Source organism: Echeneis naucrates, chromosome 8, assembly GCF_900963305.1.
Source record: "Echeneis naucrates chromosome 8, fEcheNa1.1, whole genome shotgun sequence".
Classification (NCBI taxonomy): Eukaryota; Metazoa; Chordata; class Actinopteri; order Carangiformes; family Echeneidae; genus Echeneis; species Echeneis naucrates.
In genome coordinates, this window is record NC_042518.1 from 19,105,896 (window position 1) to 19,250,074 (window position 144,179).

The 144,179-nt window shown below is 41.5% G+C and overlaps 4 protein-coding genes across 8 annotated transcripts in view; 3 read left to right on the forward strand and 1 right to left on the reverse strand.

Annotated features, from left to right (window-relative positions):
- The first annotated feature begins 6,973 nt into the window (after window positions 1-6,973).
- Window positions 6,974-61,218, forward strand: abat (4-aminobutyrate aminotransferase). Of its 2 annotated transcripts, XM_029508068.1 has the most exons (17): window positions 6,998-7,031; window positions 18,112-18,206; window positions 21,913-22,060; window positions 36,504-36,601; window positions 36,695-36,724; window positions 45,700-45,817; window positions 49,537-49,586; window positions 50,188-50,268; window positions 50,351-50,443; window positions 52,611-52,673; window positions 52,774-52,837; window positions 53,238-53,386; window positions 54,005-54,142; window positions 55,479-55,646; window positions 57,562-57,708; window positions 57,895-58,006; window positions 58,812-61,218. In XM_029508068.1, exons 3-17 carry the CDS (start codon window positions 21,991-21,993, stop codon window positions 58,931-58,933), a joined length of 1,503 nt encoding a protein of 500 aa, XP_029363928.1. In that variant the 5' UTR covers window positions 6,998-7,031; window positions 18,112-18,206; window positions 21,913-21,990; the 3' UTR covers window positions 58,934-61,218. The 2 variants fall into 2 exon arrangements, with proteins under 2 accessions (XP_029363927.1, XP_029363928.1); XM_029508067.1 differs by lacking the exon at window positions 18,112-18,206 and having other exon boundaries at window positions 6,974-7,031.
- A 25,481-nt stretch (window positions 61,219-86,699) lies between these two features.
- On the forward strand, window positions 86,700-95,292 carry rcn3 (reticulocalbin 3, EF-hand calcium binding domain). Of its 2 annotated transcripts, none has more exons than XM_029509391.1 (8): window positions 86,700-86,795; window positions 87,346-87,569; window positions 87,819-88,012; window positions 88,749-88,921; window positions 89,372-89,432; window positions 89,513-89,604; window positions 90,720-90,827; window positions 94,991-95,292. In XM_029509391.1, exons 2-8 carry the CDS (start codon window positions 87,352-87,354, stop codon window positions 95,096-95,098), a joined length of 954 nt encoding a protein of 317 aa, XP_029365251.1. In that variant the 5' UTR covers window positions 86,700-86,795; window positions 87,346-87,351; the 3' UTR covers window positions 95,099-95,292. The 2 variants fall into 2 exon arrangements, with proteins under 2 accessions (XP_029365251.1, XP_029365250.1); XM_029509390.1 differs by lacking the exon at window positions 94,991-95,292 and adding an exon at window positions 91,277-93,477.
- Window positions 95,293-96,036: 744 nt separating this feature from the next.
- nosip (nitric oxide synthase interacting protein) lies at window positions 96,037-100,675 on the reverse strand. Of its 2 annotated transcripts, none has more exons than XM_029508402.1 (9): window positions 100,472-100,675; window positions 99,808-99,913; window positions 99,646-99,727; window positions 98,517-98,700; window positions 98,294-98,376; window positions 96,742-96,858; window positions 96,588-96,658; window positions 96,396-96,504; window positions 96,037-96,224 (listed from the first exon to the last, which is right to left on the reverse strand). In XM_029508402.1, exons 1-9 carry the CDS (start codon window positions 100,539-100,541, stop codon window positions 96,153-96,155), a joined length of 894 nt encoding a protein of 297 aa, XP_029364262.1. In that variant the 5' UTR covers window positions 100,542-100,675; the 3' UTR covers window positions 96,037-96,152. The 2 variants fall into 2 exon arrangements, with proteins under 2 accessions (XP_029364262.1, XP_029364261.1); XM_029508401.1 differs by having other exon boundaries at window positions 98,294-98,445; window positions 98,559-98,700; window positions 100,472-100,670.
- A 30,964-nt stretch (window positions 100,676-131,639) lies between these two features.
- Window positions 131,640-144,179, forward strand: part of bcl2l12 (BCL2 like 12) — a 22,458-nt gene continuing 9,918 nt past the window's right edge. For both annotated transcript variants that reach the window (XM_029508622.1, XM_029508620.1), the window contains exons 1-3: window positions 131,640-131,771; window positions 133,669-133,849; window positions 139,716-139,920. In XM_029508622.1, coding sequence (XP_029364482.1) covers window positions 131,732-131,771; window positions 133,669-133,849; window positions 139,716-139,920 — 426 coding nt within the window. In that variant the 5' untranslated portion in view covers window positions 131,640-131,731. The remainder of the gene's footprint in view (window positions 131,772-133,668; window positions 133,850-139,715; window positions 139,921-144,179) is intronic.

Consider the following 144,179-nt stretch of genomic DNA (forward strand, 5'->3'; position numbering starts at 1 on the left):
GATATGGCTTTTGAATGTGAGAGTGGAATCTAATATCACACCCAGGTATTTGAACTCATTAACATTTTTTAATATTTGTTCATTAAGATATTTGGAAAAACCATTTTACGCTGCTTGTTAGAAAAGTACATGGTCACTGTTTTGTCAGTTAGGGTGAGACGGGAATACTGAAGCCACTGTATAACTTTTTCCATTGCCAATGACAACTTAGCAGATCACTGTTGGGAAGATCACTGTTTATGCAGACAATGGGGCCCTGTGGAAAAGAGGCAGAAATTTGAATCATGTAGTTAATAAATTGCAATAAATCAAGTGGAGGTGTGGGGGAGAAATGGGTTTTCAAGTTTTCAGTTGAAAAGACTGAAGTTATGTTCTTTACAAGAAAGACAATTGGTGGAAGCAATTGTTTAAAACTAAATGGAGTTGACTTAGAGACAGTGGATTCATTTAAGTTTTTAGGAATCTATCTTGATTCTAGATTGACATGGAGGTGACACATTCAAAGTATTGTTGATAGTGTAAGAGTGTAAGAAGGTTATATATGTAATTAGATGTCTGATTGGGATGGACTGGGGAGCTGATGCAGTGTCTTTGAAATATATTTATGCAGAATTAATTAGGTCAAGACTGGATTATGTCACACCGCTGGTGAGTTTGGTGTATGGATCAACAGCAAAGAGGGTACTTAGTGAATTAGATGGGATACAGGCCTGGGCCCTCAGAGTGTGTATAGGAGCAGTGAAAACAACACTTGTGTATCTCTGCAAGTGGAAGTGGGAGAAATGCCTTTACGGAAGCAACTTAGAGGGAATTACTGGGTAAGTTTGAGGGGGCAATCAAGTGACAATCAATCAACTGAAAGGGTTCTACAAACTTCCTGGGAAAGAGAGGGAACTGCAAAATCAAGTTTTGGGTGGATAGGGGACACAACAGCAAGAGAATTGGGGATATATAGAATGGAGTTCTGTCTGACAGTGGAGTGGTCTAGGACCCCTCTGTGGGTGCTAGAACCTTTGGTAATAGATTTGAATCTACTTCCAGTGAAGGCAAAAAAGAACAGTATGAGCCTAGTAAATGATTTTTATATTTTAATGATTTTTGGCTAGTATAAAATTAGGCCCAACCTGTAATTGTCAAGATCGCAATGGAGACGCACTCAAAGGTTGTAAGAGAAGGCACTGAGGTCATATTCATTTGGGTCCCTGCACACATGGGCATTTTCAGAAATGAAGGAGTAGATAAGCTGGCTAAACAATCTGTTAAAAAAGAAAGAATAGACATTTCAATAAAACTTTCTAAATCAGAGGGAAATACTGGGATCAGGAAACAAAGGGAAGACATCTTCATACAACGGAAAATAGAATGGGTATTGTGAGATACAGCGGAGGAAATGTAAGTCTAATGATAGCAATGAGTCTAATCGGAATAGGACACAGTAATTTAAATGGGACACTTTATGTAATTGGAAAACATCCAACTGGTGAGTGTGACACCTGTAAACACGCCGAAACGCCGAACATACCATTATTATTTGTAGACATTATGACCAAGAAAGACTGAGTATGATTGCGGGGATGATAAGAGTTGGACTGATAGAGAAGTATTCTTGAGTGTGGTGAAAGTGAACAAGGCTCAAGATATTTATTTGAATTTCTTCTAAGAACTGGAATGATAAGGAGAATTTAAAAAGTAAGTATAACTAGTCCCAGAAGGAGGTGGTAATACAAGTAATAGGGTGCCAATAGCTTAAAACGTCAAAGAAGAAGAAGAAAAACAGTTTAGACCATGTTTGAGCAGATTAGGAGCAACAGGCAAATTAGTATTTCAAACAAAGAATTTTCGATCAGTGTGGTCTGATATCTTTCATTAGAATGTAGTTATTTACCTAATTTTAGAGGTCAGGTAGAACAAACCCAGAAGTTTCTCTAGAGGGGCGTTAGTAATTTGATTATTGGTTGATATTTATTTATTTAGAGATGTTAGATTTCTGCTCTTTCTGTCTCTGGTATGATTTGCCATAGTTTAAAGTTTAAATCTTGTGACTGTGATCTATTTTCTCCGGCTCTGGACCACCAGGCTGCTCAGATCTCTGGGACACTGTGTGGCGTCTGAGTACAAATAATGGTTAGTTTGAAAAAGAGAAGAAAAACCCAGGAGGTCGAGCTGCTTTACAGGTGGTTGGCATAAACTGGTTTGACTGGATTGGGATGATATCACAGGCAGTAGACAACGAGGACAAAACGGAAATTTCATAATAGGGCTCCCAATTTGAGTGAAAAAGTACAAGGTAAAGCAGACAGGAGGCAGGATAAGGAGGTAAGAGTGAACTGGTATGCTAACCAGGGAAGCAAAAGAGAGTTAGAAGGAAACAGTTTGGATGAGGAAAACCAGGTTATTCGCAGGAAGGTAGAAATGAGGGAATTTAAGATAATGAGTTTAGGAAGGAAGACGAGAAGGTTAATCTAACTCCCATTGCGCTGTCAAGGGAACTACGAAAAAAGGTAGGGGGCATAGAAATGGCTAAGACTCTTCAAGACGGACCCTTATTGATAAAGTGTAAAAATCAAGAACAGAAAAATAAAGCTTTACTCGTTGAAAATATAGCTAAAAATTAGTACGTGAAAGATGCTGGATGAGAGCAAAGTTACTCAGGGAGTGATAACAGGTATCCCCCTTGGTGAGGATCTGGAAAAACTCCAACGAATTATTCAGGGCAGTGATGTGAAGAGATTGAGGAGACTGATGAAAACAATAAATGTTGAGAGAGTTGACAGTATGTCAGTGCTGATTCAGGGCTTGGCACTTCCAGAGAAAATAAAATGAGGCTATATAAGTTTCCCAGTCAGACCTTATGTTCCCCCTCCACCTTGATGTTACAAGTGCCAGAGGTACAGGCATATAGCAAAAGCTTGCAATAGGAAGCAAAGGTCTGCTAAGTGCGGAGGTGAGCATAGATTTGAGGACTACAGAAAAAATGTACAGGCTAAATGTTGTAATTCTGGTGGACAGTACGGTGTGACATATGGTGGTTGTGAAGTCAGGAAACGAGCAGTGGAAATTTAACATGTGAAAACAGTTAACAACATAAGCTACTCTGAATCAGTGAAGAGAGTACAAGTACAAAAGGGGATGTGGGGAACAGGCAACAGTAGCCAAAATTCAAGATCAGGAGGTGCTCAAAGAATGCAAACTTACACAGAACTAAATGTGGATAAGATGATTTTGTTCATTGCATATGTAATTAACTGTACAGATCAAGTCAAACACGAAACTGAGAAAATAATAACTGTGAGGGGAGCTGAAAAATGTTGGCTTTGAAAGATGTATCTATGGAGCAGATAAAATAAAGGCTTGAGGCAGATGGGAAACCTGGAGTCACTGGAGATCGGAACCAATGATTATTCTTCAATGGAATGCAAGGTTTAATAGCAAATGGACAGGAATTTATAGGATTAACTGACGTGTCCGCAAAAAACAGAGATTATGTGCATTCAAGAGATATGGCTGAAGCCAACATTGGATTTTGTGATAAAAGGTTATAATAGAATATGCAGAGATAGAACAGAGGGAAGTGGGGGAGGGTGCAGTATAGAGTATTGGAGAAAGGGAAAGACCATGAAATGATTGTTATCAAAGTGTGGACAAAAATGGCATTGTTAAAATAGTAAATTACTACAACCCCTGTAACCCCTGGAAAAATCATTAGTTAATGGAGGAAGTAGCAATACACTTAGATTTTGGAGATTTGAATGCTGACAGAACACTATGGGGCAGTTATAATGATGGAAATGGGGAGGTGATTGAGGAGCTAATGAAAATCAAAAACCTAGTATGCCTGAATGATGGATATGGTACAAGAATCAATGTTAGAAATAATACAGAATCAGCTATTGATCTTACTTTAGTATCAGAGACAATGGCAGGTAACTGCAATTGGGAAATAAGAGCTACGAGAATAGGAAGTGACTACTATCCAATAATAAGTGAAGTAAGAATGGAGATAGACGAGAGTGGAAATGACAGATTAGAAAGATGAGCTTTCAAGAGTGCTGATTGGGAAAAATTTAGACAGATATGTGAAAAAGAAATGCAATATATTGATATTAATCAAGATGTTGAAGAATTAAACCTGTCTGTTTGTGAAACTATCCTAGGGGCAGCAAAGCAAGCAATTCAAAGGAAAGGAGGTAAGAGTAAAAAGAAAGCAGACATGTTGGCACATACCATAGTCAAGGTGCATAGCTCAAATAAAAGTAGTAAAGAGGGGAGAAGAGGGAGGGAAGCTACAACAAATGTGCCATTACTGCGTGAATGAAGACAATAATGATTTATTAAATATATCATTTACAAGGGCAGAATTGAATCTTGCTCTCAGAAAAACTAAGTTGTCAGCACCTGGAAAAGGTCAGATATGTGACATTATGATAAAACGGCTCAGTGATTCATCCAAAAACACCTTATTGGAATTATACAACAAAGTGTGGGAGGAGGGAAAATTGCCACAGATATGGAAGGAAGCAGTGGTTGAGCCGATACCTAAACCAGGAAAAGAGGAAAACTTATATATATGTATATATATTTTGTATATATGTATATATATATATATTATAAGCCTATTGCCCTAACATCTAATATTTGCAAGATAATGGAGAGGATGATAAATTAAAGATTAACATATTTTATAGAAAGCAAAGGGTACTTAGCAAGATAGAGCGATTTTAGGAAAGGTAGAAATACTATCAATGTGGCTTTATGCCTGGAACATGAAGTAAGGAAAGCACAAATTAGTAGGGAAATTGTAGTAGCTGTCTTTTTTTTTTTTGGGATATAAAAAAAAAGCATACGATATGATGTGGAAAGAAGGATTGTTAATTAAATTAAACAAATTGGGGGTTACTGGCCCGATGTATAGGTGGTTCAAGGACTTTTTATTTTCCAGGACAATCAAAGTAAGAATAGGAAAGTTTTTCAAATAATTTTATTATAGAAAATGGAATGCCTCAAGGCAGTATAGTAAGTCTGTTGTTATTTTCTATCATGATATATGATGTTTTCTTGAGTTTGGAGAAGGGGATGGGATTTTCACTATTTGCACATTTTGGGGCGATTTGGAAGAGAGGAGTGAATATAAAATTTATTGTGAAGAAAATACAAGAAGCTATAGATAAAATAGAAGAATAGTCATTTAGGTGGGGGATTTAAATTCTCAGTAGAGAAAAAGACTGTTCTTTAAAATGAAGAGTCAACAGTAACAAAACTAAAATTGTACCAATAAGAACTGGAAAGAGTGAAGCAATTTAAATTTCTAGGGTTGTGGCTAGATGAAAAAATAACATGGACAATAGATATTCAGAAAATAGTTGACAAGTATAAGAAAGCTTTGAATGTTATGAGATGTCTTGTTGGAAGCGAATGGGGGTCAGACAGAATAGCATTAAAGGCCATTTACACAGGAGTAGTAAGACCTTGCATCGCATGTGGATCTGAAGCACATACAACTTTAAAAAAAAACTAGACAACATACAATATCAGGCATTAAGATTACGTATAGGTGCAATTAGAACAACTGCAACTTCAGCATTACAAGTGGAAATGGAAGAAATATCTTTAGAGTTAAGGAGAATACCGCTTGATCTAAGCTACGTGGTGAATTTAAAAGGGCATAATAAAGATCACCCAACACAAGAATTACTTAATCTGTGTTGGGAAAAAGAGAGGATGGAAACAAAAAGCTTTGGGTGGGCAATAGAAGGAAAAGCTAGAGAACTGAATATAACAGCAATAAACATCAGTCCAACAGTTCCACTCTCAGTGACACAATCTTGGATACTTCCTGAACCTAGTGTGGACCTCACTCTGTTAAACAAAAAACATAAAGATAAGGGATTTAATCTACAACTACAGTTAATAAAGGATTATATAGGAAATAAATGAGCACATTCAAATATATACAGATGCATCAAAGAATTCGGACAGCAGAGTGGATATTTCATTTGTAGTACCAGGATTTAACATTAGAGGATGCAGGAGAATCAGTGATGAGGTATCAGTATATACAGGAGAGATGATGGCATTGTTAGTGGCAGTCCAATGGGTTGAAGAGATGAGACCTGGTAGAGGACAGTAGTGTTCTCTGACTCCAGCTCATCTCTGATCAGCATAAAATACACACAATCAGACAGCCGAAAAGATATATTATTGGAAATTCAGCAAACATTATTCAGAATCCAAATGATGGGGCTGAATATAGCACTAGTGTGAATACTAGCTCATATAGGAATAACAGGAAATGAAACAGCAGACAGGTGGGCAAAAGAAGGAACAAGAAACAATCACGTCGACATTCAAGTTCCATTAAGTAAAACCGAAATGAAAAGCAAAATTAAACGCAAGTTAAAAGAAAGGTGGCAAAAGCAAATGGAAGAAGAAAGAACAGGCAGATGGTTTTATAGAAGAACCATGCATCAGGAAAATTTGACTATTGTGATCAGCCGGAAACAGGAGAGCATACCAAAATGTACTGTACAAAGTATAAGGAAGAAAGAAAAGATCTGAATTTGAACCTTACAAAACAGAAGCTGAGGTTTGATTTAAATGACATGCTACAGAGAGTGAAAAATGACACTTTGCTACAATATCTTAGAAGAACTGGACTGATTAAACTAATATAATTTTGCTTTATTTAATTTTATAAGTTTCCTCAGAACTACTAAATAATAATCTCGGTTCACACTCCATACCAGTCGGTGGCGGTAATGCACCATAACGTTTTTGCCAACCGCCAATAAACCCAACAAGAAGAAGATGAATAATAATAATAATAATAATAATAATAATAATAATAAGAAGAAGAAGAAGGAGGAGGAGGAGGAGGAGGAGGAGGAGGAGGAGGAGGAGGAGGAGGAGGAGGAGAAGAAGAAAGAGAAAAGGCCCCGCCTCTTGTAGAGACCGGTCCCCGCTGGTGGAGACTGACTGGAGATTCACACTGGGAGCTGGAGGAGCACTTGGAAGCTGTTGTCTCTGGAGCATCGGTAAGTTCTGCTCAGCCTTAGACACCACCGGCTCTCGCCCTGATCACACAGCTGTCTGTCGATGAGCGTCAGGATACGCGTCAGCTTCGCGACCTTCTGGAATAACAATATGTCTTTGTGAAGACCACATAGGCTGGTTATTCATAACGTTACTGATTCAGAGCCAGTGGTGGGAACCGATCGGATCTAGCACGAACTAGATTTATCTAGAGGAGCTTATACCCATAAAAACACTCCCACAAGCCACGAATGAGTCACCCATGAATCATTGTGGTCCATATGGATCCATATTGAGCCCAGAGCCCTGAACCTTGACGGTGGTTTGCATCAGTGTTTCACTGATTGACATGCTCTATAAAGTAGCTCCTTGTGGCCTTTGTTGTAGGATTTCCTGCAGCTCAACAGAAACTAGCAGGTAAGGGATTTAATCATGTGCCAGTGATATATGAAGTGCACTTGAAGATTCCCCCAGGTCTGTGAAGGACCTGGAAATAATTTTAGATTGGGCCTGTAATCTAAAAATTAAGCACTTGAGGATCAGGATCAGGTGACTCCATGAAGTGAGCACAGCCAGGCAGATGTTTTGGCTGTTGATTGTATCAGCTATTTGTAGATTTTTTTTGTTTTGTTTTTTTTTTTTTTAGTAAAGATCACATGAGATGATGAAGGAAATGTGAAGAACAAGAAATACAGGTTCACCTCTCCACTGTAAATCTCATCATACCCCGTTAAAAACTGAGCATTGCAGCATCTAGGTGCAGCAGTGGAGGAGAAGTAGATATATGCAGTGTGGCTGTAGCGTCAAATCTGTTGAAGAGTTGAGTTTGTCGCCTCTGTTCACATAAACCCTCAATGGCTTCTTTTTTTCTTGTAGCATGTGATGGTGTTTATTGCTCTCCACATCTCGCCGATCTTGCTGTGGTGTTGAGTGTTTCTTTGATGGATAAACTTGTTGGGTAATAGCAGCAGCAGTGTGGTGTCCTTGAGTTAGACCAGCCCCCTGGTCTTTCATGTTCCAACCTCCTCAAAGAGGTATGAAGGATTCTGTGGTCCTGGTGAAGTCACAGCAATCAAATTTCAGAGGGGTGTACTACGAAGCGAGATTAGTGCATTAGCGAGGTATGTTGAGCCTAAAGCCAGACTTTTACATGTCACGAAAGTGGCTCTCTTTTAAGCTGTCTGTATTACCGGGGTAACTTATGCCGCGAACATAACCTGGTCCGGACCACCTTTAAGACTTTCGGCTTAAAGGTGGCTATAAAAAGCGCCGCCCCTACAGGAAAATAAAAAGTCCTTGATCCACCTATACATTCCTTCATAGTATACCCCTCAGGCCAGCAACACAGCAGATCTGACTGTCCTGGACAAGTTTTAAGCAGGAACCAAGCAGACTTCTATCAACATCTCACAAGAACTTAGTGACTGTCAAAAATCTTTAATCCTGACTGATACGCTTTCAGGCACTTGTAATACACCTAAAGGCTGTCTGGGTTAGGGGTCTAGGTTTAAGCCAGTTGTTTGTTCAGCGTTGACTGTAACTCAGGTTAATGTCTGAGGTCTATTATCCTGTGAAGAGGTCTAAAGAGAGGGGATGTTATCCTTTCAGTAAACAGACAGCAGAGCAACAGTCCAGTCTCAGAAACTCATCATAGACTGTCAGGACCCATGAAATGGGACTGATCAGCTGCAAATACATTGAACATTTCCCTTTGTCCTGATTCAGTGGCCTTTCTCTTATCTAATACAGAAATTCCTCACAGTCAGCAACGAGATTAATATAGTAATAATACCAAGAAGACACATTCGATAGTCAATGATTTCCAAAGATGGTGGTTTAATCAAAGTCAGGTTTTATTAATTTTATCAGGAGAATATAAACTCTTTATCTCCCTCCATCAACAGGAGTTGTGAGGGTGTGTGTGACATTGTTGTCTCTCTTGTGTAACCCTCTGTGACTGACACTGCCTTGGAGGGTCAGGGGAGGGATCTGTGTTGCTCCTAGGTAAGGGTCACTGGATCTTGATTTCTGCTGAATTCAGGAGAAACCCTAAAGGTTTCTGATCTACATGTGATTTCGGATGCTTAGCACACCTGTCTGTCCTCACTGCAGTCTCACACACACGCACAGGCTGTGCAGTGAAACCCAGATAACAGACTTGTGGTACGCCTGTAGCCTGTGTAGTTTGGTGTTTGTTTATTGTTGTTTAGGGTCACCATTATCAACAGCATAGCTGCAGCTATTCTTGGGGTCCACCCACATTTAAAATTGTACAGTGTGCCGCTGTGGGGGTGGAGGCTGCCATTCCTCCTTTCTGGTGCTGCCGTGACCATGCCCTTTGTCTCTGGCTTGCGGCGGGTGGGGGTCCTGTGCATCTAGGCCCGTCCTGGGAGTGGGGTAGTCTAGAATGCCTTTCTGTGTTGGTTCACAGTGGCTGCTGTGGCACCTATTGCACCCCTGTCCCTGCACTGTACTGGAGGGCCTGCCAGATTCCCTGGGATCCCTGCCCCGAAACTGCTGCACCCAAGGCCCTCTGTTTTAGCTAATTACAGACCCTACGTCAACTGCCTTTCATCTCTGAAATTCTTGAAAAAGCAGTTTCAAGCCATTTATGTGACCATCTGCATAGGAATGGCATTTTCAAAGAGTTTCAGTCAGGTTTGATAGTACATCATAGCACAGAAAAAACACTGGTAAAGTTACCGACAACATTCTAATTGCTTTAGACAATGGATTGGCCTCAATAATTGTACTGTTAGATCTTAGTGCTGCTTTTGACACCTTTGACCATACTATGCTATTACAAAGGCTGATTACATTGGGATCAAAGGAGCTGCACTAAGAAGGTTTAAATCATATTTATAAGATCAATGTCGTTTTTCTCCATGTTAACAATTGCTCTTCCTTACACACTAATCATGGAGTTCCACAGGGTTCTGTATTTGGAACAATCCCTTTCATTATATATTTGCTTCCCTTAGGCAAGATAATTGCAGCACAGTATCTGTGCCTGCATCTCTGCATTGGATCCCAGTAAAATTCAGAATAGAATTTAAACGCTGTTCCTAACATCCAAAACATTTAATGTACAAGCTCCATCATATCTCAGAGCTCACAGTTTATTATTCCTGTAGGTCAGGGGTGTCAAACTCAAATTCACTGTGGGCCAAAATTAAAACCTGAGACAAAGTCGCAGGCCAAACTCAATATTTATTGAAAAATGGACTGCAACTGTGCATCTTTTCCCTTCCCTCCAGATATGTAATGTTGAACCGTTTCATGTGGAAACAACTTTACAACTTTGTGTAAGCAGACCAACAGAACCTGTATTTCATGTGTAAACAACCAAAGATTAATATTATTAACACATGAGAAATTAAATTTGAAATAAAACACATCAGTCGTAATAATTTCTGATTATGTCTTTCTCCATCTGTAGCCTTTCAAATTCCTATTTAATGTAAATCTTTAACAGGCCAACAACAAAACAACCAGTAATAATGATAATTTCTTTCAATGAAAATTAGTATTAAAAAGTAAAAAGTATTAACAGTTCATACCGTGGAGTAGAAAAAGTGCATAAAGACAACATTCATTCAAGCTCAGTTTGCTCTGATTGACTCTGATGCACATTGGTTCGAGCCAGATACTGGGCAACTATTCTTAGATGCAAGTGCATCAATGTCTAGGGTTAGGCTCTGAGCTGAGGAAATCCTCAGGACTGAGTGAAGATGTTCATCACTGAGACAACTCCTTAGTGGTGTTTTGTTCATTTTCATCAAAGAGAACAGTTGCTCACATAGACGTGTTGCCTAACATAAAGAGCATTTGAGCAGCTTGGGCACAGAGTAGGGGCAGTGTGTCGGGAGGAAACATGGAAGCCATGCAGCACCCACAGACTCATACTTGAGCTCATGACTTGAGCATGTCACTACACTGGAGTTCAATCAGCTCCATTTGGAGGTTGGCTTATGCTCTTTCTACGTCAACTGCAAATGGATTACTGAACAGTCCAAATCTGCGTTTCTGGGCTTCAAAGTTGGCAAATCGTCGTGTAAACTTGCGCTGAGTATGCTGAGCTTTTCAGCAAACTGTGCACTAGGCAATATGGCAGGTGAGATAAGTTTGTCCAATGTGCCTGGTAGAATGGATGCTAACGATTGTCAACATAAAGGGAGAGGGCGCTTAGCGGTCTTGGCTGAAGCGTCAATGCAAAGCATTCTGGGATTTGTAGTATTAGTTGTGTATGCGCTTTATGCTGGCGGGCCAGCTCTAATGCATATTTGGTATGATCTCATGGGCCAAATATAATTACGCCAAAGGCCAGATTTGGCCTGAGTTAGACGCCCATGCTGTAGATCACTTCGCTCTCTGGATGTAAGTTTACTTGTGGTTTCTTGAGTCTCCAAGTGTAACGGCCAGTGCCCATACACCCCCTACCCCTACTTTTTAGCCCTGCCCCTAAATTTTGTGCGTTCCCATGAGGTTAGTGGTGTCCCAGTTCCTTTTTTCATGTAGGGGTAGTGGGCATAACGAGGGTTTTCCGATGCTGACTTCCTGAGGAAACGCCAGTGAAAATTTCCCAGAATGCTTAACGTCACCATTTGCATACTGAATCAAACAACAATGACGACCCCCAGAGAGTGAGAGGATGTGGAGAAGTTGACGAAGAAAAACCACAAAAAATTCACAAGACAACAGACGTCAATGGTGTACCTCTTGGTTTATTTATCAACCGAAGCATGATGTATCCTAAAAAATGTATCGTGCCTGTAGACTCCAGGTTTTTTGTTTGTTTTTTTTGACAAAATTTACATTGACGGAGTAAGAACAGGGCGAGGGGGTTACATACGAAAATAAAATAATGCTGATTGAAATTTGCATGAACCGTAAAGTCCATGTTGCTGCTGGGACTATGCAGTCGCATGCCCGAACGTAAACTGCACAGTGATGTAGCAAGTGGTGTCCCAATTACTAGGGAAAATTACAGAGCCCTACCCCTTGTGACTTCCTTTTGAGAGTCAAGGGGTAGTCGGTGAGGGCTAGTGGTAGTGATTAGGGTGAACATTGGGATTGGGCCTAAATCAGGGGGTAGATGTTTAAGCTACAAGGCTCCTCTTCTATGCAAACAATTCCTGATATTGGTCCTGGGGCCAGACTCTCTTACAGCTTTCAAGATCATGCTTAAAACCTTCCTCTATGACAAAAACTACAGATAAAAATTTAATGTTCAGTCACTGTTTCTTTAGTTATGCTGTCATAGGCCAAGACTTCTGGGGGATGCACTGAGCATGTCTCCCCCCCATCTGTCTCCCTGTCCCTCTCTCTCCCATGCATGTGCAGTACATTCTCACATTATGCCACCAATTTTTGTCTTCTGAAACAATACATACATACATCCCAAATTTGGCATGCATGATCAGGGTCCCACTCTGAAAAAAAATCTATCTGCTATTACTGAGTTATATGCAGAGTGCCACCTACTGAACATAGGAGGTTCACAAGCCTCATGTATAAAAGAAGTCCTCCTACATTTTTATTTAAATGACTTCACATGCACTCAGTTTCATTTCAAGACTTTGAAGATTAAAAGTTAGCAAAATCGTTCTTGTTCATTACACCTGTTGGGTGTGGCGATGGTGCCAAATCCTAACTCCAGCATACATTATCTAATCGGCTGCAAATTCACTTCACATGATCAAAGTCCCGCCCTGAACACTTCAATACTGAGTCAGACCAAGAGTACCACCCACTTCACATGGGAAGTCAGCCTGATAACACAAACATTGTCTGCTTTAACATGACATTTACAGGGTGTCTTCTCCACATACTATACTACAACATAACCTTAAGATTGGTGGGTGTTGTGTTGCTAGTCACCCGCAGCAAAATGTTTTAAGTTTTCGGGCAATAGGATGAGCGAGTCGAAGGGCCTCCGAGTTGCACAGGTGTTCGACGGCCTTTAATTAGGGGTCCAAGCGAAGCTGCTTTTGCTTTTGCTAGGATTATTATTATTATTATTATTATTATCATTATTAGGGGTCCAAGCAAACCAAGATGCTGTCCATAAATTACATGACCTGGCAGCCATTTTGGTTTAAAGTCGCCATTTTTAAAAGGTCATGCCCCTTGGCCCCTTTGACAAAAAGTCATAAAACTTGGTATACAGGTTCCCCTCATCACAAGGAACAAATTCACCTCTTGGACCATTCAAGTCTGCCATATTGGATTTTGAGCTAATTTGCATAATTATGATTTCAGCAAAAACATCTTCTCCAGAATGGTAGGGCCTCGCAGCATGAAATTTGAAACACATAAATTTGAGCCAAATCCTGGCCTAAATTGTGAAGCAGAAGATGGTACATCAAAAAACAGTCACCACAAGCCAATCAAATTGCTTCTTTTACTCATTAGTATGCAAAGGAGCCAATATCAAGCACTGCTGTATCCATTGTTCTGAAATTTATTGTGCACAATGGCAAGGCCTCACTGACAAGATATTCCAAATTTTAAAACAAAAGTACACACTCCAAAAGCATTTGAAATTTATGTTACTTTAATTTGATATTTATTGCTTTTGAACCACTGGCCTGATCAACACAAGACTTGGTATGGAAAACCTTTGTGTAATTGACCTTTGTAATTTATGAAGGAAAGGTTGTTACTCCAAGAAACATGGCTACCACAAGTAACTCAATTAGCTCCAAAGAGTTTCCTCAAGGTTTAATGCTGATTATCCCAAAACTTAGCATGTAACATTCTCAGTCTGAACTTTTAGTTTTGTTTTTTTTTTTTCGTGAGCATTACACTTAAACGGGTTTAAGTTTTTGTTCAGATTGTGTGATAGTTGTTCATGTAGCCGTTGACTTACAGCTACACAAGTAGTAACATTGCATCATAAGATTAATAAGCTTAGTAGGATTGTAGTGCTTATATTACTAAAATGTCTAACAGCAAAGTTTCAAATGTAATATATGTAGGCTTTGCCATATTGATGAGTGAAGACAGCATTTCTTTTTTTTTTTTCATAAGAAGGCTCTTTCTGCAGTTGAAATGGTTTGCAAAAGTAACAAAAGCAGAGGTCACTGAAGTTGTTACAGTAGTTATAGTGTTTATTACAATGCTGACACATACATAGTACAATTAAGGAAAGAGAATTATTTGCAGGTATATGTCATTTAATGAAATAAAAAAAATGCTCAAATTGAAATAAAGTGCAAGTCAGTAATATACTGGTGGGCTCTCTAATCAGGATGTTGAGGTGGCCAAAGATTGAGCAGAGTGACAAGGCCACCACTCATTGGCAGGATGACCATGTGACCACTGCTGAGCCATATGGGCAGGATGGTGAAGTGACCACTGTTGGGCATGACATCATGACCAGCATTAGGTGTGTGATAACTGAAGGTTACCTTGGATGCACAGCATATTGTAAGGACCCCCCCACACAGCATTTCCACTGAATTCGGATCTGAGCTTTCCTGCATCCCTCTATTACTTTTTTTTTTTGGGGGGGGGGGGGTGCAGATTTGTGGATTTGCTGGTGTTTTGTGGCTATAGGCTGTTTGTGAAGTGTCTTTGAAACACTTTCAACACTGGTTGTTGCAAGAGAGTCCTATTAATGATATGACCATTGCATTCTTAGAAATGTGTTTGAGTATCTTTATGTTAGCTTTGTGGTTGAATTTGCTGGGACATAGTGTCCTAGTCAGGTTTGGAACCGTCTGGAAATTTGTCCATTAATGCTTATTGATTGGACAATGGAAGGATTGCTTTCAAATTATTTGTAAATTGCTTTTTAACTCCCCTCAGATTCATAGGCTTGGACCCCGTAATTGCTGCTTGCAGCTATATTTATTATTTTTACCCGCTTTCATCAGGCCCCTTGGTCCCTTTGACGAAAAGTCACGAAACATAGTATACAGGTTCCCCTCATCACAAGGAACAAATTTGCCTCTTGAACCATTCAAATCCACCATATTGGATTTTGAGCTAATTTGCATAAAGTTCTTACTCAAAAAAAAAAAAAAAAAACAGCTACAACAGTAAATGATATTAACAATGTTATTAACTGTAATCCAATAAATTCCCCTGTAGCCCAATCTTTCTATACACTATCATAAATAAAGGATGGATGGATCTCATGGATCTCTTTGATGTTCGAGTCATCCCACATTAGGTTTAAAATTATTTTTATTCTGAAAGTCAAAGGAAAGTGCCTGTGTGTGTGTGTGTGTGCGTTCGTGTGTTTGTCTTTGAGTGAGTGAGCAGGTGAATGGGTGAGTGCCTGTGCAAGCTGCTGGTCTGTGTCTCAATTAAGCTCACTTAAGAAGAAACACACATTTCTAACCCATTTGTGTAAAATGTGACCGCCCCCCCTGTTATGACATGGCTGACGTTTGATATGAGGACCACCGACTCCCAGGCATCACTGCTGTTGCCCCTCTTTGTGCTCTGATTGCAGCGACTTTCAGCTCTCTCACCAGGGTTCTTCATCGCTTCATTGCCCTCCTCCCCCAGCTGTACAAAGATGCAGTCTTGTGTAACTGTCATGCTCTAAACCAGTTTCATCCAGTTCTGGATGTGTTGCCTATGAGCTGTGTGTTTGTGTGTGTGAATGGTCAAGGTTCCCCTTTCTTAGTGAAAGCAGCTAACTGGAATTTTCCTGTTCTCACTGCCAGTGTTACATAAGGATGGGGCGGGGGGGGGGGGCAGGCAGCTGAGCTCCTTTCTGCTTCACTCTGCTTTACCCTTTTTTCATGAGATAATTTAAAGATTACTAAAACAGTCAAAAACAACTTATTTTTTGTAGGAGCCATCTTTGCTCATATGCTTGTGCGTGTTTTTCTGTTATCTGTGTCAGGCCATATCACAGCCGTTAGTGTGGCGTAATGGGACAGCTTCAACAGACCTGCTTTTGATGCATTGTCATACAAAAGCCAAGCCAACCATGAAACTGCCTTTCCATCCATGCTTCATCTGACCAAACGCTTGGTTCACCTCTTCGTGCAGTCCCCCTAGTGGTTGGGACGCCAGCATCCCAAACTAATTAACATATGAAAGGCGCGCTTTATACAGTGTCAGTAGGCTGAGTTTAATGAAAATTTCAACGCAGATGTGTGCTTTTAACACACTTTCAGCTACATGCACAGAAATTTTGACGTTTCTAGGTGCTCCGGTTTTATCATAGTTACTGAAAATGTGTAGGACAGTAGGAGACGACGGCAAGACAACAAGTGGCATCACGTCAACAACAAAGGGACTGTAAAAATATTTGTACCATCTTTACCCTGTTTCTTTCACCTCCAAAAAATCGTATACTGTCATAGAAACAACACCAAAGTGCAAAAATTTAGTTTATTTCCCAGTAAAGGTTTCAACAAGCCTACTCACCAAAAACAAAAAAAGTTGCACATTGTTTTCTATCGTGAAATATGAACATTCTTCGATCAAACCTTGACTAAAATATTGAATAAAACCACAAGCTTGGCCTCATCCTGGCCTCAAAGCTGAAGATGTGCCCAACAATAATCCGTGGTTCAATTTTATCCATCGGGTCCAGTTAATCAGACATTTTGTTTTTTCCCCTCTGTGCTAACGATAATTTAAAGATCCGTCACACTGCGCATCTACTACATGCAGGTAGCGTCTCCTGTCAATCAAATTGACGATGAAAACAAACTTTCCCTCCAATAGCAGAGGCGCTGAGGTTTCCTCTGACGTATAACAATCCCTGATTGTGCTGTTTTTTCACCCCCAAATAAGGGCTGCGTAACGGGACCAGAGCCACATGGGACACACAGGTAGTGACGTACCAGTGACGCACCTAGTGACGCACTCAGTTGGCCCTGATGTCCCTTTAATTCAGTGTTTAATCGGTTTTTGTTACTGTTGTGGAGAACTTTGACATTTTTTTAATCCAACATGGAGAATATGGTGCTGCAAATGTTGTACAGTAAGCAGGAAAAGGATGGCGACGTCGACGACGGCTGCCTGCAGCCAGCTGGTCCCTTTGTTGGTTCTACTCTCCGTGTCAACAAATCAGCAAAGGACATTTCGACTAAAAGTGTGTTTTTACTGCCCCAAGTTTTAATGTAATTATGAAATTTATAATAAAAGACAGTACAGGAAATTTCATAAATTCATATTTCGAAGGTCTTTGTTAATTTCAGCCATCCCCGATAGTTGTGGGTTTATGTCTGGAGTTGTAAAGCTTCAAAATAACAACATAAAACAGGCAAAAATAGGTCAAATTCATGTTTTGAACACCATATATTCATCCCTATAAATGCAATTTTCAAATGAAATTTTACTTTTGTAACTGGTGTTTCTAAAAACAGTCATCCCAAAAAGTTAAAAAAGTTAATTTAAGCCATCAGCCATAGTTCTGGGACTAGTACTTCTGAAGTTATAAAGCTTTATTTGCAGTGATACCAAAACAGGCGGAAATTGCCAAAAAGGGCCTCTGCGTAAAGGGGTTAAATTGGACTTTCACCAAGGAGTGAATATTGCCTGGACATCTACTCATTGAATCACATCAAAAACAGCACCCAGTACAGTCTCTCATTTCTGTCCAGAACCAATTTACTTTTAAAATACAGCTACATGTTTTACTGCTAAATGAATCATTGCTGAAGAGTGTGAAGGCTTTCAGGGGTTTTTGGGAAGCCACCGAACACATACCACACCATTTGCCTTATACTCTGTTTGCTCTATCTCTTGACTTTACTTACAATTATCTTTGGAAAAGACATAGAGCATGCAACCTCCACACACACAAAAAAAAAATCCCTGGCACAGGAATTGAACCAAGAAACTTCTTCCTCCAAGTCAGCCATTTAACCAGTGCTTACCATACCTAGGCTTTGCTAAAGATTAAAGATTAAGGCCATCCCAGGAAAATGGAGCTAGACATGTCAGCTGACAGTTGCAGCAGCTCTGTGTGTTTCTCTTTGTTTCTATGTGTTTTGTATTATGTCACATCTTTCTTGTCACCAACCTTGGTTGGAAGTTTACTCCTATGGAAGTACAGCCAGGATGGGAATATGTGTGTTTTTAAATGTTTTTTTACACATGGCTTAGCCACGTAAAGGTGCTCCCTGGAGAAATCCCCACTGAACTAAGAAGAAGGAGAAGGGGCTGCAGAGCTGGAGTGAAGTGTTGGGAGAAGAAAAAAGGTATAAACCTTGTTTACCTTCCATTATTATGGGGAACGTGAGATCACTACTCAATAAGATTGAGGAGCTAATGGCTAACAGGTGTAGCATTATGTGCTATAGTGGCTTATGGGTGAATGCACTCACCCCAGATTCAAACATTTCTTGGGACAGATTTCAGCATGCGAGATCGGAAAGGGTTGCTAAGGACAGTGGCAAAAAAAGGAGGAGGTATTGTGATATTTGTGAACAACAGATGGTGCAACCCAGAACACATTAGGCTGAAGGAGCAGCTCTGCACTAAAAACATTGAGCTATTAGCAGTTAGCATGCAGTCATACTGCATGCTGAGGGAGTTTTCACGTCATAGCTATAACTGTCTGCCCCCCCGGCTGATGCAGCTACAGCTTGTGACTGCCACACTGTTGCTTCACAGTTCTAGACATCACACTCTGGTGACTGGTGATTTCAACCATGCTCACTGTCCTCCACTCTCCCTACATTTACCCAGTATGTAAATTGCACCACTAGAGACAATAGGACACTGATTTACTGTATGCAAACATCAAGAAGAACTGTCCATGCATACAGCTCTTCACCCCTTCCCCTGCTGGGCCGCTCTGACCACAACCTGATGCAGCTGCTTCCCACCCACATTCCTGTTTAAAAAAACAAGCTCCTACAAAAAGGTATGTGAGGAAATGGACTGAGGAGACCAGAATCGACCTGAGGGACTGTTTTGACACCACTGACTGGACAGTTCTCTGTGGCCCACACGAGGAAGACATTGACAGTCTGACTACCTGCTTTATGGACTACATTACGTCTGCGTGGAAAACACTGTGCCTAAGAGCGTGCGGTGTTTCCCCAAAAACAAACCATAGGTGACCCCTGGATTAAAAACCCTGCTGAATGAGAAGAACAGGGTCATTAACACAGGAAACAAGGATTAAATGAAGAGGGTGCAGAAGGAGCTAAAAAGAGAGATAAGGAGGAGCAAGGACAACTACAGGAGGAAGCTGGAGAAACCTCTTCAGGGAAGCAACACCAGGGATGTCTGGAGATGCCTGAAAAGCATCTCTGGACACAGCAAGAACAGTGGAAGGGGCCCAGAACTAGGGCACCGGGAGTCGGCAAACCAGCTGAAACTGTTCTTCAATAGGTTTGACTGTACCCCTGCCCCTGGAATTAGAATATAATCGAAAAGTTGATTTATTTCAGTAATTTCATTCAAGTGAAACTTGTATATTCATTCATTACACACAGACTGATATATTTCAAATGTTCATTTCTTTTCATTTTGATGATTATAACTGACAACTAATGAAAATCCCAAATTTAGTATCTCAGAAAATTTGAAATACGATACAAAGAAAGGATTTTTAGAAATGTTGGCCAACTGAAAAGTTTGAACATGAAAAGTATGAGCATGTACAGCACTCAATACTTAGTCAAGGCTCCTTTTGCCTGAATTACTGCAGCAATGCGGCGTAGTATGGAGTCGATCAGTCTGTGGCACTGGTCAGTTGTTATGAGAGCCCAGGCTGCTCTGATAGTGGCCTTCAGCTCTTCTGCATTGTTGGGTCTGGTGTATCGCATCTTCCTCTTCACAATACCCCATAGATTTTCTATGGGGTTAAGGTCAGGCGAGTTTGCTGGCCAATTAAGAACAGGGATACAATGGCCCTTAAACTAGGTACTTGTAGCTTTGGCACTGTGTGCAGGTGCCAAGTCCTGTTGGAAAATGAAATCTACATCTCCATAAAGTTGGTCAGCAGCATGAAGTATGAAGTGCTCTAAAACTTCCTGGTAGACGGCTGAGTTGACCTTGGGCCTCAGAAAACACAGTGGACCAACACAAGCAGATGACATGACAAACTGGACCTCAAGCAACATGGATTCTGTGCCTCTCCTCTCTTCCTCCAGACTCTGGGACCTTGATTTCCAAAGGAAATGCAAAATGTACTTTCATCAGAGAACATAACTTTAAACCACTCAGCAGCAGTCCAGTCATTTTTGTTTTTAGCCCAGGTGAGACACTTCTAACGCTGTCTCTTTTTCAAGAGTGGCTTGACACAAGGAACGCAATGGCTGAAACCCATGTCTTGCATAAATCTGTGCGTGGTGGTTCTTGAAGCACTGACTCCAGCTGCAGTCCACTCTTTGTGAATCTCCCCCACATTTTTGAATGGGTTTTGTTTCACAATCCTCTCCAGGGTGCAGTTATCATTATTGCTTGTACACTTTTTTCTACCACATCTTTTCCTTCCCTTCGACTCTCTATTAATGTGCTTGGACACAGAGCTCTGAACAGCCAGCCTCTTTTGCATTGACCTTTTGTGTCATGCCCTCATTGTGCAAGGTGTCAATGGTCATCTTTTGAACAATTGTCAGGTCACCAGTCTTCCCCATGATTGTGTAGCCTACAGAACTAGACTGAGAGACCATTACAGGCCTTTGCAGGTGTTTTGAGTTAATTAGCTGATTAGAGTGTGGCACCAGGTGTCTTCAATATTGAACCTTTTCACAATATTGGAATTTTCTGAGAATTTGAGGTTTTCATTAGTTGTCAGTTATAATCATCAAAATGAAATATATCAGTCTGCATGGAATGAATCTATACATTATACAGGTTTCACTTTTGAATGGAATTACTGAAAAAAATTTACTTTTTCATGATATTCTAATTATATGACCAGCAGCCGTAGTTTGCTTACAGACCTAGCATTGGTGTGAAAGACACTGTCATCTACCTGGTGCACAGATGTCAGTCACACCTGGGGACCACTGGGGGCACGGTGAAGTTCATGTTTTTTTTACTTCTCCAAGTGCCGTGAACACCATCCAGCCATCACTGCTCAGTCATCAATGCTTCCTTTAGAGTCTGCAGGCCTCTAAGGACTTTCTATGACTGTGTTGTGGCCCCTGCCATCTTTTATGCAGTGGTCTGCTGGAGCAGTGGATGTTTGGAAAGGGACAGGAAGAGGCTCAAGAAGTTGATCAGAAGAGCTGGATCTGTCCTGGACTGCTCTCTGGACTCCATTGAGGAGGTGGGTATGAGAAGGATGTTGGCCAAACTGACATTCATCCTGGACAACCCCTCCCACTCCCTTCAAAACACAGTGGAAGAACTAAGCAAGCTCCAGCAACAGACTGCTGTACCCGACATACAAGAAAGAGCGCTACCGCACGTCATTCATCCCAGCAGCAATCAAACTTTACAACACCTCTCTGGGGCTGCAATAAAAATCTGCACTGTGGATTTATTACATCTAAATCACTTTTCTTTTTGCACTACTGGAAAGTATTTCTTCACCACTTCCACTTTTATTTTTAGATTTTTTATATTTTTTTTGTTTATATATTGTCTATATTTTTATATTCTTATATTTTTTTCTATACCTATGGTTGTTGCGGCAACAAGGAATTTTTACGCATGGGGGAATTAATAAGGTCCTCTTATGTCTTGTGTTTTAGGGAAGTAAACCCACCTGTGTAAAACCCTCATATTTTCAGGAAGGCATGCGATGATAGATTAAAACCACCTCAGGTAGATTAAGGCCCAGCTAGGTGGACTATGTGACTACTTGGTGACTTGGGAGGGACCTCTTGTGAGCTGTGTGCTGTTTGAGGTTGACATGAAGCTAACAGCTAAATGAAGTTCGTTGCAATGTGCCAAAGTACAGAGAGTAATCAGTAAACTGCTGTTTCTCTCTCTCTGGTGTAGGTGACCTGTTGAAGTTAGACCCTGAGGGCAGGCGCTCTCTCCATCTAGTTCTCTTTCCTGTGTATTAACAGTGCAGTCATGGCATCCTCCTTGATCGGCCGTCAGCTGGCTCTCTTCCTGCAGAAGAACCTGTGGCTCGGTGCTCCTGGTAAAGTAGTGGTTTTCTGTTGACACACCCCCCCACACACCTCTATAAAACTGTTACAAGTACATCTCTATAAAACATTGACTGCTTATTAAAATTAAAGAAAACTAAAAGAAGAAATACTCTTTTTCAGTCTGAGTGCACTTTCAGAAAAGATTAATCCTTGTAAACCTGAAACACTTTTCAACCAACAAGATGAATCTGAAAGCTAGGTTAGTCTCCAGGAAATAAGTTATAACACAGACCTAAAACAACAACTACTTGAACCATTTGTTACTGCCAAATAAACTTAAATAAAATTAATGATTAATGATAAATACAATTTATCAGCATCATTATTTAATTAATAAAAGAAATGTGACTGTTTTATTCAAAATTATGTCTTTCACATGATTAATAGCAAATCTCTAGCACCTTATCAGCCTGATTAGAGTGTAGTGTTAATTGCTAACTTAATTTATATAACTTCATGTTGTCTGCTGCCAGAGTTTTGAGACACTACACACACTGGTCTTTCCTTATCTCCCACCATTTAATAGCACACCACATGTAGGTGTGAAAGTGCCACTGCCACCTACTGTAGCAAGTGTTCAATTACACTATTTTGGTACTGCAATGAAAAAGCTAAAAAATTAGTTCCACTTTGCATGTTCCACAGGGTCACATGCGCCCCTCCTGGCATGTCCCCATGCTGCCCCCAGGGGGCCACTCCCACTGTTTGAGTAGCACTGAGGTAAAGTGTCATAGGTTGTGTTGTAGATGAACCTACGTGTATATTGTTGTGTGCAGTAAATGGCTGTGAACCACCAATGTGGCTGGTTTAACAGGTGAAAAAAGTCACATCTGAGTTAGAAGCTCAATTCTGCTGCTGACCACAGAACCTCTACCTGCTTAATTTTGTAAGGTTTGTGCTGCATCTGATTTCAAGCTCAGCTGAACATAAGGAACTGTGCTCCCACAATGAAAACACAGCTCCATTATATAACCAATGTAAATGTTTGACTGGCCTTCAGCAGGATGTGAGCACACTCCTCCAAGACCTTGACTTGAGTGATGTCTCAAGGGTCCCTTCTCCTGTCAATCATCAATGAATTCCTTGATCCAGAGTCTGAGTAGCTTCCCAAATAATAGTCTGATGGTGATTTTATAACTGTAAATTGAATTGCACTTTGATACTTCACCTTCCAATACAAAAGAAAATAATAAGGTGCCTTATCTAAATTATAGGAGGTGGAAACAAATATTATGTCTCTCTGTGGTGGTTATTTCCTAAGACTGTTATATCAGAGAAAATGAATGGACATAAATAACAGGTGTAGAGGTTGGGAGACAGTACTCAAATCTGTCAACAGATTATTAATATTCAATCCATCGTGTATTGCAAGGATAATGCAAATGTGAATGTGTCTGATCTAAAATCTCTTCATTATATCTTTATAGAGAAAACATGTTTTCACAGTTGCTGTGAGAATAATTTTTATATGTAATATTTGATGAAATCAAAATTATAATAAAGCCAGCGGCTCTCTCTCTCTCCCTGGTTCCTGGTGGCCTATCTGCCTTTACTTAGCGAAAGAAAAGCTCCGATGTGTGCTTGCTTTGGTGGTTCAGTGGTGCTTGCGTGGAACACTAGGGGCTGTGGCATGCTGTGTGACTGTAGTCTCTCTCTGGGTTTGGTTTCTCATGTGCTCCCGCGCACGGGCTGGCAGGCGTGGGGAGCCTGGGCTCTGACTCGACTGGGCCCTGGTGATGGTCTCACTCGTATCTAGGGAATGCTAAAATGCATGTGTGGTTTCACTTGCCAGCTCGTGTTGGGTCATATCATGAAGAAATTGATTAATCCTGCCAAAGTTAGGCTGAGCTGTTATTCGACTCAGCTCCTCTATTGGGACACCTTCTGGACCAGAGGTCCAGTTTCATCGAGGGCCACATTAGTATCATGATTTCCCTCAAAGGGCCGCATGTAACTGTAAGACAGTATAAATGTAACCAAATATGATGTAGAATAAATGTAAGTACTCCTTAAATAACTCTGAATGTATTACTTAAAATTACAAATATAATTATGTATATGTATGCATATGCATTTGCATAAACCCATATATATATATATATATATATATTCTTGTTGCTTTATTGTAACATAAATTCGTTTAATTTATCAAGTTATTTGTCCATCAATCAACAATCAAACTATCCAAGTGAATAAAGAAAAATATCATCCAATGCCAGTTATTACATTAACTTTGTTTAAACTTTTTTGTCACGGTTGAGAGGGGCAGAATGACGGTACAACCAGCAGTGACAGTAAGTTGTTTTTCTGGAGGGCTAACTTTGGCACACTTAGCTCTGTGCTTGGTGTCAACATGCCGATAGATTGTACTCCGCCCACAACACAAAAGACATGCCAGCTTTTCTCCTGGAAGAACAAACGTGTATTCGCCTTCGCATCTTTCATGAAACAGCCTTAGAGAGTAATATGTACACCTTCTCGTCAAACTTGACAAGTCCATTGATCTTAGTTGAACTTTTGACCCCTCTGGTCTCGACCAATGAGAGTGTTTCCCGCTCGTAACCACTCCCCTGGTGTTTTCCACGCCCCTGGCGATGAGGTCACAACCAATCAGATCATTCGAGGGCGGGGCCGAGCAGAATGGCGGCAAATTCATTTCCAGGTTGACGGGCAAAGAGGGAGGACGTGTTTTGCTAGAGTGAAAGGAGCAGATGGAGTATGTATGTAAAAAAATATTCACAGAGTGTTTCTCTACAAAGAGGGAGTACAAAACAATGGTTTTAAATGATTGTTTTAAATCATGTGAAAGTTGTGTTTTCTCCCTGTGAAGGGGTTACTTACTAGACCGATGGTTCAATTTCAGGCCGATCTCTGCGATATGCAGGCTTTGGCTGAGCACGGTTATCGTTATCTCTTGACGTTATCTCTTGACGGTCATAGATGTATTTTCCAAAAAGGCCTACGTGAGAGTTTTAAAGAATAAAAGCGCCTCGGAGACGGCGAAGGCTTTTGAGTCTGTTTTTGAAGAGAGCCGGACCCCAGAAAAGTTACAAACGGACTCTGGTAAAGAATTTTTCAACAAGAATTTCCAGAGGCTGATGAAGGAACACAAGGTAAAACATTTTGCCACGGCCAGCGATCTGAAAGCTTCGGTAGTGGAAAGATTTAACCGTATGCTGAAAACTAGAATGTGGAGGTATTTTACCACTAAAAACACCCGCAGATATATATATAAGTATAGTATAAAAATGACCCCTCAGCAGGTGACCGAGGAAAATAACTCTCAAGTTTTTCAAAACCTGTACGGTTCTTTTCCTCTCAGATACAAAGCCAGGTTCAAGATGAATTTGAAACAGGGGGACACGGTGAGAATATCCCGACTGAGGGGAAAATTGCGAAAAAAATACGAACAGAGCTTTACAGACGAGCTATTTACAGTGTCTGAATGCATACCGCGTCTACCGCCGGTATATAAACTCAAAGACTATGATGGAGAACCTATCGAGGGCACTTTTTACAAAGCCGAGTTGCAAAAAGTGAAGACGGCTCCCAATAAGCTCTATAGAGCGGAAAAAATTTTAGCCAGGAGGGTGGTCCAGAAGTTATTGTACTTGGTCCTAAGCACCTCAGAAAAATACTATCTAATCATCTCATCAGTCTGGACGGCATTACTTTGGCTTCCCGCTCCACTGTAAGAAACCTTGGAGTAATTTTTGACCAGGACATGTCCTTTGTCCCTCACATAAAACAAGTTAGTCGGGCAGCTTTCTTCCACCTGAGAAACATTAGGAAAATCAGAAACATCCTTTCTCAGGATGATGCAGAAAAACTAGTCCATGCATTTGTAACTTCTAGGCTGGACTACTGTAACTCATTACTATCTGGATGTCCAAACAAATCTCTAAAAGGCCTTCAGTTAATTCAGAACGTTGCTGCACGAATATTAACAGGAACTAGGAAAAGAGATCATATCTCTCCTGTGTTAGCTGCTCTTCATTGGCTGCCAATAAAATATAGAGTAGAATTCAAAATCCTTCTTTTAACATATAAAGCTCTTAATTGCCAAGCTCCATCATATCTCAGAGAGCTCATAGTTCCTTACTGTGCCGTTTCATTCACCGTTTGGAGTCCACCCACCGTTGCTCTTGCTTAATTTCTTCATGATATAGGAAGCATTTTTACGATCGCGAGGAGCAAGGTTTTGCAGTACTTCCGAGACTGCGTCGTCCTGTTGTTTTTGTTGCTGTGGCAACGGTTCCGCCTCTTCTTCTTCTGCAGCGGCATCGGGTGCAGGTTGTCTCTTCACCGCCCCCTCTCTGTCATCTTGTTTGACGAGGGTGAAATATCTTTGCAAAAGGGCGTTGTATTTTTTAATTTTCTCGTAAGGGGTTAGTCCCGCCTCGTTTAATACAGCCCTCTTTTTTTCATGCAAATCACTTTCAGCCTCACGTCTCATGGTTTGAGCAGGAGTTTCCGTACCCAGGACGACCGTGGGGCCTCACGTCTGCGTCAGTCGGGTTCAGCAGCAAACATCTTCTGGCTAGTTTTCTGACTCATGATTTAGTTTTTGTGAATCAGACCGCCGAGAAGCTGACTGAAAATGGGCACTACGGCAGGGAGCAGAGGCAAAAGAAAACCTCCGGTCTGTTTCATCAAAACCCCTCGTTTTCTCTTCAGAGTAGTTTTTTTGTCTGCCAGCAGCCTGATAATTTTCTTCCGGCTTTTGAGTTTTTTATATTGACAAGCGTTCAACAGCACGTTTAAACAGAGCTCGCTGAGACACTGAAGAAAGTCTGTGGAACAGTGCTGGAGAATGTCTTTTCGTTTCAGCGGCGTGGCTCGATTCAAGGCCCTCAGTAGAGGAGCATTCCTTTTTATATGCGCCGACATACCGTTTTTTTCAAATACGTAAATGATTTCACTTTGCTTTAGGCACATAAACCACCGGCCACTGGCGAGGTAGTATTCCCAACCTGAGTCTAAATCTTTCTGGACAGGCGGGTGTGAGGTCCACCAATAAATAACTGAAAGGATCTCAAGTAGCGTCTTCAGAGTTTTGAATAAAAAAATCTTTTTGACCGGGATATATTTGTTGAGCCAATACGTTGATTTGCAATTTATCCCGTGGGTTTTTAAATAGCACCAGGTAATTACTGTTTAAGCTGATGATGCGACTGTATTTACCTTTGTAAAATATATATATATATATATATATAGGCAGCAACCGTCTCTTGTCAAACACAAGGCGAAACATTTTCTGAAATGAAGAATTTTTTAAGAGAAATCCCCTTTTATCCCTTACAATGTTCTGCTGAGGGGTTTGAATGAACCCCTCCCCCTCCTCCCCACTCTCACCACGCTGTCTCACATAGCTCTCCACCAGTCGTTTAACGCTGTCAAAGTTGACTCTTTGATAGCTGTCATGCGTCTGCGTAATACCTTTGACTTTGAGCACCGCTTTTTTCTTGTTCCTGGTTTGATAAGCGTAGCTTTTAGGACCAGCTGCGGCAAATTCTTGTATACTGTCCCCATCTAATTCGTCGGTCAATTCTCCCAGGTAGTTGCCCAGAGGCAGTGTGTTTTGGCCCTCTCTAGTGGTGTAAATGAGGCTGTCTGTGTCAAAGTAAAGAACTCTGTCCTGCATCTGTTCCAAGTAACCGTACAATTTTAATCTGCCGTAGGCCGTGGTGAAAGCGGCTACAAACACATTGTCTACCTTGTTGGGAGGGGTGATGTAGCAATCTCCGTGCACCCACTGGATCAGAGCCACTCTGTCGTTGATGAAGTTAAAGTATTTGACTTTGTGCTTTTCTGAAAACATAAAAGAGAAAAACTCTTCGGGTTCTGTGATGAGAGACGTCTGACAGAGGTTATTTCACTGAGCAAACTTCCCCTAGAAGCTGTTGAGACACAATTTAGAAATTTGTCTTCTAGCCGGATTTGGTTTAATTTGGGAGCTGTCCAGCAAAATACCCTGTAGTGTCTGATAGTCCCTGACATATCTTTCCCTGCTCTCCTCATCTACGACCTCGGGCGGGTAAACCCGAAGCCTCCTGTTTACCTTTCAAAAACGTCTGCATATACTTTAGAAAGATGGTGTCGTCCCTGCGATCGAAATGCCACACTGCTGTGATCTTGGCCAAACGATAGCCCATCTCCAAAGCCTTGTTAAACTCTGGCGTAACCCAGACCCCATTTAAAGCCCTGGCCTTGTCACTGTGAGTGCCCGCCCCCTGCTGAAAATTCATCTCTGCGCAGGTGCGGCACAGAGTAAACACCAGTTTACTGGAAAGGGGAATAGCAAATCTCTGGGCGGATACACTACGGCTTTGATTTGCCCAAAGTGGCTGCTGGGGTGTTCAAAATCTTTAAGAATTATTTCAGGGTGACCCAGAGGATAAGGGAAACTGCAATTTACATAGGGATACAGGGAGGTCACGTCTACGTAACGGACGGTCTCATCAGGCTCAGCGGTGTGTCTCAGCTTCATGGCAGCCTCGCGGGGTGACAGAGGTTGAGGAGCGTCGTAACGTCTGAGAAAATCTTTCACCCCCTTGTGTGTTTTTTTTTTTCATCTCCGCCCACCTGTGCTCCCTCATGACGACAGGTGTGATGCCGTGCAAAACGCAACCTCTCTAGTCTCCTCACTGTGCTAGAGTGGAGCTCATCAAATGTGGTCCCCGTGAGAGGAGAGCGTTCTTGAGGTTGAAAGCACACCGGGCATCCGTGGAAAAAGCATCCCAAATCTTCATAGACGTACTTAAAGGCTCCTGCTTCTGCGTAACCATCTACAAAGTACCTTCCCAGCTGTTTTTCACCGGTGTTCAGAGCGTGCTGTATAAAGATGCCGCAGGTTTTAGAAACCCATTCCAACCACTGTATGCTTTCATGCGAATAAGATTTAAACTGACGTTTGTAATGGAGGAGGAATGGCTAAGGTTTTGGGCTTGAGAAAATTAGTGAGAAATACTTTCATGCAGGCCGAGGCTATGGTTGACCTGCTGAAAGGATCCACACCTGTTTCCTGGATGTAACTGTTTCTGAAAACGGTACAAGGCTCAGAGAGAATGTCCATGTCGTTTTGACAGCAAAATAGCGCTTCTTTTTCAAAGTTAAACACTCTGCCCCTGACCGTTTCGTACCACGCCTCAAACTCCCTCTTGCCCGCGGGTGTCATGCAGTCTGTACAGTAATCCTCAGCTCGAGGGTAAGGGCCTTCGTACTTCAAACGCTGCTCAGAGCTAAAACCGTGAGGAAAATAGCCTTTGGTTTTATCAGCAAAACCTAAAGCTTTGGGCATGGCAGAGAGAGGCATGGTCAGAAAACTCAGGGAATCTATGTATTTATGACCATAATTGGTTTCTGAAAAACAAATCACCTTGCTACCCTGCATGACCATGCTTTATGCCCAGCTTTATCATGGCGTTGAGGACCAAGTAGCTGTCGAAACCTTTAGCATTATGTGCTATAAAGATGGCTTTCTGATAAGAGGCCATTCTGAAATGTCTGACAAACTCTAGAGCGCATGTCACGCCGTGGGCGTTCCATCTGACGCTGTCTTTGTGCACACCAGATACGGCACGTGCACGCCCTGCTCGTTCGTGAAGGTTCAAAATCATAAAAGACTATTTTCTGGTTGTGATCCGTGTCTGACTGTAAAGGCTGCATGTAACACAGATGCTTCTCGCTCCCTGACTCCTCCTCCCCGGTGACCTCCCCGCATATGTTGCATTTGAATTTTTGACACACGTGAGGTTTGCTCTTGCCGTTCATAGCGACGTACCACAGTCTGTGACATTTTTCACACTGTTTGTACATCTCACATTGAGTGGCGTACGACCCAAACCCTATTCTCTCAACAGACTCCTTGTCCAAAGGACGGGCTCGAACCTTACTTTCCAACACGAGCCGTCCAAACACACGGAGCACCGCCCTGGAAAGCGGTGGCTGCAAACGCTGTCATGCCCCGTGTAACAGTACACACACATGTGACGGGCTCCTAGAAAAGATTGTCCATTTTTAATGCTGTAATAGTGATTCTGGTGTAAAAACATAAACACAGTTTTGTCTTTTCTAGGGTTAGGGGTAAGAAATTTGGAGAGGGCTCGTGTGCCTTTGTTTCTATAAAACACTACAATTTTACAAACCAAGACCCTCTCAAACTTTGAAACATCATCAAACGTCACCTCCGTCTGATCATCGAAACCTACAGCCGTCTGAAACTCTCTGCCCTTTCTCTCAGCCTCTCTATCGCAGAGATGGGGATGCAGCAGGTGTGCCAAATTAATAGCAAAGCACATTTTGTTGTGGAGATTTTCCACCACATACAAAAATCTTCTCTCTCCTCTTTTTCAAAACCTCCTCGTCCAGCATTTTATCTACACTTCTTTTCCACCCGTCACGAGGATTACGAATCAACTGCACCACTAATTCAAGACCACCGTCCGTCATGAGAGACATGTATGACTGCACCAGTTTGTCTAGAAGATTCTGAAAGGCAGAGAGACCCTAGTCAGCACTCTCAGCTCTGACGATAGAGGACACACATTTACTCAGTCTGTCCCCCCTCAACTCCATCTGTACGTATCCATATGAGCGTATCCTTTATTAAAAGCCAGGTTATTATTTATTCACGTAAAAAATGTTTACTTTTATTTTGAAAGGCTACTCACATGTAAGCTCAATTTACAACCTCCTGGTGTTTGACACAACCCTACCGGCTTCGGAGAAGTGTGCCTGAAGAACTAAAATTGTTAAAGGTGTTGAAAGATATTGTTGAGGTCATGATAAATAAGCTCCTGGCTGATATGGGCACAAGGTTTGTTATTGTTGCCATTGGTGCCAAGTTTAAATGCGGTGCACTTCTTGAATTGATATAATGTAATAACGTGTTGTGTTTTGGCTAGTGGAACATTAATTAGTTAGCGAAGCTGTTGTGTTAGTTTTGAAGAAAGGAGACGAAAGTTAATAGTTCATGATTGTGTAACTGATTTAGCAGCTAAAAAATTCATAATTTCCTTTTGTGGGCATAAGATAAAATACAGTAAATTGTAATTGTATTTTTGCTCTTTTTCTTTAGCTCTTACGGTGTTTCTTCTGTGTTCTGTGTTCACTCAATTGCACAAAGTCTAAACAAATAAACGCTATGAAACATCAATCGAAGAGTCCGACCATCAATTAGCCAGGGATGCTACAGTGCGAGCAGGGTGAACGGGAGCAGTATGGTGAAAAAGGCCTGTAAGGTGATCTCCTGTAGGATGGCAATCTTGCTCTCCTGTGGGACGGTGATCTATCTCTTCTATATCGCCGTCTCCTCTTCTCCTTCCTATAGTCTGAAAAAATAAATAATAATTTATTTCCCACGGAGCTATACACGGTTGAAGCAACGACAGATATGATTTCAGCTTCGCTCTGTTTCACTATTAATGCAGGTACACACTTTGAAGTACTGGTGGATGTTTTAGATGTGAGTGAGTGAGTGAGAAAAAAAAAAAAGACTTACAATTAGGAGAGCGATCTCTTCTGCTGGTGGCGGAGGAAGAAGATGAAGAACAGTTCGAAGTCTCCTTGGATCTTTTCCTAGATTCTCCTCGAGCTTCCTCCCGTCTTGAGACCTCGGAGTCCTGGAATGGTTTTTTATCCCTGTACGGCCCCAGTTCTTCACCCGTGGGTTTCTGGAAGCCTTCGGCCTCTGGTATGGTCTCTGTTATGGGTTCGGTCTCAGCTGCAACGGTTGCTGGTGTGGGAGAACTTTCTCTGAAAACTCTCTCGATTTCGTCCAGCTCTTGTGTACAAACTACCGGGAAAAAATACCGTAAAAAAAAAATAATATGAATATAATCTCGATAAAGACGCAAAAACCTTCAGGAAAATCATCAAAAGTGAGACACTCCAAGTCACCCTCTAGAAGATGGCCTGTAAAAACAAGTCTTTTAAGAAAATTTTGTGTTTTCTGGTAAACACATTAGAGTTCGAGATCTTGCCCCTAGACTCACCGTCACCATGTTTTTTTTACTGACTGTAACACATTGGAATCTGGGGTCTTGTCTTTGAATGAGAGGACAGACTAGTTGTTTGTAAACTTCATAGAGAGAAGCACTCTGTGTACCATGTCATTTGAATATCATTGTATTGTCAATATCCTCTCCCTTCATGGACAAACAAAACTTTTTATGGGTCTCTGTTTTGTTTTGTTTTTTTTTTTACGAGATGTAATAAACACATTAGAGTCCCTGAGACTCACCCTGACAGTTTTTTTACCCTTCATAGATAAACAAGACTTTCTTGTTCCCAAGACTCACCGTCACCATGTTTTGTTTTACCAACTCTAACACCTTAGAATCAGGGTCTTGTCTTTCAATGAGAGGTAATTTCATTCATTGACCCTAGTGAGTAGCCCTTCATAGAGAGAAAAAAAAACACAACTTTCAGATCATGTGAATATCATTGTATTGTGAACATCCTCTCTCTTCGTGGAGAGAGAAAAACACTGTGTGTACCATGTCATTTGAATATCAAAGATTTTTTTAAATATATACTCAATCTGCTCTCAACACTTTAGGATTTCCTTTCACCGTCAACCTCTACATGAATGTAGCAGGGCGGCATAGTGGTTAGCGCTGTCGCCCCACAATAAGAATGTTGCGGGTTTGGTTCCCGGCTTGGGTCCTTTCTCCTCTGTGTGGAGTTTACATGTTCTCCCTGTGTCCACATGGGTTTCCTCCCACCATTCAACAACATACATGTCTACATTAACTGGTTATTCTAAATTGACATTTAAAAGAGCAAAGGCATAAATGGTGAGCCTGAAGGAAGACTCTGCTTTATATTATGAGGTCATTTGAGTTCCACAGTTCAAACTGATGTGGAGCTTTTCATTTATTTAAACCTTGTCATCCACTTAATGTTAAGAGGTAGTCTAAAAGAGGTTAAACAGCAACACTATTTAAAGAGACCAACAGGAATTGAGGAAAACTACAATACACACTGAAGAAATTAGGACTGGCTATAAAAGTTTGAGAATATTTTTTTTTCCAGAATTATTCATGAGGAGCAGAGCACCACCTGGGTTTCTACAAATTGCCTTTCTACAGTCTGAAAGCTGTTTGTTCAGACAACGGGATTCAATGTAGCGAGCAATGGAGGGGATCAAACCCTTTGGAGTTTTGGAGGCAGATAATCTCGACTCTTGGCCCTGAGGCTTATTGAGAGCTTTAAAGTTATGGTTTGCATTAGTTTAAAGAAAAAAAGCACAGCTGTGGGAAACTGATAAATATTTTGTTATTAGGACTGATGTGAAGAAAGAGATTCCCCATCTGACACCTGATTAACATCACACTAACATCACATCAGGAGTTGTGTGTAATGATGTACATATCCAAAAACCCTGTACTGTGATCTGTGGAACCTGCTGGCTGGCCTTTAAAAGCCCTGTTGAGTTCCACATATTAAATCGCAGCAAGCAGCAGCATGAACAACCACCTGGCTTTGTCAGGCCAGGACTCAGATAGGATTCAGATGCAGACGCTTTGTAAGACACAGACTTTATTCTTGGCAGCAATGATCTCAGACCCAAGTGAACAAAGGAAACAGGGCTATGAAACATTAACTTAAAGGGATGTCACAAGGAAAAAAAGGGGGGAAAACAAAAAACACTCCATAGGGAGGAAAAACCTGACTAATAAAACAAGAGAAACTCACTCACGCTACTAAGCAGAGGATCAAGGTAATTCTATGAAAACGTTATTAAAACTCAAAATCACTCTTAACGAGGAAAACACAAAAGCTATGAACATTAATCTATCCAAAGAATTTACAAACAAAAAGTCACTCATGCAGAGGAAAGAATAAAAGGCTATGGGGCCTTTCCATCTCAACCACATCTCAACCACAGTAAGTAATATACAGTTAGGCCCAGAAATATTTGGACAATGACAAAAGTTTTGTTATTTTAGCTGTTTACCAAAACATATTAAAGATAAAGTTATATAATCAATATGCCCTTTAAGTGCAGACTCCCAGCATTAATTTGAGGGTAATCACGTCCAAATTGGAGGAAGGGTTCAGGAATTACAGCTCTTTAATATGTAGTTGCCTCTTTTTCAAGGGACCAAAAGTAATTGGACAATTGACTCAAAAGCTGTTTCATGGACAGGTGTGAGTTATTACTTCATTATGCCATCATCAATTAAGGTTAGGTGTGTTGCAGTCCTCTGGCTTCCCCCATCCTCCTTTCCCCCAGTCCTAATTTGGGGTTTGGGGACCCTACGGTGGATGGTTCAGTTGGGCACCCGGGGCCTTCTGTGTCCTCCGGATGGCTGGGCTTTGCCTCCTCGCACTGTATGGTGCTGGGCCCGTGGCGGCTCCCTGGTGTCCTCGGTTGGTCTGACTCTGGCTGGTGTGTGGTGGCTCGCTGCTTCCTCTCTTGTTTGTGTCGGGGGCTCCTCCCTGTGTTTGCGGGGTTTCCTTCCCCAGCTTTCTCCTTGGTCCATGTACGTCAGCAGCACAGGTCTGGTTCTGTGGTCCCCTGCCCCTGCAGCCCTTCAGTGACTTCAGGCAGTCGTGGCCTGCAAAGGATTCTCAGTGAATTCGTTCAATTATTAATGATGAACATTTTAGTTATGGTAATGTTACTTTGTGCAATTACTTTTGAGCCCCTGAAATGAGAAAACTTTGTATAAAAATGTTTGCAATTCCTGAACATTTAATAAGATATTTTTCTTCAACTCCTTGAATTAAACCTGAAAGTCTGCACTTCAATTACATTTCAGCTGTTTCATTTCAAATCCAATGTGGTGGCACAAAGAGACCAAATCATGTCACTGTCCAAATATTTCTGGGCCTAGCGTTAGTTTCTATACTCTGGATATTTAGGCCCAATCCCAATGTTCACCCTACTCACTACCCTCAGCTCTCACCCACTATCCCTTAACCCTCAAAAAGAAGCCACAAGGGTAGGGCTTTGTAATCTTGCCAAGGAATTGGGACATCACTTGCTACATCACTGCGTAGTTTACGTTTGGGCACGCAAGCAACTTCGTAGTCCCAGGAGCAACATGGAGTCCTCGGTTGCGATCGTTTTTTTAGCATTCATCATGCTTTGGTTGATAAATAAACCAAGAGGTACATGGAGAAGAATACATCATTGACGTCTGTTGTCTCTTTTTTTTTTAATTTTGCGGTTTTTCTTCTCCGACTTCTCCACATCCTCTCACTCTCGAGGGGTCACCATTGTTGTTTGATTCAGTATGCAAATGATGACGATTCTGATGATCACTCCTACCTGAAAAAAGGAAAAAAGGAGTTGGGGCACCACCACCACTACCCTCACAGGAACGCGCAAAGTTTAGGGGTCGGGGTGTATTGGTACTGGGCCTTATTCCTGGCTTGATTGCAATGACCTCTCTGAAAATTTGGTGTAATTTTTCTTCTACTGTTGAGCATTTTACTTTTAGAAACACATACATTTGTTTTGGATAAATGTAATCTTATTATTTTTCTTTATATTTTTAGAGACCCATCTAAGAGTGAGTGAGGACACAGTGAGGCCACAGAGAAAAGACAGGAGGCCTGGGGAGGAAACAGTGTACTCTCTGCAAAAAAAAGCACTTCCTTGATGTTTGGGGAGTACAAGGCTGGGCTCTGTCTTCAGTTGGGCAGAAACTGTTTCAAGGAGTATCACTGCAGCTGAAAAATGCCTGATCATGTACAAATGTATCAGCCTATGTCATGGACACTGAAAGCTCTCGGCAAAAAAAAAAAATAAATAAATAGTTTGAGCAGATGTAAAATAAGTTGGGTTGTATTTCTGTCACGTCTTGGTTATAAAAACAAACCTAATGAAAATTCTATTCAGTTTTTGTTGTTAAACACTGTTTTAAGCATTTAGATACATTATTCCTGAAAAAAGGGACAAAATTCTATGTACAAAAGGTTATTTTCTGAAACATTTATTGGAAAAAAAACACAAAAAGGGCCAGGTGACCTGTTCCTGTTGTAGGGGTTGAAGGATTAATTAAAACTACAACTACCCTGTGATTAATCAGATTAAAAAATTGAATCGATTTAAGGCTTCCGTTGGCCTGTGCATTGCCTTTGGCTCCCTATCCTACTGTCCAGTCATCAAATGAAGCAGGTGGAGTCATCAAAAAAGCTTAATTTTGTATTGAAAACTTGAAACTACAGAATGAGACTTTCACCTAGAATTTAATGAGGGAAATGTTTAATGGGCTACTAAATCAAAGGACAAGCAGGGATATTTTTCCATAGACCTCAATACAATATTTTTTTTTTTACAGTGGATTTATCAGTGGATTCACCTCTTAATGCTCATTAGACAGCATAAAGGTTTAAAGCATTTCAGCAATAAATTCCCTTTTTCGCACTCCCTGTGTTTTTGTGCTTGTGAATGATTTATATCCCTGTCTCCTCCAGGATGCAGATATGTCAGTAAAGCTGTACCACAGACCCAGGTGGATTTTGAATATGATGGGCCTTGCATGAAAACTTCAGTTCCTGGGCCACGATCACAAGTAACACACAAACACTGAAAAACAATTAGCAACACAAACATGTTTTTACTCAGTATCAGCACCACTAACTTATATATGTGTTTCAATTTGTAGGAGCTGACAAAACAACTGGGTGAAATCCAGGTGAGCTTAGTTTGTGTGTGTGTTTGGTTATAATGCTTGAAAAAGCTGTTTGAGGCTGATTAAGAGTTTAGCTCATGCACTACAGAGGAGATAGTCATGACAATCTCCCAGAGTAATGTCAGAGCACTGGGCTGGAAAATATTCAGTCGAGCGTCAGTGTTTTGAGCTGGTGTCAGTGTTCTCTTTGTTGCTGAAATATACAAACTGGATTAAAAAAAGCCTCAATGTGTGTGTGTGTGTGTGTGCGATTATGTGCGCATTGCCATATTGGAATCTCCAATTGTATTAGTTTGGTGAACTAATTAGATAAACCCTGCAGCATTTATGCTTTCCCACATACAGATGTTCTGTCTGCTGCAGTGGATTATGTGTTACTGCAAGATTCTACACAACTGTATGTGTGTATGTGACACACAGGACAGGATCAAACCACCACACTTTTGATTAAGAAATTGCGGGGGTGAGTGAGTGAGAATTCAGGTTGACTGTAAGCCACAAAGCCAGAGGGATTTTATTTCGTCTGAAGGATCAACTGCTTGGAATCGGGTCAGCTGCAGGGTCGTCAGCTGGAGCCACCATTCACAGATGTTTCGCCCCTTACCCAGTACATAACTCGTGGTGGGAGATGCCAGCTGCCACCTCTTTGACGGCCTTCTGCTGGTTTTCCCCCACTAATCTAGCTGCCCAGAGATGCTTGATTGCTGAACTGCACACGAAGCCCCAGCATCCTACTTCCACTGGGTGGATTGTTGCAGCCCAGCCCAGCTCTTTACACTCTGCATTCAAGTCAGAATATTTCATTGCTTGAATTCATGTGCTGCTCCTATTCCTTTCTCCCAGGGTACAGTGAGTACAATGATCAGCACCCCTCTGTCAGCTATGGACCACATCACAACATCTGGTCTTAGCCTTGTCTGTGATCTATCCCTTTCCAGGAGCAAACAGGGCTGTTGGTCTTCTGGCTGCTGGCTTGCTAAACTTCTCTCCTGGTCTTGAATATGGAATGGCCAGGACAGTTGTACACGTGCGTTGTCTTGGCTGCACATGAGGCACTTATCCTAGCTTCTGAATGATCTGAATGATTATCAGGAAGCTGAGCCATGCTTGTGATGCCAGATGTCTGCCCATCTTATCACCCAGTTTGTGGTGTCCTCCCATCGGGGCCATGCCCCCAGGACACTGCAGACACTGCTGAAGTATTAGCCGAGAAAAATCAATCCCAAAGTGCTATTTTTATGGGTCTTGGTGCAAACAAACAAAATCACGTCATTTTATAAATCAAAAATAATTTTGGCTCATTATAAATCTGAAAAGAAATATCAGTTGCCTAGTGGACAACCTACTCTACTTCCTCAGCCACAGTCACAGATGTTGCTTTGACTTATCAACCATTCTAGGTAGGTTTAATGCATTTTTGTCCTATAATGTTCATGTTCCTGGTTTGTCAGATTTAAAGTCACAGTGTGGCTCTTCATGACGTCTTATTGAAAGAAACATTTCCTGTTTTGTAGATAGTTGCATCAGAAATGCCTGAAGAGCCAATCTTAAATCAGTCTCTTCAAAGAAATCAGTTCCCTGCTGTAAAGCCGTTGAAAAGTCAAAAATAGCCACAATAATAAATGTGATTGAAATGTTGAAATAATAAAACAGGACAGGAAAACAGAAGTAGCCCATTAATATTTCAATGTAAATAAATGTTGTAAAGAGTTTAGAAATTAGAGTTTTTAAACACGTTTCACTGGACTCAATTCTGGCTGCCTTCCACCAGTTTGTTGACTCCCCTACAAGGAAGAACAAGCTAATTGATTTGATGTATGCAAATGCACGCTGCCAGAGAGGGGGAGGGGGGGAGAGAGAGAGGTATGGGGGGAGGCAAAGTTTGGCAGAGTAGGGAGAGAATGAGAGCAGAAGGAGGGGATATTCAAAACAGGTGCAGGTAGGAACATGATGATGCATGAAGTTCATAGAAATTATGCTGTATGGGATTCATGAAAATATGGGAGCAGCAGGCGGTGCAGGAACATGGGGGTAGTGATGATTCATCACCTGCAGGGTGAGGATGGGGATAGAGAAGACAGGAACTAGGAGAAACAGGCATTTAGGAGAAGCATGCAAGGGGGAGAGACTCCCCCAGCAGCCTAGGCCTATAGCAGCATACCTAAAGAGTAGAGGACTTTTTAACTGTACGCTCTGTCATACAGGAAAGTTTTAAGCCTGGTCTTGAAAGTTACTAAAGAGTCCGCCCCCCGGACCGATACTGGAAGTTGGTACCATAGAAGAGTGTAATAACTGAAAAATGTCCCCCCTGATTTACTCTTGGAGACTCCGGGAACCACAAGTAAACCTCCATCCAGAGAGCAGACTGGCCTACTCGGACAGTAAGGAACTATGAGCTCTCTGAGATGTGATGGAACTTGGCCATTAAGAGCTTTATATGTTAACAGAAGGATTTTAAATTCTAGTCTGGATTTTACCAGCAGCTAATGAAGAACAGCTGAAACAGGAGAGATGTGGTCTCTTTTTCTAGTTCCTGTTAATATTCGTGCAGCAGCATTCTGAATCAACTGAAGGAATTTGTTTGGACATCCAGATAATAAGGAGTTACAGTAGTCCAGCCTAGAATTAACAAATGCATGGACTAGCTTTTCTGCATCCTCTTGAGAGAGGATGTTTCTGATTTTCCTAATGTTTCTCAGGTGGAAGAAAGCTGCCCGACTGACTTGTTTTATGTGGAGGACAAAGGACGTCCTGGTCAAAAGTTACTCCAAGATTTTTTACAGTGTAGCTGGAAGCCAAAGTAATGCCTTCCAGACTGATTAGATGATTAGATAGGGTTTCTCTGAGGTGCTTAGGGGTGAGTATAATAATTTCAGTTTTGTCTGAATTTAGAAGTAAAAAATTATGGGTCATTCAGACTTTTATGTCTTCAAGACATGTCTGCAGTCTGACTATCTGATTCACTTTATTTGGCTTCATTGATAAATACAGCTGAGTCTCATCTGTATAACAGTGGAAATTGATGCTGTGTTTTCTGATAATGTTGCCTAAAGGAAGCAGATAAAGAGTGAGGATTGCTCCAAGTACCGAACCCTGTGGGACTCCATAAGTGGCTACAGTGTATGAAGAGGAGCTATTGTTATGTTGTGCCTAGGATTGTGTATATTCTTGCCTCTTATCAAGTCTCGATCTGGAAGGGATGTTCTTTACTGTGGATTGACAAATTAAAACAAATTACTGAAGGAAGGAGTGTAACAATGGCTTAAATTCTTTGGGGTTTTTATTAATTAATAAGGGATGAATCAAGACGTGCTTATTATATACAGGTGCAGATCAAAGCATAAATGAAACCATACAGGGGATCTCAGATATGTAAATTGAATGACATGATATGACAATGATAATCAAGCAGCTGGTGACTAACCTGAGAACTTGGGCAAATGAGCGGAAGGTTGTTCGTCAAATATTAGTATTTTAGTTTAATTTTAGTATTAGTATTAGTATTTTTCTGAGGAAGGAGAGCTTTTAAAACTAATATTTGGCTTAGCATTGTCTAGTAGCCATGCCTTGCACCATTCAGAACAACCAGCTGGGAGAGCAGATAAGTGCAAACTTTACTTTGGGTTGGCGATTCACCTGGCCACGAAGAAAGGCCAGATGCCTGGAGATGTCTGACAGGAGCGGCTGCATTGAGGCCCTTCGTTGTGGCTTCCCAAGCTAGACTGGTGCTTGACTGAAGTGGCTGTCGATCTGGCTTGTCCCTCTTCAGCGGCAATGTGGTCTTTTGTGTGATTAGCTTGGTTATTAAGTTAATGCCCAAATTATTCTTCTTTGTCCTGATGAAAACAGATTGGAGCTGCACTCAGCACAAGCAGCCCTGGTTACCACGGCAACTCGAGGCACTGGAGGCTGAGTGCAGTGCAGCGCAGCCAAACTTGTTCCAGTTGCATACGGCCATGGCTTCAAGTTGGAACTTAGCCCTTAGCGACCCACGGGCATGGTCTGGTTGTCGGCGCGAATTTGGTCCAATCAAATTTCTCCCTCTAGTTTCACTGCATAACAAGGGCGGTTTTTGGATTTTAACTTTCATTCACACAAGTTTAAAATTATATCTCAAACAAAGGGAAATGTGTTGTTTTGATGAGTACAGTTTTCTCTGCTTGTTGTGGTTGCTTCAGTGGACATTGTTTTATCTTATTCACTGTAAAACACAATTAAATGGTTATTAGTTGATCACAACATCACAGAACACAACCAAATGAACAAAGAGAAGAACATTTTCATGCAGGTCTTGACTGGCTGTGGAAGATCAGAATTGCACCACTATGGACTGTGTATGAAGTTTCTTTTTCTTTTTACAGTACGCAACATATACGCAACAACCAAGCACATAGATGGTGCTCAGACAATATGCTATCGGTTCCGGTGGCTCATCATTCAGGTGGTGCTGTTACATAATTGGAATAGTTCATTGTCCGCTGTAAATTCTATCTTTGCCAAACTATCTTGTAGAAAAATGGTTCAAACAGTTGTGAATTCTTGTTCTCGTGGGGGGAATCAGATCGGAATGTTTGCATTCACTTATTTGATCGGAATATCCAATTTCTTATGATATCAATCCTTGTGCCCTTGTTGGCCTGGATGCATTCCAGAGTGGATTTACATCCATTACCTGATAATGTTATCAGGCCAACCCGAGTGGAGGGTCAGAGAAGGGGTACCTCTCTGGGGGGTTAGGCAGGTTTATGCTGATTTGTTTCACGGACCGCAATTTATTGTTTTGGGAAAGCCAGGTTCAGATAAAGGTCCAAGATGGCACTTAGCAGAGATCTGGGAAATCTCTGTTGGAGGCAACAGTCAGTTTGAAGTCTGAAGGTTGTGGGAGATGGGAATCTCCATCCCCCCTTCCGGACCGGAGATTTACTCCTCCTATTATCCTCAACGATAAGACATTTGATCCTTGGCCGAGGACATCTACCTCCGGAAAATGATTTTTGTATTAGGTTCCTTGTTTATTCTTTGAATATGTAAGGAGTCCCTTCATAATGACACATTAGAATGTATCTTAAACTTTTCATCCAAATCTTTTCAAGCCACCAGAAAAGGATGAATCCTATTGGTTTTGGTGACCCCATGACCTTTAATTTACTTATTTCTATTGCTTTTATTTACTTTTTTAGGTAAATATTTGTGGTCCGTCGCCATAAAGTCTCACTCACCCCTCCTTTTTCATACTTGGTTTGGGACTGATAGAGGCAGAGTTTTATTTGTATATTTTTATTTAATTTTGTTGTTTTTCTGCCCTTTTTTTGCGTGAGGAAAGGGGAGCTTGGGTGTGTGCTGAAATTTTGTTCTGAGTCAAATTTGCCCAGTTCAAACAAATACATTTTCAAACTTTTAGCAGGATGTTGTAAAGTCAGAACATTAAACTGGTTTTATTTATAATGTGTGGATCTAATCCCAGCCAAAGTCCTGGTCAGCGCAGGGTAGACCTTGGACAGGTTGTCAGTCTATCACAGCGCCAACACATAGCGATATACAGAGACAAACCAGCACTCACTCACAATCGGAGCTACAGACAATTTAGAGTCACCGGTTTGCCTACACATGCATGTCTTTGGATTGTGTACCTGGAGGAGCCCTGCGCAGGCATAGGGAGAACATGCAAACTCCATAGAGAAAGGACTCAAACCCACAAAAATGAGGGAACAGTCTAACCGTTATGTCGTTATGCCACAGTGCTTCCTTTAGACATATTTTTTGGATTGAGCACAGGTCATATTCATCTTTGAATCCTTTTGGGTGGGACAAACCTGGCACCTGCTACATTACCTGCCTGTGATTTGCACTGTTCAAAATGTTGGGGTTCCTTACCAGGGAGTGGGATGTCCTTTAGCCATGTCAAGTACAACCCCTCTTGCCTGCTTTTTTTCAGGTGTTTCCACAAGGGATTTTCCTCACAGTCCAGCTAAATTGCAGACATAGCTGGACTGTGTATCACATGCTGCCCAAATTTTGATGCAGGTTTGCCCAGCATATATTGACAGAATGGATACAGCCCATGTAATGCAACAAAGTATTAGTCAAAAGTCACCATGAAAATAATCAAAGTTCTCATTGGAATTATGTTTTCCCTCCCCCTTTGTCGTATCAGTTAAAAAAATATCAATCCTGCACCTGCAGGTGTAGGGATGTGACTTTACACACATAGACATGTTTTGCACAGCTTGAACAGCTTGGGGTCAAATTGATCCCAGAGGAACACTGATATTTTTGCATCATTAGTTGTCCCCCTAAAATTAGGAAAAGTCATGAAATATGAAGCCAATAAAGTCAACTCCCAATTTTTTTAATGGTAACCATTGAATGGGGTCAATTTGACCCCAAGGACAATAGGAGGGTTAACCAGCTCTGTTTCTGTGCTATGATGGGCTCTACATCCTGACTGGAACTAATTTATTTATCTTGAAACGTTTTCATCCAAATCTTCTCAAATTTACTGACAACATTAATGACGAAAAGAGTATGAACCCTATTTGTTTTGATGATGCTATGACCTTTTCTGCAGCGCCACTATCAGGTCAAACTTTTAGTTTTAGAATTAGTGTGCCTTGAAAATGTTTCATCCAAATCTTTTCTAATTTGCGGTGCACAATCACTCTATGGTGTCTATGGTATATATGGTTCACTCTCACGGAATGAACCATATTAACTGATGTTGGTGACCCCCCCTTTCCTCTCATAAGCATATTTATTTACTTACTTTTATCTCCTTTTTTTTGTAACACATTTACATATTTGTGGTTAGTCACTATAAAGCCTCACTCACCCTTCCTCTTTTGTTATCCGGGCTTGGGACCAGCAGTGGCAGAGTTTGAGATTTTTTTTATTTTTTTTTTTGGGGGGGGGCGTGTGTGAGGGGGTTTACATGTTTGAAAATTCATCCATTTGTGAAACAGAAAATCATAATGAGAACATCAGTCAGATAGTCAGAACATGGAACAGTTCTTTATCCCTGCAGTCAAGCTTCTCTCTCCATTTTCAAGATGGAGAGAGAGAGAGAGAGCGTGCAGAATCCAGTATACACGGAGCACAATGAGGAATGATTTGGATAGAGGGCTGCTGTGCAAGCTTTTAAATGTTTGCTCCTCCCTTATTTTGCATGAAGTGCCAATGTCCTTGGGGGAATAACTCGGCTTCCACAGTGCGGGAAATATCAGTCCAGGTGTGAGCAGTAGGACACACACACACATTCATGCCCATGGTGCGGGAAAGTTCTCATGAGAATATTGTTTCCCCACCCCAGTGTCTTGTATGAACTCTACACCTGCAGGTGTGGGGATGTTAGTGACACATGGGTCACACACAGACAAGTTTTACACAGCTAAAACAGCTTGTTGTCAAATTGACCTCAGAGGAACACCAATGCGAGCAATATGTGTTCAGTTCATTGAAAATATGTCATCATTTTAATTTTATGCTTAATCAATTTTATCCATCATTTTACGAAAAGTCATGAAATATGAAGCAAAAAAGAGTCAACTATTATTTTTTTTGAATGATAAACATTGAATGGGCTCAAACTCACCCAGACATCACCCTTGTGGTTAAGGCCACACCTCAAATGCACTGCTTCCTTGTTTGATATTAAGATCTATAAAATCTGCCAAGGTGTCAGGAAGAGAATTGTGGAGTTCCACAAGTTTGGTTCATCCTTGGGTGCAATTTCCAGATGCTTGAAGGTGCCACGTTCATCTGTTCAAACAATTATCTGCAAGTATAAACAAAATGGGAATGTCCACCCATCATACCACTCAGGAAGGAGACGGGCTCTGTGTCTCAGAGATTAATGTATTTTGGTCCGAAACGTGTAAATCAAGCCCAGAACCCTAACCCTAACCCCACCCAGGGACAAAGACCCTAATTTTTGGAGACGTGTCATGTGGTCTGATGAAACTAACTGTTTGGCCATAATGATCATCGTTACAGTTGGCGTAAATAAGGGGGAAACTTGTAAACCTAAGAACACCTTCCCAACTGTTAAGTATGGGGGTGGCAGCATCATGTTGTGGGGCTGTTTTGCTGCAGGAGGAACTGGTGCACTTCATAATATAGATGGCATCATGAAGAAAAAACATTATTTGGAAATATTGAAGCACCATCTCAAGCCATCAGCCAGGAAGTTGAAGCTTCGGTGCAAATGGTCTTCCAAATGGACAGTGACCCTAAGCATACCACCAAAATAGTCACAAAGTGGCTTAAGGTAAACAAAGTCAGTGTTTTGGAGTGGCCATCACAAAGCCCTGATCTCGATCCCATAGAAAAATTATGAGCAGCCTACAAACCTGACTCAGCTACACCAGTTCTGTCAGGAGTCATGGGTCAGAATTCCAGCAAACTATTGGGAGAACCTTGTGGAAGGACACCCAAAACGCTTGACCCAAGTCATACAATGTGTAAACTTCTGACTTCGAAGAAACTAATAAATAACACCTCACTGAAATATTCCCTCTCTCATTATTGCAATATTTAGCAAATATAAATTATTTTGGTAATCGCAACTGACCGATAAAAGGAGAAATTTACTCTGATTGAATTTCAGACAGTGAGAAAAAATAGGTTTGTGTCATTTTACACAGTGTATGGTTTCCTCCCACCGTCCAACAACATCATGTTTTGGTTAAATGGGGACTCTAAATTGACTGTAGGTTGTCCCTCTCTGTGAGTTGGCCCTGCGATAGACTGGCAACCTGTCCAAGGTGTACCCCATTCTTGCTCAGTGTGAGCTGGGATGGGCTACAGCATCCCCCATGACCCAGAAACAAATAAGTGGTTGAAGATGAATGAATGAATAGAACTAAACCAAGCTTTTACTCTGCCTCTGTGACCAGCCTTCTATTCTCACCGTGTGTGCCACATGTCATGTGGATTGTATATCTGCTTCCTGCTGTTTGATATTAAACCTTATCTCTTCCCAGAATGTCGGAGCAATTAACTTCTTCTGCAATTATGAGGAGAGCAGGGGAAACTACCTGGTGGATGTGGATGGCAACCGCATGCTTGATGTCTACACCCAGATCTCCTCCATCCCCATCGGTCAGTAGCTAACATCCACACACAACTGCCTGGACTGCAGGAGTGGGCAACATGAATATAATCCTCTCTATGGTTGATACTTTAGGATCTGCAGTCAACAATCGTGTGTGTGAACATGCTCAACTTTCTTCATAAGGAGTATCACCATCTTTTCTGATGGATCTCATTAGATTCTGGAGTCAACCATATATCCAGCTTGTTTGTCAATGTGGACATTCAAATCATGAAAATCAGCTGAAGCAGAAACTACGGCTGTTCAGGGTCAGATTTAAATACTACAACAAATACAAACACCGGTAATATTAGCATGTGTGTATGTGTCTGTGTGACAGGAAGGGTCACATGACTCCGCAATGCTCTGTAGTGAGTGATTCTGCTGAAGACTGAACTGAAGCCACTTTTTTCAACTGTCTTCAATATATATGGGGAAATGGGAATTGGCAGGCAATGTTGCTCCCACCCAATCATGCTCAGAGGAGCGAATACCTGTCAGCTTTTTTGTGCAGAGCTTGTGGTGAGATATTTGGGAGCTGGGTCTCCTGATGGTGGAGGTGGTGCTGAGGGACCAAATAACCAAATAACCATCACCATCCTCACCACATCATCAGTTGCTTCCCTTTCATTTATCATCCACCACTGCAAACCAAATGAAGTCATGCTTTAGCTGGGAACACTTGATCGACCTCAGCATTGGGTAGGGGAGGGGTATTTTTGGACGGCAGAAAGCTGTGGGATGGTAACACTAACCTCTCAGCTAATGTTACTCTCAGAGGTTAATAAGAGTGTATGGAGCAATGAACCTCAAATTTCCTCTGCTCCTGAGGTGTAGATGTTTTTTTAGTTGTTGATGTTGTTGTTTTTGCTTGCTTTATTGGTTATGACAGCTTGAAGAGTTACAGGAAGTAGAGGAGTTGAGAATGAAATTCAGCAAATGACACTGGAACTGAACCAGTGTTACTGATGAGGATGGATAGTGCAGTGTGATGAACATTATTTAATCAGTCAGTGATCACGGCTCCAGGCCTACAGACAGAAGGGTTGTGTTGTAGTCAGGAACTCACCCACCTCAGGGTGGGCCAGGGCTCCAGAGGTGGCAACGCCGGAGGGGTTGCGGGAGGAGGAGTGCCTCGAGCTCTGGAGTCGGCGGCCCAGCCAAGACAGGAAAAGGCGAAGGCGATGGCAGGAGCATGGGATGGCTGCGGCGGCGGCTCAGCTGGGACAGGAGCAAGGGATGACTGCGACAGTGGTCCAGCCGGGACAGGAGCAGGAGACAGCTGTGGTGGCGGCGGCCCAGCCAGAACAAGAGATCACTGTAGGCTAGCCTGCTTGACTGGTGGCCGGTCGCAAGCCTGCTGGACTGGTGGCCGGTGGCTACCAGGCTGGCCTGAAGCCTTGAAGTCTTGGTTCAACAAGCGAGGGCCTCCCCGGGCCAAACGGGTTCCCCAAAAAGGATTGCGGCCAGGAACAGGCTCTGGACAAGGGGGTTGGAGACCTACAAAACCGAGTCTCAGGGGTTGGGGAGGAGACCGGTCTTCTTCAGACACTGGGTTGGCGGGCTCGAAAACAGGCTGGTGGAAATGGCACTGGAGATAGTTACTGAGTCTTTTGCGTATGATGTCCAAGTGTGGGACAAAATGGCTCACCCACGGCTTTTCCTTGAAATAATTATGTTAGTTGGTGATCTGGTCCATATATTGTGGTTGCAGATGAGGGGGAGAGGAAATGAAGCCATGTATTGCCACTTCAAAGTCAAAGACCTTCTGTTCGAAAAGGCATTGCTCCGCTGGGTCCGTACTTGGTCAGAACCTACTGTCACAGGGTGCGGGAGTGAGGACCCAAATGCAGGAGCACGCAGAACCAGGTTGAGGTGAGAAATTAAATTTTTAATGAAAAAACCCAAAAACTAGAAAACGTCTCAGAGGCTGAGGACATGGATCAGAGGACAAATGACCAGGAGACAGGAGACAGAAGACAACACAGAAGACAACACAGAAGACAACAAGGATCTGACAAGGACTAAACAGAAACCAGGACTTAAGTACACAAACTTGTCAATTTCAATGCCATATGTTAAAACAAAAACAAGGATATGATTGAAGCAGTGAGTGGGTTCATTCACATGCTGGGAAAAGCCAACTGAGTCTAGTAGGGAAAGAAACCCAGACCTAAGGCTGTCACTTTCTACATCTACATGTACATTGAAATCTCCCATTACAGAGTACTAACTCTGATATAAACTCAGAAAACTTTGACAGGAATTCTGAGTACGGATCAGGTGGACGGTATACTGTAACTAACAGAACTGGTTTTTCACCTTTCCAGTTTCGATGGGAAAGACTAAGAGTGAGGCTTTCAAAAGACCTACAACCAGATTTTGGTCTAGGGTTAACTGAAATATCGCACTGATTCCACAATTATTTTTGTGACCTGCGACTGGCAAGTCGGGTGTTGTTACTGTTGATGTGAATAATAATTATACCATATTTAAGTTTATCCTTAGCCAGCAATTTCAGGTAAGATTGGATCATGCCTATTCTGGCCCCTGGGATCCACTTGTGTCGCTAACTTCACATTCCTCAGAATAGAGCCACCAATCACTATAGTGGGCTTTTCAGGGGGTGTGTTGCTGAGTGGGGGGAACCTGTTGGAAACTCTAACTGGTTAGTGGTGAACCGGGGGCTGCTGCCTACAAATATGACTCTTGTCTCGGACAGTCACCAAGCCGCCCTGACTGTATCCCAGCTGGTGGGGGGACTCTCTCAGCTGCTGTAGGAGCTGGTCTAGGTAGGCCCGTACTGGCTACACAGCAGGGGGGCAGCTGGCTACACTAGCATAGGCTGAACTAGCTAAAGTGCGCAGACTAATTCTCGCCTCCATTTCTGCCATCATCCTGCTTCTATGACAAAGATGTACTATCATAAAAGGAGCCTGAGGAGGAACTAGACATGAAGCATACAGGACAGGAGAGGGAGAAGGAGGGAGAGCGCTAGAGGGCATTGCTAATTGTTTCATTAGATTGCCGGAGCTACAGAATCGTCTATACAGTTTACGAGGGAACAGAGGTTGAGTTCTCGGCTAAGTGTAAGTTTGATAAATCAAAGTGAATCGCAGAGATAGCAGACTAGGTGACACACAGCACCACCAGCTACCGGAAATCATACAGTTATACTACATTGTATACAGTGCATTATATCACTCAAATCAAAAACAAATCAAATCAGATTTATTAGTATAGTGCCAAATCATACAAATCATCGTCATCATCATCATCAAATCATACAACAAAGTTACGTCAAGGCACTTCACATATCAAGCAGTTTCTAGATCAAACTCTTTATAAAATTATTTAAAGAGACCCAACAGTTCCCCCGATGAGCGAGTACTTGGCGACAGTGACAAGGAAAAACTTCCTTTAAGAGGCAGAAACCTCGAGCAGAACCAAATCATACTGCTTTTCACCACCATCCAGCAGCTTTTCGTTGTGTTTACCTGATTGCTGTTGGTCTACTTTGATGTACGTTTTGATGTTGTTATTGTTCATTTCTGTGCAGTTTTAGATATTCCAAATGCTTATTCAGCATTATTCTTACATTTCCTTTGTGAAGATTGTCTTATATGTGTCATGTTGAAGTCAAATATTAGAAGATTTTCTCCAGCTATTATGGCGTATTTAATAGGACATGCTGTTTCAATTCATCCTTATTGCTTTCCTCCCTCAGGATACAACCACCCTGCTCTGCTTAAACTGATGTCCAACCCCAATAATCTGGTAGGTTAACAGCTACAGAGAGAGTTCTTTGTGTCCTTCTGGTTCTGAGTTAAGTGGACTATTCTAGTTCAGTAATACATTCTGAGCAGATTGGAACCTGCTGGTTCCAGTTGTGAGTTGTGTTAACTCAGACAGACCAGGAGCAACACAGAGCTAATGAGATATGAAGTAACACTGTACTGTAAATGCACTCACCTAATTCCTGCTCTCAGCATTATAGAATCCAGTTACTGAGCTTCAGACTTATTTTTGCTTGAGTTGCTAAGTAACATGTATCTGAAGAGGAAGCAAGAATTGGTGTCAGATTAAGTATTAAGTGCTAGAGATTTAGTAGTGTCTCCAGCACATTTGAGATGAGATGGATTGATTGATTGATTTATTGACTGATTGATAGCTATCTTTACTCTATTGCTCTCAGGGGGAGATGATATGAAAGGAGATGATAAGGACATGGTTCCTCATGTCTATACCACACAGGACCATGCAACACTGACCAGAGACAGTCCACAGGGAAAGGGCTGCTTACCTGTGTTGATTAGATTTGGTGTGTGTGTGTGTGTGTTTATAAATTAATTCCTGTATTTGTGTCTTCCTCTCTCAGAGCACATTTGTGAACAGACCAGCTCTGGGGATCCTACCACCAGAGACCTTTCCAGACACACTCACTGATAGTCTTCTCTCAGTTAGTAACACAAGTTAATTAAAATAGCATTGATATTGTTGATGATGGGGTATTGATCTGATTTCCCCTTGCACCTTCTCAGGTGGCCCCCAGTGGGATGACTCGGGTTCAGACCATGGCCTGTGGCTCCTGCTCAAATGAAAATGCCTACAAAGCCATGTTTATCTGGTACAAGGTGAGTGACTGACAGAATCATGGACTTCATTCATTCTTCTCCAGTCTGAGAGTTTAACAGAGCAACTCAATCAATCCAACTCAAACAGAAAATCTCTTCATAATAGAGTGAGCATCATCAGCAGCTGTTGATCAGGATGTAACATGGACCTGACCCAGTTGGCCATCTTTTTTTGTCAACAACCTTATGTGCTTATGTGTAAACAGCACATTACCTGAAGCTTCATCTCAGGAGAGAGACACAGAAACTCAGTAGAGTTTTAGTTAACACTCTAATGCTAATATTAATACTAGGTGAGTGGATACCCATAGAGTACATGACTACAGAGCAGAGCCACATGGACGCTGTGTCTGTAGTAAAGAGCCAGTAAATCAGCGCCAAATTAGAACAAAGTTACATCAAGGCACTTTACATATAGAGCAGGTCTAGACCAAACTCTTTAAAATTATTTAAAGAGACCCAACAGATCCCCTGATGAGCACTTGGCAACAGTGGAAAGGAAAAACTTCCTTTAAGAGGCAGAACCAGGCTCGGGGGGGGGTGGCCATCTGCCTCGACCGGTTTGGTTGAGAGAGGACGAGTGAGAGGGAGTGAGAGAGAAAGAGAGAGAGAGAGAGAGAGACAGGGGGACAAAGTTGGGTAGAGTAGGTAGAAAATGAGAGCAGGAGGAGGGTATATTCAAAACAAGGGCAGGCAGGAACATGATGCTGACCCGTTTTCCACAGAAAAGAGATCTCTGGGAGCCACAAAACTATTTTGACATCTAAGATATATAATTTTTTACATTTATGAAATGAAATAAATGCAACAAAAAAAGTTAAATTTTATTTTTGCAGGCACCAAAATAATTTTGAACTCTTAAAAAAAAACAAAAAAACTCTGGGTTAGGAGGTTACCTGCAAATAAAATACTCAGTCTATTTGAGTCCTCCTCGTATTTCTGAAATAAAAATCAGAACTTGAATTATCCACCTGCACCAAACCAAAACTGCCATCTGATTCTGTGAGCCCTCATCCTTTTATAGTCGTCATCACGTGCTATGGAGCAAGCAGCCAGCTGTCAACCTGCGGGTTTCGCACGTGTGACACCATGTGTGACACCAAAAAAACAAAACAAAACATGTTTTATTTTAATAACACAAGATCGCCATGATCTTTGAATTTAGAATTACATAAAAAATAACATACTAGAATAAAATATGAATTATTTATCTTCCAAAGCCACAGGGAGCTGCAGGAGAAGAATGGAAGAATAACATGCGGCTCTGGAGCCACAGGTTGCCAACCCCTGGTCTAGGCCTATAGCAGCATAGCTAAAGAGTAAATTGACTTTAACTTTTTCACTATAAGCTCTGTCATACAGAAACGTTTTAAGCCCCATACCAGGTTAAATTCAGATTTAAGAGTCAAGCAAGTGTATAAAACCGCCTCCTGACCAATCAGAAAATGGCTTAACTATTCATTGATGAGCCCATTGATGTGGGCGCTAGAATCTTGAGAGCAAGTTAACCTGGTGATTTTTTTGATTTGTAAGTTCGCTCTGCTCCACTGGGGTTTCAGCTGAAATAATAATGAAATTAAAATAGTCAAACAAGGAATAAAATAACAATAAAAATTGAAAAAATTAATTTCACACAATTTAATATTACAGTCTCAGTAATTAAAGCCATAACAGAGTCTTTTCTTTTTTTGTATTTTCTTAATATTATACTATGCTTATATTAGTATAATATTAGTTATACTAATATTATACTATGCTCCTCCATTGTGAAATATGTAGCTCTTTGTCAGTCTGGACCCAAGAGTAGATGTCACCAAATTTAACTGTTTCAGATGCTTCAAAACACTGAACCATTTCAACAATTGCTTCATATTGGTTCAGCAAGCTTTGGTTTCACAGTCACTTGTTTATTCTGTCCTGTTGCTGTTGAACACCTGGGTGTCGCTGTAAGGACACTAGCAATTGACTTGTTTACTCAGATAGCAGGCTAAAAATAAAAAAAGCTAACATGGACAATTTTCCATTATAAAGGTCCATTATATTTTCGTTATAAAATTAAAACTGTGTCCAGTCAAGCTTAACTGAACAGCTAACAGTGCTAATTTATAGAATTTATGCACAAGAAATTTGGATAATGTACTGTATGTGCTTGTGTGTTTTTGTGTAGAACAAAGAGCGAGGTCACAACACACCCTCAGATGAAGATGTCAGCACCTGTATGGTCAACCAGGTGAAGGCTAACATTCTGGGATTTCCTCCTCCATGTTGCTGATTCTTTTTCTTTTCCTGTGGCTCTTCAGTGTGCTTCTTCATTTCTGTCTGTGTCTCAGGCTCCCGGCTGTCCAGACCTCAGTATTATGTCCTTCATGGGAGCTTTCCATGGAAGAACTCTGGGTATGTTCAACACAAACCACTGCTGCTCTGGAGTCCTGCTTCACCTTAGGCTAGTTTGACACATTCTGAAGGAGTAAGGGTTTCACTTCACCTACCAAAATGCACAACACACATTATAATCTGTTAAGACACAGTAGAGGTTGCCTCAATTACTCTGTTTGTGTGTGTGTCTGTATGAAATGGTCTGGTCACTGCTGAACTGGTATATGTGTTTTCTGTTGAACCGGTCTGCTCTCAAAGGTCTGTTGTAGCTGTCAACCACATCTTGGCCTTCATCAAGCTTATGGAGTTTTGGCTGGGACAATGTCACAGCTGAGACACTGAACAAACACTCACACTGTGGACTGAGGGGTTGTTGTATAGATCAATAGTTCTAACGCCCCGCTGTCATTTTGTTCAGGTTGCTTGGCGACAACGCATTCAAAAGCAATCCACAAGCTGGATGTGCCATCTTTTGACTGGCCAATTGCCCCATTTCCCAGACTCCGATACCCTCTGGAGCAGTTCACCAGAGAGAACGCTCAAGAAGAGGCTCGCTGTCTGGAGGAGGTAGGTGTGTGTGTGTTAGGGAGAGATATCAGGATTTAATACAATAGATTAACATGACTGCAGCTTTCACACAAACTCACCTGTGTACACACCTGGGGTGAATTTGTCACGCTGACTGAACACTGGCTCAGGTATTGTATTAAATTCCTTCATTGTTTTGTTTTATTTAACTACTTTATCTTTCACATAATTTAGTTGTGTGAACTTACTTAGGTGTGATAGTGTTGAAGCTTATTCAGTTTACGTCTGTCTGACCCTTAAAATTATAATCTGTAACTTGAAACATTTTAAAATATGAAATATAAAATATGTTCTACCTGTTGTTGAGTTGTGTTCTTAAATTAAATAGTCTCCATCAACTCCCAAAGTCTAAGTTTTATGTCATATTTTATTTACTTCTAAACATCTCATCCCTTTCATGAATTCAATTATTTTATCTTTACTATTTCTTGATTTTTGGTAGCCTGTATTTATTTAGTTTTTTATTTTTTTCTGTGGTTATCCCTCTTTTGGTGTTTCCTCAGTGAAAATTAAAATTCTTGAAAAACATCATATTATGTTAAGTGGTAGTGGATAAGTTTTTATGCCAGCATGCATGTGTGTGTGTGTATGTCTCAGGTGGAAGACCTGATTGTGAAGTGGAGGCAGAAGGGAAAGCCCGTAGCAGGGATTGTGATTGAACCTATCCAGGCTGAGGGTGGAGATAACCACGCCTCCCCAAACTTCTTCAGGAGCCTCCGCAACATTGCACGCAAGGTACCTGTTATCACCTTGGCACCAGGCCCTTTAAAAAAATGTCAGCCTCTGTTATGTTATGGAGCTGTTCTCCATATCACAACAGAGTCTGTTCTGGCGCTTTTATGGAGCTGTGTTCATTCTCATCCTGAGAGGTGTTACTATGATGTTCATCAGGCCAGCCTGAGGCCAGGAGAAGGTCCCACTGAGAGAGTTGAGTGCACATCTAGAGTCACTTGGATGTAGAAATGTGTGAGCTAATGCATGTTGAGCTTTCTGTGACACTCACTTGTCTTTATATCATGAACTCCACGCTTTCAGGGGTAGGAAGGGGTGACCATCACCAGTTCTGAGAGGAGAACAATAAATGAGGTGTGAGTGTACAGCTCTGCTGTGTCCAGGAGATAGACAGTCAGATTTGGACTCCTATCCCAGCTGTGAGAGGCAGTGCAGTACTGCCCTGTAGAAAACGTAATGAAATTATGCTTGCCTTGTAAACCATGGGCACACCATTGCTTTGAAGTGAGTCTTTCATTTGTGAAAGTTTGTGACAGTTTTCACCCGATTTCTGGTCATTTTGACAATCGCTTCCCTTTCTACGATCAAATGGTTCACTCCATCATACTTCTAGGCCAGGTCAGGTTTATAAGCCCCTGTCTTACCATAAACTGTCAAAATGTCCAGTCAGCAAAAATCGGGTAAAAACATTTTGTGCTCAACAGTCTTTCAGGACAGATAAAAAGGTTTGATATAACTAGCTCAGAAACTGGTCTGTAAAAACTTCACAAGTGACTTTGCAACTGGTGTCTGCCTGCGGGGATATTTTTTAGGCCCTTGGTTGGGTCTCTTCGGCCAGTGGAGTGCCTCTGGCTCGTCTGGTTAGTGTGGGGTAGGGTTTGGGGGGTGGGGTGGCAGTGGTGGATGGTGGGCTGCTGGGAGACAGGGGGCCCTCCTGTCCTGCTCCTACATACACTTGCTTGGGTGGTTCAGTGGCGCTCGTCGTTACCCACCTGGAACACTGGGAGCTGTGACGGCTCCCAGGGTTTGGTGCCTCTTGCATTCCTGCAAACAGGCAAACTCAAAAATCAATTAAGGCAGTCTGTCTGAGCTCATCATGCGAAATATGTAATGTAGGAATATTTTTGTTTCATATTCTGCAGGTAATATCATTATTTCATCCCATAAATGCTGTGACAGCTTATGCGAATAAGGGGCCAAATAGCCAGTCTATGAAGAAAGAAAGTTCAGATTCCTTTGGGTGAGGGTCAGCAGTTAACCATGTCCTGGGCCCCGGCAAGGCCTGTGTTGAGCCTGCCACCGTTTGAGTTTGTCAGCACTCTTTCTCTATCTTACCCAGCATGGCTGTGCTTTCCATGTGGATGAGGTCCAGACCGGTGGTGGTTGCACAGGAAAGTTTTGGGCTCATGAGCACTGGGGCATGGATGACCCCGCTGACATCGTCTCCTTCAGCAAGAAGCTTCTGACTGGAGGCTACTACCATAAGGATGAACTACAAGCCGACAAGGTTTGGTTGAAATAAAGTTTTCAGACTTGAAGAAGTTGAAAGTCAGAAGTCTGTTTGATTCATGGGATGCAGCAGCAGTCATCTCAATATATGAATATGCTGTGTCGGTGATTAAGCAGCCTCCAGTCATTAATGTAGTGCTTTTCATTGCAAAGAAAATGTAACCTTAACTTCCAAGGGGTCAGAGGTCACAAATATCATTAGACTGTTTCCTCTGGAGACTCTGACCATCCAGCGAATCCAGAGTGCTCCTGAAATCAGATGTACAGTGCTGTGAAAACGTATTTGTCCCCTTCCTGATTTCTTATTTTGTGTGTCACACATTGTTTCAGATCATCAAACAAATTTAAATAATAAACAAAGATAACCCAAGTAAACATAAAATGCATTTTTTCCATGATGATTTAATTTAAGAGAAAAATGCTATCCAAACCTACATGATCCTTTGTGAAAAAGTAATTGCCCCCCTTGTTAAATGATGAGATAACTGTGATTAATCATATTATTGTGGAAAGCTAAGTTCAATTTCATAGCCACATCCAGGCCTGATTGCTGCTCAGTCAGTGTTCATGAATCAACCATAGGAAAGAGACTAGGCAAAAATGGCATGCATGACAGAGTTCCAAGACGAAAGCCACTGCTGACAAAACAAACATAAAGGCTTGTCTAACTTTTGCCAAAAGACATCAGGATGATCCCATAAGCTTTTGGGAAAATATTCTGTGGACTGATGAAACAAAAGTTTAACTTTTTGGAAGTGCATTCTGTTACATCTGCCGTAAAATGAACACATTTGACTAAAAAGAACATCATGCCAACAGTGAAACATGGTGATGGTAGTGTCATGGTTTGGGGCTGCTTTGCTGCTACACGATCTGGACGACTTGCTGTGATTGAAGGAAGCATGAACTCTGCTCTCTACCAACAAATCTTGAAGGAGAATGTCCGGCCATCAGTCCGTGACCTCAAGCTGGAGCGCACTTGGGTTCTGCAGCAGGACAGTGATCCAAAGCACACCAGCAAATCCACTTCTGAATGGCTTAAAAAAAACAAAATAAGGGTTTTGGAGTGGCCTAGTCAAAGTCCAGACCTGAACCCAATTGAGATGCTGTGGCATGACCTTAAAAAAGGTGGTTCATGCTCAGAAACCCTCCAATGTGGCTGATTTAAAACAATTATGCAAAGAAGAGTGGGCCAAAATTCCTCCACAGTGATGTGAAAGACTCATTGCCAGTTATCACAAATGCTTGACTGCAGTTGTTGCTGTTAAGGGTGGTTCAACCAGTTCTGAGGTCTAAAAAAAAAAAAAAAATCAAAATCAGATTTATTTGTATAGTGCCAAATCGTAACAAAGTTACATCAAGGCACTTTACATATAGAGCAGGTCTAGACCAAACTCTTTATAAATTTATTTAAAGAGACCCAACAGATCCCCCGATGAGCAAGCGCTTGGCAACAGTGGCAAGGAAAAACTTCCTTTAAGAGCCAGAAACCTCGAGCAGAACCAGGCTCAGGGGGGGCGGCCATCTGCCTCGACCGGTTGGGTTGAGAGTGGGGGAGAGAGAGACAGAGAGAGAGATAGGCATTGGGGGGGGGGGTGTTGTAGAGGGGGCAATTACTTTTTCACATGGGCCATGTAGGTTCAGATGGGTTTTTTTCCCTTAATAAATAAAATTGGCACTTAAAACTGCAATTAATGTTTTTTTGTGAGTTATCTTATAAATTTATATTTAAGTTTGCCTAATCTGAAATGGCTAAGAGTGACAAAGGTGCAAAAAAAGTAAGAAATCGGTAAGGGGGCAAATACTTTTTCAAATCGCTGTAGGCAAAACACTGACTTGACTTGAGTCTCTGTTTCAAAGGTGATTGTAATGTTATTGTTTACAGTTTTTTGTGTGTGTGGGTGGGTTTTCAGGCATATCGAATTTTCAACACATGGATGGGAGACCCATCGAAGAACCTGTTCCTGTCTGAGGTTCTCAATGTGATTCGCAGAGAAAGCCTCCTGGAGGAGGTGGCCCGTTCTGGGCGGGCCCTGCTGAATGGACTCTATGAGCTGCAGGTGTGTGTGTGTGTGTGTGTGGGTTAGGGCTTAATAGGCATACGTAAACGTGCCACATCATTTACCATCATTTACCCCTCAATCTTGACAGGGTCTGGGTTCCTACGTGTGTGTCTGAGTGAGTGAGTGTGAGTGTGTTAGTGTGTGTGTGTGTGTGAAACCTGATCTACATGTGTCTGCCCCCAGGCTCAGTACCCTGGCATCCTTAGCCGTGCTCGAGGACAGGGGACCTTCTGTGCCATTGATGTTTGTGATGATGCAACACGCACCAGCATCTTGCTCAAGGCCAGAAATAAAGGTAGAAAGTACTCAATTATCCATTCAGTGAGGGCCCCTATCATATTAAGTGGATAAGTGGATAGTCCTGGCCCTCCATACTGTGGTGTGGAACTTGAAATAAAGCACCCTCCACAAGTCACAGTCTTCTATGTCTACATTTATCCTGAGTAAAAAGAGACATTGCTGTAATTACCTGTTAATTATGTAAAGTACTGGGTGGCTTTGAGTGATGCTTTAAATGTGACTAGACAAGGCCTGTCCATTGGCATAGAAGCTCTGTGTAATCCATACAAGACAGAAAGTGTCATTAAACTGACCCCTGTGCAGTCACATGTGGTTTATAAACTGAACGACCAAAACCCTCTGACAGGCAAATCAAGCCAGCAGCAGTGACTCCTCCCACAGAGGCTGGACAACTCCCCAGCTTTGTCTCTCCTCCCCAGAGACCAGGGGATCTTCTGAACAGTTTTCGAAGAGATCACCCCCACCTCAAAATCTAAACAAGTCAACTGAAAACAACCAAACACAATAAGTGTTTCTGTAAACAGAGCTGACTGGTTTGAAATGCATACTGGGTATAAAAGTATCCTAATACATTTATACAACCAGGCAGTGCAATACCTCTTTTGTCTTGTTAGGTATTGGAACAGTTTAGCTATTTTCCTGATCTTCTTTATTAAACTGGTACTTAAACAGTTTTATATTCAAACCAGTACTTATTGATCTCTTAACGCTCACTTCAGTACTTTTTTTTTAATGCAACTTTACAGAAAAGATAAATGAGATTCACGTGAATCAACAGTAACAGTGTTGATCCCTAACAGGCATTCTCCTTGGAGGCTGTGGTGAGCGATCCATCCGTTTCCGCCCAGCATTGATCTTCAAAGAGTACCACGTCCACCTCTTCCTCAACATATTTAATGACATCCTGGCCAAGCACAAGTAAACCCTGACCCTGAGAAACCCTGTCTGACTCTACACAAGTTCATTCAAACAGGAGGGCGGATAACTCCAGGAAGCCTGTGAACCATTGAGCACAATCTACACCATGACTCACTTAGATGTCCATATTACCTCTGATCCCAGACCAATTCAGGTCCTCTTAGTGAAGGCTAGTCTGATGTTAGTGATGTTCTCTTACCTGTGCTGCCATAATCATGTGCCCACTCAAAAAGATACCACAGTGGCTCCTGTTGCAAGTAGATTTTTTTGTAAAACACCTCTAATAGACTGACTCCGACTCCACAACCAACTTCTAGACAAGCTGTAAATTGCTGCTCCTGGCTGATTGGCATTCATATCTAGTAACTTCTGTTTCACACTTGTAACTGCCAAGGTTGTCCAGGAAACAGTTAAACATTGAAAATGTCTGGACTGCGTGATGGATGTTGAGCCATCCATGTTCAGAATACATTGTCCTTTCATGAACCGTTCTTGTGGTATTAATTACATCCTTCCACTGAAGCTAAGATCAGTTTGTGAGTCTGGCACAGATAGATGACGTCCCCCTTCTTGATCAGGCCTACTGAGCTCTGTGGAGCTATTGCTGCGCACTCAATCCAGCCCGTGTTGAATGACTTCATACATCTGAAGTTCACAAGTCAGGGACCAGGTTTTAATGTTGGTCTGTCTATGGTCCAGGTAGAACAGCATCAGATTAATGTAAATAAGATCTCAATTCCTGATGAACCTGTCTTAATGTGCAAGCTCAAGTTAGGGTCAAAAAGGGTCTGACCTGTGACCTGTGAAATCCATGTTTTGTACATGTGGAGGAATGACACCGTGATATGAAGACTTGAGGAGACATATGCTATCGTCCATCATGAAAAGCCACTACACCTTTCAGGACCAGCAGCAAAGCCACCATACCCTCTGAATCAACCCTGCTGTGTGGTTGACTGTCATTGTCCAATCAGATTCAGGTGTAACAACAGGATCAAGGTTTGCACTTAAACCTCATCATTCAATTTTACAAATTTCTTTGTTTCACTGCATGACTTCTGATGTCGTCACCGCAGATATTATACTCGTAGATACTAAATGTACAGGCTTGATAAAAACTCACCAGTGAATCATCAGTGAAAGTCCCTGTAGATGCTTGGGACCTTTTTGATCCTCAACAGAGCCCATACGTGACTCAAAACTCAGCATTACATACAGTTTGCACCAGTGCACATATATGACAGAGCTCATCACATGAGACCGTTTTTTGTTAGGAATCATCCTGGGCACACAGCCATTACAGACATTGTGCTGTGTCCATAATGACTGTGTGTTGGAACACACTGAGATGCCAGCCTGCATGTGATTTAACGTTGCCCTTTAAAGATCTCCCTGTTGTGTTGCTTTCTTGGAATGTTGTTGCCCGAAAAATGTGAATCTTAAATTCATCATGAAAATCTCCTAGATTAGTTCCTGCATGTTTCTCATTTGATTTTCTTTTTACTTAATTCAGCCAACACACTTTACGTGGGAGATTAATATGCGAACTAATTCTACTGCTGATTGTGATTTCACATTCAATGACAAAGAACTAGCATACCTAACTAATAGCTAAGAAGGTTTCTCTTGAGCCCCTATGGGATGGTCTCACTTCACACCACTTTGAAAACACCCAGTAAAGCACACAGCTTTCCTATAGTCTTTGTCTCAGTTAATGCACCAGGGGGCAGTAAAGTGCCACAACCACTGAATTGTAGGGGTGAGCCATAGCTTTGATGGCTGTTAATACCCTAGTGGGGTATTGGGGGGGCAACAATTAGCCTGTTCTCCACCTTACAAACAAAGGAGAGATGACAAGGGAAAGCTTTGTGCTTTCACCCAATTATGTTTTCACTTCCACAAAGGATGAAGACCTAAGTGTCTCTGTGGAACCAGACTGAAGTGGTTCAACAGAAGGGGGGTGGACTCCATCAACGCTGTACATGTTTATGTCATCACTGAAGCTGGTGTCATGCTGAACATTTCAGAATTCATCAGTGTTTGTGAACGTTCCATGGAGTTTTTAGATCTGTGTTAGGAATCTGTACTAGATTTAATGATGATCTAATGAGGCAGTCCAAGCAATATGGTGATGATGAAGATGATGATGATGATGATTGTCTCTCTGGTGTTGGTCAGTGTTATGTAGTCTGTGATTACCCTCTTTAATTATTTGCACCTGTGATCTGAGAAAGATCATGATAGATGTTGTCCATGTTCTGTGATCAATAAATGAAGTTTTGACTAATGCACCAGACCATTCATTCCTTTAATGTCAAAGTCTATGTGTGACCTTGGAACAGGCGCTTATCAAAAAACATTGGCTGTTTCCCATGTAATCTGGTTGATTGATCTGAGAACAGATATCAGATTTAATCAGTCGGATTTTTTTTATCACCTAGGGAATACCTTGTGTTTTGGTAATGCGCCTTTGAAAATAAAAGAATGATGATTAGTAATTAATGTCGCTCACACCAATAATTAAATAGAAAATTTTTATTTAAACCCAGTGACAATTCACTGGTCTCTCACTCATTGGTTTATAAACAGTAGCTTTTTTATTTCTTTTAACCTTTGAAGGTTTATTTTTTCTTTTATCCAATATAAATCCTTTTTTGGAGGACAAGGTAGAGCTGAGGAGCAGTAAGGGGTTCATTTCACCTACTCTGTACTCTCTGCTCTGATTGTGTGGTAAAGTCTGACAATCAAAACAGAAACCATGTCCCTGAATCCATCCTCTGCTTTGTGGTCTGTTTTCCTCTAGGCAGCAACAACATTCAGATTGACTCTGTCACCAGAGCTGATTGGTTTCAAAGCCCAAAGTGAGTTTGTACACTGTTTGTGCGAATGGATTGTGAAATTTCTGAAAGCAAATGACCATAAGGCAGCCGATATGGACTGGACCTGAGACGTTCTGTGTCCTTCAGATGGGCTGGTTGAGGCCCCTTCTCAAGGAAGCACGGGTACTGACCAAGAGCCAACCAACTGTAATGCCAACGGTCTGTGAGCTGTCAGTTTGTAATTTGCACACCAGCTACCCTGATTTTTTGAAACTGGAAGAAATCATTTGTAGGAGAAGGTGGAGATGAGGAGGAGTGAGGGGTGAATCTGAGCTGCGCTGTACTATAGCACGATTGTGTTGTCCAGTCTGTCATACAGTAACCCCCCTTATCCATTTCCCACTTTCTGGTAAGATTTTCCTCCAAATGATGGAAAAATTAATATCATCTTGTATTCAAGAGTTGAAACTAGAGACTGAGACCATAAACTCGTTAGGCAAATGTCTACAAAGGTAAATAAAATAAAATCATATCAAATCAGATTTATTTATATTGTGCCAAATCATAACAAATTTACATCAAGGCACTTTACATATAGAGCAGGTCTAGACCAAACTCTTTATAAAATTATTTAAAGAGACTGAACAGAGCCCCCCATGAGCAAGCAGTTGGCAAAAGTGGCAAGCAAAAACTTCCTTTTAGAGGCAGAAAGTTGGTTAAAGTAGGGAGAGAATGAAAGCAGGAAGAGGGGATTTCTAACACAGGTGCAAGCAGGAACATATGATACCACATGAAGTTCATAGAAATATGGGAGCAGCAGTCATTGGATGGACATGAGGTCTTGATGATGATTAACCACCTGCAGGATGAGGACAGGGAAAGAGAGGAGAGGAACTGGGAGAGGTGCTCAGTGCTTCCCCAAGCAGCCTAAGCCTATAGCAGCATAACTAAGGAGTAAGTCAAATCAAATTGGATTTGTTTGTATCGCGCTAAATCATAACAAAGCTACATCAAGGCACCTTATGATTCATCACCTGCAGGATGAGGACAGGGAGCGAGAGCAGAGGAACTGGGAGAGACAGAGGCTTCGGGAAAACATGGTTAGTAAATGCTGTACAAATGCTTAGTACTGGGAGAAAGGGATTTCAGAGACGCATGGTTATTGTCAGTGCATGCATGGGGAGGAGAGATGTTGTGGCAGAAAGAAGTGTGAAAGAGGGATCCAGACACAGATGTCAGATGGGGAATCTCTTTACATCTTTCGCATCAGCACAACTAACAACGTAGTCAGAGACAGAAAAACCAACATACAACCACTAGAATGGTCTAGAATAGACCATTGACATCGGTTGTTTCTTGTGAATTTTTTGTGGCTTTTCTTCTCGGACTTCCTCACATCCTCTCCCCTCTCTCACTCTCTGGGGGTTGCCATTGTTGTTCAGCGTGAAAATTATGACGTAAAGCATTCTGGGAAATTTTCACTGGCCCTTCCTTGGGAAGTCAGCTTCAGAAAACCCTTGATCTGAAGGGCTAGATTCATAGCCCCTACCTCTCGTTATGCCCACTACCCCTACATGAGAAAAGGAATTGGGACACAACTACTTTCACGGGAATGCACAAAATGTAGGGCTAGGGGGTATAGGGGGGTGTAACAGGTGACATGCCTTCTTATAACTAAGACAGGCTATGTGTGTGAGAGAGTAATATGAACACCTTCTCGTCAAACTTGACAGGTCCTTTGATCTTAGTTGACCTTTTGACCCCCACTCCTCTTGACCAATGAGCGTGTTTCCCCGCCCCTAACCACTCCCCTAGTGTGACCACGCCCCTAGCGATGAGGTCACAACCAATCAGAACATTCGAGGGCGGGTATTAGCAGAATGGCACCAAATTCATTTACAAGCAAACAGGCAAAGAGGTAGGACGTGTGCTGCTGTAGTGAAAGGAGAGGACAATACAATTATATTCACATGACACGGTACACAGAGTGTTTCTCTCTCTATGAAGAGGGAGGATATTCACACAAGATACAAAAAGAGTTTTAAATAATCTGAAAGTTGTGTTTTCTCCCTATGAAGGGCTACTGGCTAGGGTCTTTGTAAGTCAGGGCTGAGTGGCAAAGAGGTAGGTTTCGTCCGTTGTTCAAACGTCTGTTGTAATGAAAGGAGAGGATATTGACAAGACAACGATTTTCACATGAGAAAATGGAAAGAGAGAGAGGCGAGAACCAATGAGTTGGTTTCCCCACCCCTAACCACTCCCTTAGTGTGTCCACGCCCCTAGCGATGAGGTCACAACCAATCAGATCATTCGAGGGCAGGTATTAGCAGAATGGCACCAAATTCATTTACAAGCAAACAGGCAAAGAGGTAGGACGTGTGCTGCTGCAGTGAAAGGAGAGGACAATACAATTATATTCACATGACATGGTACACAGAGTGTTTCTCTCTCTATGAAGAGGGAGGATATTCACACAAGATACAAAAAGAGTTTTAAATAATCTGAAAGTTGTGTTTTCTCCCTATGAAGGGCTACTCACTAGGGTCTTTGTAAGTCAGGGCTGAGTGGCAAAGAGGTAGGTTTCGTCCGTTGTTCAAACGTCTGTTGTAATGAAAGGAGAGGATATTGACAAGACAACAATTTTCACATGAGAAAATGGAAAGAGAGAGAGGCGAGAACCAATGAGTTGGTTTCCCCACCCCTAACCACTCCCTCAGTGTGTCCACGCCCCAAGCGATGTGGTAACAACCAATCAGATCATTCGAGAGGTAGGACGTGTGCTGCTGTAGTGAAACGAAAACACTTAAAAGTGTTGAGAGCAGACTGAGTATATATTTAAAAAAATCGATGATATTCAAATGACATGGTACACATAGTGTTTTTCTCTCTCCACGAAGGGAGAGTATTCACAATACAATGATATTCACATGATCTGAAAGTTGTGGGGTTTTTTTTCTCTCTATGAAGGGCTACTCACTAGGGTCTTTGTAAATCAGGGCTGAGTGGAAAAGAGGTAGGTTTTCGTTTGTTGTTCAAACCTCTGTTGTAATGAAGGGAGAGGATATTGGCAAGACAATGATATTCACATGAGAAAAATGGAAAGAGCATGTTTCTCTCTATGAAACTTACAAAGAACCAGTTAGAATGAAATGACCAGTGAGTCTGTCTTCTCCTTCCAAGAAAGGACCCTGACAGTTTATTAAACTTGGTAAAACAAAACATGGTGACGGTGAGTCTAGGGAGACAAGATCTCGAACTCTAATGTGTTTACCAGAAAACACTGAATTGACTGTCAATTAAAAAGACAAGTTGCTACGTCGTGACAAGGTGGAGTTTAAAAACCAAGAAGCACACAGGGGGGCACAGCGAGCACAACCTGTGTATTGATAAAATAATCGATTGACAAGTTGTGATCATTTGACTGCTTGGACCGGCAGAAGAAAGAAATTAACCATGGTAAGTAATTCTAAGATAACGCAGTTAATTGATTGTTTCTGAAAAGTTGTGTGATGTATATATATTTTTTCTTAAGAGATTTGTTTTTATAGGTGGTCTTCTAGAGGGTGACTTGGAGTGTCTCACTTTTGATGATTTTCCTGAAGGTAAGTGTTGTGTCTTTATCAAGATTATATTCATATAATTTTTTTTTTACTGTATTTTTTTTCCCTGTAGTTTGGGCCTGGCAAAGATTGCAAGATCTGGATGAAATCAAGAGTTTTCAGAGAAAGTTCTCCCGCACCAGCAACTGTTGCACCCGAGACCAAGCCCTTACCAGAGACCATACCAGAGGCCGAAGGCTCCCAGAAACCTGCGGATGAAGAACTGGGGCCGTAAAAGGATAAAAAACTATTCCAGGACCCCGAGGTCTCAGGAAGCTCGAGGAGAATCTAGGAAAAGATCCAAGGAGTCTTCAAGCAGCTCTTCTTCTTCTTTCACCACCAGCAGAAGAGATCGTAAGTCTTTTTTTTAACCTCTGGTTGTTTTTTCACATCTAAAACATCCACCAGTACTTCAAACTGTGTACAGACTGAGTTTCACAGACCGAGTGAAACAGAGCGAAGCTGCTTCAACCGTGTATAGCTCAGTGGGAAATAAATTATTAGTATTTATGTTTTCAGACTATAGGAAGGAGAAGAGGAGAAGGCGATACAGAAGAGATAGACCACTGTCCTACAGAAGAGATAAATCGCAGTCCTACAGGAGATCACCTTACAGGCCTTTTTCACCATACTGCTTCCGTTCACACCGCTCGCACATCCACAGGAGGATTCCGTGCAGACACCTCGATAGATTCCTTGACAGGTTGTATGCACTGGTATATGAGGATATGATGTTTTCATGTGGTTTGAGTTAAAAAAAAAAGGTGTGACATGGAACAAAAAGAGAATAACGACCCTTTTCTTGCAATAAACCTTGCTACAGATGAGTTGAATCATCCTGAAGCTGTAATGAATGCTGTAAATGAATTGCGATCTGTAATAAACAATTTAACTATAGAAAATTATTCTGCGACCATAGACAGGGCCATACAGCTGTTAGAGATTCAGGAGGAGGGAAATGCTGGTGTAGTTTCAGGGGCAGAGGAGAGGGAGGGGGAGGAGGATATCTTGTGGAGGATGAGAGGGAGGGGGACAGAGGAGGAGAGGGGGGATGTAAGATCTCCTAGGGGATGTGATCAGAGATAGATTCAAAAATATAGAAATTAGGCAAATTTAAAATTTCCCAACTCCGTCAGGCATAGCCAATTATGGAGAGTTTTACAGGGGTGTGATGGGAGCTGCTCACAAGCTGTTTGAAAGAATCTCCTCACAAGCACAGCCTCGTGACGTAATACAGATGGAGTTGAGAGGGGACAGACTTAGTAAATGCGTGTCCTCTATAGTCAGAGCTGAGAGTGCTGACGGGGGTCTCTCCGCCTTTCAGAATCTCCTAGACGAACTGGTGCAGTCAAACATGTCTCTCATGACGGACGGTGGTCTTGAATTAGTGGTGCAGTTGATTTGCAATCCTTGCGGCGGAGGGAAAAGAAGCGTAGATAAAATGTTGGACGAGGAGGTTTTGAAAAAGAGGAGAAGATTTTTGTATGTGGTGGAAAATCTCCACAACAAAATGTGTTTTGTTATTAATGTAGCACACCTGCTGACCATGCCGCTCTCCATCATGCCCAAAGCTTTAGGCTTTGCTGATAAAACCAAAGGCTATTTTCCTCATGGTTTTAGCTCTGAGCAGCATTTGAAGTACGAAGGTCCTCACCCTCGAGTTGAGGACTACTGCACAGAGCTCATGACAGATGCGGGTAAGAACGAGTTTTAGGCGTGGTACTAAACAGTGAGGGGTGGAGTCTTTAACATTGAAAAAGAAACGCTGTTTTATTGTCAAAACGACGTGGACATTCTCTCTGAGGCTTGTACCGTTTTCAGAAACGGTTACATCCAGGAGACGGGTGTGGATCCTTTCAGCAGGTCGACCATAGCCTCAGCCTGCATGAAAGTATTTCTCACCAACTTTCTCAGGATCAGAATCTTAGCCATTCCTCCTCCCCATCATTACAAACGTCAGTTTAAATCTTATTCGCACGACAGCACACAGGTTTCTAACACCCACAGCATCTTTATACAGCATGCTTTGAACGCTGGTGAAAAACAGCTGGGAAAGTACTTTGTAGACGGTTACGCAGAAGCAAGAGGCGTTAAGTATGTCTGGGAGTATCTGGGTTGTTTTTATCACGGTTGCCCTGTGTGTTTTCAGCCTCAAGAACGCTCTCCTCTAACGGGGACAACATTTGAAGAGCTCCACTCTAGCACCATGAAGAGACTAGAGAGGTTATGTTCGGTGCACGGTGTAACACTGGTTGTCATGAGTGAGCACAGGTGGGCGGAGATGAAAAAAACACACGGGGGTGAAAGATTTTCTCAGACGTTACAACGCTCCTCAGCCTCTGTCACCCCGGGAGGCTTTGTACGGAGGCAGGATGTGTCCCGTGAAGCTGAGGCACACGGCAGAGCCTAATGAGGCCGTCCTTGTATCCCTATGTAAATTGCAGTTACCCTTATCCTCTGGATCACCCTGAAATAATCCTTAAAGATTTTTAACACCCCAGCAGCTACTTTAGGCTAATCAAAGCCGTAGTGTATCCACCAAGAGGTTTGATATTCCCCGTTCTCTCTCTCTCCGGTAAATTAGTGTTTACTCTGTGCCGCACCTGCCCAGAAATTAATTTTCAGCAGGGGGCATGCACTCACAGTGTCGAGGCCAGAGCTTTAAAGGGGGTCTGGGTCATGCCCTCGTTTAACAAGGCTTTGGAGATGGGTTATCGTTTGGCCAAGATCACAGAAGTATGGCATTTGATCGCAGGGACGACGCCGTCTTTCTAAATTAAATCAAATCAAATCAGATTTATTTGTATAGCGCCAAATCATAAAAAAGTTACATCAAGGCACTTTACATATAGAGCAGGTCTAGACCAAACTCTTGGTTTGGTCATCTGCCTCGACCGGTTGGGTTGAGAGTGAGAGAGAGAGAGAGAGAGAGATAGGCATTGGAGGGGGGTGTAGGCAGGAACATGTTGCTGCATGAAGTTCATGGAGTTGAGCTGAGGAGAGGAACTGGGAGAGACTGGCAGAACATGGTTAGTAAATGCAGTATAAATGCTTAGAACGGGGTGAAACTGTGTTTTTTAAGGATGGTTCTTATCAACGCATGCAAGGGGGGAGGAAGGGAGAGCGAGCGAGACGGAGGGAGAGGGGGAGAGAGAGAGAGAGAGAAGCTCAGTCCTTCCCCCAGCAGCCTGGGCCCACAGCAGCATAGCTAAAGAGTAGAGGACTTTAACTTTTTAACTATAAGCTCTGTCATACAGGAAAGTTTCAAGCCTGGTCTTGAAAATTACTGAAGAGTCCGCCCCCCGGACCGATAATGGAAGTTGGTTCCATAGAAGAGGAGCCTGATAACTGAACGATCTGCCTCCAGATTTACTCTTGGAGACTCTAGGAGCCACAAGTAAACCTCCATCTAGAGAGCAGAGTGGCCTGCTAGGACAGTAAGGAACTATGAGCTCTCTGAGATATGATGGAGCTTGGCCATTAAGAGCTTTATATGTTAAAAGAAGGATTTTGAATTCTACTCTATATTTTACTGGCAGCCAATGAAGAGCGGCTGACACAAGAGAGATATGATCTCTTTTCCTAGTTCCTGTTAATATTCGTGCAGCAGCGTTCTGAATTAACTGAAGGCCTTTTAGAGATTTGTTTGGACATCCAGATAGTAATGAGTTACAGTAGTCCAGCCTAGAAGTTACAAAAGCATGGACTAGTTTTTCTGCAGCATCCTGAGAAAGGATGTTTCTGATTTTCCTAATGTTTCTCAGGTGGAAGAAAGCTGCCCGACTAACTTGTTTTATGTGAGGGACAAAGGACATGTCCTGGTCAAAAATTACTCCAAGGTTTCTGACAGTGGAGCTGGAAGCCAAAGTAACGCCGTCCAGACTAATGAGATGATTAGATAGTATTTTTCTGAGGTGCTTAGGACCGAGTACAATAACTTCTGTTTTGTCAGAGTTGAGAAGTAAAAAATTTCCAGTCATCCACACTTTTATGTCTTCAAGACATGTCTGCAGTCTGACTGTCTGACTGACTTAATTTGGCTTCATTGATAAATACAGCTGAGTGTCATCTGCATAACAGTGAAAATTGATGCTGTGTTTCCTGATAATGTTGCCTAGAGGAAGCAGATAAAGCGTAAAGAGGATTGGTCCAAGTACCGAACCCTGCGGGACTCCATGACTGACTACAGTACATGAGGAGGAGCTGTTGTTAACATGAACAAACTGATGTCTATCTGATAAGTAGGATTGGAACCACCTTAGTGCAGTTCCTTTAATTCCAATTTCATGTTCCAGTCTCTGTAGTAAAATATTATGATCTATGGTGTCGAATGCAGCACTAAGATCTACAAGGAGAAGTATGGAGGCTGATCCATTGTCTGAGGCCATTAGAATGTCATTGGAGACTTTAACCAGCACTGTTTCTGTGCTATGACGGGCTCTAAATCCTGATTGAAACGCTTCAAACAAACTGTTCCCATCCAAATACTCGTGTAGTTGTTTTGCTCCAGCTTTCTCAATGATTTTAGAAATAAATGGAAGGTTCGATATGGGCCTATAGTTTGCCAAAACATCTGGATCAAGATTAGGCTTTTTCAGATGGGGTTTGATGACCGCAGTCTTAAGTGCCTGAGGTACATAACCCAGAAATAAAGTCAGATTAATCAAGTCTAGAATGAACGGCTCAATTAAAAAGAAATCTCTTTAAAGAGGCTAGTTGGTACTGGGTCTAATAGACAGGTTGACGGTCTGGATGATGAAACTATAGAAGCTAGCTCTGAGAGATTCAGAGGTGAGAATGATACTAGATGTAAAAGAGGCGTCGCAGCTGATTCAGGAGTTGCTGTATTCAGTAGGGAATTTTTATCTAACATAGGCAAGAGCTGATAAATTCTTTCTCTGATCGTGAGAATTTTATCTGTAAAAAAGTTAATAAAATCATCACTACTTAGAGCTAAGGGGATCACTGTTTCAACTGAACTATGGCTCTCTGTCAGCCTGGCTACATTGCTGAAGAGAAACCTGGGGTTGATCTTGTTTTCTTCTGTGAGTGCTGAGTAATATGAACTTCTAGCACTGCGGAGAGCTTTTTTATATGTTTTTAGGCTATCTTTCCAGGCTCTGTGAGACTCTTCTGACTTACTGGAACACCAGTTTCTTTCTAATTTTCTTGATGTCTGCTTTAAGGCACGGATTTGGTAATTATACCAGGGAGCCAGCCTCCTCAGATTGAATACTTTCTTTTTGAGAGGGGCGGCATTGTCGAGATTCGAACGCAGTGTGGCCATAGTGCTAGTCACAAGGTCATCAACCTGTGTATGGAAGAAATCCTCATTTGAATTTAGATATGGCATTGTTGGGAATGATGACCGAATGTTCTCTTTAAATTTAGCCACAGCAGCTTCAGATAAACATCTTCTATAGCTGAATTTATTCCTCAATGCTGTGGAGCCCATTAAAGTAAACTCAAACATAATAAGTTAATGGTCAGACAGGAGAACATTTTGGGGAAGAATTGTTAGCTTGTCAATTTCAATGCCATATGTTAGAACAAGATCAAGGATATGATTGTAGAAGTGAGTGGGTTCATTCACATGCTGGGAAAAGCCAATTGAGTCTAGTAGGGAAAGAAACCCAGAACTAAGGCTGTCGCTTTCTACATCAACATGTATATTGAAATCTCCCAGGATAATGATTTTATCTGTACTGAGTACTAACTCTGATATAAACTCAAAAAACTCTGATAGGAATTCTGAGTACGGACCAGGTGGACAGTATACTGTAACTAACAGAACTGGTTTTTCACCTTTCCAGTTTGAGTGGGAAAGACTAAGAGTGAGGCTTTCAAAAGACCTGCAGCCAGATTTTGGTCTGGGGTTGATTAATAGGCTTGACTGAAATATTGCAGCCACCCCACCTCCTCCACCTGTGGTAAGAGGGATATGAAAGTAAACATGAGTTGGGGGTGTAGCTTCATTAATGCTAACATACTCATCCTGCTGCAGCCACGTTTCAGTTATACAAAATAAATCAATATGGTGATCATCTATGAGATCGTTAACTAGTAGAGATTTTGATGATAATGATCGAATGTTCAACAGTCCACATTTGATCGCAGTGTTATTTGAGACTGAATTTGTGGCTGTTTTAATTTCAGTTAGGTTTTTGTTTTTAGCTCCTCTTCTGTTTAATTTGGGTTTATTAACTTATCCAAATTTAGGTGGTCGGGGGACAGACACAGTTTTCAATAGACCTAAACATAAGACAGAGACTCTATTCTATTCTCGGCAGGTGACCGCTCTGACTGAGGCGCAGAGGAGCGTGTTAAACTGCGGCTCTGCCTCCTGGTCTCGACTCGGGATTGTCAGGGTTTTGGATTTCTAATAAAATCGGCCATATTCCTAGAAATGAGAGCGGCCCCATCCACGGTGGGATGGACACCATCTCTCCTAATTAGACCAGGTCTCCCCCAGAAAGACTTCCAGTTATCTATGTAGCCCACGTTGTTTCGGGACACCACCTCGACAGCCAGCGGTTAAATGACTACATGAGGCTGTACATGTCATCACTAGTCCGATTGGGGAGGGGGGTGGAGAAAATTACAGTGTCCGACATCGTTTTAGCAAAAGTACACAGATTCTACATTAATTTTTGTGACTTCCGACTGGCGAAGTCGGGTGTCGTCACTGCCGACGTAAAGTACATGCAGACATTTTTGAACAGTAAAGAGGAGGCTTCGGGTTACCCGCCTGAGGTCTTAGATGAGGAGAGCAGGGAAAGATACGTCAGGGACTATCAGACGCATCTGGGTATTTTGCTGGGCGCCTTCCAAATTAAACCAAATCCGGCAAAAAGACAAATTTCTAAATTGTGTCTCAACAGCTTCTGGGGAAAGTTTGCTCAGAGAAATAACCTCTGTCAGACATCTCTCATCACAGAACATTGTAAGGGATAAAAGGGGATTTCTCTTAAAAAATTCTTTATTTCAGAAAAAGTTTCACGTTGTGTTTGACAGGAGACAGTTGCTGCCTATCGGTCATACTTTGCCTTTTGGTTTTTAAAAAGAAGAAAAAAAAAATAAATGTCACACCTTGTTGAAGAAATTGATTTTAGATTGGTTCTGCCTTTTCATGCCAGATTGTGGGGCCCATCGGTTGTGGAAAAACGTTTTTTGTAAAAAATGTTTTGGGAAAATTGTATGGATTTATACTTCTTATCAAAGCATGTACGAAGAACTGCAAAAGAAAAAGAAAAATATTAAATTTGTCGAAGGACTGCCGGATTCTTTTGAAGATGCGCAAGTATTTTCCCCTCAACAAAACCATCTCATTATATTAGACAACGTGTTATTACAAGCGGCGGATCATCCAGAAATGGTAAGAACATTTGTCCTCGTTTTATAATAAAAAAATAGCGCGGAGACCGGCGCCGAAGGGTTGGATGGTTTTTTTAAATACTCTAACGGAGGTCAACATTCCCCTATTCTCCGTGAAAAACCCTCAAGCTCGCAAACAAAACAGCAGACTCAGAACGGGGGTCAGGAAGAGAGTGGTGGTGGTGGCGCTGGTTTTGAAACCGCTGGAAGAAAATCATCCTATCCCCACAATGGAGCATGCCCCCCTAAAGAGAGTGAAGAGACGATGATGATGATGAGAACAAACACCCCTGGTGGAGAAAAGATATAAAGAGATGAAGAAACCTCCGTGGATTGAATTTTAATAAGATTTATAGTTGAAAAAAAAGCATGCTTGAGACCGTTTTCTTTTTTTGTGTGCGCGTCTTTTATTTTTATTTCTTATCCAACTTGTGACATTCTTTAAACATTTGTAAAGAGCAGATGGTGTGGTGAGAGTCTTTACGACTCCTCCTACAGCTTTGATATTTTTTCACAAAACGAGTCACCATATCATCATTTGTTAATGCCTAGTCTTCACCACCGTACAAAGATAAAACATTTTCAAAAGTTAAACCGCAGGCTCCGTGACATAAATAATATACACAATGCTGGCCGCAGGCCGTAAACAAGGTGTGTTGCAGCTGTCTGTCATGATATGACACGGTTTTGCACCGTTTTTCTAAAAATGTTAAAATGTCTTTAGGGTAATATATAAAATCAGGAGGGAATCCAAAAGAGTCTAAAAAAGTCCCCGTTCCATCTTCTTCCAGAGTAAGGGCCAACCAGTGGTCCTTACAACTTGTCTTCATAAAAAGTACCCTGGAAAGGTTCGCCGTTTTAGTCTTTGAGTTTGTACACCGGCGGTAGACGCAGTATGTATTCAGACACTGTAAATAGCTCATAGGTAAAGCTCTGTTCGTATTTTTTTTTTTAATCAAACTTTCCCCTCAGTCGGGATATTCTCACAGTGTTCCCCTTTTTCAAATTCATCTTGAACCTGGCTTTGTATCTGAGAGGAAAAGAACCGTACAGGTTTTGAAAAACTTGAGAGGTATTTTCCTCAGTCACCAGCTGAGGGGTCATTTTTATGCTTTTATGGTAGCTGTTGTTATAACTTTTCACCAAATCGAGTAAAACATCCAAGTATCTGCGGGTGATTTTAGCCTCGACACTCTAGTTTTCAGCATACGGTTAAATCTTTCCACCACCAAAGCTTTCAGATCCCTGGCCGTGGCAAAAATGTTTTACCTTGTGTTTCTTCATCAGCCTCTGGAAATTCTTGTTGAAAAATTCTTTACCAGAGTCCGTTTGTAACTTTTCAGGGGTCCGGCACTCTTTAAAAACAGATTGAAAAGCCGTCGCAGTCTCCGAGGCGCTTTTATTCTTTAAAACTCTCACGTAGGCCTTTTTGGAAAATACATCTATGACCGTCAAGAGATAACGATAACAGTCGTTGTGCTCGGCCAAGCCCTGCATATCGCAGAGATCGGCCGGAAATTGAACCATCGGTCGTGGCACAAACAGTCTATTCCGATGAAAATTTAGTCTGACCAACATTTACTTTTTTACCCGTTTCATCTTGCAAGGCCCCGTGGAGCCTGTCCACTCCTCCAAAGCTGCCCGGGTGAACCGGGTTATAATATGCTTTTTTCATGACACTTTTCTCACACGTTAACACCCGCACCTCTCCAGAGTTTATGAAAAATCAGCAAGACTACTTTTTTTTTTTTTTAAATACAGCTTTTTTTTTTTTTTTTCATAAAGCATCAGAAATAAGTTGAAAATATATGATGTATCAACACATTATAATATTTAAACATCAAGGCTGTACAGGGTGGTCCTCATCACCAAGGCTCCAATAACACAATGCAGCTTCAGCAATTCACTCGAGACGTGTGTGGGCACATTGTTTTGTACACATCGATTTATGACATCTACAATCAAAGCATAGATCATAAATAGATGATCAACATTGTCATAATTCATCTCTCTGATCATTTCATCAAATGCTTCGGGTAATGACCGTTTGTCTGTGAATTGTGAGGCAACCGTGATGAGTAAACCCCACGAGAGTCCTGCGCGACTTCGAACCGAGTCCAACCTCTTTCTCAGACGATTATCATTTGTTGTGTTTTCAATCACCCCTTGTAAAATAAAGACTAATCAGCCGGTAGTCCAGTGATCCTCCAGACGCGCCATCAATTTTCCACAATAATCCCCAATTTCTTCAACTCTTCTCTCTCGTTCGCCTGCTTAAAGTACTTCAGGTTGAAGTAGTCCGACGCGTCCTCCAGACATTCGTGCTCCTGACTGGGGTGGCTGGTGATAAAGCCGTAGCAGATTTCCAAACGTAAAATGGACATGACGTGGTTCAGCACATGAGACACCACGGCTTTCACCGTCGGTCACATCCTCTCTCTCCGGTGCACTTCCGTTTAAGATTGGCTCGGGCTAACCTGCGGGGAAGGGGGCGTGTCAGGAGCATTTGCTTAGCCTTCAGGGAGTTCGGTGGCGTTGCGAGATATCTGCTCGACGGATAAGGAGCGATCTGGGTCAGATGTCTTTTCCAGCGAGACCGCAAAGTCAGCGGCCTAGGAGGACGAGGACTCGGCAGGCGAACCGTTGTGGGTATGAAAGACATGATTTTATCTTCTTGTTCTCCTCCTTCTTTTCTATCTTTTTTTAAAGTACGGCTGAGAGGAGGCGCAGTTACTCGCACGCCAATGGAACAGAACTTTATCTTTAAGCGTGTTTAATTGGTCAGGAGGAGGAGGAGTTATTCGTAGACCAATGGCACAGAAGGGGTGGAGTCTAATACACAATAATTTTTCTCACCAGCAGAATGTCTTTGAAACTCTGCTCGCAAACAGTCTTAATTTTCTCCGCGTATTCCTACATCACCGTCAACCAGTTCTTGAACGGAATGTGCAAACATCTCTGAAAAACTCTGCACTCCTTGTTGAAATACTCCAACACAAATTTGTCGTCACACCCTTCACTCACCCAACGGTGAGTAGTACCATCAACCCGACGGGGTGCTCTTGGTCTCCCACACAATGCTGGCTGCAATTATTTTTTTCGGAACTCCTGATGATCCTCCTTCTTCTTTCACACCATTCAATCTAAAATTTGTTACACCCACCAACGTCAGTGCCTACCGGTCTGTTGAGGTGAGTGTCGCTCTCTATCCCATCGGGCTGTAAACCTCATCTCTTTCCAACTGGTAAAAACACATCTCTTGAGAGGTATAGTTGAACACATACCCCCAGGCACTGCCATCCGACAGTTTCCACTCTCTGTGGAGAGCCTTGAGTGCTGGAGTCTGAATCCAACACAAATATATCACCCACTTCTTTGGAGCTCTACGTAATTCATGATAACTCATTACAGCCTAGCAGATCACCACACTCCGGGCGGCAGTCAATATCCTCTCTTTTCCCTACAGCAGCACATGTCCTACCTCTTTGCCGTTCAGCCTCTATATGAATTTGGTGCCATTCTGCTAATACCCGCGCTCGAATGATCTGATTGGTTGTGACCTCATCGCTAGGGGCGTGGAAACACTAAGGGAGTGGTTAGGGGTGGGGAAACCAACTCATTGGTTCTGGCCTTATTGCTAGGGCCGGATCAGTGGGTGAAACCTACCTCTTCTCCAGTCAACCCTGATTTGCAAAGACCCTTTATAGAGAGAAACACTCTCTTTCCATTTTTTCATGTGAAATATCAACTAAGATCAAAGGCCCTGTCAAGTTTGACGAGAAGGTGTTCATATTACTCTCATGTGTGTGGATAGCCTTCACCCTTATCTTGAACTTCAACCATGATGATTATACAGCACTATATGTGTGTCTGGTGTAGTTCTCTTTCCTGGCACCCCAGATGTCTGTTACTTATTGTTTTGACTTGTTCGGGTTCGGGGTTAGGGAAGGTCCTGATGACCTGACTCTCATATTGACGCATGAACAGAGACAAGGCCCCTGAAGATTTGCCTCCCGATTTACTCTAGGAACCACAAGTAAACCTCCATCTAGAGAGCGGGGTGGCCTCCAGGGACAGTAAGGAACCATGAGTTCTCTGAAATATGATGGAGCTTGGTCATGAAGAGCTTCACACATTAACAGAAGGATTTTAATTCTATTCAGAATTTTACCGGCAGCCAATGAAGAGCAGCTACCACAGGAGGGAACTGATCTTTTGTCCTAGTGCCTGTTAATATTTGCACAGCATAGGAGTGTAACGGTTAATTTATCACTATTTGGCAACTGCACATTGGTTTGCGAGTGGTGGCATGGGTCTTCACGTGATTGTGTAGATAGAGTAGAGTAATAGAGTAGCTGATTTTTGACAACAGATCGGCAACATGGCAGCCTCCACGGTTTTATTCAATGTTACTGATATAGAGGAATTCTCCCAAAAGTCTTCTAAAGTGGGCCAAATGGATTCTAAACAGTGCTTTATACATAGCTGCCTCCATGAAGAACAATGAGGCAAATAGACAATGAGGTGAACTTTTTATGTTCCGTGATTTTGATCAATAAAAGGGAATAGTTGCTATCAATGACAAGGACCATTCATTGATTCATTTTTTCATTAGTTCGCTCATAACTAAATACATAAATACAATATATAAAACAGTATAAGAAAATGAATGGTAATGTTACCGATGCAACCAATGCAATACAATTCTGAGGTAGTACCACATAATATGCTAGTCCACACTGTCAGTGTCAGGGCAGTTGTCATCTTCCTTCTCCTCGATTTCCTTTGTGTTTGAACAGTTGCGACACCTGCACAAGTCTGTGCAACAGAGTTTTGCAGAGACACAGGAACATCTGCCTGTCTCACAGGCATTTTCTTTGCAACAGCAGTGTATCACATGCAAAACACTGTTGGATTCCTCATCATCCATGTGACTTGTAGGTTTCCATCTTCCAAATGCCAACCAGCAGGTGATGGAGCACCTACCTTTTGTTTGACACAGGACCTCATGATTGCAGCCTGACAATTTGCCTTTTTTCAGTGCCGATGGAGGGCATCACTTGTAGGGGGAATAGATCATTCTGGCAAGGCTGATGATGCCATACAGAAAGCCTTGTACCTAGCCTCATTGACATTTTCAGCAGCTGGCTGATCATACAGGTAGCATTTGCAAAGTAGTGCAAATGTTGAGTGGTCCAAGTTAAAGTCAGTACCCAGATGTTTAAAAGCCTTAAATTACTCATATTTCTCACATGCCACAGAAAATGTATTTCTTTTGACTTTACTATAAAATGCACTTGTGGAGTCACACCCAGGAATTTATGTATTCCAATCAAGGCTGAACACACACTGCCTTAGAGAGCGGATGACACATTGGTAATGTCAATGATGCATGTCCTGTTGCCCGTCCCTGCGAAAAAATATAAACTGCATGGAAAATTTGTCTGCAGACTTGCAGCAATGACTGACACATCAATGTCAGGGCTCTTAACGATGACAGTTGTGCAGCATGTTGTGCATGCAAAAACACAGACAGAGCTTCCCTTTGTCATCTGCCTGCGTTGACAATGTATTTGTCCTTTTTCTTGCATATTATGCACAGGGCAGGAAGGACGGGGCCAGAGCTCAAGATAGGCAGGCCTGACCTGGATCTAAATTTCTTTCTCGGACTTGTCGGACTTGAAGTGGTCCTGCTCGATGTTGATGGGATGGCCTCACTTCTTGGGCGGTCTTCCGTATCATCTCCTCTCTCGCTCTCATGCACAAGACGCCTTTCCACTTTTGCAATTGCGCTCTTGTCAAGGCAGTGTTTGTAGTTTTCAGCTCGTCCCTCACCCTTCAACTTGAGCCACCGTCGTAGACTGTTCCTGTAAGCATTTCATTGTGCGAGTGTGATTTTTTTTTTTTTTTTTTTTACTCCCCTTGTTTCACAGAAGCTATGTGCATATAGCACTCTTTATGTCCCGAAAATTTCATTTATTATTTTTTTTTTTTTTTACCACTTTCTAGTAAGCGTTCTCTTCTTCCGTGCTGCTAGATGAAATTCTGCTGGCAGCCATCTTGGTTTGCTGTTTATCAAATGCAGCTACCCTATTGGTGTAGTCCGATCACGTGTTGACCGTGGCAGCTCTTGCGAACCAAAATCTTATAACGCCGTAAAGACGCTAGTTCTGTATAAAATGCCTCCCATAAAGAATGGGCAGGATTTTTTTGCTGTAAACTTAACGTAGCTCCTTCTTTTTATGAACTAGAGATTGTGTAGTTCACAGATGTTGGAGCAGAATTCAATTTCTGAAAGACTTTTCATGGTTCACCTTACGGCCTATTAGACACATTAAATGTTACTCAATTCAGTCTGTCTGTGATGTCATCGTCACGTGCTGACAGTGGCATGAAACGGCATGACAACAAAACGCAGCATGGTGGAGGAGATGGCGAAAAAGAAATTTACAAGCCACCTTTTCGATCCTGTGTGTGGAAGCATTTTGGCTTTTGCAAAGGCCAGGGTGTTTTAAATAAGTCAGTCGCTGTTTGTAGAATATGTAGAAGCCAAATAAAAAAACACGGAAACACAACGAATCTTTCCAACCATCTACTAAAGGGCCATGGGATTAAACAAAATGCAAACAGTCCAGGCACCTCTCCTGAAGAAATGTTGGTTGAACTTTATTTTTGAGATTAAAATGGTATTATTTTTATGTTGAAAACAACAGCAGAAGTAGCAAGTAAACCTACTGTTAATTCAACCTAAATAAATGTTGGTTGCACTTTATTGTTTAGTGGTTATATTGAAAATGAGCAGAAAGTTAACCTTCTGGTTGCTCTTCAATCAAATAAAAGGTTAATGTATTTGCCATTAATTGTTGTTTCCTTGTTTATAATAGCCATAATTAATTTAAACCTGATTTCCTTACAAGATACAACGAGGATCGCTGAAACTTCACCTGCACTGTCCAGTAATCCAGGTATTTATTTCAGAGTCACACTGGTTGAAATTTTGGCTGAAAAGTTACTGAATCAATTTGAAGTCACTGTATGGATCGAATATCGAATCATTCTAAATTAACCAAGATTGTCCTTGAATCAAATTGGCAATCATAGTTGCCACTTTAATGGGTTTACTGGGTTTAATGGGTTTACTTTAATTGAAGAAAACAAGAACCCTAGGTTTCTCTTCAGCACTGTAGCCAGGCTGACAGAGAGCCATAGCTCAGTTGAAACAGTGATCCCCTTAGCTCTAAGTAGTGATGATTTTATTAACTTTTCTACAGATAAAATTCTCACGATCAGAGAAAGAATTTATCAGCTCCTGCCTACGTTAGATAAAAATCTCCTACTGAATACAGCAACTCCTGAATCAGCTGCAATGCCTCTTTTACATCTGGAATCATTCTAACCTCTGAATCTCTCAGAGCTAGCTTCTATAGTTTCATCATCCAGACTGTCAACCTGTCTATTAGACCCAGTACCTTCTAGCCTCTTTAAAGAGATCTTTTATTTAATTGAGCCGTTCACTCTAGATTTGATTAATCTGACTTTATTTCTGGGTTATGTACCTCAGGCACTTAAGACTGCGGTAATCAAACCCCATCTTAAAAAGCCTAATCTTGATCCAGATGTTTTGGCAAACTATAGGCCCATATCGAACCTTCCATTTATTTCTAAAATCATTGAGAAAGCTGTAGCAAAACAACTACACAAGCATCTGGATGGGAACAGTTTGTTTGAGCAGTTTCAATCAGGATTTAGAGCCCATCATAGCACAGAAACAGCGCTGGTTAAAGTCTCCAATGACATTCTAATGGCTTCAGACAATGGATCAGCCTCGATACTTCTCCTTCTAGATCTTAGTGCTGCATTCAACACCATAGATCATAATATTTTACTACAGAGACCGGAACATGAAATTGGGAAGGAACTGCACTAAGGTGGTTCAAATCCTACTTATCAGATAGACATCAGTTTGTTCATGTTAACAACAGCTCCTCCTCATGTACTGTAGTCAGTCATGGAGTCCCGCAAAGTTCGGTACTTGGACCAATCCTCTTTACGCTTTATCTGCTTCATTTAGGCAACATTATCAGGAAACACAGCATCAACTTCCTCTGCTATGCAGACGACACTCAGCTGTACTTATCAATGAAGCCAAATGAAGTCACTCAGATAGTCAGACTGCAGACATGTCTTGAACACTTTTTTTACTTCTCACCTCTGACAAAACTGAAGCCAATGTAGACACAACTAGACACAATTAAACGTTCCTAGTGTATTTATACAGTGAAAAACACACACTGCTGCTATGCCCTCAATTCTCAGTCTGTACCAACACAGAAATTATATCTTTTACATAAAATAAATCTTTTGTGTCCTCAGTAAATACTGCTCCATCCACCACTACAGTGAAACTAATGTAAAAAGGCGTTTCTTCTTTTTTGTGTCTGTTGTGACAGGTTTTATAGCAGGAGTCTGACTTTTCAGGTATTAGCTTTGTTTAGGAGTTGGGAGGTGTGTAACCAAAATTCAGTGTTTCTGGAGAGCTATGTGTCACTGAGGCTAATGCTAAGCTAACAGCTGGTAAGTAAAGCTCTGTATCCCCTGCTACAGACAGCTGCAGTGCCTATGTGGCGTGTGGAGGGAGGAAAAAGAGACTGTTTTTGTGTTGGCAGACAACGCCAACTGGGGAGTTGTACCCAAGGAAATAATCAAATTTGAATGATGTTAAAGGTCACACAAGGTTCAAAATTACCACAGGGCAAAAGACTGGTTTATAGGAAATATACAAAAGACCTTATTTTGACAATAATTGATACTGAATATGCAAGTCGGCTTCAGCTGTTATACATCATAAATACAAGTAGGCCAAAAGGGAAAATGGATGGGTGAGTGGACGGAGCTGAGTCTTACCACAGCAGCCCAAACCCAAAATCATGGGAGGAGGAGAAACTAAATAAAACATCTGTGACACTGAACACGCAGACACATAACTGAGGATCTGTGAGCAAAACATTATTATGAGGGCATTATGAGGAAACACAGCATCAACCTTCACTGTTATGCAGACGACACTCAGATATACTTATCAATGAAGCCAAATTAAGTCAGTCAGATAGTCAGACTGCAGACACTTTTTTTACTTCTCACCTCTGACAAAACTGAAGCCAATGTACTTGGCCCTAAGCACGTCAGAGAAACGTTATCTAATCATCTAATCAGTCTGGACGACAATACTTCCAGCTCCACTGTAAGAAACCTAGGACTAACTTTTGACCAGGACATGTCCTTTGTCCATCACATAAAACAAGTCAGTAGGGCAGCTTTCTTCCACCTGAGAAACATTAGGAAAATCAGAAACATACTGTTTCAAGAGGATGCAGAAAAACTAGTCCATGCATTCGTAACTTCTAGGCTGGATTACTGTAACTCATTACTATCTGGATGTCCAATCAAATCTTTGAAAGTCCTTCAGTTGATTCAGAATGCTGCTGCACGAATATTAACAGGAACTTGGAAGAGATCACATCTCTCCTGTTTTAGCTGCTCTTCATTGGCTGCCAGTAAAATATAGAGTAGAATTTAAAATCATTCTGTTAACATATGAAGCTCTTAATGGCCAAGCTCCATCATATCTCAGAGAGCTCATAGTTCCTTAGTGTCCTAGTAGGCCACTCCGCTCAACACCAACTTCCAGTATCGGTCCGTGGGGTGGACTCTTCAGCAATTCTCAAGACCAAGCTTAAAATTTTTTATATGACAGAGCTTATAGTTAATAAGTTAAAGCCCATCTACTCTTTAGCTATGCTAGGAAAGACTGAGCATCTCTCTCTTTCTCCCCCTTGAATGCCCTGAGAATAACTATGCTTCTTAAAAATGCCTGTTTCTCCAAGTTCTCAGCATGTATACTGCATTTACGAACCATGTTTACCCGAAGTCTCTGTCTCTCTCAGCTCCTCTCCTCTCTCTCCTGTCATCATCCTGCAGGTGTTGACTTATTGCCATGTTCCTGCAACGCCTGCTGCTCCCTTATCATCAATTCCATACTACAGCATCATTTCCATGAACTTCCTGCAGCATCATGTTCCTGTCTACACCTGTCTGAATATCTCCGTCTACTGCTCTCATTCTCACCCCACACTACACCCCCCCCCCGCTCGTTCTCTCTCTCTCTCTCTCCCACTCTCAACCCAAGCAGCCGAGGCAGATGGCCGACCCCCCCACCCTGGTTCCGCCTGAGGTTTCTTCCTCTTAAAGGTAGTTTTTCCTTGCCACTGTCACCAAGTGCTTGCTCATCTGGGGATCTGTTGGGTCTCTTTAAATAATTTTGTAAAGAGTTTGGTCTAGACCTGCTCTATATGTAAAGTGCCTTAATATAACTTTGTTATGATTTGGCACTATACAAATAAAAAAAATTTATCTGATCTGATCTGAAATCTCAAATCTGATCTGAATCTTTGCTCGGCTGTCGAGGCCACAACATGCCTCTCTTCTTTCATGTGCTCTGTGTAGGGCCGCACTGCACCCCTCAGGGTGTGTGCCACCAGTGGGGCACCCAGAAGGATGGACCTCTACAGCCTCCAGCTGTGCTGTTGCTTTGTCTCTAGTTCCGTCTCCAGCTCAGTCTCCAGTGTCGTCTTCACTCCGGCTCCACTCATTCTCTGGCTACAGAGTCTTCAACAGTCTGGTCAAATTGCACAGTAATCCTGCTGTGTGCCCACGCAGTGTCAGACTCTCTACTCCACAACATTTGACAGGAGCTGACCCTGTGTGCAGCAGATTTCCCTGGTGGTGCCCCCCTCACCTCCTTAAATTGGCTTGGCTCGTGGTGGTCTGGTTTGTAGTGGGTTTCTTTGGTTCGAGTTTTATTCTTTTTTGTTTGCTTTAGTCTGTCTGCCACGCAAATCTTAGCCCTGTTTCTTCAGTTGTTTTTGACTTTTGTTTTGTGTGGTTACTGCCAGTAACTTATTGTGGAACCTTTAATTTTTTTTAAATATAGAAACTGTTATTAATAAAGTTGTTACATTTGGAAGTCTCCCTTTCATCCTCCTTTAAAATGACTGGTGTAGTGAATCTGTGTGACCTTAAATGTTTTTGGGTAGTGTATTTACTGGGGTGCAGCTCCCTAGGTGGTGTTGTCGAGCAGCTTTCTCTTTTGCTCCCACCATTTCTGGCCACAAATAACTGTGCTTTTTTAAAAATTTTCTATCATATTTTATTTATTTTTTTTTATGTATCTCTATTAATATATTTTGTAATATATACGAATTTGCCTGTTTTATTTGAGTCCTGATTTTTGTGACTTTGACATTTCAGAATTTTTATGCTCTGGAATGACCTAGAATAGTGGCTCCCAAACACCGGGCCACGGACCCGTCATTTGGTTCCAACCCGCACAAAAAGACTAAATAATATAATAATAAAACAATATTTTCTCTGATTCTGAAATATATCATATTTTGAAAAAATTAACAGATATTCTGTTTGTGCCTCTGGAGACACTTAAACATGCTCATTTCAGTCACATGATAACGTACATAAAAATTAAGCGCACAAGCTAGCAAAGATTAGTAAATACAAATGTCTTAAGAGAGCTTATTTGGAAAAGGGGAAGAAACAGAAAAATAACAGCCTACAACTACAAGAAAAAGAAAGCTGCATTTAAAAGACAATATCAGGAGTCCTACTTAAAGTATGTATTTATCTCTACAGTTATACTCACGTATCAAGCTTGTTCTGCATAATGTGGTGACAGGCTAGCAAAGGGGGCAAAAGAAACTCTTCAAAACGCTTCAGCACATGGAGACATACGCTTTGGTCACCCTTCATACATTCAGCAATGTTGTATTTCTACGCACAATTTTTTTCTATGCTAGTCTATGAAAGCATAATTTTATATGAAACCGGTCTGTGGCACAAAAAAGGTTGCCCTGACCTTGGGGACCAAAAGGAAGTTGGTGGAATGAAAAACATTTCAACAAGATAAAAGTTGGTTATTTTGTAAATAATGCGGGGAAATGTACCCGCTTCACCTGCCAAGATAAAATAAACCATTTTCAAATATTTTGACTCTGACTTTCTCAGGCCATCCTGACTGACTTGGCCGGAGAGCAAATCGAGTGAGCTCCGAAAAGCTGCTGCTAGTGATGACTGTCTGACATCGATGCTCCAATACAAGCTTCAAACTCAATGCTGCATTTCCGTTGAACCACTGCTCCAAAGCTTGCTTTGGTGCAGAGAAAGACAGGTGACCAATGACATGCAAAGCAACAACTGCTTCGTTCCCCTAGTGATTCACGTCAGTGGTTCAACCCAGTAGTGGTGTGAATTGCTTCGTGATGCGAGACTTTGCTGTGAGTGCTTCCGCAGGTTTGTTGGCACACATTCAGTGAGAAAAAAAATAAAAAAATCAGAAAAACAGGGCGATTTTTTTTTACTGCAATTCAATAAAACGGCAACATTTTTTCCCCCAGTTAATGTAATATGCTCCTGTAAATCCTAGTTATAATCTACTTGCTCTCCCAATAGGGCCCATATGAGACCCAGTAATGGTGATTACTGTACACTTTTGTGATTTAAATATAATCTACAGCTCAGTATAATCTACATACTGCTAAAAGTTGCATGTTGAGCAATTTTAATAATTAGCATAATTATTAATGGTGAGACACTATAGGTGAAAAGGGGTTAACAATTAACCAATACACATCACGATGAAACTTACCCAGCTGAATGACATCATATTATACATATTTTATCATATCAGTTTTCTGAAATTTCTTGTTAAAATATGCAAATGGGGCACTATCTACTAAAAAAGTCGCTAGTTTGCATAGATTTCCAGAGCAGAAATTACTAATTTGCATATTTTAAAATGAAATTTAAGAAAACTTGTAATATAATAAAACCCGGTCACATTAAGATTTTGTTTTGCAATCTTGTATTTCGCCAATAGATGCCACTTAAACAAACCTTTGAATTAGTGAACCCATGTGCGAGACATTAGATGAAGCAGTTCAAGACTGGCTCATTGTTTCATTGGCAGATCGCTAGCTGTAGCGCAGTGGTTTTCAAACTTTTTTGTCATTCCCCACTTTGCACGAGGGGTATTGTCAAGCCCCACCGGCCTTTATCGCCCGAACAGAATGGTGCATCAGGCATTTTTTTTCTTTTACTCAAAATGTATATAAGTGACGAACACCAGTGATAGCACCAGAGAAATTAAAAGTGCAAAACGTCCGTTGTGTCATCACAGTAACAATGGAACACAATAACTAATTTGAATGGGAACATAAAGGTCCTAGTGAACATAATTTGTTGTGTCTCATGCTGCAAGTGGTTTAAAGGAACACGGCACACGGGGGTCTCTGCTCCAACTATCGCCACCGAGAACACAAGAGCAAGATATGAATTGTCATACTCTGACTTTTAGTTGATCCGCTATATTTGGTGGGGATGGAACACCACCCTTTGTCGCTCTTGTTACAAATCTCTCCATGACCATTTATTTACCCATCCATCCTAAACTTCAAATCGATGCCCACAGTCCCACATCGCCTTTGCAAACTATCCTTCCAGGTTGCATCTCACCGCCCCGTTCTAATGCTGAAACTAACCAGGTATAACCTACAAAATGGATAATTGAATAATAAGGCTAAGTTGTTTGATTTGTGTGAGTGGGAGTTTGATTTTTTGAGAGAGACTAAATGTACCCGTGGCTTTTTTCCCCGTCCTGTTCGTCGCAACCGATCAGTAATAACTCCAGCGCGCCCCGCAGTTTGAGAAACGCTGCTGTAGCGGAAGTGTAGAATGACTTCTCTCTTTTTTTTTAATTGTAATATGACTTCTCTTACATGGAACGCGTCTGCGTTACAACGTGGCGGTTAACAGCCAATGAGTGTGTCATAATACGACATCCCACATCTTATTGGACAGAGTCCCCCTCATGGCGCTGGGGATTGGTAGTCTGAAAAGCGGGGCCCGCCCCCGTGAGGTGGTTATTTATTGGTCAGAGTGCCAACGCGGACTCGCCCGTTGCTCAGTCGTTTCAAAAGTAAACGTCGCGAGAGTCTACCCGCCGCTGGTAAGTCCAGATTTGCTAATCTGTCATCATCTTTCATGGTCTGTGATGATCTGAGATGACATGTCGGGGTGTCTGATGATCTGTGACGATCCGTGGTATGTGGTGGTGGAACTCAGCTAGTTTCCAGTGTCCCGCATTCTGCTCTTAGACTTTAAACTTCGGCTGCATGAGGGCTAATGTCGACTGACATGGAAAGATGTAGACAGGCGTGGGTGTTCTGGATTAACTGACGTGTGTAGAGGTCTTTCTGCAGAGATCTCAGTGTCCACAGAGGCCCTATCAATGTTCTAGTTGCTTGGTAGTCCAGCTGGATATTTAGGAATGTGTTCTAGCTCCTGAGCCTCTACGTCCACACTTAGAGTACATAGTTCAAATCTGAGTGGCTGGCTTTAAACAAGGAGCTCAAGAGATAAATAGGAGGTGAGAGGACAGGAGCCACAGCTATATTACCCCAGTGTGACGCTTGCCTTTAGGAGGCGCTGTTGCTGCTTGTTGAGGAGTTGTAAGATTCTGGTCTGTTCTGAGCAATTTGTATTGTCTGTCTTTCCAGTCCATCATGATGCTGCTCTGGTCTCTAGCATCCCTTTGTGTCCTGGCAGCTGTGACCTTTGCCGTTCCCGCTCAGGAGAAGCGCATCCACCACCAAGCTGATCTGAGTGACCACGCCCATGATGATGGTCACAGCTTCCAGTATGACCACGAAGCCTTTTTGGGCAAAGAGGAAGCCAAAACCTTTGACCAGCTGAGCCCCGAAGAGAGCAGGGACAGACTAGCGTAGGTTCCTCTGGTCAGACTCTGGGTTTGGGTTGAAGGAAGTGGAATGTTTTAAGGTTGTCAGAGTCTGAAGTATGGGATATAATATTTAAAATACATTCCTAAATAAAAAGAACTAAAAACTAATGCAAAAGGTAGAATCAAATGTGTAAAGTAAATTTAACAGAAGAGTCTTTTTTTGTGGTGTTTAAACTTTGCCAAGTTCCTATTCTCCAAGCCTTATCCGCCAACCCTATCCTCTCACTGCAGGAAGATCGTTGAACGCATTGATACTGACAAAGATGGCTACGTGAGCCACACAGAGCTGCACTACTGGATAAAGCATCGGCAGAGGAGGTACATTGAGGAGAACGTCAACAAGCATTGGAAGGACTACGACAAGAACCAGGATGACAAGATTGCCTGGGAGGAGTACAAGAACACCACTTACGGCTTCTACCTTGGTAAACCTCTAGTCCTCACTCTCACATTTTCTTTACCTCCTCTCATCATTTGATCTTCTTCCTCCTGTCAGTGTAGCTTCTTGCGACCATGATTCAGTTCAGCAGTTCATCTCCTAGTATCTGCAAAGGCAGAGACCAGCTGTCCCTTACAAAAATAAAGTGCTGCAGCACAGTGGACCTAAACAGGTCGTCCATCTGTCCTTAGTGTGACTCACCACCTGGTCTGGGAGAGTGGAGCTCGTCCCAGTACTATCCTTACTTTTCCAACTCAAAGATCCACTTCCGTGCTTCAAAGCTTACAACACTTCCCACTCAAATAAATTCCCCCCTGCTGGGGGGAAAAAAAAGGTTGTGCCACTATGTGACTGTAGCAAGCTTTACGTTATCTGATACAATAATTATACAGATTTATATTATATTTTTTATTTCAATAAATGGATCATATATACGTATACGTATACGTATATATATATATATATATATATATATATATATATATATATATATATATATATACATATACACACACACACATACATACGTATATATGATCCATTTATTGAAATAAAAAATATAATATAAATCTATATATATATGTGTGTGTGTGTGTGTATATATATGTATATATATGTGTATATATATATATATATATATATATATATATATATATATATATATGTATGTATGTATGTATGTATATACTGCAATTCTGATAAATGGGGCTTTTGTTTTTCAGATGAGGAGTTTGATGACATCGATGATAAGGCCACTTATAAGTCTATGCTCATCCGGGATGAGCGACGCTTCAGGGTGGCCGACCGAGATGGTGACAGCATTGCCACCCGAGAGGAGTTTACTGCCTTCCTGCACCCAGAGGAGTTCGACTACATGAAGGATGTGGTGGTGCAGGTAGGATCTGGTCTGTACCACACAGGCACTCTGATGATTAGGTATTGGCAGCCATGATAAAGATTCAAGATCCAGAACCTGGGCTTTTTTGCACCCAAGCTGATTTAGTTTTGGCATAATATTTTTAATACTTGTTAGAAATTATCTAATATTGTCAAGCAATTCCTTCAGTTGAAGCTACTCTGTTTGTGTGTGTGTGATGAGGTGCAATGGATGGTGGACTGGTGAGCTCAGAGACATTCAAAACCATAACCATAGAGCAAGAGCTTGGTGCCTGGGGAAAAAAAAACTTTAGTAGAGATCATGGTATGGAACCCTTTTTACATTAAACACTTATAGGCTCGTAAAACATGGGCCATACAGCTGTGATACTACACTTTTAATAATGTAAGAAGCCCCCCACTCTTTGAGAGATGATCATTCAAAGACCTGAATCATTTTGTCTTTCAGGAAACTGTGGAGGACATCGACAAGGATGGAGATGGAAAAATCAACCTGGATGAATACATTGGTAAGTAACTCCATTTAACCCTGCCCTCTTCATTGCTGACCTGCAGATGACCAAAATTGACTGTGTGTGCTGCTCCAAAGGGGATATGTACACTCCTGAGACTGGGGAGAGTGAGCCTGACTGGGTCCAGACTGAGCGCAAACACTTCTCAGACTTCAGAGACACCAACAAGGTAAAAGCTGTTCATTTCGTCTTTAGTCTGAAAAATCAGGTCAGAGTGGGAATCCAACTGTGTGGTGACAGCTGGTTGTTTACCTGGGGCGTCAGATGTCTCTGACTGTCTCTATGGCAGAGGTGTCCAAATCCAGCCCTGGATGTTTCCTGCTCCAACATACTTGATTCAAATGAGTGGCTCCTTATCAGACCTCAGCAGAGCTTGATGGCGAGCTGATCATTTGAATCAGGTGTGTGAGCAGAAAACATCTAACACATGCAGGACAGTGGCCCTCCAGGACCAGATTTGGACACCTCTGCTCTCTTGGATATAATGGGATGTGACTGTGTGAAGACAGACAAGGTTTAATGTTCAGGAGGCTATGCTTGTGATGAGAGCTGTGAAGTGACTTTCAGCTCAGTTTTTATCCTTTGATAATCGGTTTACTGCTGCTGTAACTGTTCTCAGGAAAAGATCTGCCTCCACTTGTTCTCACCTGCCGATCTGCAAACAGCAGGCTGACTCAGTTAGAAATGCTGCAACCCTCATGCGGCCAAAACCAGTTACTGCAGGTCTAAAGGTCCAGTCTTGCAATTTAATGCTAGGCTTCATACATGAGGGGACTTGTGTGTTTGGTGTTTTTAAAAACAAGGCTGAAATGAGGAGAGAGTAAAGATGGTGTACAGCATTACAAACGCTCTCATGTTTTTCCTTGGTATTTACTGTATGATTCATTCTTATCAGATGGTGTGGTGCTTCCTGCTGTTATCTCACAACAAGGAGGTCGTGTGTTGTGTACCCAGGCCTTTTTGTGTGGAGTTTGCATGTTCTCCATGTGTCTGTATTGGTTCCCTCCAAGTACTCATGTTCTCCCACAGTCCAAATGTTTGCACCTTTAGGTTAACGGATTACCCTAAATGGCCTGAACGTATGCCTTCTTTTTGCCTGCTGGGGCATTGTGTCTAGCATTGTAGGGTTTAAATCAAATTTCCCAAGGGGGGGGGCGCAGTGAAGTATGCGCTATCCTCTGCAAGAGTTTCCCTCACATATTCCTTTTAAAACGACTGTCTCACTTAGCCTTTTCGCCTGCTCTTTGCTGATTGGGCTCTCTAACAGTTGGTATTTTTTTGCAGGATGGTTTCCTTGATGCACACGAAGTGGCTTACTGGGTTTTACCCGCAGAGGTTGACCACGCTGACAACGAAGCCAAACACCTGATCCATGAGACAGACACTGACAAGGTAAACCTGAGCCAGTTCAGTTCAGTTGGGGGTGCTGAGCCCGCAGACATTGAACAATACACCTCATACTGATCACTGATACCACAGGTTTGCACTCATTGTGTTCTACAAATCCTGTTTAATGTGAATTTTCGAGACACATGTCATAGAGCAAGTAATGCAACAGAAAAAACAAACGCACCTATTAATAAGGTGGTGTAAAGGACCATGACCTGGAGCAGAAACACACTGTACATTCAGTAAACCTGACACAGCTGCATGGTGACATGACAGGTACAACACAGAGTTAACACATCTGTGTAGGATCTGCTTGCTAACATGATGGGCATAACTGGGATAATTATAGGTTAATTACTGCTTAATTATTAACAAGCATTAACAAACCTCTTTGTCTGTCTTTCACTCCTGTTCTTCATCACCTGATCACAAATCAATGAACCCCACGACAGGATGAGAAAATAACCAAGAAGGAGATTCTGGCCAACTGGAACATGTTTGTGGGCAGCCAGGCCACCAATTATGGGGAGGATTTAACCAAGAGACACGATGAACTCTGATGAGCTGTCATTGTCCAACAGAAATATAGGTGGATTTCCATTTTTGTACTGCAGTGGGGTAGGATGGTGGGGTGGACCGGGGCAGAAGAAGGGGGTCAATCAGCATCTGACTGAAAATCAAAGGGTAAAATCATAGACCCTTCTTTACACATCAAGAAATTCAGGTATACACAGACTTAATACAGCATGCATTCGCATACTGTGTATGTGAAAGTACTGATGACAGACACACACACACACTCTTATGATAAAGCCCCTTGTTCTCAGAGGTAGCATGTGTATCTGGCACTTGCAATGTCATGAAGTTGCATGGTCAGTCTACAGGTAAAATGCACAGAAATAACACTAAAGGGCTGTGACTGCCTTTGGGTTTGACATCTTAAATAAAGTACTGTTGTTGTTTTGTTTTTTTTTCTAAAAATTTAGTTTTCATTCTACACCAAGTGACATGACAGGTTCATACAATCGGGATTATTTTTGGAGGTTCACCAGCAAAGATTGTGAAGCCCATACCTGGGACCTTTCTGCGTGGAGCTATTTTGTGGGTTTCAAACTCCCTATATCAGTATACAGACACGATCGATGGAGTAGTGAGTGGCAGTGTACACAGCCAGTTGTTGCAATGAGACTGAATTCACTAGGAAAATTATTGGATTACTGTCTTAAATATATGTGTCATCCATATTAATCATTCAAACATAATTTGTGTTTAAATATAAAAATGATCAATATTAATATTAAACATTCAAATGTAAAAAATGTATGGTCTGTGGTTAATTGTGGTCAAAGTAACCACAGGCCCAAAAAGTCTCATATTAAGTCACACTTTGAGGCTAGAAACCAATCAGTTGAGTTGCCACAGTCCAAGTATTGTTGTTGGTAATGCTAATCTCTTCACAGTCATATCCTTCACCATCTTATAACATCAACTTGGTGCACTACAATGCTCATGTCACATATAATATCACATACACAAAGTTTCAATTTTCACCCACATGACAGTGAGACCAGTTCACTTTCCAGACCTGGGTCCAGTAGACCAACTTTGGGATGTGGTAGAACAGACTGCTGACAAATCTGCAGCAATAATGTTGTGCATCCATATTAACATGGAGCAGAGTATGAGAGGAAAGGTTCAACATCTGTTCTATCTAGGAGTGTCAGGATTGTTTGTGAAGCAGGGCTGTGGACCAGACACACATTCCTATTAATAAAGTTTTAAGTCTGTACAATTTTATTTGCAGAGCTGGTTTATGACTACACCATGATCCATGTGACTGAGTTACTTAAACTTTTATAAGCTCACTTTCGGCGTCCTCAGACAGCAGCACCCTGTCCCCAGTCACAAGAAATTTAAGGTGAAGCGACACAGAATCTGTGCGAAACACACACCACAACAAATAATAATAATAATAACAATAATATAAAAAAATCTGCATCCAGATAACTTGTCTTAATTAGTTAAGATTGCCATGGAGGAACACCAAGTGCCTCAGCTTTGAGGCTTCTGAAATTATCTGCCCTGCTTCTCCTATTTGGCAAAATGTCACAGCTGTCAATGGTATGCTACGTGCAGAACAGAAGCTTCCTGCATTGGCTCAGTATTTCTGGCTGCACACTTAAGCTGCACGCTGCGCAACTGAAATGTTGCTTTAAGTGTCAGTGAAGTGTGGTGCACAGTTCACCAAAAAGAAGAGACTATTTCATTATATCAAAGTGGAGATTGCATTTCAACACCTTTTTTAACGTTAGTCCCATGACTGTATCTATTTAGCGAAGTTTAGAGCCTCTAGCACGCTCACTAGGAGGGAAAACATTGCTAACAGCATTATTTATGAATGTGAATGTATCCTACACAAGTGATGTAACTCTTCAGTGAGTTAACATTAACTGATTCATAACAACATGTATAATTAATACATATGGTAAACTGGAATGGGGGCACCTGCAAAGACTGGGAATGACTGCTTGTAGAGCTTTATTAAAAAATGTATATGAAATTAATATTGTTTCTCTGATGAGATACAAATGAGATAGCCTGTGAACTCTGCCTAAATGCATTTTAATCGTATTTATAAAGTACTTAACATGTGTGTATGTGTTTTCTCTCTCTCGTGCTTCTTGGGATGAGAGGCTGTCTTGGGAAGAAAAAAAAGTGGCTTCCGTTGTTCGCTTCAAAGAGCCAGTTCTAAGAGCTGTTTCATTTGCCACTGACACATCACTAATGGCCAGGAGTCTGTGTTTGCGGCAAAGTGACAACTTTGTATTTAAAAGCCTCTTGGCTGTAGTTTTACACATATTTGAAGTTCATATTGCTTTGAGGTGTAGGATAGATTGGCACTGTTCTGGCAGTTCAAGCGCCCCCCATACTCAAGCAAGTTGTGCCACCCCCACCTCTGAAATCAAAATTTCATCCCTGGCCTCGGGCCAGAACAAAAAACAAAACTAAACAAAGCCCATTTTATGTTAAATAAAATTATGCTATTGTGAACAATAAATCTGTAAGCTAACCAGGTAGTGGATTCTAATTAATTCTGATAAGGATTTCATATACTTTGATAATGATAATTAGACTTACCCACTCCTCCCAGATGTGAGTGGTGTCACACATTATTGGACTCATTATAATCAAATCAAATCAGATTTATTTCTATATTTATTATATATTTATATGTAATATATTTATATTTATTTATTTATATAGCTCCAAATCATAACAAAGTTACATCAATATTCATCCTACCTGGGTTCGCAAATACAAAGCATCTGTGTGAGGTTTGCGAGTAGATAATGTCAGACTGCAAAGAATATACTGGGCATGACGCATTGAGGGCCACAGTGGACACCACTCTATTTTGAAATCATAGCTAAGAATATGCATGGGGTCACGTGGGTGTAATAATCTACAAAAAGTAATAATTTCAAAAAGGTTTAAAAATAATCTAACGAGTCAGACATTATTGGCTGCAGGACAGCATCTTATTGACTCTCATCCACCCCATGATGTGCTGATCAGACACAGAGCACATGCAGCCAAAGGCACAATTCCACAAGATCCACTACAGAGTGCACCAAGAAGTCATTCCTGCCTTTGGCCAGCAGACTGTTGTCACAGACTACAGACTGCTTCCTGTGAAAATCATTACACAAACTGGACTGAAGGTGAAATCATCACATTCCACTGTGCAATAAATTTGTTTCTGGTGTACACACTTGCTTCTAAATTGGCTGTATGTGATTATGAGTGGTTGTTCTTCTGTCTGTCTCTGTATGTTGGCCCTTTGATTGGGCCAACAATCAAAAAAACTGTCCATGGTGTATCCTGCCCTCACCCCATATGCTGGGATTGGCTTAAGCATGTTCTATGACCTGGAATCGGAGAAGCAGTATAACATGATTTAATGAATGAATAATCTCTGGCTAAAGCTCAGGTCCAATAATACCATCACATTTAACATACAGCTCCACTGACTGGAACACACTACTTCTAAAAGCTAAATAACACTGTTGTACTCGACAAAGTGGCAAGTGGCTTTTGACCTTCTTTAATGTAGTGTAGAATAAAACTGTACTTATACTTAACCCTCTCTGTCTCCTGTTCATTAGGACGGTTGTCTCACTCTGTCTGAGATGCTGGATAAGCTAGACTTAATCAAAACAAGTACCATCACGGACTATGGAAGCATGAGAATTTACGGGCATGACGAACTGTGAAGAAGTTACTACAGCACGAGATGACATTCTTCACAGCAGGCCAGTCCACGTGTTGACCAATAGCAGTGCATCAGAGTCAGAGACGCTGTCAAGACTCGTAGAGGCACTGCAAAACTGCTGATGGGGGGTGGCTTCATGGTGCATGTTCACAGATCCATTACCTGGACATCATGTGATGTTATACATATGATAAAAACAACCAGAAATGATTCTTGGGGTCTGTATTTTTAAATGTTACACATACAGACATTAACACATATAAGCAGTTTAATTGTTTAAAGCAACATCAATTAACTCTGAAAACAAGTCAAATCAAATCAAATCAGATTTATTTGTATAGCGCCAAATCATAACAGTTACATCAAGGCACTTTACATATAGAGCAGGTCTAGACCAAACTCTTTAGAAATTCATTTAAAGAGACCCAACAGATCCCCCGATGAGCAAGCACTTGGCAACAGTGGCAAGGAAAAACTTCCTTTAAGAGCCAGAAACCTAGGGCAGAACCAGGCTCAGGGGGGGCAGCCATCTGTCTCGACCGATTGGGTTGAGAGTGGGGGAGAGAGAGAGAGTGAGATAGAGACTTTGGCAGAACATGGTTACTAAATGTAGTATAAATGCTTAGAACTGGGTGAAACTGGGTGAAAACAAGTGACTTCATTATTATCTGCGCAGATACCTCACCTCATATTCCCATCCTTTAGGAGAACCTGGAGTGGCCTTAAGGGGACATTAAATCATACACATAGCCTATACAAACTCTCTATAGAACCAATGTTTGGTTTATTTGTTCTGGGCTCCTGTAAAAACCAAGGGAATCATGATGATGAGGATTATCCTCAATGGTCCTTTAAGATGGAAGATGTTACTGACAGCAGGTCAGACTGCGGCTGAACGGAGGAAGACGTGATCAGGAGACACATTACAGAGGAGAGTGCTATGGTTAATATGACATTTATTTAGTTCTGGTTAAGTCTTTTACACTGCACATAGTTACACTCAAAAAGTAACACAATCTCAATGACAATATTACAGTCCTGTGAATCTCTTTCGGTCACACCTGCATCACTGGACGAGCCTCCTGAGCGCTAAGGTCGACTCCAGATCCAGCAAAGCCAGTTCCACCCTGCGAGGGGCAGAGATGACATCAGAGCACACAAACCACAATCAGTAAATCCACTTCCTGCAGCAGTTGTCTAACTTTATCTCCCCACTTCAGTTTTATGGCTGTCCTGACCTGGACCTATTGAATCCATCAAGAACTTTATTTCTGGTTTTCGCGGCTTGACACACTCACCCTCTGCAGTGGTATGATGTCTCTTTCTGATAGTTTATCTCCTGTCACAGGATCCATCATGTCCTTTTTAATCAGCATTTCCACACACTCCTGAGTCACCACGGTCCCTCTGAGCAGAGGACAGAGTCACTCACAGTCCAAACACAAATCACATTAGACCACCAGAACTGGGGCAAACATGCTGACACTCACGAGGGTCGCAACACAGCACAGGGGATGCTGTTGGCCAGGACATCTCTGGTTACTCCACATACATACCTGTCCTAAGGACAGAAGACAGAATTACACTACAGACACATTAGAACTGGTACTGGTCCAAAATGACCAAATGCTGATCTAAGCTGACCTGGCGGGTGAGCAGGGCCACTCGGTCCAGACTTGGATCCAGGGGAGTGAAGCGCACTGTGATGAGTTCATTCATCTTAATGGGTTGTCCTGACATTGGGCACAAAACAGCCTTACTCTGAAGGAGGGAAAACAAAGGGGATGGGGGTATTACACAAGCAGAACGTCAGTCAAAAGAAAAAGTAGATTTAAGGTTTGACTTAAAGTAGTATCAGCTGTTCACTTCATGTGAAGCTGAGCCACTGGGCCAACCTAATATAAAACATGTGAAGCCTTTTCTTGAATGGGCTGTGGCCCAACACTGGTCTCGGTGATCATCAGTCTTAGACAATATGGTCCTTGGTTCCCACAGACAAAGAAGCATCCATCGAACACAGTCCCTCAAAATACTCAATTTTTCACACCTATGATGGAAGATTGCCACAAACTGTCAGTCCAGCTCCTATTGGTCACTGTGTCACATGTCACCCAGGTCTACAAAATCCCCACTTTGATCCTCCTCTCACTCTCTTCTCTATTCTCTCTTTGTGCCACTTTCTTCTTGGCCTGCTCTTGTCCCTGGATCCTTGGTTGGCTTGGATCTTCTGAGGCCTCTTGTGGAGGCTCTCTCTTGCATTTGCTCTCCTGGCCCAGAGGTCTCTTTCAGCACCCACTGACTCTTATGGATAAGTAGCAAAACATGATTGTGTGACAGAAAGAGGGAAACTTCCAACTGTTGCTTTCAAACAACAAGCCTCAACTTCGCATCAACTGCTAACTTAACAGCAACACCAGAAATGCAAAAAAATTTAAAGAATAATTCAACCCCTCAAATTTGTACCTAGGACACTGGACTTGGACAAAGCAGTTGCTCATCCGACATGGGTAATGTTCACTGTGCCAACCTAATATAAAACAAGCACAGCTAATAATGGTACTGTTTCCCTTTGTACATGCAAATGTAGATTTGGTTACTCTCTCTGTTTGGCCTTTTTCTGTGTTTGGGTTTTTGGTTAGCAACACTGGGTGTTGATGTTGATTTTTGCATGCTCAAACAAACTTTGTAACATCACTTGTCCTGCATGCAACTAACCCTCTCCATTCAAGCTATTTCAACTGGCCTTAACAAAGGGCCATATGAGCCATTTATTCAATATTCAGACAACACACACAAATAGACAGACCCAGACATGATAGAACCTATGATAGAACCTGTGTGCAACAACGGTTGGTCAATTTGATTTTGCACAAGAATACAAGAACCCCTTATCTGCAGAACTCCAAATCCTTCTATCTTATTACTTATGAAGTTAATTATTACTCTGAGATACAAATTAATAGTATTTCACGAGAGTGACTTGGTGATTTGGCTATTGCTTCCCTTTTTAGGGCGGTGCCCTGAAGTAACTTTTATAATTTGTCAGGTAAAATGTATATTTTTAATATTAATAGTTAAGTTGATGAGTGATAGCCAATCATCAATTAACTACCTAAGCCCAACACCAGATTCAGTCCCTTTTCTTACAACTGAAACAACACTGCTCTAAACAGATGCAGAGGGAGAAGCCACTCACTGGTTTCTTGAGTTGGGTGGGTCTGGCCTCTGGGGTCAGCGAGGGGATCCAGAAACTGGGCAGACTATGGCTGGAGGTGGACGCTGAAGCAGCACAAGAAGACTCTGCTGAGTTGCTGTCAGTCCTGCTCTTTTCACCTCCTTTGTTTGCCCCTGAGGAGAGAAACAGTCAGTCTCTCCTGTCCTAACAATGATGATTTTCTGCCACACGTGACATCTCAGACATGGAGACCCCACAGAGCCATCTACGATATGGAGTAACAGACCTGTAACTGACGTGAATGGGTTGATGGGCTTGGACACAATGCTGTTCTCCCTAGTTTTGAACCTCTCCACCCTTTCCCTTTCCTCCGACTTGGACTCCAGCTGACTGCTGCTCTTCTGTGCCTGTTTCTGCCTCTCATAGGCCTGAAGAGTCAGAGCAGGAAACACAGCTGAGACATGGACTTTTTTACATGCAGGTAAAAGCACCAACTATGTGTCTCACACAAACACACTTTTCATTTAGTCATTAACTGTCATTATTTAGATGGCAGCTAAAATATTTATTTAAGTAATTGCTAAATTAAAAAACTATGTTTCACCACTTACCATCAGCCTAAGGTTTGTCACAGTGGGCATTTTTGTATGCGACTTAGAAATATGTCATGACTGTTTTATATTTGACAGATGAAGCTTTTGCAGAGCTTTGTTCCTGCAGACGACACAGAGGAAGATTTTTCTCTCAAAAAACCCCAATTAACATTGGCATATAATTTTCTAAGGGTCTTTTTCATTGGGTCTCATTTTGTCAAACATTAAGTAAACACTTAAGTAAAAAACTCACTTCATTGTGAAGTCAAGCTTGCTATCAGCAGAACTCTGACTTTTTTGTCTTAGCACTGCTTAGTATTTCCTTTTAATCCCTATCGATTATGTTTTGTGAAAACAGAGGTTAAAATTATTGCTACTGTGAAAGCATGATTTGATTACGCCCCGCCATGAATAAGATTCAAAAGCAAATATATAAGTTCACAACATTTATTCCACATCATAGGGTTAGGGTTATTCATCCTCTGGTCACACATCCCAATGGTCATGCCTTCATTCCCCACCACACACTTGGAAAATCACTGGTGGATGAGGGCCTTAGCTGTTCAGAGAGACAAGGGTTATGTGACTTTCTGACAGTGTTTGGATCTGCAATGGCATATGGATGTTATTAGCTGTCTCTCTGTCCTCAGCAGCTGTTGCATCACAGCAACAATTTGACCGTTTTCAGACAGATTAGGTGTCTGAGCGTGGACGGAGCTCTTTGCTAAATCACCATGGAAATGCTAGTGTTGACAATGTTGGTGTGTCGCTGTGGTTTACCTTCATCTTTTTGGCAATTTCTCTCTTCTGGTGCAGGATGTACTCAAGAATTGCCTGCTTCTCATAAAGGTATCCATCCGGACTATAAGAAGACACAGTGTCTTAATGCTTGCTGTGAAGTTTAAAGGTCACACAGTGTGTTTCTGTGCATGTGAAACATACGTGATGACAGGATCCTGACAAGGCTGCAGGGATAGGCAGCAGCAATCAAAGTCTTTGATGGCATCTTTTCCCAGTCGAATGCTCTGAGTCCCATAACCAGATGCCGCTGAGCAAGAGAAAACCACATAGGACACATTCACATGCTGCTGATGTCATTAAGTAGTTGTATGGGTCACTTACAGAGCTTTACACTATATGCCATGCTCATCAGCAGCCACCAAGAGAAAGTCGGGGTTTAGTATCTTGCCCCACATCGAGGGATTGAACTAGTGGACAAGCTTCTCCACGAGCTATCATGTTGATATCATGAATCAGTGTGATGTTAGTTCATACCATTTCTAACGTCATGATCCTTTAAATGTAGCCTGGATGTGCATCTCTCAGGCACAGTCAGACACATCCTCTGCTCTATTTTTACTTCTCTGCTAGGTTGAAACTGACCCATTAATGATCCAACTTGCTGGTCAAGCAGCATGTTGGACAGAGAGGACTAAGAGCAGGTACACCATGTTTCACAACTGAAAAACAAAAAAGAAACCAGCTGTGGAACGTGTTAAAAGTGTGAATTCAGGCCCAGGTAGAGTTGTTGCTGCCGGGTGCAGTGGACCGCCCGAGCTCTCCTGTGTGAGACTGAGCTGGACACTTCTGTACAGCTGGTTCTCACCTGTGTCCTTCTTCTTCTCGTGGTATGTATAAACAGCTCCTGCCGTGCAGTTTTTCCCATGTCGGGTCATTGTCCCCAAATCTGCGATCTTGTATTCAGCAGCTAATCTTAGAGATCAATGATTTTCGCAACTCGATCTACTTGATCTTTTTCGCCTCTTGTTTTCTTTTTCCGCTTCCGCCTTCTTCTTCTGTTGTCTTCGTGACGGGTCGTATCCATTAGTTATATGGTGCACATCTCCATCTAGTGTAGAATACCTGGTACGATATAGTATCTCTGGTCGACTTTACATCGGTACAGAAAAATAAATTAATATCAAACAACCATAGGAGAGAAGTTAGTTTTAAGCTGTGTGTTCGACAGAATATATATTATATTATATCTGTCCCCAAATATAAATATAAAACCGGACAATGACCCGACAAATATATTCAAGTGCACCCTTATTGCAGACTAAACACAGGGAGACAGAAGACCGCTACAGCGTGTACAAACTAGGGCATTTACTTCTACTGTTTTTAAAGGCATAGCAGGTTTTGTGTTGGAACATATGATATGGCCTGGAAGCTATTGAGTTAAAATGCTATTTCATCGTAAAAATGTATCAAAAATATTTGGAGACAGGTCTATCTCATCCATTTGTTTTTTCAGTAATTAGGTCACACGCGTAGGTGAAAAGTAACAAAGTGCATACTTTGTTACTGTACTTTGTTACTGTACTTAAGATTTTTCAGGTATTTGTACTTTACTTGAGCATTTATTTTTCTGACGACTTTTTACTTTTACTCCATGCATTTATATACAACAATATGTACTTTCTACTCTTTACATTGTAAAAACAGGCTTGTTACTTTTGTTTTTTAAACCTTCACAGATAACGACATGACGTAAAAGCATACGTACAAGACAACTAGAGAGGGAAAGAGGGAGAAGAAGAGGGGGGAACAGGTAACCGCGGGAAGAAGTCAAGTGAGTGAGGGGACGGTAGAGAGAGAATCGAGAATTTGTACTGTAACAGAAATTGTTTCATTAATGGCAACATTTTTTACTTTACTTTTACTTTGAAAGTACATTTCAGAGCCTGTACTTTCTTACTTTTACTTGAGTAAAGGAGTTGAATCAGTACTTCTACTTTTACCAGAGTATCTTTTTACACATCTGTATCTGTACTTCTACTTAAGTACAGAATATGAATACTTTTGTTACCCCTGGTCACATGACCTGGGTGGTGCATAATGGGAAATGTCCCCACATTTGTAGGACTGGTAATGTGTGTCCAGAAGATAAGAGGAGCTTTATCAATCTAAAAAGGAAATTCAGTTAAGTCAGTGAACTCATTTATTTATTAAAGAGTTAAACAGTCAAATGGGTGTGGGTAAGAAAGATCTTGTATATCTCTCTGTCCTGCAACAAAGAGGGAGGAGCCGTCCACCACCATTGTTTCTTTGGTCCATCAGGGTGGTATGAAGTCCATGTTTTTCAGGATGGCCTCCACCATCCTCATTGTATATCTCTGCCACTTATCAAGGTGAGTCCATCTTACTCCAATCACAGAGCCATCCCTCTTAACAAGTTTATCCAACCTCCTTGCCTGCTTTCTTCCAACACAGCAGACTGCAGCATAAAATAGAACACTCGAATATGGGGCACTTCAAAAAAAAGGCAGAGACAGAGGACTACAAGTGTCCCACAAGTGAAGCCATTATTAGGACATTCATGCATTATCACATAAATTTTATCATTAATTTTGAAGCTTAAATAAATATCTATCTATCTATCTATCTATATCTAGATATAGATATATATTATAATTTTTAACAATATTAGCATTTTAGCTCAATAGCTTCAAGATCATGTGATCAACTGACTCGAACTGGGTTGAAAGATATTGATACTTTTTAACACTGTCTGCTTTTGTTGCCTTTAAACACAGTATCTCTGCTTTAAATGCCCCCGTTTTCTTTATTTTGAGAACAGGAAGTTTGTACATGCTGTAGCTGTCTTCTGTCTCCCTGTGTCTAATGTAAAGTCTGCAATACGGGTGCACTTAATGTTGGAGTCGCTGGCTCGGATTCGCACTGCATGGAACAGAAGAAGTTTAAACGGAGTGAATGTCAAATATCCAACTTAAAACTAACTTCACCATGGCCCACAGGGGAACCCTTTGATCCTTCAAGGTATTCAGTGAAGGCCTAAGAAAAAATATTGAAAGAATTTTTTCCAACTAATGATATATATTAAAACTTAAAAATTTTTTTATTCAGTCAGTACTGATAATTTCTTGTTATAAACTTGGACTAATACTACGTGGGAAACAATGGGTTAATACAATAGAACGAGAAATGGACCATTCACAATTTTTCTTCCAATGGTATCTGGGTGGGCTATTAAATCAGCAATTCCTCCTGCTGGACCTTGAATGGCTGAAACAAATGTCCGTGTAATTTAAGTGAATGTGGGTGTAGGAGCCATTTTTTTGTGTTGTGCAGGTATTTGCTTTTCCACTAGGGTGCAGTATATTTCAGTTATTTTCTTTTACCTCAAGCCGTGCCCCAGCTGCTGTTGATCAGAAGTGTTGATTAGTTTTGAGTTGAGTGGTGGTGGGACATACACACAGTTTTTACATGGCAGCCAGAGAAACAGTAGAATCCCTTTTTGTTCTGTCAATTTACCTTATCCTTTTTTAGTTCAAATAAACGGGAATTTTTTTTTTTTTTCTCTGGAGTCGAGTCAAGAACAACCATCCCAAACCACCACAGGTGACAAGTTTTGTTTTTTGAATAGTCACCACACAAGTAAAAACTGTGTTTCCTGGATGGAGGACAAGTGAGCTTTGCCCTGGGTGGAGGAAACAGCATTGTTGGAAAGAGGCTGCTTGGATCAAGAGGAGGCCATGGAGCCTGCGTGTTGCAAAAAGTGATATTGAAAAAAGAGAAAGAAAATTAACTGCAAAAGGTGTTTCACTTCTCATTGAAAACCTGCAAAAGAACCGGAAGTTAACCTTGAATCAAGCATCCAAAATCAAGTTGCAGATCGATAATCTGTTACATGACAAAATAACATGTGATACCTTGTGCAGTGTTGAAACCCTTTTTAAATGAGTTTAACAAATTGTGTGAAGCTGCTGCTGAAACTCATGGTGCATTGATGGAAATGCCACTGCCTGAAGAAGAATACAAAAGGCAGCAAACGTGGTTTGAACAAGAGTTTAAAGCAAATGAAAAATTCTTGTGATGTGCATAAATGGTTGAAGGATGCAACAGAATATTGTGACAAACAGTCTGTAATGCAGGACAATGAGATTCAACTAAATGCTGACCAGGAGGATGAGATTCAACCCAATGACAGTGTTTCAAATGTTCTCCCCCCTGGAAAAACACGGGTCTCATCAAAGTCTAAATCTTCCATCACAAGTTCTGCATGCTTACGAGCAAAGGCTGAAAAGGCAGCATTGATCCAACACATTGCTGCTTTGGAGAAAAAACATGCACTGGAGGCTCAGGAGGAGAAACTGCATGCAGAACAGGAACGATTAAAAAGACAAAAGGAACAACTGGAAATGGAAACCCAACTAGCTGCTGCTACAGCTAAAATAGCCATACTGGAAAGCAGTATGGTGGGAAGTGGCTCTACACCATCTGATGGAATGAATTCATATTTCGATAAAGCCACAAAATCAAAAATGGAAATGTCACAAAGGTCAAAGTTTGAAACAGTGCAACAACCACTCTCACAGCAACCACCTTCACACCTTCAGGATGCACGCCCTAAAGAAAGAAAGTATGTACAAACACAGCCTACAGAAACCTTCCCTTCAATACAACCCATGCAATCCCTACTAAGACCACCAGGAGGCAACACAACTGTCTTCAACTCACTGCAAGGTCACAGGTCAAGCAATGTTTGTACCACACCACAAATGAACACAAATGAAAATAAAATACAGGACATTGGCAACATTATGCAGCGACAAACAGAAATCACTGCTCAACTGGTTCAACAACAACACACAGCATCTCTTCCACCTTGAGCAATACCCATATTTGATGGTGACCCTCTACAGTATGGATCTTTTATCATGGCATTTGAACAGGGAGTTGAAAGAAAGGTCAATAATCTCCAGGACTGCTTGTACTACCTAGAACAACACACCAGGGGGCAACCTAGAGAACTGATCAGAAGCTGCTATCACATGTCAAATGATCAAGCCTATCACAGAGCCAAATACTTGTTAAAGGAACACTTTGGCAATGAAATGAAGATTGGGGCTGCTTACATGGAAAAAGCTTTAAGTTGGCCACCAATAAAAGCTGAAGATGTTGGTTCTCTTCAAACATACATGTTTTTGAGAGGATGTTGTAACATGATGGAAAATCTACAGTATATGGCAGAAATTAATGTACCATCAAACCTGAAACAGCTTGTGATGAAACTGCCCTACAAATTAAGAGAAAGATGGAGAGCAGCTGTTTGTGACGTACAGGAGAGACGTGGAAGTAGAATTTTGTTCTCTGATTTGGTCAACTTTCTGGAACATCAGATCAAAATTCTCTCTGATCCTGTCTTTGGTAACTTGCAAGACACGCAAACTGCTACATTTAAAGGAAAAGCTCCCACAAGATTTTCACTCAGGAATAAAAATCCAGCAACCGTGGCAGCTGTAAGCACTTCAGCAGGTATAAAGTCTGCACAAACACCATTCTTCCATGCCTGGTCTCTATCAAAAAGCAAGACCACATCATGTTGCATATGTAAAGAGGATCACGCAATAGAAGATTGTGTACATCTTAAGAACAAAGTGCATCGTGAGAGAAACTTGAACTTATAAGACAAAGTGGTGTTTGTTTTGGTTGTCTAAAACCAGGTCATATCAGCAAAAATTGCAAGAAACGTCTAACGTGTGATGTATGTAACTTCAGACATCCCACAATGCTTCACAACCCAGCTAAATTCAGAACAGTTGAGCAATCAAGCAACACTGTTGTCCCTCAGCAGACCTGTGCTCACACTGGGGCCAGTACGCAGAAATGTGTTCTCTCAATTGTACCTGTACAAGTAAAGGCTAAGAATGGAAACAAAATTTTGACCACTTACGCTTTTCTTGACCCAGGAAGCTCAGCTACCTTTTGTACAGAACGCCTGATGAGACAGCTGCACATGGACAGCATCCAAACACACATCTTCCTGCGAACAATGGGACAAGCACATACTGTAAAGACTCATGTTCTGACTGGACTGGAAGTAGCTGGTTATGATGAGAACAGGTTTCTAGACCTACCTGAGGTTTACACTCAGCAAACCATGCCGGTTACAAGACACAATATTGTATCAGAAAAGGATCTGAGAAAATGGCCTTACCTGGAAAAGATTAAAGTTCCCGAGCTTGAGGTTGGAGTGGATTTGTTGATTGGCACAAATGCTTCAAAGCTTTTGGAACCGTGGGAAATTATTAACAGCTGTAACGATGGACCCTATGCTGTTCGGACCCTATTGGGGTGGGTAGTGAACGGCCCACTTAAAGGAAGTGGAAGTGATGCAGGGAAGAAGGGCTGCCCTACTGTCACTGTCAATAGGATCTCCATTGATAAAGTGGAACAGTTGTTAATCACGCAATACAACCAGGACTTCAATGAAAGGTCATGCGATGACACTTTAATGTCAAGAGAAGACATGAGATTTCTTCACATAATGGAAAAAACAATTCGTCTTGAAAACAACCACTACTGTGTTGATTTACCCTTTAAAGTTGATAACGTCATAATGCCAAACAATCGTTGCATTGCTGAACAACGTGTTATGAGTTTGAAAAGGAAGTTTCAGAGGAACACAGAGTATCATCAAGAGTATGTGCACTTCCTAAATGATGTCATCAAAAATGGTTATGCGCAGCAGGTGCCTCAACAGCAACTGAATGGAACTGAAGGTAAAAATTTGGTACATACCACATCATGGGGTCTATCATCCCAAAAAGAAAACCTTGAGAGTTGTATTTGACTGTGGAGCAAGTTTCAAGGGCATATCTTTGAACAGCCGGCTGTTGCAAGGTCCTGATCTCACAAATTCCCTTTTTTGCGTTCTTCTGAGATTTAGACAAGAAGCAGTTGCCATCATGACCGATGTGCAGGCTATGTTTCACCAGGTTCATGTTTCTCAGAAACACGTTGATTTCCTTCGATTTTTGTGGTGGCATAATGGAGATGTGACACAACCTGTGGTGGACTTCAGAATGAAGGTTCACATTTTTGGAGCAACTTCATCACCGAGCTGCCCCAATTATGCCTTGAAAAGAGTTGCTGACGACAACACGGCTCAGTACAGTGACGAAGTGTTAAAGACCATCGAGCAAAACTTTTACGTGGACGATTGTTTAAAGTCTGTGTCATCAGAAGAGGAAGCTTTGCAAATGGTACAGGATCTCACTGCTGCATGTGCCAAAGGAGGCTTTTGGCTCTCAAAGTGGATGAGCAACAGTCGAGCAGTTATTGCAAGCATCCCCGAAGAAAATCGTTCCAAAGCAACAAAAGAGCTCAATTTGGATAAAGACAACTTACCTGTTGAAAGAGCTCTTGGATTGCACTGGTGTGCGGAATCAGACATGTTCATGTTCAAGATTGCACTGGAAAGTCATCCATGTACCCGCCGTGGAATCTTGTCAGTGGTTAATTCTATCTATGACCCTCTTGGTTTCTTGTCACCGTTCACACTGCCTCCCAAGCTGATGCTGCAAGAGCTGTGCAAAAGAAAAATTGGTTGGGATGACACAATACCACAAACCTTTCTGCAGAAGTGGACACAGTGGCTGACAAATATGCATAAATTGTCACTGTTAAAGGTGGAACGGTACATCAAGCCAAAGAACTTTGGAAAGGTAAACAATGCACAGCTGCATCACTTCTCAGATGCTAGTGAACATGGATATGGCGCTGTTTCTTATCTGAGATTGAAAGGCATCTCTGATGAAGTTAACATTGCTTTCATGATTGGAAAAGCCAGAGTCACTCCCATGAAACAAACCACAATACCAAGGCTTGAACTCACTGCTGCTGTATTAGCTGTCAGACTGGACAAGATGATTATAAAGGAGCTTCAACTGGAATTGGACCAGTCAGTGTTCTGGACCGATAGCACGACTGTGCTTAATTACATTTCAAGTGAAACAAAGAGATTCCACACATTTGTGGCGAATAGAGTGGCTGTCATAAGAGAAGCCACAGAGGTGGCCCAGTGGAGGTACGTTGGCTCTAAGCAGAACCCCGCTGATGAGGCTTCAAGAGGACTGTCAGCTGATGATTTTCTGAAATGTGAACGATGGCTCAAAGGACCAAAGTTTCTGCTGACTGAGGAAAGAACATGGCCAAAACAGGAGGTAAACAAACCCGCCGTCACCTTGGATGACCCTGAGGTTAAACAAGACCTCACAGTTAATGCTTGTGTTGTTGATGATGCATCCAATACCATGAACAAGCTCTTGACCTACTTTTCAGACTGGGAAAAACTCAAAACTTCAGTCGCCTGGTTTTTGAAGTTTAAAGATCTGCTTCAACAGCTAAGGAAAAAAGGTAAAACATGCAATAAAGGACATCAGCAACACAAAGCAAAAATGAAAGTTCAATCATTGACACGGGATGACTTACATACTGCAGAACTGGAAATTGCACGCCTCTGCCAACAGCAAAGATTTAACAGGGAAATATCTCTCTTGGAGAAAGGAGCAACATCTGTGCCAACCAACAGTGACATCTACAGGTTGGATGGCAAAAAGAGGAATAGCATGGATATTCAACCCTCCTGCTGGATCTCACTATGGCGGAACATGGGAGCGGATTATTCGCCTCATAAGAAAGGTGCTGTATTCCATTGTCAAACAGCAAACTATGGATGATGAAAGCTTTTGCACTATCCTTTGTGAAATTGAAGCCATTCTCAACAGTCGCCCAATAACCAAACTATCGGATGACCCTAATGACCTGGAAACACTGACACCCAACCACATTCTTCTGCTGAAGGCCAAACCTCTTCTTCCTCCTGGACTGTTTGATGATAGTGATGTATACATCAAACGAAGATGGAGACAGGTACAGTACCTGTCAGATTTATTTTGGAAGCGGTGGGTAAGAGAATACCTTCCACTGCTCCAAGAAAGACAAAAGTGGACAAAGCCACGAAGGAATTTTTCTGTGGACGACATTGTTATTATCATGGACCCTTCTGCTCCAAGAAATTCATGGCTAATGGGTAAAGTGACCAAATCCTTTCCAGACAGGAGAGGTGAGACCAAGACAGGCTTTCTGGAGAGACCTGTCACAAAGCTCTGCATGCTGTTGGAGACAAAAAGATTGTTATTAAAGACTGAAATATGGATTGACTTCACATACACATCCTTTTTGGCTCCTTTTGGAAATACGTTTATATAATTGTAAGTGCACACCAACACAATTATGGGGCCGGTGTGTGGGAGCCATTTTTTTTTTGTGTTGTGCAGGTATTTGCTTTTCCACTAGGGTGCAGTATATTTCAGTTATTTTCTTTTACCTCAAGCCGTGCCCCAGCTGCTGTTGATCAGAAGTGTTGATTAGTTTTGAGTTGAGTGGTGGTGGGACACACACACAGTTTTTACACGGCAGCCAGAGAAACAGTAGAATCCCTTTTTGTTCTGTCAATTTACCTTATCCTTTTTTGGTTCAAATAAATGGGAATTTTTTTTTTTTTTTTCCTCTGGAGTCAAGTCAAGAACAACCATCCCAAACCACCACAGGTGACAAGTTTTGTTTTTTGAATAGTCACCACAGTGGGCATGAATTTCAGTTTGGCAGGAACCTTTGCCAATCATTTCACTGAGTTGTGGGCTGGACCATATGACATCTTCCGGGTACAGACCCTTTTCACAGTGACGTCCGACAACTGTTTTGAAGCGAGCAGGGTATGGATACATCTGGTTTGAGCCTTTAAAACTGAAAATGTGGGAACACAAGACGGCACTCAATGAAACTTGTGTATTTTCTAAAGGTAAGATCAAAACTATACTTCTCTTGTTTATCTTCATTTCCCTTGGTATCATTAGCGATCGCTCCAAAACGGAAGTTGTCTGATGCCACGTGTGTCACGGTGTAGCCCGGTGTAGCCCGGTGTAGCCCGTGCCCTATAAAAGAAAACATTTAAAGGTTGTGGAGTAACCTGATCGGTGGTGTTGGTCTTGCACTCCCTGGGTAAGACTGGGAACTGACAAACCATGCTGGAGGGTACCATTGTGTTTTAAAGGGGGTTCCCCACAGGAAGGTGCCAAGTATATGAGAACTGGAGGGGTGATTTCAAGGGATGAGTGTTTAAAGTTATTTTTAATTTTAAGTGAACATTGTGCACAACAAAAATGTAATTTTATGAAATTGGGAATAGTATATTGCGTTGTGTGTTATGGCCTGAGTGTTACTCTCCTGGGAGATAATTGATTCCACTTCCTAATTAATATCTCTTGGTAGGATCCAGAGGCTAGAGTTTTGCAGGAGGTTTTTTTTTTTTCTTTCTTCCCGCCAGTCTGTCTGGGGTCTCAGCAGCTTACCACACTAGCTTCAGAGTTAAAGGGGCATAGCCCAGTGCAGAGCTGACTTTCCTCACTCTTTTCATGATTGGCATTTAGTTATATTTTTTCAACTCTCAGTATATAGTAATATTTCCTTTTTGTTTTTCTTTAATTTTTTTTTACTTTTTTCCCGGCCTGCACTGTACATACTGCTGCACATTTGGCTGATGGACACTGTGAAATAAATCTCATCTGGATTATAGACAAGATTTTTCTCTGTACTTTGTTTCCACCACTTGGTCAAACTAACATATGGTGTCAGAAGAAAAGACAATCCAGAATGCCTCCTAACCCTAACACTTACAGAGGAAGAGGGTGCCACAGGGGGAGCTCTTGAGGAAGGTTTCCAGTCCAGAGTGGACACAACTACTTCTTCAGAGGCAAGTTTTTCCAAAAGCAAAAGCTCAGCGTCCTCAACCATCAGGTTAGCCAGCTCCAATTAGACATGGAAACAGCCAGGTCACAACTGCCGGGGTCTTGGTTAAGTAGAGTGCTGGGGGGAGAATCAAAGCTGGTGAAGTTGGAGGACACACTTGATGTTGAACGTTTCCTTACAACTTTTGAAAGACTGGCAGCTGTTTACAACTGGCTACGGCGAGACTGGTCCATACACCTTGTTGACTGTTAAAGCAAGAGGTGCTTTTGTCGCCATGGACCCAGCCCCCACTCAAGATTATGAAAGAGGCCAACAGAGACTTACCGCCACCGTTTCCATGCCCTTGACACACCACCAGATGAGTCACCACAGGAGCTGTACATCCGCCTGAAGGAACTGTTTTGCAAGTGGGTCGGCTTTGATACTGCCAGCAAGAAGGAAATCTTGGAGAAGATGGTCCTCGAGCTGTACCTCAGGGTCCTCTATCCAGAGGTGAAGACCTCGGTCCGAGAACACAATCCTGTGACAGTGGCAGAGGCAGCAGAGCTGGTTGACACTTATGTCTTGGCATGAAAGGGTCCAGGGGCCTACTATTATGCTGTACTGCACCATGGCAGGGGTGAGTCTGAGTGTATAGTTAAAGGGGGTGGTCCAGTCAGTAGCTCTCCTAGCCAGCCTAGGCCAAGCAGGCAAGGGTTTCAGGAGAATGCTAAGAACAGCGCACACCCATGTGACAAAGCACAGGTGGTTTGTTATAACTGTGGTGAGATGGGACATACACATCCTGTATGCCCCATTAGAAAGCATAAAGCCACTAGTCTCTGTTATGCCCCTAGACCTGAGTTCATCTTTCCCCATGAAAGCCAGTTAGACTCTCCCATAGCCACCGTGCAGCTAAATGGAAAGCCTCACACAGCCCTGTTAGACAGCGGTTGCACCCAATCACTTGTTCAGTCTCAACTTGTCCCCAGGGAGTTGTGGAATGAGGAAGAAACAGTCCCTATCATCTGTGTCCATGGTCATGCACCCATAGCTGAGGTGTACATTGAGGTAAAAGGACAGGTTCACCTTATGAAAGTTGGTGTTGCCCCAGAACTGCCCTATCCTATCTTGCTAGGGACATATCTTCCAGTCTTGTATGACCTCATCCAAGAGAATAGGGAAAGGTTTTGTGGTGCAGTCACACGTTCTAAGGGGAAGCAGGTAGTACTTGCTCCAGCCCCAGAAACCCTGCCAGCAATGGTTTCAGCAATGCAGCAGGCAGAAACACCCATTACACCTCAGTCGGCACCTGTGACAGTACACATGCTCAATACAACAGATAGTCACATGGACACTCTGCAGCTAATATCATTCCATGGAGAGGAGGTCATGGTAGGGCCCACAATCACGCAGAAGGACAGATTGGAAAAGTGCAGACAGCAAGTGGGGCAACTTCTGTATAGGCAAAGTGACTATGGCAGACAATTAGTCCTTCCTGAGAGCTGTAGGGAGGAGGTTTTGAAGGTAGGCCATACAATTTCTTGGGCAGGTCACCTAGGTTTTATGAAAACCTTTTATGCGCATCGCCAAAAGGTTTTACTGGTCCAGTAGAGAGGAGTCAGGCATGGAACAAGTTTATTCTGGTTGTTAGTGACTATGCCACCAGATATCCCGAGGCATTCCCTTTGAGGGAGGTGACAGCTAAACAGGTAGCCTCAGCCTTACTCAAGTTTTTTTCTCAGGTGGGGATCCCCAAGGAAGTGTTGACTGATGAGGATCCCAACTTCATGAGGCATACGCTCTCACAGGTTTATCAGCTGTTAGGGATCAAAAGAGAGAGGACTACCCCCTACCACCCTCAGTCAGATGGCTTGGTTGAGTGGTTCAACCAGGCTTTGAAAGCCATGCTTAGGAAGTTTGTGTCAGAGACTGGGACAAGTGGCTGCCGTTTCTTATGTTTGGATACCGTGTGGTCCCTCAGGCCTCAATGGGATTTTCACCTTTTGAGCTGCTTTATGAGCACCAGGTCAGAGGCCCCTTGGATGTGCTCCGTGAAATGTGGGAGGGAGAAATCGCAACAGATGAATGTTGTCTCCTACGTCCTGAAAATGCGGGAGCAGCTCATTAACTCGACGCAGATCACCAGACAAAACCTGCTTTAAGCACAAGTGAAGCAGAAGGAGTGGTACGACCGATCAGCCAGACACCACAGTTTTGAAAATGTGGAGGAAGTCTTGTTACTGTTGCATACGTCAGAGCACAAACTGTTGGCAAAGTGGCAAGGGCGCTACCGGGTCAAGCAGAAAATGGGTCCTGTGACATCAGATCCATATGCCTGACAGGAGGCAGCCTTTACAGATTTTCCACATTAACATGCTCAAGAAATGGCACCCGCGTCCCACCCCTCATCCCCCAGCAATTCACTCTCTCTTCATTAAGGTTGTGAGGGGGGAGGAGGAATCAGTGGAACAGTACCTACCAGGACCAGAGGGGGAGCCACAGCTGGACCTGAACCATCTGGAAGAGGAAAAGAGGAAGGAGCTTCCTCAGATTTTGCCCCTGCACCTGTTCCTGGAAACTCCTGGTCACACAGATGTCATCCACCATCACATCACTTTAAAGGATCCAAAATCTCATCACCAGCCAGTATACAGGGTCCCAGACAGACTGCTGCCAGTGTTGAAGAGGGAGCTGGAGGTGAGGAGGGAACTGGGGGTTATTGAGTCGAGACGGCATTACTTTGGCTTCCAGCTCCACTGTAAGAAACCTTGGAGTAATTTTTGACCAGGACATGTCCTTTGTCCCTCACATAAAACAAGTTAGTCGGGCAGCTTTCTTCTACCTGAGAAACATTAGGAAAATCAGAAACATCCTTTCTCAGGATGATGCAGAAAAACTAGTCCATGCATTTGTAACTTCTAGGCTGGACTACTGTAACTCATTACTATCTGGATGTCCCAACAAATCTCTAAAAGGCCTTCAGTTAATTCAGAACGCTGCTGCATGAATATTAACAGGAACTAGGAAAAGAGATCATATCTCTCCTGTGTTAGCTGCACTTCATTGGCTGCCAGTAAAATATAGAGTAGAATTCAAAATCATTCTTTTAACATATAAAGCTCTTAATGGCCAAGCTCCATCATATCTCAGAGAGCTCACAGTTCCTTACTGTCCTAGCAGGCCACACTTTACTTGTGGTTACTAGAGTCTCCAAGAGTAAATCAAAGAGGCAGATCGTTCAGTTATCAGGCTCCTCTTCTACGGAACCAACTTCCAGCATCGGTCCGGGGGGCGGACTCTCTAGTAATTTTCAAGACCAGGCTTAAAACTTTCCTGTATGACAGAGCTTATAGTTATAGTTAAAAAGTTAAAGTCCTCTCCCTGTTACCCTCTCTCCCCCTCTCCCTCTGTCTCACTCGCTCTCCCTTCCTCCCCCCTTGCATGCATTGATAAGAACCATCCTTCTTAAAAAAAAAAAAAAAAAACACAGTTTCACCCAGTTCTAAGCATTTATACTGCATTTACTAACCATGTTCTGCCAAAGTCTCTGTCTCTCCCAGTTCCTCTCCTCTCTCTCCCTGTCCTCATCCTGCAGGCAGTGACTCATCTCCATCCCATGTTCCTGCAACACCTGCTGGTCCCATACTTCATTCTGTACTACAGCTCAACTCCATGAACTTCATGCAGCAACATGTTCCTGCCTGCACCCCCCCCCCCCCCCCTCCAATGCCTATGTCTGTCTCGGTATCTTTAACTAAATTTATAAAGAGTTTGGTCTAGACCTGCTCTATATGTAAAGTGCCTTGATGTAACTTTGTTATGATTTGGCGCTATACAAATAAATCTGATTTGATTTGAGCCATTCTCCAGTGAGTGGAGCAGCCCAATTATCTTGGTCCCCAAAAAGGACGGAACCTTATGGTTCTGTTTAGATTTCAGGAAAGTGAATGGGGTCAGTAAGCTGGACTTGTACCCTATGCCAAGAATTGATGATCTGGTGGAGAGGATTGGAGGGCCACAGTACATCAGCACACTTGAACTCTGCAACAGTTACTGGCAGGTTCCCCTCACCCCAGAGAATAGAGAGATCACAGCCTTCAGAACACCCTTTGGACATTTCCAATTCACAGACCCTTTGGTCTCCATGGTGCTCCTACCACATTCCTGAGTCCTGACAGGCAGAGTTGTTTGCAGCAGCCTATTTGGATGATGTGGTGGTATTCAGCAATTCATGGGAAGAGCACCGGAGCCATTTGCAAAGTGTTGCTCAAAATCAAGGAGGCAGGTCTGACCATCCATCCTGACAAGTATTCGCTGGCCAAGCAAGAAATTTTGTGCTGGGGAAGGGGGTCATCAGACAACAAATGGGCAAAGTGGAGCCCATCAAACTGGCTGAGAGACCCACTACCAAGTCTCAATTGAAGCCTTTCATGGGCCTGGTTGGCTGGTACAGGCGCTTCATCCCTTGTTTCTCAACCATCTCTGTACCCCTCACAAACCTCACAAGGAAGAACCAGCCCAACAAGGTGCTGTGGACACAGGAATGTGAGGAGGTCTTCCAGAGACCGAAGGACTATCTGTGCACAGAGCCCATTCTGAAAAGCCCAGACTTTCAGCAGCCTTTTGTGGTTCAGACTGATGCATCAGAGGTGAGCATTGGAGCAGTGTTGCTGCAGGGAGAACCAGGTCACCTGCAGCCTATTGCGTACATCAGCAGGAAGTTCCTCAAGCATGAAGGCAGGTACTCTGTGGTGGAGAAGGAGTGTCTGGCCATCAAGTGGGCTCTTGACTCCCTGAAGTACTACTTGTTGGGAGGAAATTTACCCTGGAAACGGACCATCGGACATTGGCGTGGCTGAAGGACATGAAGGACATGAAGGACACCAACTCCAGGATCACCAGATAGTTCTTGGCGGTACATCCATTTGACTTTGTGGTTCACTACAGGAAGGGGAAGGAGAACTGCACAGCAGACAACTAAAATGTAATTTTATGAAATGGGAATAGTATATTGTGATGTGTGTTACGGACCGAGTGTTAATCTCCTGGGAGATAATTGATTCCACTTCCTAATTAATGTCTCTTGGTAGGATCCAGAGGATATAAAGCAGGAGGCTGGAGTTTTGCGGGAGGTGTTTTTTTTTTTCTGCATCGTCGTTCCTGAGGCGTTCCTATACAATTTGTAATGTGACATCAGCAGGGGTTTTTGGGGGTTGTGGCAGATCCATTAGTTTGCCAGGCTCGTCACGCCCTCAGGAAAAACCAGCTGATAAAGACACGTCACAAAACACGTCAGATGACGCCTCTGAAGAATACTGATGGATGGACACAAGTCAGGCCAAGAAAAATCTGAAGCTCACTGTCAGAAAAAAACCTCACACTATTCTAACCTAAGTAGAAAGTATGAACATAATCAAACGATTAGTGACTCCAGCTCCACCCAGCTCCAAAAAAGGGGGAGGGGAAACATGGAAACACTAGGATCCTGACAACTGCATGGCCCATCTCATTCCAAACTACAGGCAGAAGTTAAAATCTGCAAAGTCTGTAGTGAGGACAGTATAGAGATAGACTGTTGAGTCAAAGCTGCAGTTACAGGCCTGGTTTGACAGCACTAATTGGAGTGTCTTTGAGCTCAATGAACTGACTGTCACTGTGATGTTGCAGTTCAGTTTCTGTGAGGACTCGTGTGTGCAGGCGAAAACCTTCTGCACATAACCATGTTTTAACACCAAACTCTGGAAACTGCGGCAGGCCCAGTAGGAGGCCTAGAGAAGTGGGGGCCGTGCCCTGTACATGCAAGCCAGGAAAAACACTGATGAGGAAAATCTGAGCAGTTAAGGGGAGCTGCTCTAAAAGGCTGAAAAACAAATTCTCTGAAAAATTTTCGTGGGGTGGCCAGGATGGAATCTGAAATAATTTGGGGGTGGCAAAGAAATCACTATTGCACAAACATAAAAAAGTTGAAAATATGGTGCTAAATGCTTAAATGCTTAATACTTAAATTTATAAATGCACTGCAATGTAGACTTTTTTAATCAACAGATTACTTATTTTACTTTTATATTCATACTTGTTTTCAAACTCTATGTAGAGTTGAGTTGATTGATTGTTGCTGATTGCTGTATGTACTGGGAAGTGACACACAATTTCAGCTGTGATAAGGTACTCTGTTCCATTCTATAGTACATATAATAAATCGCCTGCCAAAGTTATGAAGCCAAGACAGATTCATAAATAAATTAAAATACGACTATCATTTAGAACTTAGTTTTAAGCATGAGTTTTAAGCACACATACACGTGTTAGGTAGTATAAATGAGATTAAAATGCATTTAGGCGGAGTTCTTATTTCTATCTATCTATCTCATCAGTGAAACAATCAGTGAAACAGCCTCTTCTTGGTGAACTGAACACTTAAACGATGCTTAAGGCAACATTTCAGCTGTTTGGTGTGCAGCTTAAGTGTCCAGCCAGATATGCTGCGCCAATACAGGAAGGTTCCGTTTCTTACGTGGTATACCATTGACAGCTGTGATGTTTTTCCAGGGGTTGCCAGTAGGGTGGCTAAAGTGAGCATGAGGTGGCCGCAAGTGCTGGTGCTGAATCACCTGAAGGACATCACAGGACCCCTGCTGGACCCCCTACAGGTCAGTGGATGATGCAGTTAACATGGGACTGCATTTCATCCGTCAGTGGATTTACAACTTCCTCAACGACAAGAGACAGCAGGTGAGGCTGGGTAGCATTCTCCCCAACACCTGTAGTGTCAGCACTGGTGTCCCCCGCAGGCGGTGTGTTCTTTCCCTGCTGTTCTTCTTCCTCTACACCAACAACAGCACATTGGATGACCCATCTGTCAAACTCGTCTAGAGTTTGCAGATGACAATGGTCATTGGCCTCATCCAGGACAGTGATGAGCCTGCCTACAGGCACGAGGGGGACCAACTGATTGTCTGGCTAAATCCGCTCAAGACTGTGAATTTCAGGAAGAACCCGCCCACCCCTCAAAATCCTCAACAGCACAGTGTCTAGTGTGGACTCATTCAAGTTCCTGGGAACCACAATCTCCCTGAAGTGGACCTCCCACATAGACTATGCCGGGAAGAAGTCCCAGCAGAGGTTGTACTTTCTGCGTCAGCTGAGAAAGTTCAACCTGCCTCAGGAGCTGCTGGTCATCTCTGCACTTCCATCACTGACTGGTTTGGATCAGTCACCAAGCAGGACAGAACAGACAAGAGACTATAAGGTCTGCAGAGAAGATCAATGGGGCGGACCTGCCCTCCATCCAGGACCTTTACAGGGCCAGAGTCAGGAACTGGGCGAGTACCATTACTGCAGACACCTCACACCCCGGACACAAACTGTTTAGACTTCTCTCCTCTGGCTGGCACTACAGAGCTCTTCTCACCAAAACTACTAGACTTAAAAACTGTTTCTTCCCCCAGACTGTCTCCCAGATCTCTCCATACGCCAACTGTCAACCTCATGAAACATTTGCATGTCTGCACAATCGTAAATATTCCACTGAAAATATTACTAATATTCTAATTTCAATGTATGTATGTATATAAAAAATATATATCCTTTTTATTGTTTATCTTTTATCTCTGCCTTTCCCTTGTACAAGTCTGAAACAGAGTCAAATTCCTAGTATGTTTACACATACCTGATTCTGATTCTGATGGTTAGAACTAAGAAAAACAGACTTTGGGTGTCGGGCAGGGACTCAAGACAGGACTCAGACGCAGAGAGCTTGTGTTTTACAGATTTTATTGGAACACCAATGACTTCAAAACAGAGTGAAAAAATAAAAAAATTTTTGAAAGAAAGCTAGGGCTTTGTAATCTTCCCTAGGAATTGGGACACCACTTGCTATGTCACTGCGTAGTTTACATTCGGGCACACAAACGACTGTGTAATACCAGCAGCAACATGGAGTCTACGTTTGCGATTGGTTTTTAGCATTCATCATGCTTCGGTACATGGAGAACATTTGTTGTCATGTAAATTTTTTGTGGTTTTTCTTCTCCGACTTCTCCACATCCTCTCGCTCTCTGGGGGTCACCATTGTTGTTTGAGTCAGTGTGCAAATCATAACCTGAAGCATTCTGGGAAATTTTCACTGGCATTTCCTCAGGAAGTCAGCATTGGAAAAACCTCGCTCTGAAGGGCTAGCTTCATAGCCCCTACCCCTTGTTACGCCCACTACCCCTACATGAAAAAAAGAAACTGGGACACCACTACCCTCATGGGAATGCACAAAATTTTGGGGTACGACTAAAAAGTAGGGGTAGGGGGTGTATTGGGACTGGGCCTAAGCCTATGGAAGCATTGCTAAGGAGTAAGTGAGCTTTGACTTTTTAACTATAAGCTAAAGCTAAGCTCTTCCTCATGTACTTAAGTTAATCGTGTAGTTCCAGTGGGTTCTGTCCTTGGACAAATCCTTTTGACCCTATATATGCTTGCCTTAGGCAATATTATTGAGAAGCACAGCATCAATTTACACTGTTATGCAGATGATCCTCAGTTATACTCATCAATGATGCCGACTGAGACTAGTCAGCTAAGCAGACGTCAGGTATGTCTTAAAGACATGGATGACCTGCAACATTTTACTTCTGGAGTCAGACAGAAACAAAGTCATTGTACTTGGCCCTAAGCACCTTAGGGAAGCATTATCTGACCATGTAACCATCCTGGATTACATTTCTTTGGCCTCCAGTTCCACTGTTAGGGATCTTGGAGCCATTTTTGAGCAGGTCATGTCCTTTGTCCGTTATAGTTTGGATGGAGGTTTATTTGTGGTTCCTAGAGTCTCCAAGAGTAAATCAGGAGGCAGATCTTTCAGTTATCAGGGTCCTGGACTCTTTAACTTTTTAACTATAAGCTCTGTCGTACAGAAAGGTTTTAAGCCTGGTCTTGAAATTTGCTGAAGTTAATTTCCTCTTGCTATGCTGCTATAGGCCTAGAGTGCTGGAGGAAAGACTGAGCACCTCTCTCTCTCCCTTTCCCTCTCTCCCTGTCTCTCTTTCTCTCCCCCTTGCGTGTGCCAACATATCAATAACCATGTTTCTCCGAAGTGTCCTTGTTCTTTGTTGAATTTTTGTAAGTTATGTCTATTTACTTTGCTCATGTTCATGTTTAAGTACAGCGAGCAAAGAAAAACCAGATACTAATTCCTTGTATGTTCACATACTTGGCCAATAAAGCTGATTGATATTGATTTACTAACCATGTTTCCCGAAGTCTCTGTCTTGTCCAGTTCCTCTGCTCTCTCTCTCTGTCCTCATCCTGCAGGTGATGAATCATCACTACCCCATGCTCTTGCAATGCCTGATGCTCTCATACTTTCATGAACTCCATACAACATAATTTCTATGAACTTCATGTAGCATCATTTGTTTTGAATATCCCCTCCTAATGCTCTAATTTTCTCCGTACTCTCCCCAACTTCCTCCGCCCCAATGTCTCTCTCTCTCTCTCTCTCTCTCTAAACCCAATTAGTCGAGGCAGATGGCCGCCCCCCCCGAGCCTGGTTTTGCCCAAGGTTTCTGCCTCTTAAAGGAAGTTTTTCTTTGCCACTGTCGCCAAGTACTTGCTCATCGGTGATCCTTCGGATCTCTTTAAATAATAAATAAAAATAATAAATAAGAGCTTAGTCTAGACCTGCTCTATATGTGAAGTGCCTTGATGTAACTTTGTTATGATTTGGCCATATAGAAAAAAAAAAATCTGATTTGATTTGATTTAAAGCAAGTCTGTAGGACAGCCTCCGTTCACCTACACAATGTTGTGAAGAGGTTGCAGAAAAACTAGTCCATATATTTGTAACATTTAGACTAGACTACTGTAATTCATTCCTATCAGGATTTCCCGACGGATGTCGAGACTGACACATCACTACTTACAAATGTAGAGAGGTTCACACAAATGAGAAGCAGTTCATAAAATGGACATTCAGCAATTTGTATGCTCTGTGAATTTGAATTACAAGTTTGCATACAAGTTACATTTGTGAACCAAAGCGTGTGTATTTGTGAAACAGATGGTATGCATTTGTGAGTCCGAAATACAACTATGAAAAGAAGCTCATGCATTCATGAGTCCCAAATACAACTATGAAACAAAGCATCTGCATTCACGGAAAGCCCTGCGAGAGTTCATTCATTATGAGAATATTTTGACTCCATAAACAAGGAACAAGCATATTATTGTCCATGAGTATTATAGAATATGCTGTGAGATCTGGCTTTATATGTTTCTTATCTGTGAATAAATGTACCGCATGGAAATCCCACCACTTAGCCTCTTGCGTCATAACTTCATTTATGTTGAAAATATGTTACTAGCATCCATGGCGAAGCTTCCCTTGCCTTTGCCTTGTTGAAACACATACCAAAGTGCAGATCCCACTCATCCCAAAGTTTATGCCACACCTAGACCACTACTCTGACAAGTTGACCATGTTTGTATATAATTACTTGCATACTAATAGATACCTCAGTTGCTGTGGATACTTTGTATAATAAATCTGTTGCTAATTGACGAGTGCACCTATAGTTAACTGTGATTTTACACGTGTGATGGCCAGCCACACATGGTGACACACAAGCACACACACTCCATTTTGTTTCATTTGCAGTCAGTCACGCCAAACATTTCATACTACACAAGTTCACACAGTAAATTTCATTTAAAACAATTTTTTTTACTTTGAGCCATATATTGTTTTAGTGAGTGCACACTTTAGCAATGGAGGGTTCACTATTAGTTTCTGTTATCTTAATTCTGTTATATTAATCATTTCTTTCTTTTAAGTTACCATGGTGGGAGGTCATGTCCTGGTGGAGTCAAAGACGAGGCTAAGGGCAGAGCAATGAAATATGGCACCCAGCTCATTGGAACAGACCATTCCCTGCTGTGTCATGGGGAGGGTTGGGGTTTAGTTAGTTTGTCCCCAGTTGGCTGTAGTTGATGTACATTTTGGTTCCCCCTTGTCTTTCGTTTGGTTTGGCAAAACCAGTAAATATGTCCTCCTTTGTGTCATTATGTTAGGTCTGTTCTGTTAAGTTAACATCTCAGTTACTTTGAGTTCCTCTTGAGTATAGTTCTCTTTTGTTGACCTCTTTTATAGGCCTAGAAAACTTCTGTTAATTTTTTGTAATTAGATAAGATTTCATTTTTGGGCAAATAAAAACCCTATTTTTCTAATTAAGTTCCTGTCTCTATGTTGCCTCACTGCTTGGTCCCTAACAACATGTGTGAGTGACCTCTGCATGAAGACTGACTGTCCAACTGATCAACAATCTGTCAGGGATCGCTTTCTGGAATTCTTCCATCTTCCATCAATGTCAATGACTTTAGTTTATACAGTATATTCCCTGTTGTGTTTTGCAGAGCGACTTGCACCCTCCAAGCACTAGCTTCATATCTCAATGAAGACCCTGAAAAGCTAGTTAAGGTATATGGGTTAAGTGTCAGTTGTTTTAAAGTGATATTTTCATTCAGCAATCGACAGAGTGCTAAATATGCTCTCATCAATGTGTCAAATTTTATAATTTACTTGCCAACATTCAATGCCTCTGTGAAGGAGAGGTGTTGAGTTTTACCTCCATGTTCACTTTCATTGTGCCTTCAAATATCACAGAATATATGATTGTACACATTTTATGAATCTATCCAATACCAGTTGTTTGGGTTAAATTTAAAGACCCTCTCAAGGGAAAAAAGTCATCAAACAAAGTTTTTTTTTTTTTTAATTTAACTGACTTCACTTACTAGTGGAGTCAGTTATCAAGGTGAATATTAAAACAGTGCAAGTTTCATGGGAATTACCGTATTTTCCGCACTATAAGGCGCACATTCAATGAATGACATATTTTAAAACTTTTTCCATATATAAGGCGCACCGCATTATAAGGCGCTACAACAGAGGCTGGGGTTACGTTACGTTACGTTATGCTTTAATGTCCATATTCACAATATGACCAACCTTGTTCAACTGTAAACATACAAAAGAAACACGTAAAGCTCACTTTATCAGTTCATTCCTCATCTACCAATCCCTCGAATTCTTCTTCTTCAGTGTCCGAATTGAACAGCTGGGCGAATGCGGCATCCAACACGCCCGGCTCCATCTCATCAAAGTCATTAATCGAGTCAGTGTCGCTGTTGTTGTCTGGCAGTTCAGTGACAATTCCTGCCTTCCTGAAAGCTCGGACCACAGTTGAGACTGATATATCAGCCCAGGCATTTAGGATCCACTGGCAGATATATATATGGATCAATATCAATATTGATCCATATATAAGGCGCACCGGATTATAAGGCGCATGGTCAGCTTTTGCAAAAATTGAAGGCCCTTAGGTGCGCCTTATAGTGCGGAAAATACGGTATATGCTTTCAGTGAGAGAGTTTTTATTAAATCATCTTGTCCCTATTTGTCTTTCAGTCAGAAGAGTGAGAACCCTCATGAAATCAAGAGATTTGGACAGACAGTCATCGGCATCTATGTGATAAAATATCCAGGTGCCGTTATTGACCAACTTCCAAACGATATTAGAATCATTGTTGAAGGTGGGCAGATGCTTCATTGACTCCTCACTGCTTGTGCCTTACTGTTTGAAATCATCCACAACCTGAACTATCCAACTGACCTCAGGTACACTTTCGATTTCATTCAAAAGATCCTGATGGATCTTGCTACACACAGGCTTTCAATCAAAATCCGGCACTGAAAAACAAACTGCTGGAATGAATGCATGAACCATTTAGAGAAAACACAAGAAACTTGTGGGACAAAAATTGGACCAGACTCAGTGATTACCTTCCTAGCAACAAACTTTCACCCTGCTCTATGTGCCCTACAGATAATATCCAACTAGGCCAGTGAGCAGTGATAACTATCATGTCTTTGGGGTCATCAGGTGGTAACCTCGTTTCTTCTGTGTTTCGTCTAGTTAGGCCCACAACACCTCCAGGAGGCTAGACCATAAACACTGGCATCCAAGAGTCACTCCCTAATGCCAGCCATCACCACTCCTCACACAAAGACAACTATCTCAAACAGCACCACTGTCAACTACTCTAACCTCTCACCAACTGCGCCAGTGAACGCGGGGTGGGGATATAGACCCTAGCAGATTCAGCAACTAAACTCACCTGAACAGCCCTATACTCAAACAAACCCAACACACCAACACAGGCAAACTCACCTGGGCTAACCGCATGGTGTCAAAGATTTTTCTCTTTAATTTGATGTCAAAGCAATTTCATGGGAAGCGAATGAACAAATAATTGTGTACGCATTTTTATGCTTTCCAGTGTTTTTGTATAACAGGTATCAAAACAGGTTTATCTACTGAACCAAGTTACGAGGAACCAATTACCTGTACCTATTAAATTATTATTTGCGTACATTGCACTTTTTAACTTAGCATTTATCTTTGTTAATAGCTGACTATGAAACTCTGACATCAGTAATTAATAGTTCGTGTTTGAAAAGTGAACCTTGAATCCCTGCTTGATGTGTATCCTGAATCAGCAGTGATGTTAGCAATAACTGTGTTTTTCTCTCATGTCCTGTATTTCTGTGTATGAACAGCAGTATTTCCAGTCTATGTGACTGTGGATTTCCTGTTAACAGATCCCTACATCCACAGCAAATGAAGCTCCAACTAACAGATACACACGCTGAAACAGGGTGATATAAGATGTGTATAGGGAAAAGCTCAATTCAGTCTTTTTTCAACTTTCTTGTTTTCCAGTTAAATGAAAGCAGATGCATTCAGAGAGAATGAATGTCTCTCTGTCTGTTGTAGGATGGAGGGAGGGGCATCAACAAAATTAACAAACAGTTAAAATGAAACATGATAAGAATAATGAGGGAAGAGACCTCAGTAGACTCAGTAATCTCAGTAGAGCTATAAAATCCCCGTTGACCTTGCACTTGAGACCATATATGGTCAGGTATAATCAGGTTTTGGAGTTGCCATAACAACACAGTAATTCAAGTATGGAGTTAATGATGCGGTAAAAGTGGTCTACCAGAAAATAAGTGGGACTAGACTTTCATAAACACATACCCCCACAGACAACCCGCCCAACAGTTATCACAGGCAATTCTCTTTATCTCCTCCTTTGAACTTGAGCCCATCACTATCATTCCATCAGCATCCTGCCCACCAACCCATCCTGACGCCTGCTGCGCATTTCTGTCTTCATCAAAAATTACACTTAATAGTGCTGACTGGTTAATTTCTTTCTCTCTATCTTTCTTTCTGTCTTTCTTAGCATAAGATAATAATTATGCTATTTTTAATAATTATTTTGATAATTAAATAAAAGGTGATAAATAGTAATGAAAATCAGTAAACAATTACTATGAAATTGTGACACTGAGCAGACATTTAGTAGAAGCTAGATTTGTTCATTGATGAGCTATTTGGAAAACATTGGATTTGAGTTACTTAACAAATTTAAAAACCAATTAGAGCTACAGCAATGATAGGCCCTGCACAGCTGTGCAACTCTAAGGCCTTTGGATTAATTCCCACCCCATTGCTATAAAATTTAACATGCTTTACAAGGGGTGATGTGCAATGCAACATTTCAAGAATCTCCATTGTGTGACAGTATAGCACACTCACCAATCTTGGGTCATGTTGCCATGTAGGATGAGATGAACACACCCTGTAAATATCATATAAATTGATTGATTTTTGTGTCATTACACTTATTTCCTATGTCCAGTAGGAGGTGCTCCACATTTGATTCAGTATTGACACATATAAGTGTCCAGGGCAGACGTCTAAACATGCATGTTCAATTTGTGACCGATTCGACAATGTATGCTGGAGTTATAATAACTTCCCTTGTTATGATGATACAACTTAATTGGAGCAGTGACACACCCTGCAGGAACAATGGACAAAATAGATTTTGATACTTTTTCATGTTCAAGGTCTTGAGTCATTTGAATTAAAATTGCAGGAGGAGCCAATTCATTTGTGAAGTGTGGCCCTTAAGAGTGACTAATGGCAAAACCTGCTGCAGCCTCAAAATTTCATCGCACTGTCACTCCAAGCAAGAATAACAGACAAAAAAGATTTTGTTAGTTTTACGTCCTCATGGTCTCGAGAAAATATTGAGTGAATATGATGAACATGTTGTTGGGATGGCATGGCTGAAAATGCATTGTTTGTTCTCATTGTGGCTGCCAAGGCATTTATGGCGCAGTTGCTGAGTCTGTGACAAATTTCCCTAAGTGGGGCAATAAAGTTGTATGAAGTAATTTGGATGAAAATTGTAGGAAGAGTTTGTTAAAGTACAAGAGGAAGAGATCAACTAAATCTGGCTAAAATCTAGATTTCAAATCAAAATGGCTGGCTTACTGTTGCAGACTTTCTTTTGCATCTGGCCGTTATTCATATGTGTATAAATTTTGGATTGTCAATATGGAGTGAGGGGCTCAATCCCCAAAAAGAGGGACGAGGCCTTAATATGGTATCAACATCAAAAGCCATCAGTGCACACAGGAAGTTGAGCTGTCATTGAAAATTAAGATTGTTGATGCTCAGCTGTGAGACTACTGTAATCATCACTATGATTCATTCCAAGACAAATAAAACAGAAGTGAGAGTTTCATATCATAACAGCTCTCTCTTGTTTTTGAGGTCACAACATCAATGTATATTACTGTACCTCACTTTGCATCACTGAAGCTCAATGTGATTTATTGTTCCACCCTGCACATTACAGTGAATCACTATAAATAACTGAAATGACTGTGCATCAATTTGCGTCAGCACTGCAGCACTGTGCAGCACTGTACATCATGGTGAATGAGCGCACACAGTGAATATCAAAACTCACATCGATTTACATACAAAACAGGATATTGATTCCATAGAGTCTTTAACCAGAGTCTGTTCGACTGTGTCAGAATAATTTGCAAGGTTTATCAATTTGTTATATGGTGAAAATCCACATACATCATGTAATTTCAGCAGCCTGGGTACTTCTGACTATCAGCCTACCTTTAAAAAATCTATTTGTGCTATTTTCCCTCAGACAACACAAAAGGCACATTTGATTTTTACAAGACTAACTTTGAGGATATACACAGACCCGGCACAATTGATTTTATGTCTCTTTTCAGCAGGTATGAATCAACTGTATCAGTACTGACTCCCACTTTGCAGTTTACGAAAGATCCATGTTATTGTTGATGTACAGCAGACTTCACTGTCAAATTGAGGGGGAGTTTGTGTCTTGTGCCTGATCTGAAGGAAAATTTGTATCTTTAATTCTGTCGAGACAGTGGTTATGTTTCATGTGTCAGTGGCCACACACAGACAGAGGGTCCTGTGGACCAGTGAGAGCTGGCAATAACCACATAGTGTGATAAAACATGAATTGAATCAGATTTATTCTGAAAACTAAAAGACACTTGCTCTTGACCGATTACTGACCTCCCCAGCTCTATTTGGAACCATCAAACATCTGCATCTCTTTCCCCTCCCAGGCCCATTAAACCTCCCCACCCCACCCACCCAGCTCACCCTATGGTCTCTGGTGTTTGTTATTAGCTTCCTGTCACAGAGGAAGTGCCTCACCCTGCTGCTTGGCTCCCTATTGGCCCCAGCTCTGATGAACCAGTGATTGTTTAAGGGTGAGACTGAGTGATGAAGTGGTGGGGGCAAGGGCAAAACAGGATAGATAGAGGCATCGGGATTATGGGTAGGCAGACAGTGGCACAAGATGGTGCAGAGCACAGGAGGCCCTGACTACAGATGAAGGGGAGCTGGAGAGAGCGGCCGCTTCATCACCTGTGAGGAAATGCCTGTGTGCTGCAAGAGGTGAACACACACAACAATTTTTATATTATAGGAAACTAGCTGTTAGAACTACATGTGGTCCATGTCTCACATTAAATCTTTTCTTTACCTAATGTAGCAAAAATCTTAATTGCATTTAAATATGGTGGAAGTGAGTATTTAAACACTCTGACAAATGGACTCAGTAGCCTGAGCATCTTCCTTCATGCCTTCTTGGTCTGGTCACTCCCAATCCTTGTACCAGTGTCTTAAAACCACAGTGACACTGGACAGGTTTGGGGGAGGCTGTACTAAAGACCACTGGATTATCTTCTGCAGACTCTGTTTTTACTCTCTCTTCTGCTTTCTTCCATTAAATGCAATGTTGCCTGTAATATTCTCTTTCCTGCTGCACACTTTGGATGCGTGCAGTTTGGTTAGCATGTTTCTTAAGACTGATTTGTGCATTGTGGAAATTGACGTTATGTTTTCTCACCTGAGTGGCTTTTTCCAATACGAGGAAAGATAGATCTGTCCAGTGAAAATAAAAACTCATACACTGTGATTCTGAAGGATCTGAAGGATCTAATATTTGCGATGCAAATATGAGAGCCTTTTTCTTCCGTTTTTTTTATTGTCAACAGTTTAGATTGAATGATGTGACTTTACATGGAAGAAAATGAGCTACAGCAAAGCTGCTGCAGGTATAAATGTAAATTTATTTCCTAAAGCTGTTCTGTAAAAATATGATTTGAGATGGAACTAAATGTGACACTAAATATGATACTAACCCTTCAGAACGTGATTATTTTTTTGAAAGGTTGTAAATGACTTCAGTTTCAATGGGAAAGTGCTGATCGGCAGCACATTGTACATCATATTGTGATACTGGTGGTGATGGATGGAGGTAGTCAACAACCGCAGAGAAGTAAGTTGAATTTGAAACAACCAATTTATTCCACTCAACTGATAATCAGTTTCTAGTCTCTAGACTCAAAACATAAAAATTTCTGAATCAAAGTGAATAAATGATTGCAGCAAAACTATGAATAATTTACAGTTAAACATTTGCAAAGAACTATATTAATTATATTCATGAATATGTTAAGTCAGTACTCCAACAATGGTTATATTAAGTCTTAGGTGATAAAATACTCCAAAACATGTTGGTTGGATTGAGTCACGTACTCCAGGTCCATCAGAACTGACTGAGACCTGTGATACGGAGATCTTTGTCTGTTCTGGTCTTTGTTGATGATTTCTATATGTGTTGGTGTAGGTTTGCTGATGCTGTCCTGCCGTGATTTCATCATAATAAAAGAATGAAAGGAAAACCTTGTTCTGTTTGAACTTATATGGTATATATATGGTGGGGGTTGGGGGGGGGGGTGAATGGTTCACCCAGGGCGTAAGACTAGCCAGAACCACTTCTGGATGGACAAGACCGTATTTTGTCTCTTTCCTGCAGAACTCCAAAAACTTCCTCTTTAATATGGTCATTTGACTATACTTATTAAGTTTATTAGCAGTCAGAGACCCAATTTAATCGTATAATTGGTGATTTAGCTGTTATTTCCCTTTTCAGGGTGGTGCCCCAGGGGTTAACTTTGATGTTAATTAAAGTCATCATTTAAATTTAATAGTTTTGATATCTCCCTTGTTCAACCTGGCCAGTTGAGGCAGATGCCTGCCTCCCCGAGCCTGGTTCTGCTCAACGTTTCTTTCTCTTAAGGGAAGTTTTTCCTTGTCACTGTCGCCAAGTGCTTGCTCATTGGGGGATCTATTGGGTCTCCTTAAATAATTTTAAATAAAAAAGAGCTTGGTCTAGACTTGCTCTATATGTAAAGTGCCTTGTTATGATTTGGCGCTATACATGTAAATCTGATTTGATTTTGATATTAATAGCTTTGAAAATTAGCAAAATAGCAAATTACTTGGGTCCAACAAAATGGTGACCCCTGTAAATTGAACCCCAACATGATATTATAAAAGGTTATAATCTGTCACCTAAATTACTTTAATTTCAATGGGACGGAGCTTTTAAAGTCCCAAAACCTTCAAAGGATATTACTGTATTTTACAACAAACTAAGTAAACACCATATTAAACTGAGCTATGTTTTGAGAACAGGAAGAACTATATATCACCAGATTATCTAAATACGTCTCACAGTCTATAACCCATGAATGGAATGTGGCAATACATTCCACATTCCAAAAGCCATGACAAAGGGGGGTACTGCATGTCAGCTACCAAAACCATAATTACAGGTGTAGAACTCAAAACAGCTCATAAAATGTAACACACATTACCCCAACAAGACCTGGGGCCTTTGTCACGAAGGTGACACACAAAGGTGACATACGAAAGTTAACATGCCTGGAATCTGTTTTTGTTATTTGGTTTCACTCACCCAGAATTCCACAATCCTGATTCACGATCTCACAAAACCGGTTAACAACGTGCTAACATCCATGCGGCCTTCATGTCCTATAGTAATTATGGTCGATACCAAAAACTGACGTCAAAATTGCACTTGAACACCCACTCAGGTTGTAATTTCCACTGGAAAGCTGGAAGATACCCAAGCTGCCAAGATGAGATAAACTTTGACCTTTCAACATGGTAGAGAGCAACAAAAGTATTGTGAATGGTAAGCATTGCATTCAGTTAAAAGTTCTCCTCTTATATTAGTTGGTTAGTTTGTAGCCTATATAATGCTGTGACATACAGAACTTTAATAACATCACCATTTAAACTTTTTAAAATACTATATTGTTTGGTTTTACCTCTCAAGAGTAGATGCTAGCTTTGCAGTCTCCCAACTTCTGTCTCCAACTATTGAAGAATGGTGAGACCCTAAGCATAAAGGCATTGTGCACTCTTCCAGGAGCTCCAGTAAAAATGTCCTCTACAATACCCTGCAGCAGCACTGAATAGTAGGCCTTCCAGTTCAAATAATCCTCCTCCCCACCCCCAACTATAATAAGTTTAGGCTTTGCTTAAGCCTATGCTAATACAGAACCATTAGCTAGTATTTTCCTTAAAAATACTCTACACTCTACTATTAAAAAATAGACAGCATATTATTTACCGTTTGCGTTTTGATGCATACTATTCTTGCTGTAGCAGATGAATTAGGAAATCTAAAACTGTCCGCCATGTTTCACTTCACTGCGACAACAAAAGCACTTGAGCACAATGCTCTCGTAATTTCCACTTCACAAATGGAAAGGATCATCTTTCCCTTACCATGTGAAGGCAGCACTGGATCTGTGTGCGTTCAAATAAAAGGGGCGGAGTTTGCTGTATACAGCAAATTGCAAAGACAAAAAGCTGCACGTTATAATAATAGCAAACTATAATATTAACAAAATGTGACTACTATAAACCAATAATTCAAACAAAAAGTAGCACAGTTGCAACTGTCAGAAGAAGCAAAGAAAGCTAGAAAGAATTCACAGACTGTAAATGTGAAAAACATCAGGAATATAATATGAAATATGAACAAGATTTTATGGGACAGGCTTGTGTGTACTGTAAATGTATGTTTCTGCATTTTTTATCAGTTGTTTTAAATATATAATCCTCAGGAATGGTTTTTGGGGGCTCTCAAAAAAAGTGAGCCCTCAAAATAAATAAATAAATAAATAAATAAATAAAAGCAGAAGAAGATTGATGGATGGACACAGGGACCCTAAAAAAACTAAACAAAACCAAACTCAAATCAAACAAACAAACAAACAAAAAAAAAAAAACAAACAAAAAACTTGCCAGTTTTCTAGACTAGTAGCGCTCAATTCTACGTCAAGTTAGTGGAGTGGGTACTAGGGCGCCCCTACTATCACGTCAACTTGCTGCTGAAAGTCACGTCTACAGTTTGTGTGTCAGAAAAGAGGGCAAGGGGGAAGGGGGCGGGGGATCAACTTGAGACTGCAGTGGTTGCCAGCATTATATTTTACTTTTTCTCTATTCTTGTTAACTTTTTTATTTAATAATATATGTAATACAGTAACATAAATAATATTAGATATTCTTGTGTTGTACGTTAGTGCGGTTCGGCGGTGGGGTTTGAGGTTGGGGTGGGGGAGGTGGTTCCCCTAGGACTATCCAGGAAAGCCTCTGGTTAGTGTATATACCTGTTGTATGTTTTGTATGTATGTATTTATGGATAATCCATTATAGATACTAACAGAAAATCCAGTTAATACATTTGGAAAAAAATAGATTCACGACGTGGAGTGACCTAGTGACGTGTTTCCTTGACACTAGTTCCTTTTAGTCACAAATCAATGCCAGTGCGATCGAAGCGCCAAGGTCCTCCCATAACTGACACACACACACACACACACACACACACAGAGGGAAGGAAACAGCCGGCTGGGTTGACCCACACGGATACAGGTGAGAGGATTGTGGTAGTCTGGTCTGATCTGTTCTTCAATTCCTGAAGTCCTGAAGTCCTTCCTTAAGTCTGTAGGACTTAATTTAGTGTAGACAGCTGAATGGCGACTCGGTCGATCCGGAATGGAAACTTCTTACCGGGCAAGTCTGCTCCGACGGAACTGGTTTTCCTCCTACTTTCACCTTTTCACAAACGGCGCTCACGCTGTTGTTGGTCTATGTTGTTGAAACTCTTGTGTGTGTGTGTGTGTGGTCCAGGCAGGAGTGGAAGAGCGATTTTAAATGTGGGTTCGTTTTAGGGGTGACACATGAACACCAAAACCCTCTTGCCTTTGGTCCCATGTTAATGTTTTGCATTTCGAGATGTTTTTCGTTATAATATGCAAATGATATTGCCTTTTAAATGTACATTGTAACACCACGCCCTTTACCCAAAGATATTATATATTCACAAGCAATCCTAAAGCATCGTATTAAGCAATTAATTTAATTGCTTGATTGAAAATCACACTTAACTAAAGTAAATGAGGACAAGTGCCAGTGGGTGAAATTGACAAGTACAGAAGCTTTTACATTAAAACAAGAGGATGTCAGAAATAACAAAGGTGTCCTCATAAACCTTACAAATAATATTAATATTCCTGTACATGGAAGTATGGAAATCTTTTATGCAAACTTATAATAAACCCCTTTCAACCTTTATTTTGATTAGTAAATACTTTTGTTCATTGTTCTTTTACCTGCTTTTTATGTATGCTTTTATGTATTTTTTAGCTACTGTTATTATATATATATATATATATATATATATTGTTTATTGTATTTCTGTCTTCATTTTTATTCCCCTGCCTTGTTAAGAGAGCAGTAACAGGGATTCATTGAAAAGGTTTTATGCTCAAACAAATAGCTTGAAGTTACGTAGCTGAAAACATGAATGCCGTTAACAGCATATGTATGGCATTAGAGCAAGGACGTGAATGTACTACTGTAAAACTGAATTAGTGCATCAGTGTTCTTAGATTGAAAGCTAACTTTCTGTTTCCCTTTCACTATATCCCCACTTGTATGATAACTTTGCTTGAAAAGAAATCCAGCTTCTGCTGCCTTTTATTTTGGTATTTCTTTTGCATAATGATATTAATATTACAATAATGTCAGACTCGGTGGATGTCTCTGACAAACTATCTGTCAGTTACCATTTACCTGGCTTGCTTAATATTAGCTGACATGTCACAAAGCAAGACATAGTTTAGTTAGTTAAAGTCTAAATTCCACATCACTGACTAGTTAAATACTGCAGCCTTTGTGTGTGGCCTGTCATCAGCATCTAAACTAGCATCTAAACTAGTCCTAAACTAGACCAGTTTGTTTGATTGAAGTCTTGTGAAGCCAACAAAGACAGGAATGTTAACTAACTAGACTGTCCTGGCGTGCGTGTGTGTGTGTGTGTGTGTGTGTGTGTGTGTGTGTGTGTGTGTGTGTGTGTGTGTGTGTGTGTGTGTGTGTATAGTACAGGTCAAAAGTTTGGACACACATTTTCATTCCACACTTTTGGCCTGTACTGTATGTATGTGTCTGCCTAAGTAGTTCTTTAAGAGTGTTTCATTCTGTTTATATATGCTCTCCAGTCATAGGAACACATTTTTTTTCTACTGGGGGCCATGTCTGGCCTGCAGGTGGTTAAGCTGAAAACTGTGCCCCTATGTCACACCCTGTGGAGGTTCTATACTGTATGCAGACCTCTCAAAATAATCTCCTTGATACAGACTAGTATGGTATGAAGTCCTTCCAGATCAGCCTCTTGAAGACTGAGCCGCATCATGTCATATCTGGCCTGCAATGTTCCTCTGTCAGGGTGGTGAGCACACTTAGGTTGCAGCAATGCTCAGTAGATGGTCATTGATTAGTTCTTTTTCATTCTCATGATCTTCCAGACTTTCTTCTTTACACTTGGTGCTCTCATTAAACAAAATAAGATACTGACTGCCTTTTTAAAATTCTTTTTCTTTTATATGTCTTCTGTCTCACTTGATGTTAGCAATGTCAGAATCCGTAGCCCGCGCTTCCTCTGTCTCATCCATCTCCTCGATCTCTCTGATGGAGGTCAAGGCAGAGACTCATCTGGTCCTCAAGGCTTTCCTGCAACGCACCCTCTCTGCTCCTGTGAGAGAGAGACCTGGTCAAGTGGGAGGTGCTTACAATGACCACAACAAGTACAGGTACTGTATCTTACACATCTCAAGTGTTTCCAAGAGACACTAAAAAATTAACCTGTTTTGTCACCCTTGTATGATGTCTCATAATATGCACGAGTAAACAAGACCAGTCCGGCAGAGGATGAGGGGAGACGCAGACTATATATTAGTAATGTGTCGGTCACAACACATCACTGTTACACTGTTAGAGCCGGCTCTTTGAAGTGAACAACAGAGACCGGCTCCTGATTGGGAGCCACTTTTTTCCTTCCAAGATAGCATCTCATCACGAGAAAACACATGCACATGTTAAGTACTTTATAAATGAGAGTTCACATGCTATCTCATGAGAATTACTGCTGTAGTAGAGCTTTATTTAAAAATTTATGAAATTATACATCATGTTAAGGTGTTATGAATCAGTTAATGTTAACTGAGTGAAGAGTTGTTTTACTTGTGGAGGATACAGTCACATTCATAACTAATGCTGTTAGCAATGTTTTCCCTCCTAGTGAGCGTGCTAGAGGCTCAAAACTTCGCTAAATAGATACAGTCATGGGACAAACATTACAAAAAGTGTTGAAATGCAATATCCACTTTGATATTATGAAACAGCCTCTTCTTTTTGGTGAACTGTGCGCCACACTTAAACATTTCAGCTCTTTTGCGTGCAGCTTAAGTGCCAGAAATGCTGAGCCAATGCAGGAAGGTTCCATACCATTGACAGCTGTGATGTTTTGCCATGGGTGGCCAACACAGTGTGAGGTGGCCACAGCCACCCCCCACCTCTACCACTGGCACCTTAGGACTTTGCGGTTGTTCAGACGAAAAGCCCATTAAGATCTGCTGGACATTGCAATGTTTCTCCGGAATCAATTGGGCACATATGGCATGCTCCATGGATACAAGATTACGCATCGGAAATGCATTCAGGCTGGCTATGTGTTGACTCAAGAGACGATCAGGATTGTCAGGCCGGGACCCAGAAAGGACTCAGATGCAGAGGTTTGCGAGGAACATATCTTTATTTGTGCGAGCAATGATCTCAGAACCGAGTGAAGAACCAAAACAATGCTATCAAACATTAACACTTAATGTGGAGTCACTGAACTCTATGCTCAAAAACAAAATCGCTCCCGAAGGAAGAAATAACGCTACGCTAAAGGGGTCTAACGGGGAACATAGAAAATGCTCCGTAAGGAGAGAAAAACCCTGACTAGACAAAACAACAAAAAACACTCACGCTACTAAGCGGAGGATATAAAGGTAATTCGATGAAACGTTACGGGAACTCAAAATCACTCGTAAGGAGGAGAACACAAAGGCTATAAACAATCTATTGAAAGTAATCTATAAACGGGGAGAAGAAAAAAATATCACTCATATAGAGGAAAAAACTATGGCTATAAAAGGACTAAACTAGGTTATGAAAACTACAACTTAAATTCACTCTTTCGAGCATCAACAGACTTACACAAAACGCTCGAGGGCAAAGGCAAGGACGTGACGCTGGTGTGGGACGAGAAACGACGACACACTGGCACAAGACAAGGGGAAGACAGACTACTTGAGCTGTGGGGAAAATGGGGAACAGGTGGAGACAATTGGTAATCACGAGGGCACACAGGCGACAAGGGCAAGTGTTCTGAAACGAGAGGAGAGCTAGGCATTTCAAAATAAAACAGGAAATGACGAGACACAATAAGCCCAGACAAGACAACCTCACCACGGTGTGACACAGATGAAAATATTGGATCCACACGGAGTGCAGCTGACGTATGTATCAGAATCCAGGCCCAAACCTTTCGTGGCATGTAGGCTCTTATGATAAAGTCAAACCTTACGGGATCTGCATAAATGGTGCATTAGACGGGTTTTCACGCACACAACACACACGAACAGGAGAAGCAGGGCAGATAATTTCAGACAGCAGAAACAATCAGCTCCTCAAACCTGAGGCACTTGGTGTTCCTCAATGGCAATCTTAACTAGTTATAGTTAGTCTGAATTCAGACTTTTTTCTTTTTGTTTTACATATTTTAATTTATATTTTGTCGTGCTGTGTGTTTTGTTGTGATTCTGTATTGTTTCGCTTTAAATTTCTTTAATAGAAAAAAGTTAAAACTTTAAAAAAGTTAAAATTTCAATTGTAAATAAATCAATGCATTAGAAGTTTGTTTTTGTATTTTATAATAAATTTTTGTAGCACTAATAAACATAAATAAATAAAAAGCACAACATGTTTTTTTTTTTTTACATCAATAATTCATTTTGCGCAAAATTGTACATTATTGTTGGTAATAAAGTAATTTAAGCAACAATAAAACCGAAGGGGCCGCTTGGGATGCAAAAGAGGTTCTTTTTAGTGAACCGAGCCAAAAGAATGGGTTCTGTTAAAAGAGCCACAATTCCCATCACTACTTTCTATCTTAACGAGGAAGGGGGAACAGGTGGAAACAATCAGTGACCAAGGGAGACAATCGGACCGCAACATAGAGGAAAGGCAAGTTACTTTTCAAAATAAAACAGGAAGAAAACACAAACAAATCAGCACGGCATGACAGTAACAAGACCAACAAAAGTCACACCATAATTTTTATATGTTTTTAGAGAAAATTAAATGTAAAAACACATTATAAAGCGGAATCCTGTATCCTGTATCTGCTACAGTGATCACATTATTTTTTTTAATCAGAGGCAATATAATTACTTACACATTACAGTTATAACAGTGTGGTTCCTAAATTTATTGTACAGTGCCCAAAAAGTAATAGTTTTACTTTGTGTCTATAAGAGGGAATAGCACAGTTGGTTACTGGGCTTTTTACTGCTTTTTGACAATCAACATACATCATCTAAACACACAGCACAATTCAATTGAGAGTAATTCATATGTGCACATACAAAAATCAGCAGGTCATGTAACATGTACATTAATGGACAAAAACTGACTAGGAGGAGCCTGAGGGCATTCCTCTTCAGTCATTCACCCATTTCCTTTAACTCCTTTGATTCTGACTTCACAATTTTCCTACATACGCCACACCCTTTTTGTTCAACCAACCTCCCCTCAACCACACAAAACTTCTCTCTCATCCATGCACTTACATCCAGCCTTGCAGATCAAATATACATTTATGCATATTTTCAGAATAATCACACATTGCAGATTTACCAACATTCATGGGATGGAGTTTTGCTAATACAAAATACATTCAGAATTTAGAGTGGCGACAGTATAGGCAGTGACACAGCATATCAGCACAGGCAGCTTTGCTTTGTTCTGTTGAAGAATCCACTGGACCCATGACATTTTGAGCAGCATTCAATGTAATACTTTCACACAGTGCTTCACTCTCTCACACTTCACTGACTCTTTTTTTTTTTTTCAGAAGTACTCACTTCTCTTCACTCACACACATACACACACACACACACACACACACAGTGTCAGTCCAATGCACGTCTGGTTAGTTGTCCTTATAAGTCCTTCTGGTCTATCTAACTTGATATTATCTTTAACCAACTAATTTATTGGGACAGCCTCTCTCAGACAACCTATCCAATCACTATGACTAACCCTAACCCTCGCACCACCAGATATGTCCAATCAGCCAAAATGGAATTTACACCTATGTTGACCAAGCCGTCCCAGAGCACCTTCCGTGCTTCTCATAAATACATAACCATAATAACACAATACACACTTTACAGAATTTGCTGGCAGAACCTCCATGTGCAGGTTTCACCTGGGAGCTGTGTCCCTCTCTGATCCTGATCCTCTAAACTGGCCCTTGGCCAACTTAAAAATTGGCCATCTTTTTAATTTAGTTTTATCCCTGTAATAATTAAGATAATCACTTCTTGTGAAATTTAAATAATAAAAATTGTTTATATAAAAACACAGTTATTTTGTTTTCAAAATCATTTCAATTGAAGTACAGGTTTTGAAGTGTACCAGAAGAGTTCATGTCTGGATCTGTACTTTTTGGCACTCAAGAACAGGCAACCAGAGAATAAGCAGGAGACAAAGAAGAAGTAAAAGTTGCTATAGTCGTAGTAGTAGAAGAAGCAAAAGAGGGACAGTATGTTGCTTTGAAAATCTAAAAGAAAAGTGGATGATGAGCACAGACAGTATTTAAAATTAAAAAAAACAACATTCTCAGAAATACCTGTTCTTTTTTGTATTACTCAAACTCAAATGAGCTGCGTGCCACTGAGACTACTGCTCTTCTGCTTTCTTTTATCGTTTAGGCTATATGATCCGGAAGCACCATTGCCACATAGTTGACACACAGGTGCACTTAGCTGTGAAGCGGAATAAAGTTAATCTGCTAATCAGACTTGAGGCTCTTCCCTATTTCCAGTTCTCCTATCCAGTAAAGCCAGAAAGGCAAAAAAGGCCTGAATCAGTTCTTTGCTGCATGTTGGTTAGTGCTGTTGCCCCACAACAAGAAGGTCGTTGGTTTGGTTTTGAGGCCTGGTGATTTTCTGTCCAGAGTTTCCATGTTCTCCCCGTGCTTGCATGGGTTTTCTCAGGGTACTCCAGTTTGCTCACACTGTCCAACAACATTAATGTTAATGTTAATTAATATTTAATTGCCTGCAGGTGTGAGTGTGAGTGGTAGTTTGTCTTTGTCTGTCTCTGTGCTGGCTCTGTGATGGAGTGGCACCCCCTCCTGTCCAATGTGAGCTGAGATTTGTTCCAGCACCCTGCGCAACCTGGAAATGGATGGCACTTTAATTCAGACAAAGTAATTGTACTGGGCCCTAAGTATCTTAGACAAATTTGCTGATCATTTAGTCACTTTGGATGGCATTACTTTGACCTCCAGTTCCACTGTTAGGAATGTTGGAGTCATTTTTGATCAGGATGTGTCCTTTGTCCCTCACAGAAAAAAGTCTCTAGAAGGCCTTCTGTCACCTCCACAATATTATGAAAATCTGAAATCTGTCTCCAGAGGATGCAGAAAAACTAGTTCATTAATTTGTTACCTCTGGACTGGACTTTTGTAATTCATATCTCAATGTCCCAGCAAAGCATTCAGTTCATTCAGAATGCTGCTGCTCAGGTGTTAAAATTAGCTACAACTTATTCTCCCTGTAGGTCAATGTTGTTGCTAGCAGTAGGTTCAATTATCGTTCCTAGAGCCTCCAAGAGTAAATCAGGAGGCAGATCTCCCAGTATTGGGCCAGGTGGCAGACTCTCATAGATTTTCAAGATCTTGCTTGAAACCTTCCTCTATGGCAGAGCCTATAGTTAAACAGCTTAATTACTCTCTATTGCTGCATTTGGCCTAGACTGCTTGGGGATGGATTAAGCACCCCCTCACCCCCCCCCCTCCTTATGTATGTATATTACTCCATTACATGTCACTAACTTTGTTTCTTACTATTAGTTATCATTAACTTTCATTAATTGTTTCTAGCCTCACTTGTGTTATTTAATGCAAAAATAATGCATTTCTAGTGGTATCAGTCATTCATCCTCCTTACATTTGTATATTTTTCATGTATTTCTATCATGCATTCCTCTTGCTCTCTTGGTCTCTCCACTGCTCTCTCTCAATCCAATCCAGACAGATGGCACCATGAGTCTAATTCTGTCTCTGGTTTCTGCCTCTAATAGGGACGTCTTTACCATTAGATAAATTTTTTAAATAATCTATCAACAGTTTGACCTGCTCAAAATGGGAAGTTTCCCTAAGTAACACGTATCATTTGGTGCTGTATAAATAAATGTGATTTGGTGAACTGATAATTACGGCAGTCCTGCTTTGAATGTTACATTTTGTAAATATTATCTCTATGTGGTTACTCCGTCTGATTATGTCTGACTGAACTTGATCCTGCTGTTTACTGTGCTCTCTACTTTAATCACCTGTTCTAGTTTCAAGCCTCAACCACAGTCAAAGGATGGCTGTGATTCTCAGACTGAAGATGTCAGTTCAGCAGATGAGAAGAAAACTGGCTACAAAGATGTCATCAAGCAGCTTCCTCATTGTCACACCTTCCATGCCTCTGCCAAAGGCCCCAAAGGCTCACTAGAACAGGACATTACAACAAAACCACCACATCTCAGAGACCAAGTAGAGGTAAGGGATTGGTGTAAGAGGAAGAAACTTCACATTATTTGCTGAGTAAAGATAAGCTGCTGTTGATCTTACAGTCAACAACTGCAGTTTACTTCCTGCTCTCCTACAGTGCGGACGCTTTTGCTGGTTGCTCCTGCTTTGCCCACATTCTTTCAATTTTATTTTATCTTACTTTTGACCTAGTTTTTACTCTTGGATTCTATGGACAGAAGATCTAGAGTACTACGATTTTGACTTTATTGAAAACAGCATATTTCAAACACATTTTAATAAATTTTTTTTGATACACAACAGATCAGCAGCTGTTAACACTTGTTCAGCCAAACGCTTGTGTTGCTGTCAGTTGAGAGATATTGAACTATGTAGTTAATTTTCGGACAGTAGAGACTAAACCCTAACCCTATAAGCAACCTTTATGAACTGCCTGAAGAGTGTTTGCCTAAAGTTCTAGTTTTTGTTGGCTGCCATCCTACCAGTGTGAGAACCATGTCTAGCTCTGTAATGGCAACGAGCTGCACAGAGTGCAAACAAATTACTGAGAAGATAATAGAGCTTGAAAAGAAGATTGAAAGGCTGCTACACATTTGTGAGAAAGAGCTATTCATTGATTCTATTGCAGCTTCTGTGCAAGTGGTAGAGCCTTCAAACGCTAATGGACGGACTCAAGTCTTTATACGCGGGATCACATTTGATGTTGAGCCTCTTGCCATAGACCTAGCGAACAGACTGGCCAAAAATCAAAAATCTAGCTCGAGCTGATACATCTGTCAGGGACTGAACAGTGATATTCGAGACTATGAGGATTATTATCCACATAGGATCTTTTGACATCCAATGTAGGAAAACTGGCTTTGAGATCCTCGAGACAGACTTTTCTCTGCTAATGGAGAGACCACAGTGAAGCACATTATATGTCCATCTCAAGCCCCATTCCTACTTTGGGTAAAGGAATTTATTCAGCAAAACCTTTCAGCAGACGTCTTGGCCTGAATGTATGGTTGTCAACTGAGTCCATCGCCTATGGGATAAAGTTTATCAACAACCTCAATATCCAAACTCAGCTGAATGCAGATTACTCGCCACAAACTTTCGTCGTGTTATTGGGACGGCTAACCCAAACAGGACTACGCAGATAAGATTGAACTGTGGACAGTGTGGAGAGACAAACGGGCTTCTGTTCTCCCCATTCACCTGACCCTCTGCTCCACATCACCCACATCACCCACTCCTGACTATCACAGTCAGGAGTCCAGTAACCACCATCTCCCAAAAGATGCAGGGCACCCCCAGCTCCTGGTCCCCATACTTCTTCTTGGTCATCTGTCCTGGCAGTGCAGGGCACAGGAGGATGTACAAGATGTTCAGGGAGCAGCATCAGAGTTGAAAACAAAGTTTACATGCCATTATGTGCAGTGGTTAAAGTGGCATTTGGCTGGTGGGGGAATGCTCAAATTTTGTGTCGGCGCAACAAAGAAAAATTACTCACCATACAATAATGTCACTGTCGTTCCAAGTATCACACTACTTATTTGCTTGACATTTAATGATTTTATTTTGGTCCATCTACACTGATATGGCAATATGCAAACATTCCTGAACACCACAATATGGAACACAACTTTGTGTTTCACAATTTAAATTAAATTAAATTCAAATTAAATTAAAATGAATTCTATTTAAATAGAATTAAATAAAATAAAAATGGGAAGTCCAAATCCGACTCATATTTTAAACACTTTTGTTTTATGAGCAAGTGTACAAATCTCAGGAAAGGAGGAGGAGAAGCTGCCTCATTTAAAGATACATTCCACTCTAACATGATTTTACTTGGTAAGTTATTAGTTATTTATTATTTAGTTATTTTGAATATCTCAGTTTTATTTTAAAAGATGCTCCCAAAATTCTATTTTTAATGATTTACAGACTTCCAAGATACTGTGCATGTCTTATTGATGAAATTGCTGATTTACTGTTAGTTATTTACACTGATTTTAACTACTTTGCCTTAACTGGGGATTTTAACATTTACATATATACTAATACTGATGCATTGGAAAAATGGCCTGGTCCAACATGTTCAAGAGCCTACACACATGCTGGACCTGGTTATTTCGAAAGGTGACATTTCCTCTGTTGTGGTTGTTGATCGGACCTTGTCTGACCATTTCTGCAGTTTGTTTGATTTACGGATCATGCAGAATCTTAAAAGAAAACCCTTCTCCGTTAAGAAAAGGTACATTAATGAGAGAACAAGTGCTCAGTTTGTCAAGGATATAGCTACATCACTAACAGTGAGTGCAGAGTTAGTTTACAGACTCTAGTATCATTTCAACTAAAAAAATTTTAATCTAATTGACATTGTGCTGGTCAAAATCAAGAACACTTTAACCAAGCAGAAAAAACCTGAAAAGATAATACAGGAAAGCTGAGTACAAGTGGAGGAAAACTAACCTTCAAGTTCACTATGACCTGTTCAAGCAGAGCCTGTGTAACCATAACAATGAGCTCTGCAAGGCCAGACAGCTATATTCATCTGACATGATTAACCAACTATTTGTCAATTGGTTTTTTAGTGAAAAAATCAAAGCCTTGAGACTAAACATTGTTGCCACACAATCAAATAAAGAAACTAATCTGTGTCTAAAACCTGGGAATAACCCAACAGAATTTAATATGATTGATTTAAAAATACTAAAAGAAACAGTTCAGCATTAGAAATGAACAAAATGCGCTACTTCACTTTTTAAAATGAATTTTTAGCTCAGTAAAAATTGATTTCCGACAAAAACTCGCTGGTATCAGACATTTTTCCCAAGTCACTAAAGATAGCAGCCATTAAGCCACTCTTAAAAAAGAGGACTCTAGATGTTTCTATAATGAGCAACCATAGGTCCGTCTCAAACCTCTCTTTAATATCCAAGATTATTGAGAAAGTTGAATGTAATCAGCTCAAAAACTTTTTAAACAAAAGTAGTACTCTTGATAAATTTCAATCAGACACCACAGCTCTGAAACAGCACTGGTCAAAGTGTAAAATGACATAAGGTTTAAGTAGATTTCAGTGCTGTATTTGACACTGTTGATCAGAGAAACCTGCTGCACAGGATAGATAATTGGGTTGGACTTTCTGGAGTGGTCCTCAATTGGTTCTTATCTTCTTTAGAGTTTTTTTGTTACGATTGGCAGCTATGAATCTGAATGAGTGGTTATAACTTGTGGAATCTTCCAGGGGTCAGTTCTTGGGAAATGTTCAATCTATATATGCTCCCTCTGGATCAAACGCTACAAAATTGTACTATCAATTATCACAGTTATGCAGATGATACACAACTTCATGTGTCTCTCTACCTGCCTCTCTAGCCCATTAGCCTCATCATGTCAGTGTCAGGAGCTAATAAACATCTGGATGAGCCATAATTTTCTTCAATTATATAAGAATAAAATCTGATTTTTTTTTTTTTTTTTTTGGCAACAAAGTGATTACTAAATATTTGTAAATATCTTGAGACTCGATCTCTAAAAACCACAGATCAACTTCAGAACCTTGGTGTGTTAATTAACTCAAATCTGAGTCAACAGCAACATCAAAGCTGCCATCAAGATTGTTTCTTACTGTTGGGTTTGAAAAGGGTGCGTTTGGTTATCAGCTATAATTCCTAATTAGAGATAAATAACAACATTAGAGATATTAGAGATAATTAGGATAATTAGGGCCTGAAATAATTTGGGGGTGACATAGAAATCACTATTGCACGAACATTAAAAAGTTCAAAATATGGCGCTATATGCTTTCACTATACACATTTACAAATGCACTGCGATATAGACTGTTTTAATCAACAGATTATTTATTTTGCAATTTTTATTTTTCATACCTATTTTTAAACTCTGTGTAGAGTTGAGTTGATTGATTGTTGCTGACTGTTGTATGTAGGGCCTGCTACTAGGAAGTGACACAGAATTTCAGCTGTGATGATAAGGCATTCTGTTCCTTTCTATAATACATATAATAAATCGCCTGCTAAAGTTATGAAGCCAAGACAGATTGAAAAAATATTAAAAATATGATATCATTTAGCACTTTAACACTTTGTTTTAGGCATGAGAGCTAGAAAACACATACACACATTAAATACTTTATAAATTACATTAAAATGCATTTAGGCAGAGTTCACGGGCTATTTCATTTGTATCTCATCAGTGAAACAGTACATATGGTAAACTGGATGGGGGCACCTGCAAAGACTTTGGGAATTATT

Coding starts and splice junctions, on each gene's coding strand:
- rcn3 (XM_029509391.1), top strand. CDS start 87,352: ATGATGCTGCTCTGGTCTCTAGCATCCCTTTGTGTCCTGGCAGCTGTG. Junction 89,605..90,719: donor ACTTCAGAGACACCAACAAG/GTAAAAGCTGTT, acceptor ATTTTTTTGCAG/GATGGTTTCCTTGATGCACA. Junction 90,828..94,990: donor ATGAGACAGACACTGACAAG/GTAAACCTGAGC, acceptor CCTGTTCATTAG/GACGGTTGTCTCACTCTGTC.
- nosip (XM_029508401.1), bottom strand. CDS start 100,541: ATGACCCGACATGGGAAAAACTGCACGGCAGGAGCTGTTTATACATAC. Junction 98,701..99,645: donor AAATTGCCAAAAAGATGAAG/GTAAACCACAGC, acceptor CTGACTCTTCAG/GCCTATGAGAGGCAGAAACA. Junction 96,859..98,293: donor CCACCCAACTCAAGAAACCA/GTGAGTGGCTTC, acceptor TCCCTCCTTCAG/AGTAAGGCTGTTTTGTGCCC.
- abat (XM_029508067.1), top strand. CDS start 21,991: ATGGCATCCTCCTTGATCGGCCGTCAGCTGGCTCTCTTCCTGCAGAAG. Junction 22,061..36,503: donor CCTGTGGCTCGGTGCTCCTG/GTAAAGTAGTGG, acceptor TGTCTCCTCCAG/GATGCAGATATGTCAGTAAA. Junction 52,674..52,773: donor GCACCTGTATGGTCAACCAG/GTGAAGGCTAAC, acceptor TCTGTGTCTCAG/GCTCCCGGCTGTCCAGACCT.